At 44.3% G+C, this 126083-nt stretch overlaps 2 protein-coding genes and 1 long non-coding RNA gene across 3 annotated transcripts; 2 read left to right on the top strand and 1 right to left on the bottom strand.

Moving 5' to 3' along the window:
- Positions 1-17951: 17951 nt before the first annotated feature.
- Positions 17952-61469, top strand: ndrg2 (NDRG family member 2). The gene is made up of 16 exons (XM_045211860.1): positions 17952-18423; positions 35929-36022; positions 44392-44433; positions 44647-44752; positions 45381-45501; positions 45581-45643; positions 45902-45962; positions 48668-48754; positions 52018-52074; positions 52257-52360; positions 52478-52516; positions 52627-52678; positions 52796-52843; positions 53434-53469; positions 57715-57766; positions 58024-61469. The coding sequence occupies exons 2-16, from the start codon at positions 35948-35950 to the stop codon at positions 58185-58187; spliced, it is 1107 nt and encodes a 368-aa protein (XP_045067795.1). The 5' UTR covers positions 17952-18423; positions 35929-35947; the 3' UTR covers positions 58188-61469.
- A 21427-nt stretch (positions 61470-82896) lies between these two features.
- On the bottom strand, positions 82897-94485 carry LOC121556266. Its single transcript, XR_005998129.1, has 4 exons — positions 94447-94485; positions 90734-90812; positions 84784-84899; positions 82897-84298 (listed from the first exon to the last, which is right to left on the bottom strand). It is a non-coding gene; the product is annotated as an uncharacterized LOC121556266 (long non-coding RNA).
- A 14463-nt stretch (positions 94486-108948) lies between these two features.
- LOC121556256 (apolipoprotein L domain-containing protein 1-like) lies at positions 108949-123140 on the top strand. Its single transcript, XM_045211791.1, is given in 4 exon segments — positions 108949-108985; positions 122160-122217; positions 122493-122915; positions 122951-123140. Coding segments are annotated over 4 exon segments (708 nt in total).
- Positions 123141-126083: the final 2943 nt, after the last annotated feature.

The raw sequence follows: 126083 nt of genomic DNA, 5'->3' as shown, positions 1-126083 counted from the left end.
GAAAATCTTTGGAGGGAGTTGAAAGTCCGTGTTGCCCAGCGACAGCCCCAAAACATCACTGCTCTAGAGGAGATCTGCATGGAGGAATGGGCCAAAATACCAGCAACAGTGTGTGAAAACCTTGTGAAGACCTACAGATAACGTTTGACCTGTGTCATTGCCAACAAAGGGTATATAACAAAGTATTGAGAAACTTTTGTTATTGACCAAATACTTATTTTCCACCATAATTTGTAAATAAATTCATTAAAAATCCTACAATGTGATTTTCTGGAATTTTTTTCCTCATTTTGTCTGTCATAGTTGACGTGTACCTATGATGAAAATTACAGGCCTCTCTCATCTTTTTAAGTGGGAGAACTTGCACAATTGGTGGCTGACTAAATACTTTTCCCCCCCACTGTATACATGCCCATCTGAAGTTTGCCAATGAACATCTGAATGATTCAGAGGAGAACTGGGTGAATGTGTTGTGGTCAGATGAGACCAAAATCGATCTCTTTGGCATCAACTCAACTCGCCGTGTTTGGAGGAGGAGGAATGCTGCCTATGACCCCAAGAACACCATCCCCACCGTCAAACATGGAGGTGGAAACATTATGCTTTGGGGGTGTTTTTCTGCTAAGGGGACAGGACAACTTCACCGCATCAAAGGGACGATGGACGGGGCCATGTACCGTCAAATCTTGGGTGAGAACCTCCTTCCCTCAGCCAGGGCATTGAAAATGGGTCGTGGATTGGTATTCCGAGTGGCGCAGTGGTCTAAGGCACTGCATCGCAGTGCTAGCTGTGCCACTAGAGATCCTGGTTTGAATCCAGGCTCTGTCGTAGCCGGCCGCGACCGGGAGACCCATGGGGCGGCGCGCAATTGGCCCAGCGTCGTCCAGGGTAGGGGAGGGAATGGCCGGCAGGGATGTAGCTCAGTTGATAGAGCATGGTGTTTGCAACGCCAGGGTTGTGGGTTTGATTCCCACAGGGGGTATGAAAAAAAATATATATGTATGCACTAACTGTAAGTCGCTCTGGATAAGAGCGTCTGCTAAATGACTAAAATGTAAATGTAAATGTATTCCAGCAAGAGAGAGGAAAAGAGTCCAGTGTCTATGAATCAAAAAGAGTTAGTGCAAAAAGGGTAAATGCAGATATTGCAGGTAGCTATTTGGTTAACTGTACTGAACAAAAATATTAATGCAAAATGTAAAGTGTTGGTCCCATGTTTCATGAGCTGAAATAAAAGATCCCAGAAATGTTCCATAAGCACAAAAAGCTTATTTCTCTCCAATTTTGTTCACAAATTTGTTTAAATCCCTGTTATTGAGCATTTATTATTTGCCAAGATAATCCATCCACCTGACAGGTGTGGCATATCAAGAAGCTAATTAAACGGCATGATCATTACACAGGTGCACCTTGTGCTTGGGACAATAAAAGGTCACTCTAAAAGAGAATTTGGCAGTACGTCCATCTGGCTATTTAAAAGTCTTATGGCTTGGGGGTAGAAGCTATTCAGGAGCCTTTTAGACTTAGCGCTCCGGTACCATTTGCCGTGCAATAGCAGAGAAAACAGTCTATGACTAGAGTGGCTGGAGTCTTTGACAATTTTTAGGGCCTTCCTCTGACACTGGCTAGTATAGAGGTCCTGGATAGAAGGAAGCTTGGCCCCAGTGATGTACTGGGCCGTACACACTACCCTCTATAGCACCTTGTGGTTGGATGCCAAGCAGTTTCCATGCCAAGCGGTGATGCAACCAGTCAGGATGCTCTCAATGGTGCAGCTGTAGAACTTTTTGAGAATCTGAGGGCCCATGCCAAATCTTTTCAGCCTCCTGAAGGGGAAGAGGCATTGTCGTGCCCTCTTCACAACTGTGTTAGTGTGTTTGGACACCGAGGAACTTGAAGCTCTCGACCATCTCCACTACAACCCCGTCGATGTGAATGGGGGCGTGTTCGGCCCTCCATTTGCTGTAGTCCACGATAAGCTCCTTTGTCTTGCTCACATTGAGGAAGAGGTTGTTGTCCTGACACCACACTGCCAGGTCTCTGACCTCCTCCCTATATGCTGTCTCGTGGTCGTTGGTGATCAGGCCCACCACCGTTGTGTCATCGGCAAACTTGATGATGGTGTTGGAATAATGCACGGCCACGAAGTCGTGGTGAACAGGGAGTACAGGAGGGGACTAAGTACGCACCTCCGAGGGGCCCCTGTGTTGAGGGTCAGCGTGGCGGATGTGTTGCCTATCTTCACCACCTGGAGGCGTCCCGTCAGGAAGTCCAGGATCCAGTTGCAGAGTTAGGTGTTCAGTCCTAGGGACCTTAGCTTAGTGATGACCTCGGAGGGCACTATGGTGTTGAACGCTGAGCTTTACTCAATGAACAGCATTCTCACATAAGTGTTCTCCAGGTGGGAAAGGGCAATGTTGAGTGCAATAGAGATTGCGTCATCTGTGGATCTGTTTGAGCAGTATGCGAATTGGAGTGGGTCCAGGGTTTCTGGGATGATGGTGTTGATGTGAGCCATGACCAGCCTTTCAAAGTATTTCATGGCTACAGATGTGAGCACTACGGGGCAGTAGCCACTTAGACAGGTTACCTTGGCGTTCTTGGGCACATGGACTATGGTGGTCTGCTTGAAACATGTAGGTATTATAGACTGGGTCAGGAAGAGGTTGACAATGTCAATGAAGACACTTGCCAGCTGGTCAGTGCATGCTCTGAGTACGCATCCTGGTCATCCGTCTGGTCCTGCGGCCTTAATAACCTGTTTAAAGGTCTTACTCACATCGGCTATGGAAGAGCTGGTGCTCTCACGCATGGTTCAGTGTTGTTTGCCTTGAAGCGAGCATAAAAGGCATTTAGCTCGTCTGGTAGGCTAGCGTTACTGCAAAAAGAAAAGGAAAGCCGCACACTCTAGGAGCTCAGATGCAATAATTTAATATCTTAATAACCAACGTTTCGACAGACAAGCTGTCTTCATCAGGGTATAATGACAAACACTGTGGGTCACTGGTTTATATAGTGTGAAAGGACACACACAGGTGTCTGTAATCATGGCCGGGTGTGGCCTAATAGCATTGGCCAATTCACAGATAAAAACAACATACAAAAAACATGGATAGCATATGATCATAGATACTTAGCTACATAGGCCCACAACATTTACAATGAATAGCAAAATCAAAAGAATGGCTTCAAATCAAAGTCTACGTTGAGACCGAAGGGAGCAAGGGTCTTTAAATTAAAGATCCAGGCAGCCTCTCGTTTTAACAATAAGTTGTCGAGGTCACCCCCTCTCCTAGGGAGGGTGACATGTTCGATGCCGATATAACGTAGGGAAGCAATCGAGTGGTTCGATTCCAAAAAGTGGGCAGCGATTGGGTATGTCGAGTTTTGGCACCTAATGGTGCTACGATGCTCCGAGATTCGTACTTTTAATTTGCGCTTTGTTTTACCCACATCATTTTTACCACAAGGACAAGTTATAAGATAAATAACTGCCTTAGAGGAGCACGTAATAACACCTTTGATTGGGATCTGTTTCTCTGTTTGGGGGTGTTTGAAGGATCTACATTTGTAAGTGCCACAGCCGTTAAACTTGTAGTTTCCATCCGGTAGAGGCGCAAATAGACGTGCAGGGATATTTAGGGGTGGTAAATCAGAGTTTACCAATTGATCGCTGAGATTTCTGCCCCGCGAGAATACAACCAAGGGAGGGTCTGACAACACATTACCAATACTGTCATCGGATCTTAGAATGTGCCAATGTTTGTGAACGATTCTCTTAATTTGTTCAGAGCACTTTGAATAGCGTGTTGTTAGAACGCAAGAATGATTATTTTTACGAGACTGTCCTTGAAAGAGATCAGGTCTCGATTTGTTTTGAATTTTCTCAATGGCAGTATTAATCTGACCATTTTTGTACTCCCTCTCCTTGAATTTTCTTTGCGTCTCAGCCATATTACGGTCGAAATCTGATTGTTTTTTACAAATTATTTTGATTCGACATAATTGGCTGTAAGGCAAACTGTTTTTCAAGGGAAGTGGGTGACAGCTATCAGCCCTCAACAAACTGTTACGATCAGTAGGTTTCCTGTAAAGATCAGTATATAGAACATTATCCTCACTCAAAATCAGAAGATCAAGGAAACTGATTTGACGTGTGTCAGATTGCATAGTGAATCTCAGGTGCTCAGAACAAGAGTTAAGAAAAGCATGGAATGCCTGGAGCTGTTTAGAATCACCCCTCCATAGAACAAAAATATCATCAATGTACCGTTTCCAAATAATAATGTTAGGCAATAATTTATTTTTTAGAGGATTGAAAATTGACTGTTTCTCAATGTAACCCACATACAAATTAGCATAGTTAGGAGCCATAGGGGATCCCATAGCTGTACCCTTCGTCTGAATAAAGAAATCATTTAGAAACATAAAGTAGTTGTGTGTGAGTACTATTTCAGCCAATGTTATAATGCATGCACTGGAAGGAAGAGGTTGACAATGTCAATGAAGACACTTGCCAGCTGGTCAGTGCATGCTCTGAGTACACATCCTGGTAATCCGTCTGGCCCTGCGGCCTTGATAACCTGTTTAAAGGTCTTACTCACATTGGCTATGGAAGAGCTGGTGCTCTCACGCATGGTTCAGTGTTGTTTGCCTTGAAGCGAGCATAAAAGGCATTTAGCTCGTCTGGTAGGCTAGCGTTACTGGGCAGCTCTCGGCTGCGTTTCCCTTTGTAATCTGTGATAGTTTGCTAACTCTGCCACATCCGACGAGCATCAGAGCCGGTGTAGTAGGATTCGATCTTAGTCCTGTATTAAGGTTTTGCCTGTTTGATGGTTCGTCAGAGGTCGTTGCGGGATTTCTTATAAGTGTCCGGATTAGTGTCCCGCTCCTTGAAAGCGGCAGCTCTAGCCTTTATCTCAGTACGGATGTTGCCTGTAATCCATGGTTTCTGGTTGGGATATGTACATACTGTCACTGTGGGGACGACGTCGCAAATGCACTTATTAATGAAGCCGATGACATGTGGTATACTCCTCAATGCCATCGGATGAATCCTGGAACATATTCTAGTCTGTGCTATCGAAACAGTCGAAACTGTTGCTTAGCATCCACTTCGTATTGAGCGCATCACTGGTACTTCCTGTTTAAGTTTTTGCTTGTAAGCAGGAATCAGGAGGATAGAGTTATGGTCAGATTTGCCAAATAGAGGGCGAGGGAGAGCTTTGTATGTGTCTATGTGTGTGGAGTAAAGGTGATATAGATATCTAGTTGCACAGGTGACATACTGGTAGAAATGGGGTAAAACGGATTTCAGTTTTCCTGCATTAAAATCACCGGCCACTAGGAGCGCCGCCTCTGGATGAGCATTTTGTTGTTTGCTTATGGCCCTATACAGCTGGTTGAGTGCGGTCTTAGTGCCAGCATCGGTTTGTGGTGGTAAATAGACAGCTACGAAGAATATAGATGAAAACTATCTTGGTAAATAGTGTAGTCTACAGCTTATCATGATGTATTCTATCTCAGGCGAGCAGAACCTCAGAACCTTCCTTGATATTAAAGATTAAAGATTGCGCACCAGTCTTTGTTGACAAAGAGACACACCCCACCCCCACAGATCTTACCAGATGCTGCTGTTCTGAGGGTGGGAGCAAAAGAGAAAGGAACAGAGCGAGAGTGAAAAATAGAGAGAGAGGGGGACAGAGAGAGAGGAAAGGTGGGAACAGTCGAGAGAGCAAAGGAGCGATAGGAACAGAGAGACAGAGGGTGAAAAAAGAGATTAACAAAAAAGAGAGATTAATAGGGTGAGGGAGAGGGAAATAGAGAGGGAGGAACATAGAGAGAGATTGGGAAAGAGGTAGAGCGAGGCAGTGAAAGGGACTGCCTCTGCTTTAAGTAGGTCAGGCATGATGTTGTGTTGCAACATACATACAGGACAGAGACAGACAGACCTATACAGAGCCATCAGAGAGGGGGAGGAGAGATGGGTGGAGGGTGGAGAGAGAGAGAAAGAGAGAGAGAGACAGAGAGAAAGAGAATGAGAGAGAGAGAGTGAATGAGAGAGATAGAGGGGGAGACAGAGAGGGAGGGTGGGAGCAAACAGTGACATGTATTCATGCATGCCAAGGGAAGTCAGGCTTCTCCAAACAATTGACCAAGAAAATAAAAAAATATTGATCTTTCGTCTCTCTGTGTTTGATAATTTTCCTTCAATTCGCAAGAGGCTGAATATATCTCACCGGAGAAAGCATCCGAACGAGCGAAACAGCGCCCCCTCTGTCTCTGTATGTGTAGGCCATCTATCTGATGCTCTGGTCCAAAAGAGTATGCCATTGTTGCCGCCCGTAGCATTGAATGCAAGGGAAGCCAGCGAGCATTTGGCCTCTCATGATAAAAAATGATAAAATAATAGCCAATCAGCGTTGAGCTAAACTGTGAATGGTCCTGGCGCACCAAAAAAAAGTGTAAAGGGCAGCCCATTTGGATTTGGTTTCACTCCAATCACAACACATCTAGAGCAAACCGTAATTGACAGAAAAAAAGTTGAATTGTTGCATCTCCTTGTGTTGTTGTCCTCCAGTGGCTAGCTAGCCAGCTAGCTAAAATTGTCCCTTTCCTAAATTAGTCATGGATGGAGGTAGGTATTTGGACTTGTGGTTTTACTTAATTCTCTGTACTTGCCAATGATTATAACGGCAATTCTGATCCAACCATTAATTCATACATTGTGCCCCTGGCCTGAGAGGATGGAAGTTCAATATGTAGCTAGATGTAGAAGGCTAATGTTAACTTTCTTTGCGACTTGCAGTAAATCTCTGTGGTTCTAAATCAATAGTTGTTTAGTGGTCCGAAAATGTCGGAAACATTAACTTGCTTGGTCATGTAGCTGTTTGTTACATCCAATATCCTTTGTGGACTTCACCGGACAGAGGTTGCTCTCTGGTTTTGTGATGAAACAAAGGTGTGGTTGAATTTATTCTGCCACTGTGTCTACTTATTGTCTCTGCCTTTAGGCCTATACTGTATATCACAGTGTCAAGGCATGTGAACTAACAGGTTATTGAGCAAACAATGCAATTATCACAACACATAGGTTTTAATATGGCTTTTTTTTCTGGCATCCCCAGTGATTTTACCCATGCATCGATGCTGGGAGCAAGAGAGAAAGGATCAGAGAGAGAGTGAAAAAGAGAGAGAGAGAGAGGCACAGAGAGAGAGAGGGTGGGAGCAAGAGAGAGCGCAAAGGAGCGATAGGAACAGAGAGACAGAGAGGGGGAAAAAGAGAGATTGAGGGACAGAGAGAGAGAGTGGGAAAGATGGAGAGAGAGGCAGTGAAAGACAGTCCTGATTTAAGTAGGTCAGGCATGATGTTGTGATGTCACTCCCAATCACAGTGGAGCAGGGACACACCCACTAGCTGCCACTTCCTCAAGAAAACAAACACACCAGACACTCCCCCCTCTCTCCCTCCTACCCCTCTCCTCTCCATCCTCTTCTCCACCCCCTCCTCTCCTCCCAATGTTCTGCAGCTGTCTCAACAACACACACACATGCGTGCATGCTCTCTCTTCAATTCAATTCAATTTCAATTTAAGGGCTTTATTGGCATGGGAAACATATGTTTACATTGCCAAAGCAAGTGAAAATAGATAATAAACAAAAGTGAAATAAACAATAAAAAAGAATAACAGTAAACATTACACTCACAAAAGTTCCAAAAGAATAAAGACATTTCAAAAGACATATTATGTGCAAATAGTTAAAGTACAAAAGGGAAAATAAATCAGCATAAATATGTGTTGTATTTACAATGGTTTTTGTTCTTCACTGGTTGCCCTTTTCTTGTGGCAACAGGTCACAAATATTGCTGCTGTGATGGCACACTGTGGTATTTCACCCAATAGATATGGGAGTTTATCAAAATTGGATTTGTTTTTCGAATTCTTTGTTGGTCTGTGTAATCTGAGGGAAATATATGTCTCTAATATGGTCATACATTTGGCAGGAGGTTAGGAAGTGCAGCTCAGTTTTCAACTTATTTTGTGGGCAGTGTGCACATAGCCTGTCTTCTCTTGAGAGCCAGGTCTGCCTATGGCGGCCTTTCTCAATAGCAAGTCTATGCTCACTGAGTCTGTACATAGTCAAAGCTTGTCTCAGGTATTCTGTCACTGTGTACTCTCTGCTTAGGGCCAAATAGCATTCTAGTTTGCTCTGTTTTTTTGTTAATTCTCTCTCTCTCAAACACACACACACACATATACACAACAATAACAACAACCTTCTTTAATCTCCAGTGTTAGGGTCAAACAGAATATGTGTTAATACCATGTTCCTGTGTAGAGAAATAGTGTTTCTGATGGACTGTGTGTGTCCCTATAACACAGTTGTCACTAGTTACCACAGCCACAAAGTTCATGGGGAACAGCAGAAAGCCATTGAATGTGGTCAATAGTTCCTCACCAAGAGTGTGACTGATGAGGGTCATCCAGACCTGATTCCTGACGTCCATGGACACGATGACCCCGTTGCTCGCCATGTCATCGCCATCGCTGGAGTTGTGATCATATCCATGGGCAATAGCTGATCCGTCCTTCATCGTATAAACATGAATTCTATTGTTTTTTCTCTTGAAGCAGTTGAAAGTGAAGTAGTGAACTCCTTCAACTGGTGCTGTAAAGATCCCTGTGACAGAGAGAGAGAGGGGGAGAGTGGGAGGAGAGTGAGGGGGAGAGTGGGAGGAGAGTGAGGGAGAGAGTGAGAGTGAGAGAGAGAGAGAGAGAGAGAGAGAGTGGGAGAGCGTGCGAGAGAGAGTGAGTGAGTGAGGGAGAGAGAGAGAGCGAGAGAGAGAGCAAGAGAGGAAAGACACTAATGTGGAAAAGGGAAAGCATATTTTTATGAAAATAACAATGAGAGAAAATGTCACAAAAAATAAATGTACCTGTGTTTGTGTTATATCTGTTGCCAATGTTTATGTTGGTCCATCCGAAAAAGCTACCTTTGTTTGGTCTGTAGGTATAAGAGACAAAAACAGTAATCAAAACATGTTTGCAGCTTACTGGTACCTACAGCTCACAAGGAGGAGACGATTGCACATTTTCAGCACATTTTCATTTTGAAATTATAATGATGGAAACCGTACTTCACATTTATTTCATCTTAACTTGTGAATCGTGTTTCCATTGTGCATACCTCAATTGTCTTTCTGCAGCTGGTCTATCTGGTTCTCTACAGCTTTCACCGTGAAATGAACAGCAAAGGTCAATAACTTTTCAACCTTATTCTGACTTACTTTTCACCTAAACCCCAAATTACCACATTACCTTCATACTCTTTCCGCATGGATGCCACCTTGGGCTCCAACGCTCCAATCTGGTTGTCCACTCATTTCAACTTTAATTCAACATCTACAAAAAACACAAGGTACATCATCCATCCACTGTATTAAAACGACCAATCACCATTGACCACATTGGTAACAATAATTCATAGCCTTGAATTAATAGCCACATTGATAACTGACATTCAAAGTTACTTTACATGCATTGTCCTTCTTTAGAAGTTAAACTTCATGCTTAGTCTCCTTCCTGTCCACCAACTGCGTCTCAGTGGCTTTCAGCCTGGCTTCCATGTATGCCATCTTATTCTCGAATGCCTGGAGATCATCTTGGGAGATGCATTTATTTACGTCTGACACAGTGCTGGTCTTCAAAGGATCGGCCGGTACTGGAACCATGGTGTCGCTGAGAGAATCAGTGAAGTCTAATACATCAACCAGGTCAAAGTCCTGTGTCTGCACATTGGGACCAATGTCTCAGCAACGCAACCGCGAAAGCTGCCATTCTGTAATCGTTGTTTTCTTTGTTGTTGCAGTGTATCGTCTCCTTTCTTTTACACTCTTCTGGAGTTGCTGAGTTTGTAAATGTTCCTCTAAAATGATATTTTATCTATTTATCAATTGTTTTCGGGGGTGGATGTCCATAAAATTTGTTTTTACGTGGGAAGGAAATCAGCGATTTCTGCAAGGTAATGCTAACTTGTTTTTATCGTAACACATCTTAAAGGCCCACATCTTAAATAAAACAACTTCATTTAATTAATTTCTATACAAATAACTTTAAATTCCTAAGAGGGAACTTCATCAAACCCCAAAGACATCCAGTTAATACACCAGCAATACTGCATTTAAAGTCTCTGTCAGTATTGTGGTCCCAAACAGAACATCATCCTATATGAGCCATTGGGGTTGAGCGAGGGAGAAAGCTGTAGAGTGGTGAGTGGCCTGGATCATTACCATTTAGTTGTTTCCTGTTGTTTTTCCCTTTCTGTGGAACTACAGATGCAGGATCTTAATTTGATCACTCTTTTGTTGCTGAGAATTTTACTGCACAGCAGGAAACACAAATGTATAGTGTATTTGAGTTTAAAAAATGCTTCTAAAGTTTGTAATTTCCACTTTGCAATTTCAGACTTGATTTGCCCTAATGGAAAACACATCAACTCCCTACAAAAATGTTAATTAATTATAATACATATAATCATTCACATTTCCTGTTGCTGCAGGATTATGTTCCTTCTGTAGCAAACTGGCTCAAATTAAGATCCTAGATCTGTACATTAACCCTGTTTCTATGGAACGAGGACAGCAGGAACTGAGTTCTGCACAGGGAGGTTAAATAGGGGATGGGGATAGGATGGAGCCGAGGGAGGTGGGCAAGGGGTGGTGGTGGGGTTCAGCTAAACGGATTAAAAGGAGCCTGCAGCTGATCAGGGGCATCAGAGAACGAGGGGAGCAAAGAAATCAGTCTGAAACACCACATCCAGAACAACATCTACATCAACAACCATTTGAGTTAGAGGAGGCAATATTCTGAAGATCTAAGCAACCATCAGGGAAAAACACCAGGAGAGAGAGAGAGAGAGAGAGAGAGAGAGAGAGAGAGAGAGAGAGAGAGAGAGAGAGAGAGAGAGAGAGAGAGAGAGAGAGAGAGAGAGAGAGAGAGAGAGAGAGAGAGAGAGAGAGAGAGAGAGAGAGAGAGAGAGAGAGAGAGAGAGAGAGAGAGAGAGAGAGAGAGAGAGAGAGAGAGAGAGAGAGAGAGAGAGAGAGAGAGAGAGAGAGAGAGAAGAGGCTGGAAGAATATCTGCTGGACTGTAGGTTCCAGAAAGACTGGGATGGAGGGACATTTGTGAACAGCTGTAATGCGATTACTGACTATTCGCTTGGCAGAAGAAGGACATTAGGGGTTAGACGGGAACATAGATCATCAGTCAGACTGAAACAGGACTCTTCTTTGTCAGACAGAAGTCCCTAGAGATGGGATGGTGTACTGTGCCATATATTAACAAATGTGTCAGTATATGGACTGGAGTTCGATATAGGACCAGTCCTCTAAGAACGACTGGGATGACAGACTCAAACTGGGCAGAAGTATTTGAAGATGTAGAGTTGGAACAGTGTAGCAGGTCATGGGAATGCATGAGTAGGAATCTGAGTTTGTTTGATGAACCTGACCTGGGATGCGTGTCAAATGGCATCCTATCCTTTATGTAGTGCACTACTTTTGACCTGTTTAAAACTAGTGCACTTTGTAGGGAATAGGTTGCCATATGGGACTCAGTCTTAGATATGTGGAAGTGCCTGCTGCAGGATGATGGGCTGCTTTCTCACGCTCCAGATTGATTATAGTGGAGACATGATGATGGACCACAGCCATTCAACCAGGTCACACCCCAAGGCCTGGTTATATCACAGTATTGAGTGACGCAGCAGCTCCAATCTCACCATCACTACACTACAATTGACTACAGCCCACCCCAGCAGACATACCTGGGTTCAAATAGTATTAAAAATATTTCAAAATGCTTTGAGCATTGGATTAATTATATCTGGAGTGCCAGACGGGCGGGGTGGATGATTTTCACTTTTGGTACTGTTACATTGGTTCCATTGTCCATTGGGTAAAGCTTGATCAAGCACAGCGGAAGATTTGTACGATTTCTAATATTGTTTGAACCAATGTCTGGTGGATCACTACTGTGTGAGGACTGTTATTTGATCGGCACACATTCAGATAATGAAGTGGGAGTGGGGAGGTTGGCAGTTGGGGAAATGAACAACATGGACATATGGATGGACTGCTCAAAAAGCTACCAGTTGAATAATTGATCAACGGTTTTATGTTTTTTATGTTTGCTTCTCAGTGCCAAAAAAATCCTTGATTGTTCCATTCTGCACTTCAAGTGGCCTAGTTCCTGGCTCAACAGTTGGTCTGCGATATCCTTATCAACAAAATAAATAAAAAACCTTTTATTTCCCTGCTCTAAAGCAAATGGCTGTTCCTGTATTTCATTGTGTGATTAAGTAAGCTATGGTACCGTGTCAAATTGGACTGTTGAGTTGATGATAATGTATTATTTTCTTGACTGTAACTAACACGGCTCTTTTGTTGACATTAAGAATTATGCAGTGACTTGGCAAACTGCTCTAACCTGAACTGGTATGTTTTCCATTGGGAGTTCCTAATTTTCCACTGTTGACTTTCAAACCGTTTCCAGTGAATGATATATGACCTGTCCATGTCATAGTGACCTGTGAGGGATGGGACACTCCTCAAAAAACCACCTTCTGATACAAGGTCAGGGTGACTGTATTCATTTTGGTGGGATGTTGAGCAGTTCGAAGGAGTTAGACTGCACATGGTTTCCACTATCCGTGTGTCCTACGCTCCAAGGTCGATCATGTTAACTGCCTGCAAATTCTAATGTTTTATTTTATTTTTATTTCACCTTTATTTAACCAGGTAAGCCAGTTGAGAACAAGTTCTCATTTACAACTGCGACCTGGCCAAGATAAAGCAAAGCAGTGCGATAAAAACAACAAACACAGAGTTACATATGGAATAAACAAAACGTACAGTCAATCACACAATCGAACATCTATATACAGTGTGTGCAAATGTAGTAAGTTATGGAGGTAAACTAACACTGGAGTGATAGATGTGCAGAAGATGATGTGCAAATAGAGATACTGGGGTGCAAATGAGCAAAATAACTAACAAAATAAATTTAAAAAAGTAATTTAGCAGATGCTCTTATCCAGAGCAACTTACAGTTAGTGAGTGCATACATTTTCATACTGGCCCCCCCGTGGGAAACGAACACACAACCCTGGCGTTGCAAGCGCCATGCTCTACCAACTGAGCTACAGGGGACTATTATAGCACCTCTTACTCGGGTCACATGACCTGCCTGCGTTCTCCTGTCATTGATGCTAGTGGATACTAACCCAGCCTTGTCAACTTGCCAGACATGACAACACATCTTAGCCAAATCACTAACTGAAAAGCGCATTAAGCTTTTGGATAGACACCCAGACTCAACGCAGCAGTCTAATCCGAAATGAGTGTGTGTGTCCACCGTACAGAGACCCTGGCTGTGTCATGTGGTCTGTAGTAACATCTATTTTTATCATTATGAAAGTGGACACAAGCCACGAGGGCCTCTGCTTTGGGATTGACAAAAAACAGACATTTGAGAATGTCCTCCCCACACCACACCACGCCAAGTAATAACATATCCCTTGGTTTACATCCCAAATGACACCCTATTTATTCCCTGTAAAGTGCACTACTTTTGACCACAGCCCTGTGGTTAGCTTCTTCTGGTAAGAAGTAGTGCACTATATAGGGTATAGGGTGCTAATTGGGACTCGTCTCCATAATTCGATTTACCACAAACATTTATAATAATGAAAACAAGTGACTTAAAATCACTTCCTGTTAAAGTAGTTCACAAACATTTATAAGAAGCAATACGTCAAGAGAGTACACATGGTAGCTAATATACTATATAATTTGTGCCAAATAGCACCCTATTCCCTACAAAGTTCACTACTTTGACCGGAGCCCTTTGAGCCCATATGGGCCCTAGTCAAAAGTAGTGCGTTATGTAAGTTGTAGGGTGCCATGGGATGCAGTCATTATATTATTTAGCGTCTCTGATCTTGTCATGCCAGCTGTGGATCATATAGTTTGTGTATCTAATGACCCCAATACGCTCAGGTACTTTGGTTTTTTCTGAATGGTACTATTGACCTGCCCAATTAAACGGTTTCTAACGTATTTGTCATGCTAAGTCTTGTTTGTTATGATAATACTATTCGTCCAACAGGTTTTTGGGGCTTCTTCCTTTACCGCCACAACTCCACGTTATTTTTTTGTGTGGTATATTTTCCCCTGAAGTACCTCATGGGGGCTGCACTGATCCAAAAACAAGAAATACTGAACTTCTGGAGACTTTTCTAATTCTAGAGACATCGCCCCTGTAGATGCACTACATCTCCCACAATGCATTGCTGAGCTCCGGCTCGGTTGACCAATAATGACACTCTTCTCTCCAACAGAAACAGGTAGGCAGGCAGGCAGACCACGACCGTCCAGGGTACAGGCAATATGGAGTGAGTTCTGGCTATTTCAACCCTGCCTATATGTTCTATAGATGTAGGAACAGATGGCTTTAAACCCTGAAATCTGTGCAAAATGGCTGTTGACAAACATGGTGTGTGTGAAAATAACAATGTAAATAACAATATGGGGATGAGGTAGTTGGGTGGGCTAATTACAGATGGGCTGTGTACAGGTGCAGTGATCGGTAAGCTGTAGATGCATAGATATGCCTCATGGATGTCACTGTTAAAATGAAGGATGGCTAAGGCAGCCTATTTCCCAATCCCAAATCGACCCCTAAGCCCTTTCAACCGAATCGTCGCTGCTTGAGGCTGATAAGACCAGTTGAATGATCCTTTACAACTGTAAATGAAAAATGACTGTGTGTTAGATGTTTTTTATTGCATTCAAGTTTTTTGAGAACTCAAATTATGTCTCATCAGATGTTGCTGTTGACTGGAGTTTGAGGTATCTGGAGGGAGACTGGGAGAGGCGGGTGTTTGTGGTGCGTCATGGCAAAAGAAATGAGTCTGTGGTGTGTCACTGTAACTTAATGGTGATCTGTGTGGTGTGTGTGTGTGTGTGTGTGTGTGTGTGTGTGTGTGTGTGTGTGTGTGTGTGTGTGTGTGTGTGTGTGTGTGTGTGTGTGTGTGTGTGTGTGTGTGTGTGTGTGTGTGTGTGTGTGTGTGTGTGTGTGTGTGTGTGTGTGTGTGTGTGTGTGTGTGTGTGTAGAGAGAGAGAGAGAGAGAGAGAGATAGAGAGAGAGAGCGCAATACAATTGTATCCAACCAAATCATGAGAAAACAAAAAGATAATTACTTGACACATAGGCAAGAATTAACCAAAAAAACTGAATAAACTGGAATGCTATTTGGACCTAAACAGAGAGTACACAGTGACAGAATACCTGACCAATGTGAATGACCCAAATTTTTAAAAAGCTTTGACTATGTATAGACTCAGTGAGCATAGACTTGCTATTGAGAGGCCGCCGTAGGCAGACCTGGCTCTCAAGAGAAGACAGACTATGTGCACACTGCCCACAAAATGAGGTGGAAACTGAGCTGCACTTCCTAACCTCCTGCCAAATGTATGACCATATAAGAGACACATATTTCCCTCAGATTACACAGACCCACAAAGAATTTGAAAACAAATCCAGTTTTGATAAACTCCCATATCTATTGGGTGAAATACCACAGTGTGTCATCACAGAAGCAAGATTTGTGACCTGTTGCCACAAGAAAAGTTGCCTGGCTACCCAGACTCCTTGCCCTGGCCAAACGCCACGCCCACAGACGTTAGTTTCTTCTCTGCAATGAGTCTGGATCTGAGGACCTCCCTGACCCTTCACCGAATTCGAACACATTCGGGGCCATCTGATTGGTCCAGAAACCGTTGGGTTGGGCCAGAGCCAGACCACACGTGGGTAAAGCAGCGGTTTGAATGTGTCATTGGCTGTCATACTCTGAATGGTTAGAGATGATCCAATCGCTGATGACATTGTTGTGTTCAACGCCCCTCGTCACCACAAACAACTTAAAGGCACTACAAATACAACTTCTCAGAATTCCTCCCCTATGTGGAAGCTAGGTGAATTGCAACAGCACTAGGCTACATTCAAAACAAATCTCACCTTCCCAGCATCCCATTTCCCTCGTAAAATGGTGGAGACTCGCGCTTGAGCCTTTTACTTTTGGTTTTGGTCCAACACTGGCGGGTAAGTAATACTGTGAAACACTATCATTCCACTATTACTGCAGATATGCTACATGACCAAAAGTATGTGGATACCTGCTCGTCGAACATCTCATTCTAAAATCATGGGCATTAATATGGAGTTGGTCCCCCCTTTGCTGCTATAACAGCCTCCACTCTTCTGGGAAGGCTTTCCACTAGATGTTGGAACATTGCTGTGGGGACATGCTTCCATTCAGCCACAAGAGCATTAGTGAGGTCGGGCACTGATGTTGGGCAATCAGGCCTGGCTCGCAGTCAGCGTTCCAATTCATCCCAAAGGTGTTCGATGAGGTTGAGGTCAGGGCTCTGTGCAGGCCAGTCATGTTCTTCCACTGAGCTTGACAAACCATATCTGTATGGACCTCCCTTTATGCACGGGGGCACTGTCACGCTGAAACAGGAAAGGGCTTTCCCTAAACTGTTGCCACAACGTTGGAAGCACAGAATTGTCTAGAATGTCATTGCATGCTGTAGTGTTAATATTTGCCTTCACTGGAACTAAGGGGCCTAGCCAGAACCATGACAAAGAGCCCCAGATCAATATTCCTCCTCCACCAAACTTTACAGTTGGCACTATGCATTGGGGCAGGTAGCGTTATCCTGGCATCCGCCAGATCCAGATTCGTCCATCGGACTGCCAGATGGTGAAGGGTGATTCATCACTCCAGAGAACGCTTTTCCACTGCTCCAGAGTCCAATGTCGGCGAGATTTACACCACTCCAGCCGACGCTTGGCATTGCGCATGGTGATCTTATGCTTGTGTGCAGCTGAAAGTCACTGAGCTCTTCAGTAAGGGCCATTCTACTGCCAATTATTGTCTATGGAGATTGCATGGCTGTATGCTCAATTTTATACAACTGTCAGCAACGTGTGTGGCTGAAATAGCCTAATCCACTAATTTGATGGGGTGTCCACATACTTTGTATATATAGCGTATATTATGGACATTTTCTGAAATTGCAAGGTAAAAATAAAAATAAAAATCCTGTGTAGCACCTTTAAAATGTGGAAGTCTCAGGCTAAAGTATGTAGTGAATGACAGAGCAGCGGAAGAATTTTGTTTGATTTGTCAGGCTACAAGAAAAGGGCAACCAGTGAGGCACAAACACCATTGTATATACAACCCATATTTATCTGTTTCTTTTCCGTTTTGAACTTCAACTATTTGCACATTGTTACAACACCATACACAGCCATTTCAAATGTCTCTATTATTTTAATACTTTGAGTGTAATGATTACTGTTAATTTCTGATTGTTTATTTCACCTTTGTTTATTATCTATTTCACTTGCTTTGGCAATGTAAACATATGTGAATTGAGAGAGGGAGAGAGAGAAATGTATTGGGTTTTGGATACACAACTTGTCACACCCCAATCACATAAAATCAGACAAAACAAAAAGTTCCCCAAAAAAATCGACTTATGTTTTCACTCTCCAAGGATAGAAAAGTTTAGTAGCCTTCAGTTAATTCGTTTATCTCAAACCATTCCGACACAACACCACCTCTGTACTAAGCTTTCTTGGTTCCAAACCCCATTCCCTGCCTCGCCTTCCTACCAGGTAGCCTACCCCTTGACATCCTTCCCAAAAACATCCTTTGCCATTTATCTCTGTTTTACTTCGAGGTGTGTATATTTGTATTTTTGGCACATCCCCAACAGCACTGTTTTTCGACTCATCATGTCTGCCTCAAAGCTGTAACCAGAACCTTGGAATGCGTGGGCGTTTTGTTCCACAAGCTATTTCAACAACGGGGGCCTACCATCACCCGTGAGAGGGGGGAGCCGAGAGTTAGACGAAGAGCTTTCGCCAATATCACATCGCCATTTAGTCGTTAGATAACCATTGTAGTTGTCAGTTTAGGATAGTCTTGCAATTTCAACGCTTTTATTAAATATATGCTAAATATTGGCCGCCTAACGGATCATTTTCATAAAAGCATAGTTGTCCCACCCCTAAATCGTAGTAAAGTAACGTTATCCGTGTCTCTTGATTGACGGGTCCATATTTTTTGTAGGATTTCTTTGCCTTGAAAGAACCGTAAAAAAAAAGAAGCTCTGTAAAATTGAAGAACGGTCAGCGAAAAATAACGGAGGTGGAGGAAATTGAAATATCAAGAAAGACTGTTGGGAGCAAGTGTGAAAACAAGAAATCACTGAAAAAGATACAAGAGTTGTGTATCATTTGCATATTTTTTAGACGTCCTTATTTTGTCAGAATTATTTTTGTTGACTTAGGGTAAGTAGCCTATTGTTATTTCACTAAATAATTGTTAATAACGTAGTGTGTTGGTGTTTCGTTTTCTCACGTCATTTTAGGCAAGTCTTTTGTCTTAATTTTCAAATAACATATCAACAGTCCTGCAGCAATGCAATTAAAACACAACCCATTTATGACAAAATATTTTGATGGGCAGAGTGAGAACATGCCATTTATTCACCAAATTCGTACATAAATGCATATTTTTTATATTCTGCAACAGTGTGCATGATGAGAATAATGTTACAGTTTGTTATGATCATTTGAGCTGTGACCCCAGTCTTTACCCCGCTGAGTCAAAACATGCACTGGGATAGGCCAGCAATGCAAGTAAAAAACAACCCATTTAGGACAAAAGATTTTGATGGACGGAGCGAGAACATGCCATTTATTCACCAAATTCGTACATGAATGCATTTTTTTTTTATTCTGCAACTGTGTACATGATGAGAATAATGTTAGTTTGTTATGATCGTTTGAGCTGTGACCCCAATCTTTACCCCGCTGAGTCAAAACATGCACTGGTATAGGCTAATTCTAAACAGAGTGCCTTGTTTAGCATGGCGCTCAGTTTATTATCACTAACAATGTGATATAGGGATGAATATGTTATATTTTCACGACACTTGTGGCGTTGCCATTAACGGTCTTTGTTCAGTGTTTTCACTCCACAGACAGAGCGAACCACCGCCCACATGATATGGCCATACCTCCTGTGTTTGTCTGTGCATTTGTGTGTCTCGGGCTGGGGGATGGGGATAGACCCGTACGAGGCTGTATGCGCGCAGGGTGTGCGCGCAACGGGGGAAATGTGTGTCAATGTCAAACGGAGGTGTGGCGCACTCCACTCGCCCTGCATGTCGACTCATGTGCGTTCATGTTATTTCCGGACCTTTTCAGAGATTTCAGATAGTTACACTACAGCAAATGATTATATATGTGCTCCAGCCACAAACCATGGCATTGGCATGACGAAAATCAAAGTGTTTTGATTCAAAGAATGACACATAGGCAATAGGATAAGCTTCAGTTGTGTGCGCACATCTAGGCCTATAGGCTACCCCCTTGCTCTGCTCGCGGCAGCCACAGCACAGGCTTCCACAGCGCACACATGCACACACACACACACACACAATGAGTCATACAGCATTAACATTTAAGTCATTTAGCAGACGCTCTTATCCAGAGCGACTTACAGTTAGTGAATACATATTTTTTTATACTGGCCCCCCGTGGGAATCAAACCCACAACCCTGGCGTTGCAAACGCCATGCTCTATCAACTGAGCTACATCCCTGCGCAGTGAATTTTATGTCTGTATCCATGTGCAGAAGTGTATATCTCAGTATTTTAGCTGTGTTCCCAGTGGCCCAGGGCCAGATACAGATAGGCCAGCCAGTATAATACCCTGTCTGTTCCCACACACACACACACACACACACACACACACAGACACACACACCACTCTTACAGCTGCTCAACACAATCCTATTTATAACCATCACAACCCACCATGCTTCCCTCCTTCATTCAAGTTTCTTGTGCTGGTGTAACCGGTGTGAAATGGCTAGCTAGTTAGCGGTGCGCACTAGTAGCGTTTCAATCGGTGACGTCACTCGCTCTGAGACCTTGAAGTAGTTGTTTCCCTTGCTCTGCAAGGGCTGCGGCTTTTGTGGAGCGACGGGTAACGGTGCTTCGAGGGTGACTGTTGTTGATGTGTGCAGAGCGTCCCTGGTTCAAGCCCAGGTAGGGGTGAGGAGAGGGACGGAAGCAACACTGTTACACTGGGTCCATTTAGCTATGTGTTGAAGGGTTGGACCTTGTGGTGTTTTGGTGGTGCCCTCAGGTGTGTATGTATGTGAGGGGGAGAGTGTGTGTGTGTGTGTGAGACGTGGTGTTTGTGTGCGACTGAGGCTGGTGTAGTGCTGTATGGTATGCGTTGTTTGCTGGTGTGTGGGCGTGCGTGTGTGTGTGGGTGGGTGGGTGGATCCATTTTAGATCTCCCAATGTATTTAATGATTTCTTTCACAACTCCTATTGACTTATGTTTTCTAACCCAGTCTCAACATGTCATCGCATTTTGAAAATACCATCACAATTTAACTAGGGTTATTTACAATATAGCACCACGTTAGGCTGCTGTAATAATTCCCATTAGTTACTGTATGGATGCATCCCAAATGGCACACTATTCCCTACATAGTCCCACAGGGCTCTGGTCAAAAGTAGTGCACTAAATAATGAATAGGGTGTCATTTGGGATGTGGTCTATGTGTTTTGGCTCTCCAGTCATGCCACACAATCTGTTATTCATACATGCAAATCTCCTTTTCATTTACATGTGATTTACATAACCAACCAATCACCAGCACATTAATCTCTGTATTAATTGTTAATTTAGAGGCTTTACTGGTAATTTGTGTCCATAACCACACACACACACACAAGTGGTTGAATTAACAGCATGAATGTAGATGGTTGCCATCCAGAACAAGACAACAACAACAAGAACAACTCAGTACTCCAACGCTGAACCAAAGCGTTCTCAAATATCTGTGAAAGTAAAACAGGTGTTGTCGGTGCATCTGCTAGTCTATAGACAGTAAGGCAATATGAGAAAGGGAGACTCCCTCCTATTTAGAGAACGGTAATATGTTCCACATTTCCTCTCAGAAAGAAGGTCAATGTATCAGCTCACTAATTACTACTCTGGTTTCAATGTCCAGGTAAGCTCTCTTTTTGTTGTCTCTACATGTCATGTCACCGGCATGGTAGATACCCTATGCACCTGTGACCGTCCGGGATTCGAACCCTGGTCCTGTGTTGGCCCACTGAGCTAAAGCCTTAGGTTCCCGAAAGGAATCCAATAATAAAGTAAAGTCTAATAAATTTTCCCATCAGTTTTCTCATAGGCTGCTGTACTACCAGTCCATAATCACAGCTCTCTGTAAAAATGATTTTTTTTTTTACTGTCTAGTCAATAGCTATCAAGCCCTAGCATTAGATAACAGATCACATTGCCGCTGCTCATTTCTGAAATGCTGTTGTGATGCCACTGTCTGATGTAAGCTGCAGTTAGATTTGTAGAGAGCTGATGGAAGTTGTGGTTTAAAGGTAGATGTTTTCTGTTGCTCTCAGCTGTATATATATAAAAGCGATTGGACTTTGTGACTTCACGTTGTTGTTTACACTATAGGTATGGTTTACTGTATATTGGGCTTGGTGTCATTCACTTCCTCACTATTGTAAATAACATAACATACGAGCCTGTGATTTGTAGAGACTAATTTAGATTACATTTGCCATTCACACTGAAGTTAGGTGTTTGATTTATTTAGGCTTTGCTGACTTCTAAGGCATCTGGCAGCTCCCTGGTGGCCTCCTATAGCTATCTGGATCTGCTACAGATGCAGGACTTTAATTTGATCACTCTTTTGTTGCTGATAATTTTCCTGCACGGCAGGAAATTCAAACTTGTAGTCTATTTGAGTTTTAAAAAGGCTTCTAAAGTTTGTAATTCCACTTACATTTTTCAGACTTGATTTGCTCTAACGAACAATGTATCAACCCCTACAAAAATGTTCATTCATTATAATCCACATAATCATTCACATTTCCTGTTGCTGCAGGATTATTTTCCTGCTGTAGCAAACTGGCTCAAATTAAGATCCTACATCTGTATACTAATATCCCCTAGCGTGAAGGTCAAATATGTTTGTATGTGTATGTGCACGACTGAGTCATATTCATGAACAGGTTCACCATAATGGTCTCACAGAAATGAAAATAAAACAGTGGGAAGAGTTGAGTGACAGACAGAAAAGATTGATAGCGAGAGAAAGAGAGAGACTCTAACGATTTGCACATCATTACAACACTGTATATAGATATAATATGACATTGGAAATGTCTGTATTCTTTTGGAACTTTTGTGAGTGTAATGTTTACTGTACATTTTTTATTGTTTATTTGACTTTTGTTTATTATCTATTTCACTTGCTTTGGCAATGTAAACATATGTTTCCCATGCCAATAAAGCCCCTTAAATTGAAATTGAATGAGAGAGAGAGAGAGAGAGAGAGAGAGAGAGAGAGAGAGAGAGAGAGAAATAACAACTAGGAGAGCTTTGGCACCTCTCAATATCTCCATGGTGGCTAGAGTTGCTCGTTCTATTCCTTTAGACATTTTGTCCTTTCTTTCTCTCACTCTCTCTGCTTTCTCTCTCTCTGTTTTGCCTCTTCTCAAAGGCATACTTGTTCAGAACCAAACAGATCTTTACACTCACACCCTCGCAGACACAGAACAGCTTATACACTCTCACACACACACACATACACACAGTACGGAAGACAAAAAGCAGGTTGATGTATCTATGCCAGCTAGTGACCACTCTGCAGAGCTGCCTCCAGGGCAAGATTCATCCCAATAAATGACAACCTGCAAACATATAGGGGATGTGTTGAAAAACAACAACTTACTCAGGGTTTAACCCCTGAATACTGAAGACCGAGATTTGAAAAAATATCTTAATTATTATAATCCAAAATACAGTATATCAATGTAGTGATCTCAAGTACTGTGTGTGTTTTAACCCTTCACTTCTGCTTAGATGTCTGTGCTATTCTTAGAAAGATCAGCATAGTTGAGTAATTCCTCTGGAAGAGAGCTCTGCTTATTCTGAGCAGTAAACATGTAGGATCTTAATTCGAGCCAGTTTGCTACAGCAGGAAAATAATCCTGCAGCAACAGGAAATGTGAATTATGATTAATGGACATTTTTGTATGGGTTGATATGTTCTTCGTAAGGGAAAATCAGGTCTGAAATTTTAAAGTGGAAATTATAAACTTCAGAAGTCCCCTGTAGCTCAGTTGGTAGAGCATGGCGCTTGCAACGCCAGGGTTGTGATTCGTTTCCCACGGGGGGCCAGTATGAAAATATATGCACTCACTAACTGTAAGTTGCTCTGGATAAGAGCGTCTGCTAAATGACTAAAATGTAAAATGTAAACCTCAAATATACTACCAGTTCTACATTTCCAGAATTGCAGGAAAGTTATCCTGCAACAGGGTGATCAAATTAAGATTTAACATCCATAACGATGCTGAGAGAAGCAGTCTCCTAGAAGGGTGACTATTTCGGCCAGTAAAGTTGCTGACAAAACACATGTTGCATACCCTTGAAACACACACACACACACACACACACACACACACACACACACACACACACACACACACACACACACACACACACACACACACACTATGCAACAAATAGTTTAACCTTTAACATCTCAACCTTTCAGCCTACATTCCGAATTTAGACTGCCTCAGTGTGTGTGTGTTGTTTGTCAGGCGCATGGTCAATAGAGAAAGAGAAGCCAATAGAGAAAGGGGAGCCAATAGAGAAAGGGGAGCCAATAGAGAAAGGGGAGCCTCTGCCAACATGGTTGTTTACCCCGTTTCCCATTACACTGGAAGCTTGTTGTTGGATGAAGAGAGAGAGAGAAACAGAGAGATTAAAAGGGAGCGAGAGAGAGAGACTGCATGCAGAATTCTGCAAAAATATCCTCTGTGTACAACGAAAAACACCAAATAATGCATGCAGAGCAGAATTAGGCCGATACCCGCTAATTATCAAAATCCAGAAAAGGGCCGTTAAATTCTATAACCACTTAAAAGGAAGCGATTCCCAAACCTTCCATAACAAAGCCATCACCTACAGAGAGATGAACTTGGAGAAGAGTCCCCTTGTCACGCTCGTTGATTGAAGGCTCGGACCAAGGTGCAGCGTGGTAGGCGAACATATTAATTTATTAAATGAACACAGACAAAACAACAAAATACACACAAATGTAAAGTTCTGCAGGCTCCAAAGCAACTATACAAAAACAAGATCCCACAAACTAAGGTGGGAAAAAGGCTGCCTAAGTATGATCCCCAATCAGAGACCACGATAGACAGCTGCCTCTGATTGGGAACCATACCCGGCCAACAAAGAAATAGAAAAACTAGAATGCCCACCCAAATCACACCCTGACCTAACCAAATAGAGAATAAAAGGGATCTCTAAGGTCAGGGCGTGACACCCCTAAGCAAGCTGGTCCTGGGGCTCTGTTCATTAACACAAACAGACCCCACAGAGCCCCAGGACAACAACACAATTAGACCCAACCAAATCATGAGAAAACAAAAAAGAGAATTACTTGACACATTGGAAAGAATTAACAAAAAAACAGAACAAACTAGAATGCTATTTGGCCCTAAACAGAATACCAGACCACTGTGACTGACCCAAACTTAAGGAAAGCTTTGACTATGTACAGACTCAGTGAGCATAGTCTTGCTATTGAGAAAGGCCGCCGTAGGCAGACCTGGCTCTCAAGAGAAGACAGACTATGTGCACACTGCCCACAAAATGAGGTGGAAACTGAGTTGCACTTCCTAACCTCCTGCCAAATGTATGACCATATTAGAGACACATTACACAGATCCACAATTAATTTGAAAACAAAACCAATTTTGATAAACTCCCTTATCTACTGGGTGAAATACCACAGTGTGCCATCACAGCAGCAATATTTGTGACCTGTTGCCACAAGAAAATGGCAACCAGTGAAGAACAAACACCATTGTAAATACAACCCATATTTGTGTTTCTTTGTTTTACCATTTGTACTATAACTATTTGCACATTTTTACAACACTGTATATATACATAATATGACATTTGAAATGTCTTTATTGTTTTGGAACTTCTGAGTGTTATGTTTACTGTTTATTTATTGTTTATTTCACTTTTGTTTACTATCTACTTCACTTGCTTTGGCAATGTTAAGAGAGAGAGAGAGAGAGAGAGAGAGAGAGAGAGAGAGAGAGATAATTTGTATTCAGCTCATGTCTGACTGCAGGTGTTTTAGAGACTGACTGGCCTCTCAGAGGGGTTGAGCAATGCAGGGTGAGTAGGCCACACACTTCCACGCACAGCCCTGGATGTGTGATCTGTACAGTAGTGTGATCAGCACCCAGCAGAAACACAGCCGTACAGTGACACGCCTCAGTGAACAACAGGACGTGAGTTGTAAATCAAGTTACATCCTGGAACCACCCAGAAATAAGTTACAATAAGACACATGGGAAAAGTAATGTACGACTCCACAACTCTGATATTCTCCCACAGGGATTCACGTACTGTAACAGTGCTTTTTCTTAGAAAAATTACATAAAATGAAATAAATAATAATTGATTTCGATAGGCAAATAACTCTGTAAGGGTAGTCAAGCTATTAGAACAGGTGTCCCTAACTCTGGTCCTTGAAGGCTGTAGAGTCCACAGGTTTCCATCATGCTCTGTTCACTATGGCCTATAGTAGGTCAGATGTGTGTTGACTGCTGACTAAAGGCCAGGGGTATGTTGTCTGTTGACTAAAGGCCAGGGGTATGTTGTCTGTTGACTAAAGGCCAGGGGTATGTTGTCTGTTGACTAAAGGCCAGGGGTATGTTGTCTGTTGACTCTCTGGCCAGTCAGTCAATGATTGATCAAGGGTGAACAGAGAACCAACAGAGACCGGGGAGGGACACAGCAGATCTCAAGGGCAATGACCTGTATATCAAAGCAATATCTACTGTAGCCACGTAGTACCATCCACTCCACAACAGAAAGATGAGACTCTGTGTAGGGAAAAGCATCCAGAAAGATGAGACTCTGTGTAGGGAAAAGCATCCAGAAAGATGAGACTGTGTAGGGAAAAGCATCCAGAAAGATGAGACTGTGTAGGGAAAAGCATCCAGAAAGATGAGACTGTGTAGGGAAAAGCATCCAGAAAGATGAGACTGTGTAGGGTTTCCTCAGATTACTTACTGATCCTTTAGCTGTGTTTCTGTGTTCTTATCAAATCCACTCATGCTCCTCTTCTGATTCATGATCCTCTTCTGATTCATGATCCTCTTCTGATTCATGCTCCTCTTCTGAATCATGCTCCTCTTTTGATTCATGATCCTCTTCTGATTCATGATCCTCTTCTGTTGGCAAAACCAATCGAGAGATATCAGGGCTCTTATTTATCATGCGTCTCAGAGTAGGAGTGCTGTGCTGATCTAGGATCAGTTTTGCGATTTAGATCATAATGAATAAGATTATTATGGACAGGGAGGACCTGATCCTAGATCAGTTTTCCTACTCTGAGACGCTTGATGATCACAGGCCCATATCTGTGTCCCTACTGTTGTAACACTTAGTATTCTCTGTAGTGGAAGAAGTCTATCCAGTTGGCAGAGTAATGAGGTAGAAATGGTCCGAAGGTTGTTGACATTTCACATATTGATCCAAGGCTGACTGATAGCAGTTCAAAGACCTGGTACCGTGGCAGTCGAAGCTCACTTGAGAGAGCTGAACTATTCTATCACAGAGTAATATTGGAGTCCTTGATGGTGAATCCCATGCTCTATTGCAGTTAGATTTTTTAAATTGTTTGTTTCAATATCTATACTTATTGCTCCCGTTACTGAAATGGTTGTTCCAGTTTAGATGCTTTAGGGCAGGGTTTCCCAAATTCGGTCATGGTGATCCCAAGGCGTGCACGTTTAGTTTTTTGCCCTGGCACTACACAGCTGATTCAAATGATCAACTCATCATTACGCTTTGATTATTTGAATCAGCTGTGCAGTACTAGGGCAAAAACCAAAGCATGTACCCAGGACAGAGTTTGGGAAACACTGCTTTAGGTAGTCTCATATCTTAGTTTCCCCAACCCGGCAGTCATTCTGAATGCAGGTTGTGGGTGAATAAAAATGATAACTGTTGGATATCCCACTCTGGCTGGGTTCCAAGATGGATGGCCTCCATTTTGCAAGTGCCGAGCCAACTTAGCTATTTTATTATCCTTTTGTCCTTTATTTTCACAAAATGTATCCGCTATCGTTTCTTTCAACCGATAAGAACTTTTGAACATCAAATCGGCATTTACTTACCTCAATTCCGGCTTCAACTTCGACTTCGACTCATCTGCCCTGGGCTCTTTCTGCAATTTTGACCCAATTTTCGGGCTACCTAAGAAGAAACACTGACATTACAGAGGCAAGAGAGGGTGGATCTTGGCTAGATTAAGGCGAAGGGAGAACCGGCCACGTCTTCCCTCCATTCTACTGGCCAATGTACAGTCACTTGATAATAAGACGGATTTGCTACCAACGGGACTCTCGAAACTGCAATATTCTCTGCTTTTCTGAAACATGGATCTCGGGCAAGATACCCCCCATGGCTATCAACTCGATGGATTCTCAATTCACCGTGCGGACAGGACAGTGCAGTCGGGGAAATCGAGGGGAGGAGGGGTTTGCCTCTTCATCAACAACAGCTGGTGTGCTGACTCGTTCACCCGTCTTGGAATACCTGATGGTCAAATGCTGACCCTTTTACCTCCTGAAGGGAGTTTTTAGCTGTTATCATGACTCTTATATACATTCCACCTCAGGACAAGAAAAAGAACAAGCTGGCACTTAACGAACTGTACCAGGCTATAACCAAGCAGTAAAACTTATATCCAGAGGCTGTTTTTCTGGTTGCCGGTGATTTTAATTCCACGTCATTAAGACGCGTGATGCCCAATTTACAACACGTCTCCCTCGTCGCTAGGGGCAATAAAGGACACTGTTATTCTACCCACAAGCAAGCATACAAAGCCCTCCCTCGTCCGCCATTCGGCAAATCAGATCATGACTCCGTACTTCTGCTTCCTGTTTACAAGCAGAAGCTCAAACAGGAAATACCCGTCACTTGCTCCGTTGAGAAATGGTCACCAGAATCAGAGATTATGCTACAGGACTGCTTTGCTAGAGCTGATTGGAATATGTTTCGGGACTACACCGATTACATCAATGAGCTAACCACCTCCATCACCGGCTTCATTAGGAAATGCATCAGCAACGTTGTCCCCACAGTGAAGGTTCACTGCTTCCCCAATCAAAAGCCCTGGATTAACACTGAGGTTGGCGCTAAACTAAAGGATAGGGCTGCCGCACACAGGGCTATCACAGCCAACCCTGAGGCTACGGCTGAGGACAGGAACAAGTACACAATTTGACCTCCGCAGAGCAAAAGGTCAATATAGGAATAAGGTGGAATCCTACTACATAGGCTCCGACGCCTATGAGGGCCACCACCGACTCAGAAGATTGGGTGATCTCGCTCTCTGAGGCCGGCGTGAGTAAAGTCTTTAATCAAGTCAACAGCCTCAATGCCCTGTGCCCAATGGGATTCCAGGGCGCGTTCTCAGAGCATACGCAGAACAGCTGGCAGGCATATTCACGGTAATTTTCAACCTCTCCTTGTCCCAGTCTGTAATCCCCGCATGTTTTAAGATGACCACCATTATTCCTGTCCCCAAGAACTCTAAGGCTTCATGCCACAATGACTACCACCCTGTAGCACTCACTTCTGTAGTCATGCTTTGAGAGGCTGGTTATGGCACACATTAACTCCACCATCCCAGACACATTAGACCCACTTAATTTGCATACCGCCCCAACAGATCCATAGACGACACAATCTCAATTTCACTCCACACTGCCCTCACCCACCTAGATAAGAGGAATACCTATGTGAGAATGCTGTTCATTGACTACAGCTCAGCGTTCAACACCATTGTCCCCTCCAAGCTCATCACTAAGCTAAGGTCCCTGGGACTGAACACCTCCCTCTGCAACTGGATCCTGGACTTCCTAACAGGCAACATCACCTCCGCCACGCTGACCCTCAACACGGGGGCCCCTCAGGAGTGTGTGCTTAGTTCCCTTCTGTATTTCTTGTTCACCTACGACAGTGTGGCAGTGCATGACTCTAACGCCATCATCAAGTTTGCTGACGATACGACGGTGGTAGGCCTGATCACCGGCGATGATGAGACAGCCTTCAGGGAGGAGGTCAGTGACCTGGCAGTGTGGGGCTGGAACAACAACCTCTCCCTCAACGTCAGTAAGACCAAGGAGCTGATCATGGACTACAGGTAATGCGAGCATGCCCCCATCCACATCGACAGGGCTGCAGTGGAGCAAGTCGAGAGTTTGAAGTTCCTTTGTGTCCAAATCACTAAGAACTTAAAATGGTCCACACACACGCTTACAGTCGTGAAGAAGGCGCAATAGCGCCTCTTACCCCCCAGGAGGTTGAAAAGGTTTGGCATGGGCCTTCAAATCCTCAAAAAGTTCTACAGCTGTACCATTGAGAGCACCTTGACTGGCTGCATCACTGCTTGGTATGACAAAAGCACCGCCCTCGATCGCATGGCGCTACAGAGGGTGGTGCGGACAGCCCAGTACATCACTGGGACCAGGCCCTCTGACATCCAGGATGTCTATATCAGGCGGTGTGAAAGGAAGGCCCAGAAAATCGTTAAATACTCCCACCACTCAAGTCATAGACTGTTTTCTCTGCTTCCGCACGGCAAGTGGTACTGGTGCATCAAGTCTGACTCCAACAGGCTCCTGAACAGCTTCTATCCCCAAGCCATAAGACTGCTAAATAGCTAACAGAATGGCTACACAGACTATCTGAGTTGACCTTTGTATTGTATTTTTCTCTATGTGTCTCTATGCACACTCACAGGGCCATACACACTCACAGGGCCATACACACTCACAGGGCCCTACACACTCACAGGGCCCTACACACTCACGCACACTGACACTCCAACACACACACAAACACTCACTCCATAATTTGCTTACACACACATGATATGCACATACATTTGTACCGACTCTACACACACGCACACCAACTCACATACATTCATCATATACGCTGCCGCTACTCTGTTTATCATATATCCTGATGCCTAGTCACCTTACCCTTATACATATCTATCGGTCCAGTATCCCTGCACATTGGAAGTATGGTACTGGAACTAACCCTTACTTCATCGTGTTCTTCTTATTTTTATATCTTGTGTTTTTGTTCTACCTTGTTATTTGTATTATTACATTGTTATTGATTACTGCATTATTGGGGTGAGAGCTTGCAAGAAAGTCATTTCACTGTACTTGTGCATGTGACATTAAAACTTGAAACTTGAAATACACATCACTTTGCAAGCCAGGATAATGTGACTTGGAGGTCTGATGTTGCCTTTAAATCATGAGTTTCAGGCCACTCTAGTAGGGTAAAACTAGGCCCTCAAAATAAGGCCTTATGAAATATGTGTTGTATTGTGTTAAATCCATTAATTTTAATGATAAAATATTTCCTTAGGATCTCACTTAGTGAAGGTCACAGGACTGAAAATGGATGAATGCAACAACCATGTCTCTGTCAATAACAAATACAGTCATGGGTGGTAACTCTGGATAAGAGCGTCTGCTAAATGACTTAAAAAAAAAAAAAAAGACAAGGCACTCTGGGAAATATTCAAATAATGCTTTACACTAAGCAATGTGTTAATTTAACACTGAAAATGTTGGACCTGTATAGACACTGGACCAGTGTTACATTTAACACTCTGTGTTGATTTAACACTGAAGTATTTGCTGTGCAGTGCACAACATTTCTATCTAAAGTTTTCAGAATGTTGTGCCCTCCTGAACGCAGCCATGCCTCCTACATCAGCTTCACGATTTTAAACTGAACACATTGAGTTACAGTGGGGAGAACAAGTATTTGATACACTGTCGATTTTGCAGGTTTTCCTACTTACAAAACATGTAGAGGTCTGTAATTTTTATCATAGGTACACTTCAACTGTGAGAGACGGAATCTAAAACAAAAATCCAGAAAATCACATTGTATGATTTTTAAGTAATTAATTTGTATTTTATTGCATGACATAAGTATTTGATCACCTACCAACCAGTAAGAATTCCGGCTCTCACAGACCTGTTAGTTTTTCTTTAAGAAGCCCTCCTGTTCTCCACTCATTACCTGTATTAACTGCACCTGTTTGAACTCGTTACCTGTATAAAAGACACCTGTCCACACACTCAATCAAACAGACTCCAACCTCTCCACAATGGCCAAGACCAGAGAGCTTTGTAAGGACATCAGGGATAAAATTGTAGACCTGCACAAGGCTGGGATGGGCTACAGGACAATAGGCAAGCAGCTTGGTGAGAAGGCAACAACTGTTGGTGCAATTATTAGAAAATGGAAGAAGTTCAAGATGACGGTCAATCACCCTCGGTCTGGAGCTCCATGCAAGATCTCACCTCGTGGGGCATCAATGATCATGAGGAAGGTGAGGGATCAGCCCAGAACTACACGGCAGGACCTGGTCAATGACCTGAAGAGAGCTGGGACCACAGTCTCAAAGAAAAGCATTAGTAACACACTACGCCGTCATGGATTAAAATCCTGCAGCGCTCTCAAGGTCCCCCCTGCTCAAGCCAGTGCATATCCAGGCCTGTCTGAAGTTTGCCAATGACCATCTGGATGATCCAGAGGAGGAATGGGAGAAGGTCATGTGGTCTGATGAGACAAAAATAGAGCTTTTTGGTCTAAAGCATGGAAGTGGAAACATCATTCATTGGGGATGCTTTTCTGCAAAGGGGACAGGATGACTGCACCGTATTGAGGGGAGGATGGATGGGGCCATGTATCGCGAGATCTTGGCCAACAACCTCCTTCCCTCAGTAAGAGCATTGAAGATGGGTCGTGGCTGGGTCTTCCAGCATGACAACGACCCGAAATACACAGCCAGGGCAACTAAGGAGTGGCTCCGTAAGAAGCATCTCAAGGTCCTGGAGTGGCCTAGACAGTCTCCAGACCTGAACCCAATAGAAAATCTTTGGAGGGAGCTGAAAGTCTGTATTGCCCAGCGACAGCCCCGAAACCTGAAGGATCTGGAGAAGGTCTGTATGGAGGAGTGGGCCAAAATCCCCTCTGCAGTGTGTGCAAACCTGGTCAAGACCTACAGGAAACGTATGATCTCTGTAATTGCAAACAAAGGTTTCTGTACCAAATATTAAGTTCTGCTTTTCTGATGTATCAAATACTTATGTCATGCAATAAAATGCAAATTAATTACTTAAAAATCATACAATGTGATTTTCTGTATTTTGTTTTAGATTCTGTCTCTCACAGTTGAAGTGTACCTATGATAAAAATTACAGACCTCTACATGCTTTGTAAGTAGGAAAACCTGCAAAATCGGCAGTGTATCAAATACTTGTTCTCCCCACTGTATATATGGCAGCTGTACTGACTACTCCACCGAACGGTCAGATTATATCCAAAGCCTGTGTAAACACAATTATTTGCGTGTCAGGTTGCCCAGCGCTTCAGGACCGATAACAGAAGCTAAGCAGCTGTTGAATAAAATCCATAATACAAAGAGCAAACTGTTGAGAGAGAGAGAGAGAGAGAGGCAACAGTCTCTTAGCTGCCCCCTCTCTCTCTCTCCCCATCTCTCTCTACATCTCTACGTAGTGACAGACGGTCCCTCCTGTGCAGTTTAACAGTTTTTACACGCTCTAAAACACACTGGCTCACACACACAGAGAAAGAGGGATTGGGAGAGTGGGGGGGGAGAGATTAGGTGTACTGGAGGGAAGTCCATGATGTTAATACATAACCAACCTACCCGCTAATCACATGACTTGATGATTTCCAGTCGATAGCTAACCAGCTAGCTCTGGCACATGACACATTGTTGCTGATCATTTTATGAAACAGTGTTGTGATGGAACGCTGCTGCCTGCGTAGAGCTCTGGTCTGAAGTGGTGCACTATATAGGAAATAGGGTGCCATTTGGGAAGATATCACTGTCTGTTGATTTGCAGAGAGCTGATTGACATTGTTATTCAAGATTATGGCTTGTATTGTAATTACTTGTGTATAACCAAAATTGGACTGGGTGATTATCTCTCTGATAGCCATTCCGTTACCGATCCATAACATTACGCTCCTGTCATGTGGCATTTGATTTGACATCTAGTCGCTCACTATTAAAATGTTAATTTCAGTATTTGAAACTAATAATATTATGAAGGGGGAAAAATATCTCATACATTCTGAAGAATAGAGTGGAATAAAGATGCTGGTGATGGTAGTACCACCGTCTCCGGCTCACATATCTATGCTGTCAGCAAGGGTTTGAATCCAGCCTACTGTCCTTTGACACAACCTCTCTCTATCTTCACCCACTGTCATCCTCTCTCGCTATCCTCTCTCTCTCTAAAAATGGAACATTTCATTAAAATCTAAATATGTGAATCAGCACCCATTTTCAGTCTTACGTAGCAACATTTGAATTTTTTTACATTGGATAAAAGTAGAGACTCTACAAAATGGTATATCATACACTGCAGTTGAGGAACAATGGGAAAGTAATTCTGCTTTGAAAGTTGATAAACTTTTAACCCCACTTTTGAGAAAATTCCTCTTGAATGTTTTGGTACACCTACTGGAGAGCTCTTCTTTGCCTACACCCATTCAGCATTGTTCACACCCTCTTAAGCCTTAGCCCCACCCATCTCTTTAAGGATTCACGTGTGAGGCCATGTGCTAAACAGAGTGAGTAGTGTAGTAAACAACCAAAGATTTCAAGACTATAAGTGGTGAAAATACTCCAGGTAAAATTACACTTCATCTAGTCCTTGCCCTATATCCTAAGCTGACTTTGGTGCAGGTCATGTTGTTCTTCACATTACTGTCTTTGGTAAACACGCACTATATCAAATAAAATCTATGTTTATTTGTCAAATGCACATGATACATAAGGTATAAACAGTACAGTGAAATGTAGAAAAATAGAAAGTGTCCAGATAAAAAATTATGTATAAATATTTTAAAATTATTAGATGATGCTTACCAAGACACACTTGTCTAAATTGATGTGAAAGAGAGGCTATAACCACCCCAAGGCCACATCTAGCTAACTTGATGGGTCATGTAATCATCTGGTGAAGTGGAGTCTTTTGTTTAGACATGTAAATTAGCTAGCTAAACAATTAACCATAATTCCAACCCATATAGTACAAACGGAGTGTTATAGCTAGCCACCATGCATTAAATGCTGTAGTATGAATCTGCAGGTAGCTAAAGCTAACCAACCAGGCTCAATGTTAGCTAGCTAGCTGACATTAGGCTATAACTAGCAATGCAAATGGATTTCTGAGATACAATTAATATTACTACACAGATCATGTAATCATCTGGTGAAGTGGAGTCTTTTGTTTAGACATGCAAGTTAGCTAGCTATCTAAACAATTAACCATTATCCAAAACCATACAGTACTAGCAATACAAACCGATTGTCATAGCTACTAGCAACCATGCATGCAATGCTGTAGTATGAATCTGCCACAGCCTGACGTAATAGAAAACACAAATCTAGGGGACGGATGTGCCACTGGTTAGCCACAAGCCAAGCTACAACCCTGCCTCTCTCTCTCTCTCTCTCTCTCTCTCTCTCTCTCTCTCTCTCTCTCTCTTGGACACACCTACTCATTCAAGGGTTTATCTTCATTTTTACTAATTTCTGCATTATAGAATAATAGTTAAGACATCACAACTATGAAATAACACATGGAATCATGTAGTAACCAAAAAAGTGTTAAACAAATCAAAAGATATTTTATATTTGAGATTCTTCAAATAGCCACCCTTTGCCTTGATGACAGCTTTGCATACTCTTGGCATACTCTCAACCAGCTTCACCTGGAATGCTTTTCCAACAGTCTTGAATGAGTTCCCACATATGCTGAACACTTGTTGGCTGCTTTTCCTTCACTCTGCCGTCCGACTCATCCCAAACCATCTCAATTGGGTTGAGGTCGGGGGATTGTGGAGGCCAGGTCATCTGATGCAGTACTCCATCACTCTCCTTCTTGGTAAAATAGCCCTTACACAGAAAAATTCTAACATTTCTAATACATTTTTGAAAAATAAAACACTCATATCTTGATTAGTTCATTATTCAACCCCCAGAGTCAATACATGTTAGAATCACCTTTGACAGCGATTACAGCTGTGAGTCTTTCTGGGTAAGTCTCTCTCAATTCAATTCAATTCAATTCAATTTCAATTTCAATTCAATTTCAATTTCAATTTAAGGGCTTTATTGGCATGGGAAACGTGTGTTAACATTGCCAAAGCAAGGGAAGTAGATAGTAAACAAAAGTGAAATAAACAATAAATATTAACAGTAAACATTACACTCAGAAGTTTCAAAAGAATAAAGACATTTCAAATGTCATATTATGTATATATACAGTGTTGTAGTAAGTCTCTCTCTCTCTCTCTCTCTCTCTCTCTCTCTCTCTCTCTCTCTCTCTCTCTCTCTCTCTCTCTCTCTCTCTCTCTCTCTCCTTCTTCTTCCCAGTTAATTATGTTGCTAACTTTAATTAGTAATTCACTTCCATAAAGTCCCGCGGAACTGTGAAAGTCCCAGATGAGTAAAGCAATGGATTAAGGCAGAGTGTGTGTGCGTGCGCGTGAGAGAGATGCTTGAATTGTAATATGTTTTCATGTATAAATGTGTTTATCTTCTCTAGGACGTGAACAAGTGACGCCATGACAACGGAGATGCAGGAGATTGCCATCACAGAGGAAAAACCTTTACTTCCTGGTCAGCCCGATCCTGCAAAGGTACACATACATACTGTACACACACACTCACACTGCCACACACACTGCCACTGCCACACACACACACACTGCCACATATACACACTGCCACACACACACACACACATTGCCACACACACACACACACTGCCACACACACACACACACACACACACCCACACACATACACACTGCCACATACATGCAGGCTGACACATACAGCCTTCAGAAAGTATTCACACCCCTTCACTTTTTCCACATTTTGTTGTGTTACAAGGTGGGATTAAAATTGTTTTAATTGTAATTTTTCTGTCAATGATCTACACAAAATACTCTAATGTCAAATTGGAAGAAAAATTATAACATTTGTAAAATAGAAAATTAAATAAAAACTACTAATATATCGATTAGATAAGGATTCAACCCCCTGAGTCAATACATGATAGAATCACCTTTGGCAGCGATTACAGCTGTGAGTCTTTCTGGGTAAGTTTCTAAGAGCTTTCCACACCTGGATTGTACAATATTTGCACATTACTTTAAGATTCTTCAAGCTCTGTCAAGTTGGTTGTTGATCATTGCTACACAGCCATTTTCAAGTCTTGCCAAAGATTTTCAAGCTGATTTAAGTCAATACTGTAACTAGGCTACTCAGGAACATTCAATGTCGTCTTGATATGCATTTCCAGTGTATATTTGACTTTGTGTTTTAGGTTATTTTCCTGCTGAAAGGTGAATTTGTCTCCCAGTGTCACGCTCGTTGCATGACGGGTCAGACCAAGGCGCAGCATGATATATGTACATGTTTATTTACACTGAGTAAACACACAACAAAACAACAAACAAACGAAAAGTCCTAAGGTTGTACATACAACGAACCTTACCCGGAACAAGATCCCACAACCCACTAGTGCTAATAGGCTGCCTAAGTATGATCCCCAATCAGAGACAACGAGCTACAGCTGCCTCTGATTGGGAACCACACCGGCCAACATAGATCTACACATAATAGATCGAAACATAGAAAACACACAACAAAGAATATACACACCCTGACTCAACATTTAAGTGTCCCCTGAGTCAGGGCGTGACAGTAACCCCCCCAAAGGTGCGGACTCCGACCGCACAACATAAACATAACAGGGTAGGGGCCGGGTGGGCATTCCGCCTTGGAGGCGGATCCAGCTCGGGGCGTGACGACCTCTCACTCTCCGCCTCCCTGTTGCGCCCCTGGTCTGGTCTGGACCTTGGCGCGCTACTTCCCCTCTCCTTCCTCCCACGATACCCCAGTACCTGTCTGGACCCTGGTGTGGGAGACCCCGAACCTGGAGAGGGGCTGACGTCATGGTCTGGACTGGAGCCGCTGACCGGAGCTGGACTGGGCACCGGTGGAGCGGACTGCTCTGGCTCCGGAGTGGAGCCGCTGACCGGAGCTGGACTAGACCCCGGTGGAGCGGACTGCTCTGGCTCCGGAGTGGCGCAGCTGACCGGAGCTGGATCAGGCACCGGTGGAGCGGACTGCTCTGGCTCCGGAGTGGCGCAGCTGACCGGAGCTGGACTGGACCCCGGTGGAGCGGACTGCTCTGGCTCCGTAGTGTAATAGCTGACCGGCACTGGATCAGGCACCGGTGGAGCGGACTGCTCTGGCTCCGGAGTGGAGCAGGCACCGGTGGAACGGGCACGCGCCGTGCCGGACTGGACAAACGCACCACTGGTCTGGTGCGAGGAGCAGGCACGGGCCGAACCGGACTAGGAACACGCACCACTGGCTTGATGCGAGGGACAGGAACGGGCCGGGCCGGGCTGGCAACGCGCACCACTGGCTTGGTGCGAGGAGCAGGAACAGGGCTGGCGACGCGCACCACTGGCTTGGTGCGAGGAATAGGAACAGGCCGGGCCGGGCTGGCGACGCGCACCACTGGCTTGGTGTGAGGAGCAGGGACAGTCCGGGCCGGGCTGGCGACGCACACCACTGGCTTGTTGCGAGGAGCAGGAACAGGCCGGGCCGGGCTGGCAACGCGCACCACTTGCTTGGTGCGAGGAGCAGGACTGGGTTCCTTTATTAACCCCCGCTCCTTCTGCTGCCCAACCAGCTCCTCTCGCCGTGCCTCTTTCCTTCTCCCTTTTAGCCTCCTGTAACGCCTCCCTCTGACCGAATAACTCCTGCTCCCTCTGAACCAATAGCCCCCGTAACATGGTGGCCTCCTCTCCTAACCTGCAGATCCGCCCTTTAACGGCCTCCTGCTGCCTCGTCGTCCAAAATGTTCTTGGGGTTGCCTCTCGGGTCTCCGTTTCACCTCTCCTGCCTGGGCTTCCTCCTTCGCCCAGGGTCCGCTATCGGCTAATCTCACCTCCTTCTCCCTCATCCCTTTCAGGGCCTCCATATGCTTGGCCAGATCCTCTCTTATCTCCTCCCAAGTCCATGATCTCTGCTCCACTACCTGTGTCCAGGGTGTCTGCTGCTCCTGGGCACGCTGCTTGGTCCGTGTTTGGTGGGATCTTCTGTCACGCTCGTTGAATGACGGGTCAGACCAAGGCGCAGCGTGATATACGTACATGTTTATTTACACTGAGTAAACACACGACAAAACAACAAACAAACAAAAAGTCCTAAGGTTGTACATACAACAAACCTTACCCAGAACAAGATCCCACAACCCACTAGTGCCAATAGGCTGCCTAAGTATGATCCCCAATCAGAGACAACGAGCTACAGCTGCCTCTGATTGGGAACCACACCGGCCAACATAGATCTACACATAATAGATCGAAACATAGAAAACACACAACAAAGAATATACACACCCTGACTCAACATTTAAGCGTCCCCTGAGTCAGGGCATGACACCCAGTGTCTGTTGGAAAGCAGACTGAACCAGGTTTTCCTCTAGGATTTTGCCTGTGCTTAGCTCTATTCCGTTTATTTTTATCATAAAAAAACTCCCTAGTCTTTGCCGAAGATAAGCATACCCATAACATGATGCAGCCACCACCATGCTTGAAAATATGAAAAGTAGTACTCAGTAATGTTTTGTGTTGGATTTGCCCCAAACATTACACTTTGTATTCAGGACATAAAGTACATTTCTTTGCCACATTTTTTGCAGTTTTAATTTAGTGCCTTATTGCAAACAGGATGCATGTTTTGGAATATTTTTTATTTTGTACAGGCTTCCTTCTTTTCACTCTTACCATTAGGTTAGTATTGTGGAGGAACTACAATGTTTTTGATCCATCCTCAGTTGTCTCCTATCACATCCATTAAACTGTAACTGTTTTAAAGTCATGGTGAAATCTCCTTAATCTCCGGCAACTGAGTTAGGAAGGACGCCTGTATCTTTGTTGTGACTGGGTGTATCGATACACCATTGAAAGCCTAATTAATAACTTCACCATGCTCAAAGGGATATTCATTGTCTGCTTTTTTTTTTACACATCTACCAATAGGGGCCCTTCTTTGTGAGGCATTGGAAAACCTCCCTGGTCTTTGTGGTTGAATCTGTGTTTGAAATGCACTGCTCGACTGAGGGACCTTACAAATAATTGTATGTGTGGGGTACAGAGATGAGGTAGTCATTCAAAAATCATGTTAAACACCATTATTGCACACAGTTAGCCCATGCAACTTATTATGTGACTTGTTAAGCACATTTTGACTCCTGAACTTATTTAGTCTTGCCATAACAAAGGGGTTGAATACTTACAGTGGGAAAAAAAAGTATTTAGTCAGCCACCAATTGTGCAAGTTCTCCCACTTAAAAAGATGAGAGAGGCCTGTAATTTTCATCATAGGTACACGTCAACTATGACAGACAAAATGAGAAAAAAAATCCTGAAAATCACATTGCAGGATTTTTTAATGAATTTATTTGCAAATTATGGTGGAAAATAAGTATTTGGTCAATAACAAAAGTTTCTCAATACTTTGTTATATACCCTTTGTTGGCAATGACACAGGTCAAACGTTTTCTCTAAGTCGTCACAAGGTTTTCACACACTGTTGCTGGTATTTTGTCCCATTCCTCCATGCAGATCTCCTCTAGAGCAGTGATGTTTTGGGGCTGTCGCTGGGCAACACGGACTTTCAACTCCCTCCAAAGATTTTCTATGGGGTTGAGATCTGGAGACTGGCTAGGCCACTCCAGGACCTTAAAATGCTTCTTACGAAGCCACTCCTTCGTTGCCCGGGCGGTGTGTTTGGGATCATTGTCATGCTGAAAGACCCAGCCACGTTTCATCTTCAATGCCCTTGCTGATGGAAGGAGGTTTTCACTCAAAATCTCACGATACATGGCCCCATTCATTCTTTCCTTTACACGGATCAGTCGTCCTGGTCCCTTTGCAGAAAAACAGCCCCAAAGCATGATGTATCCACCCCCATGCTTCACAGTAGGTATGGTGTTCATTGGATGCAACTCAGCATTCTTTGTCCTCCAAACACGACGAGTTGAGTTTTTACCAAAAAGTTCTATTTTGGTTTCATCTGACCATATGACATTCTCCCAATCCTCTTCTGGATTATCCAAATGCACTCTAGCAAACTTCAGACGGGCCTGGACATGTACTGGCTTAAGCAGGGGGACACGTCTGGCACTGCAGGATTTGAGTCCCTGGCGGCGTAGTGTGTTACTGATGGTAGGCTTTGTTACTTTGGTCCCAGCTCTCTGCAGGTCATTCACTAGGTCCCCCCGTGTGGTTCTGGGATTTTTGCTCACTGTTCTTGTGATCATTTTGACCCCACGGGGTGAGATCTTGCGTGGAGCCCCAGATCGAGGGAGATTATCAGTGGTCTTGTATGTCTTCCATTTCCTAATAATTGCTCCCACAGTTGATTTCTTCAAACCAAGCTGCTTACCTATTGCAGATTCAGTCTTCCCAGCCTGGTGCTGGTCTACAATTTTGTTTCTGGTGTCCTTTGACAGCTCTTTGGTCTTGGCCATAGTGGAGTTTGGAGTGTGACTGTTTGAGGTTGTGGACAGGTGTCTTTTATACTGATAACAAGTTCAAACAGGTGCCATTAATACAGGTAACGAGTGGAGGACAGAGGAGCCTCTTAAAGAAGAAGTTACAGGTCTGTGAGAGCCAGAAATCTTGCTTGTTTGTAGGTGACCAAATACTTATTTTCAACCATAACTTATTTTCAACCATAATACAATGTGATTTTCTGGATTTTTTTTCCTCAATTTGTCTGTCATAGTTGACGTGTACAGTGGGGAAAACAAGTATTTAGTCAGCCACCAATTGTGCATGTTCTCCCACTTAAAAAAGATGAGAGAGGCATGTAATTTTCATCATATGTACACGTCAACTATGACGGACAAATTGTGGAAAAAAATCCAGAAAATCACATTGTAGGATTTTTTTATGAATTTATTTGCAAATTACGGTGGAAAATAAGTATTTGGTCGCCTACAAACAAGCAAGATTTCTGGCTCTCACAGACCTGTAACTTCTTCTTTAAGAGGCTCCTCTGTCCTCCACTCGTTACCTGTATTAATGGCACCTGTTTGAACTTGTTATCAGTATAAAATACACCTGTCCACAACCTCAAACAGTCACACTCCAAACTCCACTATGGCCAAGACCAAAGAGCTGTCAAAGGACACCAGAAACAAAATTGTAGACCTGCACCAGGCTGGGAAGACTGAATCTGCAATAGGTAAGCAGCTTGGTTTGAAGAAATCAACTGTGGGAGCAATTATTAGGAAATGGAAGACATACAAGACCACTGATAATCTCCCTCGATCTGGGGATCCACGCAAGATCTCACCCGTGGGGTCAAAATTATCACAAGAACGGTCAGCAAAAATCCCAGAACCACACGGGGGACCCAGTGAATGACCTGCAGAGAGCTGGGACCAAAGTAGCAAAGCCTACCATCAGTAACACACTATGCCGCCGGGGACTCAAATCTGCAGTGACAGACGTGTCCCCTGCTTAAGTCAGTACATGTCCAGCCGTCTGAAGTTCTAGAGTGCATTTGATGATCCAGAAGAGGATTGGGAGAATGTCATATGGTCAGATGAAACCAAAATAGAACTTTTTTGGTAAAAACTCAACTCGTCGTGTTTGGAGGACAAAGAATGCTGAGTTGCATCCAAAGAACACCATACCTACTGTGAAGCATGGGGGTGGAAACATCATGCTTTGGGGCTGTTTTTCTGCAAAGGGACCAGGACGACTGATCCGTGTAAAGGAAAGATTAATGGGGCCATGTATCGCGAGAATTTTGAGTGAAAAACTCCTTCCATCAGCATGGGTATTGAAGATGAAACGTGGCTGGGTATTTCAGCATGACAATGATCCCAAACACACCGCCCGGGCAACGAAGGAGTGGCTTCGTAAGAAGCAATCAAGGTCCTGGAGTGGTCTAGCCAGTCTCGAGATCTCAACCCCATAGAAAATCTTTTGGAGGGAGTTGAAAGTCTGTGTTGCCCAGTGACAGCCCCCAAAACATCACTGCTCTAGAGGAGATCTGCATGGAGGAATGGGCCAAAATACCAGCAACAGTGTGTGAAAACCTTGTGAAGACTTAGAGAAAACGTTTGACCTGTGTCATTGCTAACAAAGGGTATATAACAAAGTATTGAGAAACTTTGTTATTGACCAAATACTTATTTTCCACCATAATTTGCAAATAAATTCATTAAAAATCCTACAATGTGATTTTCTGGATTTTTCTTTCTCATTTTGTCTGTCATAGTTGACGTGTACCTATGATGAAAATTACAGGCCTCTCTCATCTTTTTTTAAGTGGGAGAACATGCACAATTGGTGGCTGACTAAATACTTTTTTCCCCACTGTACCTATGATGAAAATTACAGGCCTCTCTCATCTTTTTAAGTGGGAGAACTTGCACAATTGGTGGCTGACTAAATACTTTTTTCCCCCACTGTATTCAAAACGTATATAACTCTCGAGTGGCGCAGTGGTCTAAGGAACTGCATCGCAGTGCTAGCTGTGCCACTAGAGATCCTGGTTCGGGTCCAGGCTCTGTCGCAGCCGGCCGCGACCGGGAGACCCATGGGGTGGCGCACAATTGGTCCAGGGTAGGGGAGGGTTTGGCTGGCAGGAGACACTTGAAACCCTACCTCTTTAAGGAATACCTGGAATAGTATAACAGTAATCCTTCTGCCTCCCCCACCCCCCCATAAAAAAAGGGGTTGTCCCACTGGCTATCCTAAGTTGAATGAATGCACCAATTTGTAAGTCGCTCTGGATAAGAGCATCTGCTAAATTACTTACATGTAAATAGCAAACCACCTGATTTCACAGGTGGAAAATCACATGATTTCACATGAAAATTCTACATTTTGCTAATTTTATTTCACATGTGAAATTTCACAAATGAAATCATGTGAAACTATGCGTTTTTGGTTCACTTCACATGTGATGATATTTCACATTAAGTTTCACATGTGGATTTTCACATGATCACATGTGGGTAACACTTTTCCCATTAAATTTCACAGGTGATGCTCTGCAATTAATTGTTAGGATACACACACAGTGCTTTAAACATACAGTGTTTTCAACGTGCATATATGACATGTGACTACATTGTGTATGTTCATTTATACGGTCATTATTATTCAACATGTACTCACGTGGGATTTAAACTCACAACTTCCTGGTACCTATTGACTCAAGACATTTCAGCTTGTCATTTTTTATTAATTTGTAAAAAATGTCTAAAAACAATATTCTACTTTGACATTAAGGGGTATTGTGTGTAGGCCAGTGATACACATTCTTAATTTAATCCATTTTAAATTCAGCAACAAAATGTGGAAAAAGTCAAGGGCTGTGTATGTATCGTGTGTGTGTGTGTGTGTGTGACTGCATGCGTTCTCGTGTGTGTGTGTGTGTACTTGTGTGTTGTTGCTGGGCTAGGCTGGTTCAGACATGAGAGCTTGGTTGATGTCAAAGCCCTGAGGGTGTAAAGTGAGAAGCTCTTCTTTCCCTGTTGTTGTGCAGAACAGAGCTGGAGAGGGTTGAGATGTGTACTCTCAGTGCTGCCATCTGCTGACGTTGGAGAGTTAGGGGAATTACAGACTCAAATGCATGAACCAGGACCATATTCCAAAAGTGTCTCAGAGTAGGAGTTTTAATCTAAGATATCAGGTCCGCCCTGTCCATAATCATAATAAATATATTCATCTTATTCATTATGATGTAAAAGATAGAAACTGATCCAACATTAGCATGTTAGTGGGATGATACTGTGAAAAGTCTTTGCCAATGAACAGCTGTAGATATTCATTTCACAATTATCTTCCCAGAGAGGTTCCCAGATGTATTTCACAATGACATTATGTGTCAGAAATGTGTCTGGTTCTGCCTACCCAAAATCCAATAGAGACCTGAAATGTTTTCTCCATCTTTGTAGGATGCTGAGGCTGCAGCTCGGATACTGTTGGACCAGGGCCAGGTACCACTGTTTCTGAATAAATTACCATGTGTGTATGTGTCTTGTGTCATGTGAAAGTATGTTTGTTCAACATACAGTATGTTTGTGTGTGTATGGTTTTATTTGTGTATGTGAAAGCATGTTCACTGTGTGTATTTGAGTGTGTGTGTAGCATAGTGTTATGGTAGTATATGTGTGTAACTCACTCTCTCTCGTTCGCTCCCTCCCTCCCAGGAACACAGTATTGAGACTCCACATGGTCTCCTCCACGTGACTCTCCATGGAACCTCCAACACACGCCGCCCCGCCATCCTGACCTTCCACGACGTGGGCCTGGACAGTGAGTCTCTCTCTCTCTCTCTCTCTCTCTCTCTCTCTCTCTCTCTCTCTCTGTCTCTCTCTCTCTCTGTCTCTCTCTCTGTCTCTGTCTCAGTCTCTCGCTCTCTTTCTCTGTCTCTCTCTCTCTCTCTCTCTCTCTCTCTCGCTCTCTCTCTCTCTCTCTCAGTCTCTCTCTCTCTGTCTCTCTCTCTCTCTCTCTCTCTCTCTCTCTCTCTCTCTCTCTGTCTGTCTGTCTCTCTCTGTCTCTCTCTCTCTTCTCTCTCTGTCTCTCTCTCTGTCTCTCTCTCTCTCTCTCTCTCTCTCTCTCTCTCTCTCTCTCTCTCTCTCTCTCTCTCTCTCTCTCTCCTTCTCTTACTATGTCTTTCACTTTCATCTCTGCTTTAATGTATCCTTTCCTCAGTCATCCCCTCCAGCAATTTTCATTTTTTCATTTTGAGTTTCCCTTCAGTTCTGCGACTGCCCTTTCTTCAGTTTTTCTTTTACAGTGAATGATTTATGCTTTTCAAGTCTGAGAAACTTTTCAAGTTCTGACTTTTACTCTCTCTTTCTCTCGCTCTCCCTTTTTTCTTTCTCCCCATCGCTCTCTCTCTATTTATCTCTCTCTCTCTATTTATCTCTCTCTCTCCCAGGTAAAAGCTGCTTCTCTCCTCTGTTTAAGTTTGAGGAGATGCAGGAGATAGTGAAGAACTTTACCCTGGTCCACATCGATGCACCTGGCCAAGAGGAGGGGGCCACCGCCTATCCTATGGGGTACGCTGTGTGTGTGTGTGTGTGTGTGTATATATAGTGTGTATATTTAACTGTTCATATAAACATGTTCTCGTTTTAGATACCAATATCCGTCCATGGAGCAAATTGCAGAGATGATCCCTGCTGTCCTGACATATTTCAAGTGAGTAAGACTTATTTCATCGTCGTTACATAATACTTGCTTGCTTACTGGCATGTCCACCATAAAAAATGTATTACTTAGCATTCACAAACATCTACTGGCGTTCACAACAGACATGTTGTCACTATCAGAAGCTCTGTCACTAAGTCTGTACTCTCTGTACTGGTATACATATGCATATTACAATACAGACATGTCTATGAATGTTTTCAATATCAGAAGCTCTGTCACTAAGTCTGTACTCACTCCCTGTTCTAGTTTCCGTACTGTCATCGGAGTTGGAGTGGGAGCTGGTTCTTACATTCTCTCCAGGTTCACAGTGAGTGTGTCCTTATCATGTTACTTCCCCCTGTATCAGTTCATACAGCTGCCCTGTGATAAATCACATTATAAACCGGGTGGTTCGAGCCCTGAATGCTGATTGGCTGAAAGCCGTGGTATATCAGACCGTATACCACAGGTATGACCAAAATGACTTTTTACTGCTCTAATTACGTTGGTATTGAGTTTATAATAGCAATAAGGCACCTAGGGGGTTTGTGGTATATGGCCAATATACCACGGCTAAGGGCTGTATCCAGGTACGCCGCGTTGTGTCGTGCGTAAGAACAGCCGTGGTATATTGGCCATATACCTCACCCCCTCGTGCCGTATTGCTTAAGTATACCATGCTGTTAGTTCTGTTATGTACCCTCTTGGTACTAGTCTATGCATTGAACTCACATGGGTTATTGTAGTGGGGTAATATTTATCATATAACCATGTTAAATATTCCCTATATGCGACCCATAAAAATACTAAGCAATTAATGGACAAAGACTATTAGAAAGTATATCTGACTCCATTTAACGTTCTAGTAAAACCTCACATGCGGTCCGTAATATGACTAAGCAATTAGCCCATTAAATGAATTATCTGACTCCATAAGATAAATAGCGATATGCAAGAGACTACAGTTGAACCATGTGCAATCAGGTATTAAGCGTTTAGCTGACTAAGGATCAAGGAATGGTCATGAGAAGTGAATATAATAATAATAATAAAAATAATAATAATAATATGCCATTTAGCAGACGCTTTTATCCAAAGCGACTTACAGTCATCAAATCAAGTATTATTTAATAACTTTTGTAAAATGAATGGATTCACATACAAGACACAAAGCTTAAGTTATGGCAATACTGACATTAACAAAGCATAATTCTAGGCATATAATTAGATGCTAAGGTTAACTTACAAGACAAAGCATGGACAAAGACATTCCTACCAAGCCAGAGGCCTAGAAGCCTAGGAAATGAGAAAATATCATACAACCTTCCTCCAATGGACAGGACACAGGATAAGAGAGAGAGAACAGCAGACCTCCATCCCATTTATAGCATCTGAAGGTGTAACCATCTCAACCCAAAATCAACCACCACTGACCAATCAAATGATACCAAATTTACAGTAACCCGACCACCCAGGCCCAGTCTCCACATGGTGTCACAGCATCTAAAGGCTTGTGTGGGGGATGACACCAATGTAAATGAGACAGAATTCCTGACAGGACCATAAAACCCCTTTCCATAGAGTAATTCAGAGTTTACCCTGTACAGATACAAGTTACAACAGAGATCATACATCCATATAGATAGCATCAGAGTTATCCTCAGTGAACAAGTTAACAAGAAACCAAACATGGATACTATAGTATTATTCTATGACATTCAATAGTCAGTACAGGAAGAAATGGCCCCCACCACATGAGAGTTTGTTTTTGAGTCTCCAGTCCAGTTTATGGAACCCAACTTCTAGTCGTTGGGCCCATGGCATCAGGAGTGTCTTCCGGGGAAGCGTTGACAATGTGCTTTACAAATACAAATGTCCCTAGGTACACATTCCTTCAACCAAGCTCAAGAAAACGTCATTCTTTGTTAAGGGCAAAGAGATAACATCAGTTCAATCAGTTCTCAGTTCAAACATCATTACAGTCAAGAGTTACCAGTCACTGTTTGGCTGTGTATGTTGGTCAGATTGGTTGGTCTGGTCGATGGTAACCTCAAAGTTTATCAAGTATGAATCAGATGGATATAAAATGGAATGCCATTAAATGCATAATTAAAGTTATGGTCTCAAAGAGTTAAGTTGTTATTTTCTCTGAGAAAGAGGTTTGAAAGAGGTTTGCCTTGAAATATGAAAACCATTAAAAATCATCTCAAGGTCAATTCTTGAGTTTAGATGAATAGAAGCAGAACATAAAAAGAAACACATTATGTTAAAAGCAAAAAGCAGTAGGCTAAAATGTTCTGTAAAACCGTTGGATAAAAACATTAAATGTAGTGACACATATGTCTATGTGTAGTGAGAATTAGTGTCAATCAATCAATATATATGTATATATATTATATATATATATATATTTTTTACACGAATGTGTTTGCTTGCTAAATTATCTCCATGTTCTCCACCGACAGGTCATAAGAGCAATTGCAATTTCGAATTGGTTTCTAAACCAGCAGAGGGTCTGCAAAGTAAATGTGTTAAAATGTGTTTAGACCCAATCAGGAAGTAGAGACTTGACTGCGTCTTTAAACATGGATTAAATGGTATATGACTAAGTCACTCTTCTGTCTCTAGAGACAGAGCTGTCAACAAAATGTATTTAAAACCTGACAAAATCACATTCAAAGATCAGTTTAAAACTATGCTATATTTAGCAAGTCACCTTCCATCAGATGAGGATGATAGCAACATTCAGAATAAAACTTGAGAGTGAGAGCTAAAGCTCACCCACTGCTTGTGTAAATCAAACCTCTCCTAAATCAAACCTAATAATTCAGCAGTTTGTAAACCCAATCTGAGCAGAGAGAACATAGTTTAGGGTCGAGCCTGCATTAGCAAAATATTGCTATACGGTTCTCTTCTCAGTGTATACCAATGCTTGCTTCTTTCATTCTCTCTCTCTCTCTCTCTCTCTCTCTCTCTCTCTCTCTCTCTCTCTCTCTCTCTCACTCTCTTTCATTCTCGCTCTCTGTCTCTCAGATGGCCCATCCAGACTCAGTTGAAGGTCTGGTTCTCATCAACATCGACCCTGAGACCAGAGGATGGATGGACTGGGCGGCCCAGAAGGTTACTGTCTCTTTAATATGTTTCAATATATATATATATTGAAAGTGTTTTCTATATTTATTGGAGAGAGAGAGAGAGAGAGAGAGAGAGAGAGAGAGAGAGAGAGAGAGAGAGAGAGAGAGAGAGAGAGAGAGAGAGAGAGAGAGAGAGAGAGAGAGAGAGAGAGAGAGAGAGAGAGAGAGAGAGAGAGAGAGAGAGAGAGAGAGAGAGAGAGAGAGAGAGAGAGAGAGAGAGGCCAGTGGGCCGGATCAAAGCCATGATGGCAGTGTTACATTGTACATGTGCTCCAGAGTCAGTGCTTAGACAGCTAAACCACCCCAGGCCACTCTCTTCAAAATGTTGGTGATTACAGCTAAACCACCCCAGGCCACTCTCTTCAAAATGTTGGTGATTACAGCTAAACCACCCCAGGCCACACTCTTCAAAATGTTGGTGATTACAGCTAAACCACCCCAGGCCACACTCTTCAAAATGCTGATGATTACAGGCAACATTAGTATTAAATATTATCATTACTCAGAAACCCAGAAGGTTATTTGTGTGTTTATTTGTATTTATTATGGATCCCCATTAACTGATGCCAAGGCAGCAGCTATTATTCCTGGGGTCCAGCAAAATTACAATACATTTACAGCACATTAAGTGTGTGCCCTCAGGCCACTACTCTACTACCACATATCTACAACAGAAAATACATGTGTATGTGTGTGTATAGTGCGTATGCTATCGTGTGTGTGTGTGTGTGCCTGCATGTGTCTGTGCCGGTGTTTGTGTTGCTTCACAGTCCCCGCTGTTCCATAAGGTGTATTTTTATGCTGCCCTGTTCTGAGACAATTGCAATTTTCCTAAGTCCCTCTTTGTGGCACCTGACCACACGACAGAACATTAGTCCAGGTGCGACAAAACTAGGGCTTGTAGGACCTGCGTTTTATTATGGACAGACTTCTCCCCATCTTAGCTACTGTTGTATCTATATGTTTTGACCATGACAGTTTACTCCAAGCAGTTTAGTCACCTCAACTTGCTCAATTTCCACATTATTCATTACAAGATTTAGTTGAGGTTTAGGGTTTAGAGAATGATTTGTCCCAAATACAATGCTTTTAGTTTTTGAAATACATTTATTTAGGACTAACTTATTCCTTGCCACACATTCTGAAACTAACTGCAGCTCTTTGTTAAGTGTTGCTGTGAATTCATTCACTGTAGTAGCTGATGTGTGTCAATCAAATCAAATCAAATGTTATTGGTCACATGTTTAGCAGATGTTATTGCGGGTATAGCGAAATGCTTGTGTTTCTAGCTCCGACAGTGCAGTAATGTCTAAGTAATATCTAATAATTTCACAACATATACCCAATACACACAAATCTAAGTCCTAGTGTTGAGTCATCCGCGTACATAGACACACTGGCTTTACTCAAAGCTAGTGGCATGTCGTTAGTAAAGATTGAAAGAAAGTAAGGGGCCTAGACAGCTGCCCTGGGGAATTCCTGATTCTACCTGGATTATGTTAGAGAGGCTTCCATTAAAGAACAACCCTCTGTGTTCTGTTAGACATTTCACTCTTTATCCACAATATAGCATGGGGTGTAAAGCCATAACAAATACGTTTTTTCCAGCAGCAGACTATGATCGATAATGTCAAAAGCTGCACTGAATCCTAAACAAAACAGCCCCCACAATCTATTTATCATCAATTTCTCTCAGCCAATCATCAGTCATTTGTGGAAGTGCTGTGCTTGTTGAATGTCCTTCACTATAAGCGTGCTGAAAGTCTGTTGTCAATTTGTTGACTGTAAAATATCATTGTATCTGGTCAAACACAAGTTTTTCCAAATGTTTACTAAGGGTTGCTAACAGGCTAATTGGTCGGCTATTTGAGCCTGTAAAGGGGGCTTTACTATTCTTAGGTAGCAGAATGACTTTTGCTTCCCTCCAGGCCTGAGGGCACACACTCTCTAGTAGGCTTAAATTGAAGATATGGCAAATAGGAGTGGCAATATCGTCTGCTATTATCCTCAGTAATTTTATTGACTATCACTCCACCAAATCCCCTAGTTTCAGACTCCTAATTATCCTTACACCTCTGAAGACTCTAGCCACTTCCATGCCAGTCGGAACAACTTAAGTGTTTTATCTTTGAACACTCAAAAGTTGGTATCTCCACGACTGTAGGATAAGGGGAACAGGGGGTGTGTTCATGAATGTTCATATGTTCATGAATACTAGCAGCATTTCCATCCATTTGACTATTAGATTTAATAGCAATCCAATATCCTATTGATCATTACTCTTCTGTGTTCTTGTTGTGTTGACATCCTAACTAATAGAAACTCAATTACCAGCAGAAATATAGCAAATGCTCTTGATCTAGCAGTTCATAAACAGCCATTACATTCTTGGACAATGGGATATTTCGATTATGTTCTTGTAAAATTCAAAAGGCACTCACACATCTGAGCTATCTTAGTTGCAGGTGCATGGTAACAGTTGAACAAGAAACCCGCACACTGCTCTTGATAGTATCACTGCTCTGAATAGTATCACTGCTTTTGATAGTATCACTGCTTTTGATAGTATCACTGCTCTGAATAGTATCACTGCTTTTGATAGTATCACTGCTCTTGATAGTATCACTGCTTTTGATAGTATCACTGCTCTTGATAGTATCACTGCTTTTGATAGTATCACTGCTCTTGATAGTATCACTGCTCTTTATTAAGCTTTACGTATCGGCCTCAAGGCCTTCCTCAGAGCTTTTGTGAGTGTTTATAATTTGCACCCTTATGTAGACATTGCTCCACCCACATCTGTTCAATGCATCGAATGGGGTTGGAGTCGAGGGAAAATAAGCAAGTGTTACCAAATATAACAATGTGCATTTCATAAGTATTCTAATAAAGTGTGTACATAAAACATATTAAACATGTCTGTAAAACCACAATGAGGACATCAACCCATCAAGTACATAATTCATAATGTGGTACAGTGCAAGACAAAATGTACGTTATTGTAAAATGACAATTTGATAAAGTAGCATTTAGAGGAGGAAATTGGAATAGTGGAATAGTTTTCATGGTGGTTTTACTGTACTGTATGTTATTGACTAAGATGTTATACAAAAAAAGTAGATATTTCTCTTTCTCTCTCTCTCTCTCTCTCTCTCTCTCTCTCTCTCTCTCTCTCTCGCTCTCTCTCTCTCTCTCAATCTCCCCCCCCTCTCTCTCTCTCTCTCTCTCTCTCTCTCTCTCTGTCTCTAGATCACTACCCTGACCTCCTCCCTCACAGAGCAGATCCTGAGTCATCTCTTCAGTCAGGTGTGTGTGTATATGTGTGTGTGTTTATGCGTGTGTTTGGTATGAAAGACTCGGGGTTATTATAGACTGTAACCCTATGTGTGTTATCTGACTATTGAACTATCTATCTTTATCCTATAAAACACACAATATTTGACATAGGAAGGACATTACTGTTGTATCATTTCTGTCTTGGTTTATAGGAGGAGATGTCAGCAAATGCAGACCTGGTGAAGTCACACAGAGATCGCATCTCTAAAGCCCCCAACCTCATCAACATTGAGCTCTTCTGGAGAAGCTACAACAGGTACACACAGACACACACACACACACACACACACACACACACAAACACGCACACACACATGCACACACACAAACCTACACTAGTGTAACCTCCCCTTCCTCCTTTTCTCTTGTACAGCCGCAGGGATCTGATCATTGACCGTAACAGCAACTTCAAGTAAGCGTCTCACCCCTTAAATCAGCTGTGACAACAGTATGGAATATGTCTCTCACTCTCTCTCTCTCTCTCTCTCTCTCTCTCTCTCTCTCTCTCTCTCTCTCTCTCAGGTGTCCCGTGATGCTGGTGGTTGGGGATCAGGCACCTCATGAGGAGGCTGCTGTAAGTCTTCTACATACATCAGACCTTAATGCAGGCCTACCATGTAGCCATCGAACACAGGGAATGTGAATGTAGTGGCGTGATTAATTCACATGTTATTCCGTTCCTGTCCACCAGGTGGAGTGCAACAGTAAACTGGACCCAACAACAACCTCGTTCCTCAAGGTACTCAAGCTCTACTCATCCCTTTGGTCTGGCATAATAGCCTTGTTTATACCTGATGCTGACATGCATCGTTTGTCCTGATCTTGTCCACATTCTTATTGTGCCTACGTTTTCAGAACTATCCGGCCACTGTCTGCATTGCGTCCAGATTTCCTGGTCTCTCCCTGTATGCAAATTTTTTGACAGCTATTCTTTCAAAGTAATATTGATTTTAAGACACATATTGATGCCATAAGTCAGTGGTGCCCCTTGTCAATGATTTCAGAAGGCAGGATAATTATGATTTAAATAGTTTCACTGTCCATATCCGTCTACACTGGTAAGATATCCAGACACAATGCGTGCCTGACTACCTCCGGAGGTGGTCAGGAAGATCTGATCACATTCAGATCCCAATGTGTCTTTAATCGTCTACACCTGTCTGAACATTTGGGCACCATTAGAATGTGGACATGATCAGGACGAAGGACGTTTGTTAGAACCAGGTATAAACGGGGCTTTAGTTGCTGCCACGTAGCTCTGGCATCGGTATCAAACCTCTTTGTCAATGCAATACATCCTAACCCTTCTGTCATCCTCTTCTTCCTCAGATGGCCGATGCTGGTGGTCTTCCCCAACTCACCCAGGTAAAACATTTCACACAAGCTTAACTGTGTTATGATTCAGATACACAACACTATATATATATATCTAGACATTACATATACAGTGAGGGAAAAAAGTATTTGATCCCCTGCTGATTTTGTACGTTTGCCCACTGACAAAGACATGATCAGTCTATAATTTTAATGGTAGGTTTATTTGAACAGTGAGAGACAGAATAACAATAAAAATAATCCAGAAAAACGCATGTCAAAAATTTTATAAATTGATTTGCATTTTAATGAGGGAAATAAGTATTTGACCCCTCTGCCAAACATGACTTAGTACTTGGTGGCAAAACCCTTGTTGGCAATCACAGAGGTCAGACGTTTCTTGTAGTTGGCCACCAGGTTTGCACAAATCTCAGGAGGGATTTTGTCCCACTCCTCTTTGCAGATCTTCTCCAAGTCATTAAGGTTTTGAGGCTGACGTTTGACAACTCGAACCTTCAGCTCCCTCCACAGATTTTCTATGGGATTAAGGTCTGGAGACTGGCTAGGCCACTCCAGGACCTTAATGTGCTTCTTCTTGAGCCACTCCTTTGTTGCCTTGGCCGTGTGTTTTGGGTCATTGTCATGCTGGAATACCCATCCACGACCCATTTTCAATGCCCTGGCTGAGGGAAGGAGGTTCTCACCCAAGATTTGACGGTACATGGCCCCGTCCATCGTCCCTTTGATGCTGTGAAGTTGTCCTGTCCCCTTAGCAGAAAAACACCCCCAAAGCATAATGTTTCCACCTCCATGTTTGATGGTGGGGATGGTGTTTTTGGGTCATAGGCAGCATTCCTCCTCCTCCAAACACGGCGAGTTGAGTTGATGCCAAAGAGCTCGATTTTGGTCTCATCTGACCACAACACTTTCACCCAGTTCTCCTCTGAATCATTCAGATGTTCATTGGTGTCACACCCTGGCTCTGGGACTCTATATGTTGAGCCAGGGTGTGTTCATTCTATGTGTTCTATTTCTATGTTGGGGGTTCTAGGTTGTGTATTTCTATGTTGGCCTGAGTGACTCCCAATCAGAGGCAACGAGTGTCAGCTGTTGGCTGGTTGTCTCTGATTGGGAGCCATATTTATACTGTCTGTTTACCTTTTGTGTTTGTGGGTTCTTGTTCCGTGTTCGGTCATTGTCACCGTGGACTTCACGAGTCGTTTATTGTTTTGTTGTTTCGTGTGTGCACTTTAATATAATAAAGTAACATGTTCATTCATCACGCTGCGCATTGGTCTACTTCTCTCCCTGACGATCGTGACAGAAGAACCCACCATAAAAGGACCAAGCAGCGTGTCCAGGAGCAGGCAGACTGGACATGGGAGGAAGCGCCGGGTAAGGAGATGGAGAGGTTGGCGATGGCCCAGGTGGGCAAATCGTGGTCCTGGGAGGACATGCTCGGGGGCAAGGGACCTTGGGCTAGGATTAAGGCCCTGGCGAGAGAGGAGCAGCGGCGTCAGCAGTGCCATCGTCGGACGGACGAGAGGCAACCCCAAAAATGTTTTAGGGGGGGGCACACAGCATGGGCGGCTCGGCAGCAGGAGGCTGCCACAGGGCGATTTGGAGAGGAGGCCACCGGGTTAGGGGGGCCAGAAGGCAGGTTGGCGGAGCCTGGATGGAGAGCGGAACCAACTTCCCGTACTCAGGCATGGCAGCATGGGACGGGGCAGGTTCCGCTGGTATGCGGAGCGGCGTACTGTGCCACGAGTGGTCCGGCATAGTCCTGTACGTCCTGTGCGAGCACCCCGCACGTGTCGTGCGAAGGGGGGTATGCAGCCAGGACGGAGTGTGCCGGCTCAACGCTCGTGGTCTCCAATGCCTCTCCGCGGTCCCGGATATCCTGCTCCAGTGTCACGGGCTGTTATGCCAGTACGGGTACACAGCCCTGTACGTCCTGTGCGGATGCCTCACACAGAGTGTGTGAGGGTAGGCATTCAGCCGGGACGGGTTGTGGCCGCTCTTCACTCCAGGTCTCCTATCCGTCTCCACAGCCCGGTTCGGCCTGTCCCTGCTCCACGCACCAAGCCTACGGTGTGCGTCGCCAGCCCAGTCCGGCCTGTCCCTGCTCCACGCACCAAGCCTACGGTGTGCGTCGCCAGCCCAGCCCGGCCTGTCCCTGCTCCACGCACCAAGCCTACGGGGTGCGTCGCCAGCCCGGCCCGGCCTGTTCCTGCCACTCGCACCAAGCCAGGGGTGCGAGTCGTCAGCCTGGTCCAGAACGTTCCTGCTACTCGCACCAAGCCAGGGGTGCGAGTCGTCAGCCTGGTCCAGCCCGTCCCTGCTCCACGCACCAAGCCTACGGTGTGCGTCGCCAGCCCAGTCCGGCCTGTCCCTGCTCCACGCACCAAGCCTACGGTGTGTGTCGCCAGCCCAGTCCGGCCTGTCCCTGCTCCACGCACCAAGCCTAGGGTGCGCATCGTCAGCCCGGTCCAGCCCGTTCCTGCTACTCACACCAAGCCAGGGGTGCGAGTCGTCAGCCTGGTCCAGCCCGTTCCTGCTACTCGCACCAAGCCAGGGGTGCGAGTCGTCAGCCCTGTAAAGCCCGTTCCGGCTCCACGCACCAAGCCAGGGGTGCGCATCGTCAGCCCGGTCCGGCCCGTTGCTGCTCCACGCACCAAGCCAGGGGTGCGAGTCGTCAGTCCGGTGAGGCCCGTTCCGGCTCCACGCACCAAGCCAGGGGTGCGTATCGTCAGCCCGGTCCGGCCCGTTGCTGCTCCACGCACCAAGCCAGGGGTGCGCATCGTCAGCCCGGTCCGGTCCGTTCCGGCCTCACGCACCAAGCCAGGGGTGCGCGTCGTCAGTCCGGCACAACCCGTGCCTGGGTCATCGGTGCCAAATCAGGTACCGCTCAACTGCTCCACAACGGAGCTGAAGCTAGCCGTTCCTGCTACGTTCAGGTCAGCTCCTGCCAGCGGGGCCAGACCGGACCAGGGGCGCTATGGGGGGATTATTGGAGGGTGGTGGGCAAGGCCGGAGCCAGAACCGCCGCCGAGGAGGTATGCCCACCCAGCCCTCCCCTGTTTTGCTCTTATTGAGGCGCGGTCGCAGTCCGCGCCTTTAGAGGGTACTGTCACACCCTGGCTCTGGGACTCTATATGTTGAGCCAGGGTGTGTTCATTCTATGTGTTCTATTTCTATGTTGGGGGTTCTATGTTGTGTATTTCTATGTTGGCCTGAGTGACTCCCAATCAGAGGCAACGAGTGTCAGCTGTTGGCTGGTTGTCTCTGATTGGGAGCCATATTTATACTGTCTGTTTTCCTTTTGTGTTTGTGGGTTCTTGTTCCGTGTTCGGTCATTGTCACCGTGGACTTCACGAGTCGTTTATTGTTTTTGTTCGTGCTTTAATATAATAAAGTAACATGTTCATTCATCACGCTGCGCATTGGTCTACTTCTCTCCCTGACGATCGTGACAATTGGCAAACTTCAGACGGGCCTGTATATGTGCTTTCTTGAGCAGGGGGACCTTGCGGGCGCTGCAGGATTTCAGTCCTTCACGGCGTAGTGTGTTACCAATTGTTTTCTTGGTGACTATGGTCCCAGCTGCTTTGAGATCATTGACAAGATCCTCCCGTATAGTTCTGGGCTGATTCCTCACCGTTCTCATGATCATTGCAACTCCACGAGGTGAGATCTTGCATGGAGCCCCAGGCCGAGGGAGATTGACAGTTATTTTGTGTTTCTTCCATTTGCGAATAATCACACCAACTGTTGTCACCTTCTCACCAAGCTGCTTGGCGATGGTCTTGTAGCCCATTCCAGCCTTGTGTAGGTCTACAATCTTGTCCCTGACATCCTTGGAGAGCTCTTTGGTCTTGGCCATGGTGGAGAGTTTGGAATCTGATTGATTGATTGCTTCTGTGGACAGGTGTCTTTTATACAGGTAACAAGCTGAGATTAGGAGCACTCCCTTTAAGAGTGTGCTCCTAATCTCAGCTCGTTACCTGTATAAAAGACACCTGGGAGCCAGAAAAAAATCCTGATTGAGAGGGGGTCAAATACTTATTTCCCTCATTAAAATGCAAATCAATTTATAACATTTTTGACATGCGTTTTTCTGGATTTTATTGTTGTTATTCTGTCTCTCACTGTTCAAATAAACCTATCATTAAAATTATAGACTGATCATTTCTTTGTGAGTGGGCAAACGTACAAAATCAGCAGGGGATCAAATACTTTTTTCCCTCACTGTATATTAAGTTCAATATAATGTATCTTCTTATTGTCTGCTTACAGCCCAGCAAACTGACCGAGGCGTTCAAGTACTTCATCCAGGGGATGGGCTACAGTAAGTTTGCCTCAGTTTCTATTCTGTGGCAATGAGGACCTACTGTGACCTGTTGTGCTACTGTCTCTCTTTATCAATCTAATAATCCTCCCTCTCTCTCCCCTCTCTATGTCCCACTCTCCCTCTCTCTCTCCATCTCCCCCTCTCCCACTCTCTCTCCATCTCTCTGTCTTTCCCCTCCCTCTCTCTTTCTCTCTCTCTGTTTCGTCTCTCTCTCTCTCTATTTTTCCCCCTCCCTCTCCCTCTCTCTCCCACAGTGGCATCGTCCATTATGACCCGTCTGTCTCGTTCGCGCACCGCCTCACTGTCTTCCTCCTACTCCATGGAGGGGGAGCGTGAGCGTTCTCGCACCCTGTCTCAGAGCTCTCAGGGCGGGCAGATGCCCCCCAGCCCCTCCCATACCATGGAGGTGTCCTGCTGAAGAGAGAGAGAGACAGAGAGACAGAGAGACAGAGAGAGAGAGAGAGAGAGATGGAGAGAGAGAGAGATGGAGAGAGAGATGGATGGATGGAGAGCTAGATGTATGGGTGGTGGGTGAGAGTGGGATGATAGCATTTGTCACTAAACCTCTCCCGCATCTCTTAACCCTGTCATTCCCCCAGACCAGCTAACAGAGAAAGAAAGAGAGAGAGAAAGAGAGAGAGAGAGAGAAAGATATGGGAAAGTAGATGTAAAAAAAAAGTAGAGGGACAGAGGGAAAATGAAAGACAGAGTTACTAAAACACTGTCCTCCCACAATTCATCTCATTCTAAAACATTGTCCTCCCACAATTCATCTCATTCTAAAACACTGTCCTCTCACAATGAATCTCAACCTCATCTATTCATCTCTTCAGAGAGAGAGAGAGAGACAGAGAGAGATCTTCACCCAGACAGCGAAGGATAGAGGGAATGGATAAATGAAAATAGGGAACGGAAGAAAGGTAGAATTTAGGAATGAGGGAATATAGACAAAAAGGGTGGCAAGGAAAGAGCATTTTAGGGGCGTCGGCCAGTCCTCTCTCCCTCCCTCTATCGGAAAGTATGTCAGCCAATAGAACCCTTTAACCTATGGAGTGGGAGGGGTCTGTAGTGACCTCACCGTAGTGTTAACCAATAGTAATAATTAGGATAATGAGAAATATGACTATGATATTAATGCTATTAATAATTACAATGACTGATGTAATAGTAAAGTTATAACAATGTTTCTCTTTAATTTTAAAGTTTGAAATATTATGAAATGGAAGAAAAAAAGACAATAGCAGAAATAGTTATAATGAAAATGTATCTGTCAACTCCTTTAATCAATTTATTAAGATTTGTTTGTATTGTTGCTTTTTGTTACCTGCCTCAGTGAAGGGGTGAGGCTTCTCATTGGTCATGTGATCCTTAACCATAGCAACAGCCAATGGAAATCTACTTCCTCCTCGCTGTTGCCGGGTAGATCATGTCTTCCATTAGCCCTGTTCAAGTGACTGTAATTGTTGTTCCCATGAGGGGATTGGGGTGGGCAGGTAGGGTGTGTGTGGTTGTTTGACTGTGTGGAGCATCTGCATGCCTGATCTGATTTCAGCCAATGTGATTATAGACAGAATGTTTCCTTTTCTTTTTTATACAAATATGGGTTTGTTGGTGTGTGTGTGCATGTGTGTTTGTGATGAACTTATGGACGAAGATTAGCAGATAATGATGATGAGGATGGATGAAGAAGAGTGACATTGTTAGTGAGTTAACTCCTACACTAGTAAATCAGTAACAAGTGCTTCCAATGCTGCTGGCAGTCCCAGTCTCGACCAGCAGGGGTCACTGTGTTTGTCCTATAGGCTTTATGACGACGTACATACATGTACCTGCATGCTCTGGAGTGAAGTTCCCCTCTAGCTACAGGTCTAGGATAAGCTTCCCCTCCACCAATCCTACCCTTAACCATTAGTGAAGAAAATGCTCAACTGACCCAAGATCAGCATCTATGGGGCAACTTCACCCTACTCCAGCCTACATATACCTCACTACTAACATACTTTAGTCTTCATCAAAGAGATAAGATAGCTAATACCTTCTTGAACAAGCATACTGTACATGTTTTATGATAGCTAGATTTAGGCATTGCATAGCCCTATAGTGATGCACTGATCATGACTGACAGCTGAGAGCACCAATACCATGTCTGTCTTTGACTGACAGCTGAGAGAACCAATAGCATGTCTGCCTGTTTGACTGACAGCTGAGAGAACCAATACCATGTCTGTCTGTTTGACTGACCGCTGAGAGAACCAATAGCATGTCTCTCTGAAGTCAGGAGATATGTGGAGTGGACAGTACTGGACTAGAGTATAGAGGTATCCTTATAGAGTAGGGAGTGTGAATAAGGCATTATTGTGTGACTCTTTGTGTATGTTTGTGTGTGCCTGGGTGTTTGTGCGCGTTTGTGACTGTGTTTATGTGCCGTGCAAGTGTGTATTTGGAAGCTCTCATACTTTCTAAGCACAATTTAAGAGGCGAGATGAGGAAAGGATAGAATCCATCCCATTGGACCTTCTTATAAATCGACAATGAACCAGCCCCTACACTGCCAACACCCTAACCCTAAACAATACACCCTAACCCTAAACCTAGAGGGTGACTATCCACACTCATCAAGTCATACTATAGGAACTCTTCTCTGTGTGAATAACAGTTAGAGCAGGTAGAAGTGTTGTAGGCTTGTCATATACTCAAAGTCAAAGCTAATAACACTTTTATAGGATTGTAATACACTTTCAGTGAAAACTGAATTTTAAATTGTCAATGTGATATACATATAGTAAAAGGTTGTTGACTAAAAGACTTGCGATAGAAGTACATCCATGTGAAGCTCAACACTGCCCTGATCCTAATCAATGGACTGAACATACTGTTATATGACCCAATTACAGAATACACTTGGAGAGCTGTGTGTATGTTTTCGAGTGTGTGAATGTATGTGTGTGTTTGGTTTCTGTAGTTGCGTGGAATCATTAATCTGGCGTATATCGCATTTAAAAAGTATTACATTTTTACAATCACCGGTTTGCTCGTTTCTTTCCTATTCTCTTTAGAGTTCCTCCCCCTTCCTCACTTTTTAAAGTAGCCTGGTTGGATGATTGTTAATGAAGATACTGAGGATAGGTCGGTTGAGAAGGGTATTTTGATGATGGTGGTGGAGATGATGTTCCTAGATAATAATAGGAACGTTATGTTGATGATGAATTAGGCTCCTCCTAGTCTTGCATTGAGAATCAACCAATCTGGAATGGGAGCCTCTGCCAAAAATGGGGAAATGGGTGGAGCCTAATAGTTGACCAAAAAAGGGAAAAGGGGGGCTTACTGTTTGAGTTGAGTGGGCTAGGGTTGTGTGAATGTACGCTGGTCAATTTCTTCTTTTTTGTTTTGACTCTCATTTTTCCTTCAATCATACTCTTTTATTTTCCTCTTTCATTGTTGACAATTAAGTTTTATTATGTGAAGTGTTAGTTTACCGCCTCAGTGTGCTCAAAAGTTAGAAAACAGTGTGTTAGTTCTTGTGTAACTTTTTTAGCAACAGCACTAAACAAATGGGAGAATAATATAAATAATTAACATGAAAAATGAAAGAATAACAGAATACAATCAAATTTACTTGTGTGGCTAATTTGTCTGTGTAATAAAATGAACAACCTAAAAAAATTAATGAGTAGTAATAAAAGATAAGAATAAATCTTGACTGTTTTTTCTTTATTAGTGAACATTTGTGGTATTCAAAATGACATTGGAGTGAGTGTTTATGTTTGAGAACGACGACGACCAATCAGGCCTCTTCTGCTTTACTTATCCATATACTTGTTCTGTTGCCGTGGTTCATCTCGTTGCTAACCGACACAACACACCACACGCTGCATTTCCCCTACAGAGAACAATAGTACTTCCTGGCATAGCAAGAGAAACCCAACTCCTCTCTCTGTATAACCTGTTTATTACTTAGTACTCCCAAATACATTTCTCTGTTTGTGTGAAACCAAGGTCATGTTCATTCGGGTACTCGATGGAAAATATTTTGAAACGTTTTTGTTTTGCAACAGAAAACGAAAATGGCCGTTTCCTATTGTCCATGAAGTCCATTCCCTGTTTCAGTTTGTTTTCTTCCATTTGGTGCCTAATGAACACAACTCCTGGTTACTATAACTGGTCAGGACAATCACCTAAATCCACCATTCACATTACATCCCTGTTATAATACCATGTCAACATTGACACCCATATTATAGTGAGTCCCACAGAAGAGCCTGAGGGCAGCATTAGCCATTTCACTGGATGATATCATCTGATCATTCAAGTTATTGATCAAAGAGTGATATGGAATAGACTGAAATGAACCATGTTTGACAACTGGAGAACCTTGGAAAGGAAGTAAGAGGATACCCATCAAGATTGCTCTGTGGGAAGTCTGGGAACAGCTCATATAGGAGATAAGAACCAATAACATAATTCTGCAGCTAAAATAGACACATTCAGTTATCAATATAAATGTTTTAAAATGTCTTTATTGTGTGTCTTGACGTGACCTTTATTATTCTGAGCACTGTTATCTCTAATTAACTAACTATGCTTAATTGTTACCCGATTAAATGAATCATGTAACAATTAACTCATTAGGATTTGGGGCACCACGGAAGAGGTTGTTTAAATAGTTACTATCTCCCAAATTAAACTCTAGAAGGTAAATATATCTATTACATCAATAACAGTCAACTTATTAATCATTACCTCATATCATATGATCATTTTGCGCCTCCTCATGGGTCTCCTGGTCGTGGCCAGCTGCGACACAGCCTGGAATCGAACCAGGGTCTGTAGTGATACAGCTAGCATTGCGAGGCAGTGCCTTAGACCGCTGTACCACTCGGGAAGCCCTTCATATCATCAATCTGAACGTTGTATCCTCCTAACCCCAGCCTTACTTATGATTCATTACTACACAAATTTGTTTAATTATTTATTTACTAGCTAACTAAATAATAACACAGGATAAACATACACACTTAATACATGAGAAAAGGTCCTTAGCGGACTGACAACAACATGGCTGCTTCTTTAAAAAGAGGGAGGAGTAGAGAGAGAGAGAGAGAGAGACAGAGGCACAACACTTTGGTACATTTAGAAACTATTCTCACAGTAATAATTTACTTTGCACACGAACCACCGCCCGTTTGGAGTAAGAAATCATGAATGTATTTACGTGTGAAGTCCTTCTTAGGAAGTGTGTGGCTGGGCCTTTCCGCGGCCCACTTGTAAGGCTCTGATTGTCCACAAGAGGTCACAATGTCCTTCTTAGTTGTCCGTGGCTCAAATGACTTGTCATGTAGTCTTGAACAGAACTACAGAATAGACTCTTCTCCACCTCGTGTTGGTATTCAGGGTTCAAACCACTTTACACGTGGAGCTGCAACCTGGCGATGTTCTGGTCTGGTAGGTGAGTTTATTTTCTTCACCTCATGTTGAGGTTCAAAGTTGTAGCTACCGCTCCACGCTTTTCTGGTCTGAAGGTTGATTTCTCTCCCAAGCCTTTATGCACTCTAGTCAAAATGGGTGTTCCATCATGCTGACAAGCTCTCTGACTTCACTCAGGGCGTGGCTACTTACTGTGCAAAGTATTATCAAAAACATTCCTATCTTAACAAACAATTAACATTATATGCTCAATGCATCGGATGAAAACCTCATACTTGTAGTGGGCATACTTTCCAAGTTACAGTATTTCCTTCATACCATTTTTAATGACATAAAAAATAGGCAGCAATATGACATTAGTTTTCCAAAGACCTCCTCTGACCATTCCCCACATTCTTATAAAATAAATATTGTTCCAGTATTCACTTTTTAATGTGTTAGAGTTTTGGCGGGAAAACCCTGTGTAGACAATGCACATTCCTCTGTGAAATTTGGAGAGGGATGTCCTCTATCCTCTCCTTTCATTTACGACAGGTTGCTCCCTCCTCCCCTCTGCGGATGAGAGGGGAATTTGTAGAAGTTTATTCAGGGCAAAACTGATCTGCCCATTTGGGTCCTCCAGGATGTGTTTAGTCTTCAATATTGTTATATAATTTCATTTCCAGACACTTGACAATGCACTCAAGAAATCCCAGTGATTTTAAACAGTGTCACCAATAGTATAATAAATAAGAGGGAAAGGTAAAGGGGAGACCTAGCAGACAAACATTGTATCTTATTTTGAAAGCCTCATTGGGCTATTTCATCAACCCTTTCTGAGGTGTAATTATATCCTGTTCTTACTGTAGACCATTGGCGACCCGTCATTCAGGGCAGGTGGGGGAGTTAATAAAATACGTTTTCCCATCTCAGTTCCAGCCTTAGGAACAGACAAGGACAGCAGCGACTGTGAACAAAGACTGTATTGAGTGACTACTCTGGTCAGTAAGGAACAGAGATACAAAGGGAGTTATCCTATCAATGCTTTGTACACAAATGTGTACCAGTGCTTTCGCCTCCTGGTGGAAAGAGAGATCCAATTCACCATAGCACACAAATCACAGTGATGGGTGAGTGATGAAGCATTTGTAATAAATCTTAGAGCACCATGATACACTGTGTCCAGAGTTTTTAAGGTATTTGCTGAGGCCTGCATATGGACAATATCACCATAATCCAGCACTGATAAAAAAGTGCTTTGAACAAGATGCTTTCTGACTAACATTGAAAAGCAAGATTCGTTCCTAAAACAGAAACCCAATTTCAGTTTCTTGGTTAAGTTATCAATGTGCTGTTTAAAATTCAGCTTTTCATCTAACCAAATCCCAAGGTACTTATAGGAGGTGACCCTATCAATTTGCTGGCCTTTTATAGTTAAAATCTGCAAGTGACTCCATCTGTTTACTTTCAGGGAAGAGAAAACCATAAATGTTGTTTTCCTTGCATTAAGCAGAAGTTTCAATTCGAAAAGCTGCCTTTGAATAACATCAAAAGCCAACTGTAAGTCCTGAAAAGCCTTGTCAATATTAGATGCCCTAGAATAAATAATTGTGTCATTAGCATACAGATGGAGATTTGAAGAGTCAACAGTCTTCACTATATCATTTATATACAGTGTAAAAAGGATCGGACCTAACATTGAGCCCTGGGGAACTCCTTTTGTAAGCCTTCGAAACTCAGATTTCATACCCTCCTGTGCTAAACACTGTGTTCTGTCAGAAAGGTAGTTTTGGAACCAGTCCAATGCATCAACACTTAAACCACCCTTTTTAAGTCTTTACAACAGCAGGGCATGGTCAACCGTGTCGAAGGCCTTCGATAAGTCAATAAAAAGTGAAACACAGTGATTTTTCTTGTCCTGTGCATCTAGAATATCACCTACAACCTTACTTACTGCAGTAATTGTACTATGCTTGGCTCTAAAACCTGACTGGAATTGAGATAAAACTTGACATAGGCTGCTTTCCAGACTTTTGGAATGGTATTACTCACCAATGAAAGATTTAATATATGAGTGAGAGGGGCAGCAATGATATCTGCACCAAGTTTTTGAAAATAAGGGTTTAATTCATCCTGGCTAGCCGCTTCCTTAATTGTTAGGCCTACTGCTGCTAGGTAGCTCTCTCTCTGCTCTCCCCCTCCCCTCTGTCTGTCCTTGATTGCAGGAGTGAAGTCTGGTGTGCGGGAGTCAGGGTTCCAGCTGCAGCTCATTCACCATAATCACCTCAGCCTTTAAGACCCGGTCAAACTTTCCACTCATCGTCAGATCATAGTCAAGACAACCATATATTTGGAACCTGACTCCTGCCTCCGCTTCACTCCTGCCACCACCATCCTGCTCTCCACTATCGGGCCTCTCCTTTGGACTCACCACGGACACTAGGACATTACGGTACCACACCTGCCCTGACCTGGATCTGTACCCTCCCTGTAACCTGGACTTGCTCTTCCCCATTTATTGGAAACCTGGACTATTGAACATTATAATAAACCTGTTAAAACTTCTCTGGCTTGGTGTACTTGTCTGCATTTGGGTTCTATCCAGTTAAATCATAACATTAATATCAATAGATTTTAGTTCCTTTACAACTTCTGAAAGCTCAATCTCTGTAAAATTTAAATAGATGAACCATAGGCTGGCATGTGACAGTTTCATTCACAGCCTCATTCGAGATGTTAGGAAGGAGTTCATTATCAAATAAATGCCCAGCTTTAGCAAAATGCTCATTAAATATGTCAAGCAGTTTATTCTTGTCAGTCACATCCATTGGTTCGTGTTAGCATTCATGGATTTAATGGTTTTCCATGATTTTATCGGGTTATTAAGGTTTGCCTTGGTAGATTCGTAATAGAAGCTAGATTTGCATTTCCGTATTTACAAGGTGCACTTATTTCTCAGTGCCCTGAATAACTGCCATTCAGCCTGGGAATTACCCTTTCTGACTTTGGCCCATTGTGTATTTCATTTATGGATCAAATCAGATAATTCCCCTGTAAACCAGGGATTGTCTTTACCTCTTACCCGGTACTTTTTGAGAGGGGCGTGTTTATCACAGATAGTAGATAACATGGAATGAAAATAGGAGAATTCCTCTTCGATGTCTGGAATAAGCGCAATCCTATTCCAGTTGCATGCATAAAGTTCATGCAGGAATGCCTGCTCACAGAACTGCGTAAAATTTTGTTTGACTATGAACTGAGAGGGCACTTTGGGGGTTTTGGTGTCTCTAATGCAAGCAACTGCACAATGATCACTTAAATCATTAGGAAAAATACCAACGGTCGAGTATTTATGCAGAATGTTTGTTAGAATAACATCAATAAGTGTTGACTTAGAGATGTCTTTTGGATTGAGTCTTGTGACTGCGTTTATAATTTGAGTAAAATTCAGTGTAATGCACAGTCCTCTTATGGCCTGGGAGTTTCGAGATAACCAGTCCCAGTTTAAATCGCCCATGAGGACCATTTCATTTTCCCACCAACCACGCATCAGTTCAGCCAGAGAATCCAGGTATTCTACTTTTGCAGATGGAGGTCTATAACATCCTATTAAATCTAAGTTCAGAGCTTTCGATAACTGCAGTTTCAATGCTAAAAACTCAAACTGTTTTGGTTTAGATAAAGACTTTAGTTCAGTAACCACATATCCGTCTTTAATATAGATGGCTATACCTCCCCCTTACTTCGTCGGTCACATCGATAAACATTATAACCATCCAAGCCTATAGACTGATTAGAACAGATTTCTTAAGCCAGGTCTCAGACAGAACTAAGACATCTGGGTCAACAGAGTTAACCCAGACTTTTATCATGTCTATATTCACTATAAGACTCCTCACATTAATATGCTTCAGTACCAACCCTGATCTAGTTTTTAAAATCATTTGGAGTGAGAAGTTCATCCATAGCCAGTGGGCCTGGGTTTGGCTGAATGTTTCCTGACACCAAAAACAAAAGAACAATAAAACACTTTGATTTGTTTCTTCCAAAAAATCTCTCTGCACTTAGATGATTTAAAATAATCCAAACTACAGTAATCTGATACAACAAACACCGTTTTTAGCCAGACCAAACCCTGTAACCCTGTAGAAAGTCACTAAAAACATCATGTACATTTCACACAAAAGACTAGACATGAAAGCAATGTCTGATACATTATTATTATTTGTTTTATTACATTAGTTTGAGAAATTATTTACACTGTTCTCAGGGACACATTCTCTACACTGTATGGAAAGCTGAGTAGACTCTATCTCCTGTCATTTCTTTAAAGTAATTTATACTCTTCTGACACATCTCAGCTGATGTTCTTATCTTGTAAACAAACTCTCTTTCAAGAGCATCATCCTTACGGATCTTGAAGATGGCCACGAACATGTCAAGAATACAGTAGAGGGCAACTAAAACAACGTTCAATTCTTCTTCTCGACGCCCACTAGATGCAGTGGAGGACATTTCCTCTAATGCTTTAATATATATTTTGATTTGTTTCAGATATTAAACCATTTGTTGAATAGTATCTTGGAATTCTAATGCACCTTTATTAATTTTCTCTTGGCCTTCGTTCTTAATAGACATCTTGATGATGTTAGCTCCACCAGCTGCAACCAACACAGCCCCAACAAGCAGGGACACACCTCCAGTAAAGGGGCTAGACATACTGCCACTAAGCCACTTACCCCAATTCAACATTTACATTTACATTTTAGTCATTTAGCAGACGCTCTTATCCAGAGCGACTTACAGTTAGTGAGTGCCTACATTATGTTATTTTAAAAATATTTGTTCATACCCCCCGTGGGAATTTAACCCACAACCCTGGCGTTGCAAACGCCATGCTCTACCAACTGAGCTACATCCCTGCCGGCCATTCCCTCCCCTACGCTGGACGACGCTGGGCCAATTGTGCTAACACCAAATACTGTAGTACCCCATAGCGCCATAGATGGACTGCAATACTGTAGTACCCCATAACACCACAGAGGGGCATTAACACCAAAAACTGTACTACTCCATAACACCATCGAGGAGCAGCACCACCAATTACTGTAGTACTCCATAACACCCATAGAGGGACAGCAATATTGTAGTACCCCATAACACCATAGAGGGGCAGCACCACCAAAGGGTAGGGTACATAGTATTATTGTATTTCTTGCTTCCTTGTAATTAACCTGATGGTATTCTTTAATTACCCTGTCATTGTTCTAAAGTCAAGGGATGGATCTAGATTTAAATTATGTAATGATGTAAAGGAAACTGGGTAGAGATTGTGGCCTGGCACAAAAACTTTAGGACATTGGCACACACACACACGCACCCACCCACTCACGCACACACATACACATGCATGTACACACACACACAGGATATGAATATGCATATATAAATACTGTCCATTTAGATCCCTAAAACTGACTCGACTGCAAATAGTAAAAGTCTCACATGAACATACTATACACCCTATGAAATCTTCCCGCAACAACACCAATGATGAACTCCTGTTAAAACATACTCAGCTGAATTAGTTCAGGTCTGATGGTAGTAGAACATCCATAGATGATGACGGTTGAGGTTTGTCTGAGGATAGCTTCAAGGGATCTAAGATGATTAAGAAAATAATAAAAACAGAATAACACTCACGCTTCTCTTTGCTGATAACTACTTTATTGGGGGCAGGGTTACTTTCTAAATGTAAGAGGTGAGTGGAGTCTGATGGTAGTAGAACATCCAGAGGTGATGACGGTTGAGGTTTGTCTGAGAGAAACTGAAGTCTACTGTATGGGAAAGAATGAACCTATCTGAATGATTGTGTATAGAAGCTGTGTCCTGTTCTCACGACTTCCGCCGAGGCTGCCTCCCCTCCTTGTTTGGGCAGGTTTCGGCGTTCGGCGTCACCGGCTTACTAGCTACTGCCGATCCATTTATCATCACTCCATTTGTCTTGTCTTCAATCACACACACCTGGTCCTTATTCCCTCATTAGTCATTGTATAAGTGTTCCCTCTGCTTCCTTGTCTGTGTGGGTGATTGTTTATTGTGGAGGTTAGTGAAGCTTGTGTATTTTGTATCGATGGGAGTATTTCCTGTGTGCCTTGTATTTTCCAGTGCGCCTGTTTTGTGCCCTGGAGTGTGTTTGACGCATTTCTGCATAAAACTGTATTTTGCGGATTAAAGCCTGTTATTCTGTGATTTACACTCCTGTGCCTGACTCCTTCAACACCACATCATCACAGAATCACCCACCTCTATGGAGTCAGCGGGAGAGACAAAATATTCCTGGAGTCGTGGAACGGGTCCAGGAGCATTCAACTATGCTAGCCAGCTTGGGTGAAGCGATGGATCGGGTTCTTCAGGTCGTCCAACACCTGAACCGATGGAGATGGGTGGAACCGCTAGCCCGAGAGAGCGGAGGGCGACAGCGCCAGTGCCACACTGGTGGCGCGAAGGGACATTTCACCACACGTTTTCGTCAACGCTCTTCTGGGTTTGGAGGCGGCAGGCAGGGCTCTCTCGCATCACCCCAGGTATCGAACACCAACACTCGTTCAGAGCCCTCTGCTGCGCACTGTAAAATACCCATCTCCTTTCCTGAGCACATGGTAGTTCCCCAGTGTAAGGCGCTAGTCGATTCAGGCACAGCTGGGAACTTTATGGACAGGGCATTCGCACATCGAATAGTCATTCCATTGATTCCCCTATCCATTCCACGCCCCATCAGAGCACTTGATAGTCGACCATTAGGGTCCGGGTTGGTTAAGGAAGTTACTGCACCAGTCACCATGATTACCCAAGAGACTCATTGTGAGCAGGTTACTTTTTCCATTATTGAGTCTCCTGCTTTCCCTGTGGTATTAGGTATCCCTTGGCTAGCACTCCACAACCCCACCTTCTCATGGCCGCAGAGGGTTCTCACAGGATGGTCGAGAGTGTCAGGGTAGGTGTCTAGGTGTTTCTGTTGGTGCAACCATGGTGGAAAGTCCAAACAGTACCTCCACCGTGCGCATTCCCCTGAATACCTCGATCTAGCGCAAGCGTTCTCAAAAATGCAGGTGACTAAATTACCACCTCATCGGGCGGGGGATTGCGCAATAAACCTCCGGGTAGACGCTGTACCTCCCAGGAGTCATATATACCCCCTGTCACAGGCTGAAACGGTGGCTATGGAAACATGTCACAGAGTCCCTGCGCCAGGGGTATATACGTCCCTCCACTTCACCCGCCTCCTCGAGTTTCTTCTTTATGAAGAAGAAGGACGGAGGTCTGCGCCCGTGCATTGATTATCAACCACTGAACAGGGAGACGATAAGATTTAGTTATCCTCTCCCCCTCATTCCTTCAGTGATTGAATCAATGCATGGGGCGCGCTTCTTCACCAAATTAGATCTCAGGAGTGCGTACAACCTGGTGCGTATCCGAGAGGGAGATGAGTGGAAGACAGCATTCAGCACAACCACAGGGCATTATGAATACCTGGTGATGCCCTATGGTTTGATGAATGCTCCCTCAGTTTTCCAGTCCTTTGTGAACGAGGGGTTTCGGGACATACTTGGTCGCAGTGTAGTGGTCTACATCGATGACATCCTGGTGTATTCCGCTACGAGCACTGAGCATGTGTCCCAGGTTCGCAAGGTGCTGGCCCGACTGTTGGAAAATTACCTTTATGCTAAGGCAGAGAAGTGTATGTTTTTCCAGCAGTCCGTCTCCTTCCTTGGATACCGCATTTCAACCTCAGGTGTGGAGATGGAGGGAGATCGCAATTCAGCCGTGCGTAATTGGCCGACTCCAACCACGGTTAAGGAGGTCCAGCGCTTCCTTGGCTTTGCCAACTACTATCTGAGGTTTATCTGGGGCTTTGGCAAGTTCGCAGCTCCCATTACCTCCCTGTTGAAGGGTGGGCCGTCCCGGCTCCGCTGGTCTGCTGAGGCTGACCTGGCCTTCAGCAAACTGCGGGGTCTGTTCACCTCAGCCCCAGTACTGGCCCACCCCGATTCATCACTACCGTTCGTAGTGGAGGTGGATTCGTCCGAGGTTGGGATAGGAGCTGTCCTGTCTCAATGCTCGGGTACGCCACCCAAGCTCAGCCCCTGTGCGTTCTTCTCGAAGAAGCTCAGCCCGGCGGAGCAGAACTATGGTGTTGGTGATCGGGAGCTGTTGGCTGTTGTCCGAGCCTTGACCGTGTGGAGGCATTGGCTCGAGAGGACAAAACACCCTTTCCTCGTCTGGACGGACCACTGTAACCTGGAGTACATTTACATTTACATTTACATCATTTAGCAGACGCTCTTATCCAGAGCGACTTACTTGGTGCATTAACCTTATGATAGCCAGTGGGACAACCACTTGACAATTTTTTTTTCTATAGATATACACTGCTCAAAAAATTAAAGGGAACACTAAAATAACACATCCTAGATCTGAATGAATGAAATAATCTTATTAAATACTTTTTTCTTTACATAGTTGAATGTGCTGACAACAAAATCACACAAAAATGATCAATGGAAATCAAATGTATCAACCCATGGAGGTCTGGATTTGGAGTCACACTCAAAATGAAAGTGGAAAACCACACTACAGGCTGATCCAACTTAGATGTAATGTCCTTAAAACAAGTCAAAATGAGGCTCAGTAGTGTGTATGGCCTCCACGTGCCTGTATGACCTCCCTACAACGCCTGGGCATGCTCCTGATGAGGTGGCAGATGGTCTCCTGAGGGATCTCCTCCCAGACCTGGACTAAAGCATCCGCCAACTCCTGGACAGTCTGTGGTGCAACATGGCGTTGGTGGATGGAGCGAGACATGATGTCCCAGATGTGCTCAATTGGATTCAGGTCTGGGGAACGGGCGGGCCAGTCCATAGCATCAATGCCTTCCTCTTGCAGGAACTGCTGACACACTCCAGCCACATGATGTCTAGCATTGTCTTGCATTAGGAGGTACCCAGGGCCAACCGCACCAGCATATGGTCTCACAAGGGGTCTGAGGATCTCATCTCGGTACCTAATGGCAGTCAGGCTACCTCTGGCGAGCACATGGAGGGCTGTGCGGCCCCCCAAAGAAATGCCACCCCACACCATGACTGACCCACCGCCAAACCGGTCATGCTGGAGGATGTTGCAGGCAGCAGAACGTTCTCCATGGCGTCTCCAGACTCTGTCACGTCTGTCACATGTGCTCAGTGTGAACCTGCTTTCATCTGTGAAGAGCAAAGGGCGCCAGTAGCGAATTTGCCAATCTTGGTGTTCTCTGGCAAATGCCAAACGTCCTGCACGGTGTTGGGCTGTAAGCACAACCCCCACCTGTGGACGTCGGGCCCTCATACCACCCTCATGGAGTCTGTTTCTGACCGTTTGAGCAGACACATGCACATTTGTGGCCTGCTGGAGGTCATTTTGCAGGGCTCTGGCAGTGCTCCTCCTGCTCCTCCTTGCACAAAGGCGGAGGTAGCGGTCCTGCTGCTGGGTTGTTGCCTCCTACGGCCTCCTCCACGTCTCCTGATGTACTGGCCTGTCTCCTGGTAGCGCCTCCATGCTCTGGACACTATGCTGACAGACACAGCAAACCCTCTTGCCACAGCTCGCATTGATGTGCCATCCTGGATGAGCTGCACTACCTGAGCCACTTGTGTGGGTTGTAGACTCCGTCTCATGCTACCACTATAGTGAAAGCACCGCCAGCATTCAAAAATGACCAAAACATCAGGCAGGAATCATATGAACTGAGAAGTGGTCTGTGGTCACCACCTGCAGAACCACTCCTTTATTGGGGGTGTCTTGCTAATTGCCTATAACTTCCACCTGTTGTCTATTCCATTTGCACAACAGCATGTGAAATGTATTGTCAATCAGTGTTGCTTCCTAAGTGGACAGTTTGATTTCACAGAAGTGTGATTGACTTGGAGTTACATTGTGTTGTTTCAGTGTTCCCTTTATTTTTTTGAGCAGTGATATATATATATATATATATATATATATATATATATATATATATTTTTTTTTAAATAATTTAATTTCTTTAAAATTTGTAAAAAAGAATAATAATTTTAGAGTATGTTTTTAATTTTCATTTGTTTTATATATATATGTATGACACAGAGGAGAGGCTGTATGACACAGAGGAGAGGCCCAGCGACAACTCCCCCATACTGCCGGCCTCCTGCATTGTGGCGCCGGTAGTATGGACGCGGATATAGAGCAGGCATTACGCACGGATCCCTCTTCACCTCAGAGTCCAGATGGGCTACAGTACGTGCTTGCTCTTATCCGTGATCGTCTGATCTACTGGGCACACACGTCACCCTCCTCTGGTCACCCAGGTATCGGCCGTACAGTGCGCTGCCTGACCAGAAAATAATGGTGGCCTACCTTGGCTAAGGACGTGAGGGTGTATGTCTCCTCCTGCTCGGTGTGCGCCCAGAGTAAGGCACCTAGGCACCTCCCAGCTGGCTGGTAAGTTACAACCTTTACCAGTTCCACAACGACCATGGTCTCACCTAAGTGTGGATTTTCTAACTGATCTTCCCCTCTCCCAAGGTAACGCCACCATCCTGGTCGTTGTGGACCGCTTTTCTAAAGCCTGCCGCCTCCCTCTGCCCGGTCTCCCCACAGCTCTGCAAACTGCGGAGGCCCTGTTTACACACGTCTTCCGGCACTACGGGGTACCAGAGGATATAGTGTCTGACCGAGGTCCCCAGTTCACGTCCAAGGTCTGGAAGGCGTTCATGGAACGTCTGGGGGTCTCGGTCAGCCTGACCTCTGGGTTCCACCCCGAGAGTAATGAGAGGGGGAACGGGTAAATCAGGACGTGGGTAGGTTCCTGCGGTCCTACTGCCAGGACCAGCCGGGGGAGTGGTCTGTGTTATTGCCATGGGCAGAATATGCCCAGAACTCTCTCCGCCACTCCTCCACTAACCTAACGTCTTTCCAGTGTGTTCTAGGTTACCAACCGGTTCTGGCACCATGGCCCCAGAGCCAGACCGAGGCTCCTGCGGTGGATGACTGGTTTCGGCGCGCGGAGGAGAAGTGGGATGCTGCCCACGTTCACCTTCAACGCGCCGTGCGTCGTCAGAAGGCCAACGCTGACAGCCATCGCAGTGAGGCCCCCTTCTTTGAACCGGGGGATCGGGTCTGGCTCTCGACCCGGAATCTGCCCCTCTGCCTGCCCTGCCGGAAGCTGAGCCCGCGGTTTGTGGGGCCGTTCAAAGTCCTGAGGATAATCAACGAGGTCACTTACAGGTTATTACTTCCCCCTGATTACCGTATTAACCCAACATTTCATGTGTCTCTCCTCAGGCCGGTGGTAGTTGGTCCGCTCCAGGAGTCTGAGGTGCGGGAGGGGGGGGGTACTGTAACGCATTCCGCCGAGGCTGCCTCCCCTCCTTGTTCGGGCAGGTTTCGGCGTCACCGGCTTACTAGCTACTGCCGATCCATTTATCATCACTCAATTTGTCTTGTCTTCAATCACACACACCTGGTCCTTATTCCCTCATTAGTCATTGTATAAGTGTTCCCTCTGCTTCATTGTCTGTGTGGGTGATTGTTTATTGTGGAGCTCGTGTATTTTGTATCGACGGGAATATTTCCTGTGTGCCTTGTATTTTCCAGTGCACCTCTTTTGTGCCCTGGAGTGTGTTTGACGCATTTCTGCGTAAACCTGTATTTTGCGGATTAAAGCCTGTAATTCTGTGATTTACCCTCCTGCGCCTGACTCCTTCAACACCACCTCATCGCACTAGTAGCATTGTGTGTTCACCAGCTGTACTGAAAGTCCTTTTAGACACCTACTGTATGCCCTTATCAGAATCGGGGCCTATGCATATACAGTGGGGGAAAAAAGTATTTAGTCAGCCACCAATTGTGCAAGTTCTCCCACTTAAAAAGATGAGAGAGGCCTGTAATTTTCATCATAGGTACACGTCAACTATGACAGACAAAATGAGAAAAAAAAAATCCAGAAAATCACATTGTGTAAGGGATCGGGGGTTGGCTGGGTCTAGACAGAGTCTGACACTTCCCCGATCTACAGAGAGGGGGAGTCATCAGACTAGATCTGGTTCACCTGAGTTCTGAGCACACCTGTCCGTAATTAGGGTAGGATATAAGGTGTGCTCAGAAGTTCAGTCGGTGCGAGGTATTGTTCCATTGTGACTTGCTAAGCGTTTTGTTCCGAGAGAGAGAGAGAGTTTGTTGTTTTTGATTACCCGTGTATCCGACCTGTGCCTTGTTGTTTGACTCCCCGAATTGCTTAATCCTCTGCTTGTCTACCCCAGTGATTACCGTCCTCTGATCCTGTGCCTGTGCCCCCGACTACGACTAAGCCCGCTCCCGTGGTACCTCTGCCTGGCCCGGTTTTGACCACAGCCCGCCCGACCACGATTAGCTATTCCCTTGTCTGTACTCAAATAAAGCATCGCTATTCTGCGATTGGATCTTACCACTCTGTCCGAGTATTCATTACAGAATACCTCGCCATTACCATGGATCCAGCGGAATTACAGAGGCGATGGGAGATACAGGAGAAACGGATGGATGAACTCCTGCAGCTACTCAACTCTGGTGCGGCTGAAGGCATCACCCCGAGCACGGTCAGTCCTCGTCCTACACCTCCGATTTCTCTACCGACTAGGTACGATGGGGAACCTGGCAAATGTCAGGGGTTTCTACTTCAGACGTCCCTGTATATGTTTCCCGATGACCGTAGCAGGGTGGATTTCATGATTTCTCTGCTAACGGGAAGAGCACTGGATTGGGCTACTGCGCTGTGGGCAGCTGAGGTCCCCGAGTTGAATGCGGAAGTTCAGTTCAAGAGACTGTTCCAAGAGGTGTTCGACCACCCAGTATCTGGGCGTAGTGTGGGAGACCAACTATGCGAACTTCAGCAGGGCCGTCGCACCGTAGCCGACTACGCTTTAGAGTTCCGTACTATAGCAGCCGGTAGCGGATGGAGCGAGACGGCTTCGCTCACCGTTTTCCGAAGAGGGCTGCGCAAGGAAGTACAGACTGAGTTGGCTTGTCGAGGAGATATCACTGCGCTACATGAGTTTATCAAAATAGCCATCTCTATTGATAATCTTATAGTGCAACACAAGGTATCCACAGTCCGGGAGCCCTCGATCACTAGTCCTAAGCAATCGACAGAGCGGAGGAGAGAATCTGAGGAGGAACCTATGCAACTGGGACGGTCACCTCTACAAGGGTCGGTGAGACAACAACGTCGGCAAGACGGACTATGCCTGTATTGTGGTCAGTCGGGTCATTTCGTTCGTCAATGTCCGGTACGACCAAACCGTACCCCAGGATATCGCCTCGGAACTGCCAAACCGGTGAGTGAGACTCCAGTTTTGAACATTACATCCAAACAAATGTATGTGCCAGTTACCTTATCTGTCGGAGAGAAAGTGCGCAGGTTGGAAGGACTTATTGATTCCGGAGCGGCTGCCAGCTTTCTGGATATGGGTCTTAATGAGGAGTTGGGAGTTCAACTTATCCCAATTCAACCTCCCCTGCGAGTCAACGCGCTAGATGGTGAGCCCATGGGCACTGGGTTCATTACGCACCGTACCGAGGAGATCAAGTTACAAGTGGGCTCCCTGCACCATGAGAACATCATTCTGTTCGTCATCTCCGCTCCACGGGAGCCGCTAGTCCTCGGCCACCCCTGGCTCGTTACCCATGATCCGGTCATCTCCTGGAAATCTGCCGATATCACGGCTTGGAGTGAGGTATGTAGGGCAGAGTGCCTCATTTTACCTTGCAAAACGTCTACTGTGGAGGATGCGAAGGGTGCGGTGTCTACTGTTGTTCCTACAGAGTACCAGGATTACGCGCAGGTGTTCTCCGAGGTGAGGGCTACCGTGTTACCACCGCATCGGGCCTGGGATTGTGCAATTTATCTGCTATCCGGGGCTACACCTCCTCGCGGACGAATCTACCCTTTGTCACAGCCGGAACGAGAATCAATGAGCAAGTATATTGATGAGGCACTTCAGCAAGGGGCCATTCGCCCATCTACGTCTCCGCCGCATCCAGTTTTTTCTTTGTTAAGAAAAGGATGGCGGACTGCGTCCTTGTATAGACTATCGAGGTTTGAACGATATCACCATTAAAAATCGTTACCCCCTTCCTTTGATTCCAGCAGCCCTCGAGCAGGTGGGGCAGGCCTCCATCTACAGTAAACTGGACCTCAGGAGTGCGTACAATCTGGTGCGCATTAGAGAATGGGATGAATGGAAGACCGCCTTCATCACTCATCGAGGACATTATGGACTTACTAACGCGCCCTCTGTGTTCCAGACGTTCATGAATGACATTTTCAGGGACTTGATTGATCGCTTTGTCATAGTGTACATTGATGACATCCTAATCTACTCGAACTCTCTGAGTGAACATGTGTCCCATGTACGACAGGTTCTGGACCGACTCCGACAACACTCTCTGTTCGTGAAGGCCGAAAAGAGTGAATTCCATGTCACGACGATTTCCTTCCTTGGGGCCATACTCACTCCCGACGGGGTAAAACTGGATGAATCCAAGGTGCAAGCTGTACGAGACTGGCCTCAACCCCAGACGGTGAAAGAGCTCCAGAGATTCTTAGGGTTTGCCAATTACTATAGACGGTTCGTACGTAATTTCAGCACAACCGCAGCTCCCCTGTCGGCGATGACCAGCCACAAGGGTCGTGGTCTGAAATGGACGGAGGGGGCAGTGCGGGCTTTTGAGACATTGAAACAACGATTTACCACCGCTCCCATTTTATGTCAGCCGGATCCTACCTTGCCGTTCATCGTGGAGGTGGACGCCTCGGAGGTTGGAGTTGGAGCCGTGCTATCCCAGTGCCAAGGTGAGCCTCCCAAATCACGACCCTGTGCTTTTTTTTCTAAGAAGCTGAATTCGGCCGAGCAGAACTACGACGTGGGAAATCGTGAATTACTGGCGGTGAAGTTAGCACTGGAGGAGTGGAGACATTGGCTGGATGGAGCAGCTCATCCGTTCCAAGTGCTCACGGACCACCGCAATCTGGAGTATCTTCACAGTGCTAAACGACTGAACTCCCGACAAGCAAGGTGGTCTTTATTCTTCAACCGTTTCCAATTCACTGTCTCTTATATTCCCGGGTCCAAGAATTGTAAGGCGGACGCGCTTTCCCGACGGTTCGAGCGCGCTGACAGACCGGTTGAACCAGAACCTATCCTCCCCATGAGTTGCCGTGCTGGTCCTGTGAGGTGGGCTATCGATGACACGATTCAGGAGAGCCTACAAGCGAAACCAGCCCCTCCAGAAACCCCGGTGTCGAAGGTGTTTGTACCAGCTCCGCTTCGACCTCAACTGATGGAATGGTGCCACACGTCGCTAGGATCTGGTCATCGCGGAATCACTCGAACTACACGACTCATCAGTCGAAAATACTGGTGGGATTCCCTCACAGATGACGTCAGAGACTACGTATTATCCTGCCCAGTATGTGCTCAGTCCAAGGCGCCTCGAGCACTACCGGAGGGTAAGCTGATGCCATTGCCAACTCCTCAACGACCCTGGTCGCACATTGCTATGGACTTTGTTACCGACCTACCAGAATCAGAGGGCCATACTGTAATTCTCGTGGTCATCGATCGATTCTCCAAGATGTGTCGGTTAGTACCCATGACCCGTTTACCTAACGCCACTCAGATGGCGGAGACTATGTTTAACCAGGTGTTCAGGCAGTTTGGTGTTCCGGAGGATATTGTTTCCGACCGGGGACCCCAGTTCGTATCCCGGGTTTGGAAGGCCTTCTGCGAACGCTTGGGCATCTCGGTGAGCCTCACCTCCGGATATCATCCCCAGGCCAATGGGCAGAGAGAACGGCTTAACCAGGAAATTGGGAAGTATCTACGTCAACAATGTTCGCGGCAGCCGCAAGAGTGGAGCCGATTCCTTCCTTGGGTAGAGTATGCTCAGAACTCACTCATTCACACCTCCCTACGTCTAACGCCCTTTCTTTGTGTTCTAGGGTATCAACCACCCCTGTTCCCGTGGGATACCGCACCCGGGATGGTACCGGCGGTGGACGAGTGGTTCCGTCGGAGTGCGCAGGTCTGGGAGACGGCCCATCAACATCTCAGTCAAGCCTCACAACAGCAAAAGACCTATGCCGACCGACGCCGGAGACCTACTCCCACTTATCAACCCGGGCAGCGAGTGTGGCTGTCTACCCGAGACCTGCGGTTCCGACGGAGCTGCAAGAAGCTCCAACCCAGGTACATTGGTCCCTTCAAGGTACAGAGACGTATTAACCCTGTCACCTACCGTCTGTTACTCCCTCGACACTACAGGATAAACCCTACGTTCCACGTCTCCCTGTTGAAACCTGTCCATTATAGCCCGATGTATCCACCAATCGCTCAACAACCTACTACACCACCTTTGGAGGATGAACAGGACACCACCTATACAGTCCACGAGATACTGGAGTCAAGACGGAGACGAGGGGGCATCGAATATCTCGTGGACTGGGAGGGATATGGACCGGAGGAACGGTCCTGGGTCCCTGCTAAGGACATACTAGACCCCGCTCTCAAGGCCACTTTCCACGCTGAACACCCAGATCATCCCGGACCCCGACCCAGAGGAAGACCACCCGGTAGAGGTAGAAGGCCGTCAGGAGCCGGCCCTGGGGAGGGGATACTGTAAGGGATCGGGGGTTGGCTGGGTCTAGACAGAGTCTGACACTTCCCGATCTACAGAGAGGGGGAGTCATCAGACTCGATCTGGTTCACCTGAGTTCTGAGCACACCTGTCCGTAATTAGGGTAGGCTATAAGGTGTGCTCAGAAGTTCAGTCGGTGCGAGGTATTGTTCCATTGTGACTTGCTAAGCGTTTTGTTCCGAGAGAGAGAGAGAGTTTGTTGTTTTTGATTACCCGTGTATCCGACCTGTGCCTTGTTGTTTGACTCCCCGAATTGCTTAATCCTCTGCTTGTCTACCCCAGTGATTACCGTCCTCTGATCCTGTGCCTGTGCCCCCGACTACGACTAAGCCCGCTCCTGTGGTACCTCTGCCTGTCTCTGCCTGGCCCGGTTTTGACCACAGCCCGCCCGACCACGATTAGCTATTCCCTTGTCTGTACTCAAATAAAGCATCGCTATTCTGCGATTGGATCTTACCACTCTGTCCGAGTATTCACTACCCATTGTAGGATTTTTTATGAATTTATTTGCAAATTATGGTGGAAAATAAGTATTTGGTCAATAACAAAAGTTTCTCAATACTTTGTTATATACCCTTTGTTGGCAATGACACAGGTCAAACGTTTTCTGTAAGTCTTCACAAGGTTTTCACACACTGTTGCTGGTATTTTGGCCCATTCCTCCATGCAGATCTCCTCTAGAGCAGTGATGTTTTGGGGCTGTCGCTGGGCAACACAGACTTTCAACTCCCTCCTAAGATTTTCTATGGGGTTGAGATCTGGAGACTGGCTAGGCAACTCCAGGACCTTGAAATGATTCTTACGAAGCCACTCCTTCGTTGCCCGGGCGGTGTGTTTGGGATCATTGACATGCTGAAAGACCCAGCCACGTTTCATCTTCAATGCCCTTGCTGATGGAAGGAGGTTTTCACTCAGAATCTCACGATACATGGCCCCATTCATTCTTTCCTTTACACGGATCAGTCGTCCTGGTCCCTTTGCAGAAAAACAGCCCCAAAGCATGATGTTTCCACCCCCCATGCTTCACAGTAGGTATGGTGTTCTTTGGATGCAACTCAGCATTCTTTGTCCTCCAAACACGACGAGTTGAGTTTTTACCAAAAAGTTATATTTTGGTTTCATCTGACCATATGACATTCTCCCAATCGTCTTCTGGATCATCCAAATGCACTCTAGCAAACTTCAGATGGGCCTGGACATGTACTGGCTTAAGCAGGGGGAAACGTCTGGCACTGCAGGATTTGAGTCCCTGGCGGCGTAGTGTGTTACTGATGGTAGGCTTTGTTACTTTGGTCCCAGCTCTCTGCAGGTCATTCACTAGGTCCCCCCGTGTGGTTCTGGGATTTTTGCTCACCTTTCTTGTGATCATTTTGACCCCACGGGGTGAGATCTTGCGTGGAGCCCCAGATCGAGGGAGATTATCAGTGGTCTTGTATGTCTTCCATTTCCTAATAATTGCTCCCACAGTTGATTTCTTCAAACCAAGCTGCTTACCTATTGCAGATTCAGTCTTCCCAGCCTGGTGCAGGTCTACAATTTTGTTTCTGGTGTCCTTTGACAGCTCTTTGGTCTTGGCCATAGTGGAGTTTGGAGTGTGACTGTTTGAGGTTGTGGACAGGTGTCTTTTATACTGATAACAAGTTCAAACAGGTGCCATTAATACAGGTAACGAGTGGAGGACAGAGGAGCCTCTTAAAGAAGAAGTTACAGGTCTGTGAGAGCCAGAAATCTTGCTTGTTTGTAGGTGACCAAATACGTATTTTCCACCATAATTTGCAAATAAATTCATTAAAAATCCTACAATGTGATTTTCAGGTTTTTTCTCTCAATTTGTCTGTCATAGTTGACGTGTACCTATGATGAAAAGTACAGGCCTCTCATCTTTTTAAGTGGGAGAACTTGCACAATTGGTGGCTGACAAAATACTTTTTTTCCCCACTGTACAACATCAGAGTGGAAACTGTATTCTGGATGATGTATACCTTTGTTTGTTTTTGAGTATCCCTTCTGTTATTCTAACATTTGCTGTATTTCCACCAATTCATATCAAGACATTTATATACATTTCGTGGGTGTTTTTTTCACCCATGTATATTTTTGTGTGACTTGGTGTTAGTTTTACTTCAAAGTACACTGAGTATACCAAACGTTAGGAACACCTTCCTAATATTGAGTTGCACCCCGCACCATTATTGACACACAGGAAACGGTTGAGCGTGAAAAACCCCGCAGCATTGCAGTTCTTGACGCAAACTGGTGCGCCTGGCACCTACTACCATACACCGTTCAAAGGCACTTAAATCTTTTGTCTTGCCCATTCACCCTCTGAATGGCACACATACACAATCCATGTCTCAATTGTCTCAAAAATCCTTCTTTCACCTGTCTCCTCCCCTCCATCTACACTGATTGAAGTGGATTTAACAAGTGACATCAATAAGAGATCATAGCTTTCACCTAGATTCACCTGGTCAGTCTATGTCCTGGAAAGAGCAGGCATCCTTAATGTTTTGTACACTCAGTGTATATTGTAATGTGATGAGGGGCGTGGACTGGAGAGTGACTTGTGCAATAGTCACATCTTTTGTGTGTGTGGTCTTACAGGTGTCTTGATGTGGGCCCTGTGGTGATGAGGAAGTGGAGAATACAACAAAGGATATCAGTCAGGTCACCCGTGATACAAGTCAGTATTCGAAGTCCAGCCATGTCTGAGGACGTTGGGTGATAACGTGGAAACTGGCCACTAAGGGCAACATTGAGCGCTGTTACCTTCAAGTAGGTTTTGGTTTTGCTAGGGGAGTTGGTAATGGGCGTAAGCATCTCCCTCTGGTGCCAAAGGTTCCATGTTCAAATCAATGATATTTGATGATTGAACAACTTTCAAAATTGGACGTTTGAGAAACATGGATTTTATTTTAATATCTGGAAATGAAGGACACATTTTTGACAAAAATGTAGCCTTTTTTTATCATGGCTTTTTTAATCAGTAAAAGTCATCAGCAAATATGTTTGCTATACAGCATTTGATTATACACTTGTATTCATTCAATAATAACTTAATAACAATGTCAAATGAATAGTTTGCTGAACATTTACTGTCAATTATAACGTTGGTTTAATGTACTTTTCACAAAAGAGACATAAAAGTCTAATCAAATCAAACTTAATTTATATTGAAAAATTCTTACAGAGGATGCATTTCAAAGTGCTTAACAAATAAAAGGAGAAAATAAACGTCAATTAACATTGCTTAGCTGACTTCCTCAAAGTATTGCCAAGGCACATACGCTACATTGGGAGCTAGCTGATTAAACAAACCAGAATATCATATTTTACATTTATATTTACATGTAGACTACATTTTTACATGTACATCCTCAGGAGACATACTGTAGCTATGTCGGGAGCATATTAGTCATACATTGTTTAAACTAAAGTAGAAAAAAACAAATCAAACACACATTAGCACATTTCTTTCAACAAATTCAGTTCAAAGTGCTTAACAAATAACATAATAAAAAATAAGAAATATCAAAAACAATATGTTTCTATACAAATATAAAATCAAGATAGACCATATGGCCTGGTAAAACTACCATGTACTGTATCTTGATAAGTCCATATACATAGGCATAGTTCATACATTACAATTCTATACCCAGGATACAGTTACCTTTGTGAAATACATTATCTTCTCTGAAAATAATGATAAAGCAGTATAATCTGATTGTTTTCATATTATTATTTTTTCTTAATCAATGTTTTTTTCAGTTCATTATTTTACGAGTCTATCAAGTTCTTTCTTTATCTTTACAAATGTGTCTACAACCTGCTCATACTGTTTAGCCATGTCCCTGATTGTCTGAATAACCCTCACTGTGTCTAGTTTGGCAATATTTGCAATCTCACCAAAAAAGACAATCTCATCTCGACACAGAGAAGCTGCTCTCTTACAAACTCCAACCCCGATTTTATGCAAGCTTTCCTGAATTGGTTGTACTTTTTCCAGAAAATCCTTCTGAATTTTCTGAATGTTCTGTCGATCGCAATGTTGACTCACCATGCTGGTGATGTTAGAAGCAGCGCCAGCAATCCCACCAACTGCACATATCCCCGTACCCACCCCGGCAACAGCCATGGATAAGCCAAAAGTGAATGGAGCCAAGCCAAGGCCGATTAAAGTAGTGACACCTCCAGCCGCCCCAATAATACCCCCTGTCAGACTACCTATAGTAGTACCACGGTACCAACTCTCATAACTGTCAGCTATCCGATAAAGCTCTTTCACGTTTGCCTGAAGGTCCTTCAAACTTCTATCAAGGAGGTGTCTGAATACTTGAACACTTTGCTTGCATTCCTTTTGCAGTTCTTTCAATCTCACTGAAAAACAGAGTGTTTATTTAGACAGTGAAAGGAATTCAAAAGACCATATCCCATTTAGGTCATCAAAAATCCTTTTAAATTGCTATTTACAGTAAACACATGAGTTTTGACAACATAAAGACAATTCCCTTACATCAAATAATAAATAAAACGTGAATCATGGAATAAATGTAATATACTTTGGCCATTCCTGTAATAATTAAATACCATACAATGGAAACAAAACATATGGGTTGCACCTAATGTTGATTTTGGGTAGAAAAGATTAGTTGAACAATGCGTTAATCATGAATTAAACGTAGAAATGGTTTAATAATCTCGCAAATAATACTGGATTACACGTAAAAAACTTTTCGTTTTGTTTAAGCATAGTTTAAGCATAGTCCTATACATTTTTTAAGAGATGTCCACAGAAATGTCCCTCGATAATATAATGTTGTATTGGGCTTACAGGTGAAACTGCTCCATAAAATCTTACTCACTCTCAGGTGGTGATCCCATACTGTCATCACTTGAATCACTCTCATGTTGGACTGACTGGTTATTTTCCATGCTTTGATGGATTTGGGGTTTTTGGGGGGAGCAGACTTCAATCCCACTAGAGAAAGAGACAAAGAACAGTGTTAAAGTATTAATGTATTATCTCAGTCATATTTTAAGTGTTTTAGCATGTGTAGATAGTTGAGTAAATAGGATCTGAGCATGTGCTATAAATCAACATTCATTTATTTTATAAAGAAAACTGCTTCTGTAACCGCCCTAGAGCGGCCCCACAAAAATCTAATTAGCATAATAAAATAATCCCCCCCCCCCCAAAGCTTTCAGTTGAAGATATCTATTGTTTTGCATTGGTGCATCTCAATCCACGGCATCCACCGATGTCGCACACCCACATCTGCGGTGAAAGGTGGCAGAGCTAGAGCGGAGTCTGTTAGACCATGAGACATCATGAAAATCGGTCTTCTCACAAAAAAACGTCTGTAGTGTCCGAAAAAGCGTCTTGGGATTCGTCTGAAGTCGGTACAGCCAATCTGCCAACTTCTGTCTGTAGCGTCAGAACAGTTTGGGCTACACACTAATATGTACAGTACTAGTCCAAAGAGTGAAGGAAAAGCAGCCAACAAGTGCTTAGAATATGTGGGAACTCCTTCAAGACTGTTGGAAAATATATTTTGATTTGTTTAACACTTTTTTCCCATATGATTCCATATGTGTTATTTCATAGTTTGATGTCTTCACTATTATTCTACAATGTAAAAAATAGTAAAAATAAAGAAAAACCCTTAAATGAGCAGGTGTGTCCAAACTTTGGACTGGTTGTGTGTGTGTGTGTGTGTGTGTGTGTGTGTGTGTGTGTGTGTGTGTGTGTGTGTGTGTGTATATATATATATATATACACACACATACACAGTACATATATTTTGTTATACTCCAAGGGGTCTTAAAATTCTAAATCAAATGGCAAAATGATCCTTGGTATGACTTTCTTAAAACAATTCCATATGAAAGCTTGGAACTACTGTTGGCTGCATAAGCTCTTAGTCGTATTCTGGAGAGATAGGCTGTAGAAGCAGATGGAACACAAGGATGGATCATCAGACAGGAGGATGTAGTGGACTGAAGTGTTACCAAAATGTACAGTTGAAGTCGGAAGTTTACATACAATTAGGTTGGAGTCATTAAAACTCGTTTTTCAACCACTCCACACATTTCTTGTTAACAAACTATAGTTTTGGCAAGTCAGTTAGGACATCTACTTTGTGCATGACACAAGTAATTTTTCCAACAATTGTTTACAGACATTACTTCACATATAATTCACTGTATCACAATTCCAGTGGGTCAGAAGTTTAATAATATAATAATAATATGCCATTTAGCAGACGCTTTTATCCAAAGCCACTTACAGTCATGAGTTTACATACACTAAGTTGACTGTGCCTTTTAACAGCTTGGAAAATTCCCGAAAATGATGTAATGGCTTTAGAAGCTTCTGATAGGCTAATTGACATAATTTGAGTCAATTGGAGGTGTACCTGTGGATGTATTTCAAGGCCTACCTTCAAACGCAGTGCCTCTTTGCTTGACATCATGGGAAAATCAAAAGAAATCAGCCAAGACCTCAGAAAAATAATTGTAGACCTCCACAAGTCTGGTTCATCCTTGGGAGCAATTTCCAAATGCCTGAAGGTACCACGTTCATCTGTACAAACAATAGTACACAAGTATAAACACCAAGGGACCACGCAGCCGTCATTCCGCTCAGGAAGGAGACGCGTTCTGTCTCATAGAGATGAACGCACTTTCATGCGAAAAGTGCAAATCAACCCAGAACAACAGCAAAGGACCTTGTGAACATGCTGGAGGAAACAGGTACAAAAGTATCTATATCCACATTAAAACGAGTCCTATATCGACATAACCTGAAAGGCCGCTCAGCAAGGAAGAACCCACTGCTCCAAAACCGCCATAAAAAAGGCAGATTATGGTTTACAACTGCACACGGGGACAAAGATCTTACTTTTTGGAGAAATGTCCTCTGGTCTGATGAAACAAAAATAGAACTGTTTGGCCATAATGACCATCGTTATGTTTGGAGGAAAAAGGGGGTACTTGCAAGCCGAAGAACACCATCCCAACCGTGAAGCACGGGGGTGGCAGCATCATGCTGTGGGGGTGCTTTGCTGCGGGAGGGACTGGTGCACTTCACAAAATAGATGGCATCATGAGGAAGGAAAAGTATGTGGATATATTGAAGCAACATCTCAAGACATCAGTCAGGAAGTTAAAGCTTGGTCGCAAATGAGTCTTCCAAATGGACAATGACCCCAAGCATACTTCCAAATTTGTGGCAAAATGGCTTAAGGACAACAAAGTCAAGGGAATTGGAGTTGCCATCACAAAGCCCTGACCTCAATCCTATAGAACATTTGTGGGCAGAACTGAAAAAGCGTGTTCGAGCAAGGAGGCCTACAATCCTAATGCAGTTACACCAGATCTGTCAGGAGGAATGGGCCAAAATTCACCCAATTTATTGTGGGAAGCTTGTGGAAGGCTACCCGAAACGTTTGACCCAAGTTCAATAATTTAAAGGCAATGCTACCAAATACTAATTGAGTGTATGTAAACTTCTGACCCACTGGGAATGTGATGAAAGAAATAAAAGCTGAAATAAATCATTCTCTCTACTATTATTCTGACATTTCACTTTCTTAAAATAATGTGGTGATCCTAACTGACCTAAGACAGGGCATTTTTACTAGGATTAAATGTCAGGAATTGCGAAAAACTGAGTTTAAATGTATTTGGCTAAGGTGTATGTAAACTTCCAACTTCAACTGTAGCTACAGCGCCTTCAGAAAGTATTCACACGGCTTGACTTTTACCACATTTTGTTGTGTTATAAAGTGGGATTAAAATTGATTTGTCAACGATCTATACAAAATACTTTGTAATGTCAAAGTGGAAGAAAAATTCTAACATTTATTTCAAATATATATACGGTATTCACCCCCTGAGACAATATATGTTAGAAACACCTTAGGCAGCAATTACAGCTGTGAGTATGTTTGGGTAAGTCTAAGAACTTTGCATACCTGGATTGTACAATATGTACCCATTATTCTTTTTAAAAATCTTCAAGATCAGTCAAGTTGGTTGTTGACCATTGCTAGAAATACATCTTCAAGTCTTGCTATAGATTGTCAAGCTGATTTAAGTAAAAACTGTAACTAGGCCACTCAGGAACATTCCATGTCGTCTTGGTAAGCAACACCAGTGTATATGTGGCCTTGTGTTTTAGGCTATTGTCCTGCTGAAAGGTAAATGTCTCCCAGTGTCTATTGGAAAGCAGACTGAACCAGGTTTCCCTCTAGGATTTTGCCTGTGCTTAGCTGTATTCCATTTCTTTTTATCCTAAAAAACGTCCTAGTCCTTGCCAATGACAAGCATACCCATAACATGAAGCAGCTACCGATGCTTGAAAATATGAATAGCGGTACTCAGTGATGTGTTGTGTTTTCGATTTTCCCACAAACATTATGCTTTGTATTAAGAACAAAAAGTAAATTTCTTTGCCAATTTTTTTGCAGGATTACTGAAGTGTCTTGTTGCAAACAGGATGCATGAATATTTGTATTCTTTACAGGCTTACTTATTTTCACTCTTTCATTTACGTTAGTATTTTGGAGTAATTACAATGTTGTTGATCCGTCCTCAGTTCTCATATCACAACCATTATACTCTCTAACTCTATCAATGTTTTAAAATTACCATTGGCCTCATGGTGAAGTCCCTGAGCAGTTTCCTTCCTCTTAGCCTGTATCTTTGTAATGACTGTGTGTATTGATACACCATCCAAAGCCTAATTAACAACTTAACCATGTTCAAAGGGATATTCAGCGTATGCTTTTTTTAATCTACCAATTCTTTGCAAGGCATTGAAAAACCTCCCTGGTCTTTGTGGTTAAATCTGTGCTTAAAATTCACTACTTGATTGAGGGACCTTACAGAAAATTGTATGTGTGGGGTACAGCGATGGGGTAGTCAATCAAAAATCATCTTAACCACTATTATTGAACACAGAATAAGTCCATGCAACTGATGTAACTTGTTAAGCAAATGTTTACTACTGAATTGATTTAGGCTTGAGATAACAAAGGGGTTGAATACTTATTGACTAAAGACATTTCAGCTTTTAATTTTTTATTCATTTTGAAAATGTTCTACAAACAAAATTCCACTTTGAAATGATGGGGTATTGGTTGTAGATCTGTGACACAAAATCTCAGTTTAATCCATTTACAATTCAGGCTGTAACACAACAAAATGTTGAAAAAATAAAGGGGTATGAATAATTTCTGAAGGCACTGTATTTATAGTGTATTTGTACTGTGTACGTGCATTTAATTTATAGATATTGATAAGGTTTTTATATTAATCAATATGTATTGGAAGCGAAGGGCAAGGCAGTTTATAATTATTGGCCACAGGTGCAGTCGAAAAATGTCAATATATATATTTTTTATATTCCGGGAAAAACTTGGTCAAGGAAAGAATTGTAAGATTTGTTAATTGTAGGAATAATTGTAGGATTCCATCAACCTACAGAGCCACACTCCACATATTGTTAAAGTCAAATAACTTACATCACACTGCACATTACCACCAGTTGAAAGTATCATGGTTTTCACTATAAAAGATGTGACTCTTCAGCACAATATAATACAAATCAACTGTCTTAGTGTTACTGCTTTTAGTTGAATATTTACTTTTTATATCCATCACCTTTGATTCAAACAGTAACATGATCAGGATTAAATGCAATTCCTTTTGCCATTTAATATATATTTTTACCTCATCTGTGGAGAATGGTTCAGTGGTTAAATATTAACATTCTAGGTCGGCCTCACGCCTGTCATTTTGAAAGTAAAAGTCACTTGATCAGGGTGAAATGCCAGACTTATTATTTGTTTTCAAAGTACAGTCAAAGACATGTTTAGGCACATACATGATCATGTCAGTATTTGTATAAATATCATATATTTTGTAAATGTGAGAAGAATTATATTAAAACAATTGTGGGAAAGTTGCATAAAAAATCTGCACTCAAACTCTCAAGACTTCAATTATGGTTCACTGACTGTAAATCCAAATAACCCTGTCCACCTACAACCCCCTCCTCCACCCTCCCCCTACAACCCACCCGCCCCCTCAAACTGCAGTACAGTTTATTTCCACAGAGTGGCAGCACTATAATTGGTTCAGTTGTATCAGGGTTCAGGTGTATCAGGGTTCAAAGGCCTGTTGGGGTGTACAATGTAAAGCTTTCTAAACAGATGATTCCAGCCATAATGTCAGCAGTCAAGACACAGTCTCAAATCTCAACAAACTGCATTTAAGAACGATTGTCCAGACAGGCAGACAGACATGCAGCCCATCAGAGACATTGGATTCAAAACAGGGTTTCATGGAGAAATTATACTTCAAATTATTATCAGTACAACTTCACTTACTCATTATTCGATCTTCAAGCATTAATGGTGTATTACATTGGGAATTATGCACCAATCACGGCACACTTCAGCTTTAGGGAGGTACAGTAAGGAGAACTGTAGACCCAATGTTATGTTAATTACAATCTGCTATATTTACTGCTGTTCAAAGGTCATTTCAATTAATGATATACCCCGTTGATTCTTGAAGAATATAACTTGCCTCATATTAACCCAAAATATAATAATGAACCTTACATTAATAACACATCAGATTTGTTTCAAAAAGTGGCTTCGAACAGTAAACGACGTATGACGTATACACATAATTTTACATATACACACATTTTGATGAATAGTTCTATTTTGATGCAACAAGAGTACAGTAGAGTTTACTTTTCCTACAACTACACCAGTGGAAGTCATTTATTATACTCACAGAGTTTAGTTAGGCCCAGTGGAGGCACAATGGGTTATCCAGAGGAGTAACAACTTGACTGTGTTGGAGACAGGGGATTCTGAAAAACAACCAACAGTTGTGTCCAATCACAAACCAAGGTTCATCATTGATAACATTTACATTTAAGTCATTTAGCAGACGCTCTTATCCAGAGCGACTTACAGTTAGTGAATACATATATATTTTTTATACTGGCCCTCCCCTGGGAAACGAACCTACAACCCTGGCGTTGCAAACGCCATGCTCTATCAACTGAGCTACATCCCTGCCGGCCATTCCCTCCCCTACCCTGGATGACGCTGGGCCAATTGTGCGCCGCCCATGAGTCTCCCGGTCGCGGCCGGCTGCGACAGAGCCTGGATTCGAACCAGGATCTCTAGTGGCACAGTTAGCACTGCGATGCAGTGCCTTAGACCACTGCGCCACTCAGGAGTACATAAGGAGTTATATTATGGCCTAATGATGAGTGAGTGTATCAATGTTCACTTATTAAGACTTTGTCCATGCAGGTATCAGGAAACAACAGGAAAACACCTTGCTGCACTGTGAGGATTTTAGTACAGTAGTTAAACAAACTTTTTAGGTCTGTGATATTATGAATAAAAGTAACTTGATCAGGCTGTAATGTCAGAGAATATATGTCAAAGACATGTTACATAGATGTTATTGTATGTATTGTATATTTTTTAAAGATTTGCAGAAAAGAGCATAAACAGTCTGCTTAATTCATTTAGATTTACATTTTAGTTCACCTCACTTGATAATAAGGTACAAAATCCCATCCCAACGCTCTACAACCAATTACTGTAGTACCCTATAACACCAGAGAGGGACAGAACCACCAATTACTGTAGTACCCCATGACACAGGTTCCCAAACTCTTTTGGCCCACACCCCATTTAGATATCTGAACAGTCTCGCGATCCCAACCATGTGAAAAATTATGTAATTAACAGTCAATGTTAACTTTGTTATTTGTGGCGATGGCAGTAAATTGAAAAACATTCTAACAGTATTTTTGATTGTCTTCTCAACTCACTATCACATAGACTACATATATACAAAGATATGTGGACATCCCTTCAAATTAGTGGATTTGGCCAGTTTAGCCACACTCGTTGCTGACAAGTGTATAAAATCGAGCACTCAGCCATGCAATCACCATTGCCAAACATTGGCAGTAGAATGGTCCGAACCTGAAGAGCTCAGCGATTTTCAACGTGGCAACGTCATAGGATGCCACCTTTCCAACAAATCAGTTCGTCAAATTTCTGCCCTGCTAGAGCTGTCCCGGTCAACTGTAAGTGCTGTTATTATATGAAGTGGAAGCATCTAGGAGCAACAACGGCTCAGCAGCGAAGTGGTAGGCCACACAAGCTCAGAGAACGGGACCTGTGAGTCCTGAAGCGCGTAAAAATCGCGTGTCCTCGGTTGCAACACTCACTACCGAGTTCCAAACTGCCTTTGGAAGCATTGTCAGGACCTTCATGAAATGGTTTTCCAAGGCCGAGCAGCTGCACACAAGCCTAAGATCCACATGCGCAATGCCAAGCGTCGGCTGGAGTGCTGTGAAGCTCGCTGCCATTGGACTCTGGAGCAGTGGAAACGCGTTCTCTGGAGTGATGAATCACGCTTCACCATCTGGCAGTCCGACAGAGGAATCTGGGTTTGGCAGATGCCAAGAGAACGCTACTTGCCTCAATGCATAGTGCCAACTGTAAAGTTTGGTGGAGGAGGAAAAATGTTCTGGGGCTGTTTTTCATGGTTCGGGCTAGGCCCCTTAGTTCCAGTGAAGGGAAATCTTAACGCTACAGCATACAATGACATTCTAGACGATTCTGTGCTTCCACCTTCATGGCAACAGTTTGGGGAAGGCCCTTTCCTATATTAGTATGGCAGTACCCCGTGCACAAGGCGAGGTGCATGCAGAAATGGTTGGTCGAGATTGGTGTGGAAAAACTTGACTGGCGTGCCAGAGCCCTGACCTCAACCCCATCGAACACCTTTGGGATGAATTGGAACGTCAACTGCGAGCCAGGCCTAATCGCCTAACATCAGTGCCCGACCTCACTAATGCTCTTGTGGCTGAATGGAAGCAAGTTCATGCAGCAATGTTCCAACATCTAGTGGAAAGCCTTCCCAGAAGAGTGGAGGGTGTTATAGCAGCAAAGGGTGGACATGATTTTGGAATGAGATGTTCCACGAGCTGGTGTCCACATACTTTTGGTAATGTAGTGTACTTTTAATCTGGGGCTATGCCAGTCAATTGCAAATTAGTCTGACATAATGTATCTTATCTCACCACCACTAATGAGATGGGTGTGCTTGATGCATGTGGCGTCGAAGGTTCTCAAAGTCAGGGGGCGTGGTTGACAGTGCGCACCTCATCTCTGATGTCATATCCAACCTCGATTGATATTTGGTTTTATTGCAGAGGAGAGCACTGAATCCATGAGTTTTATGGTGCTTTCAAGACAACTGGGATCTCAGAAAAATATTAGGTCAAATCATGACGTCAGTGATTTTCAGGTCGGAAAGTTGGAGCTCTAGAAAGAGGGCTGAGTTCCTGAGTTGGAATTCCGAGTTGGATGACCGTTCAAAATGATTTTTCCCAGTCAGGGCTCGTTTTCTTTTCTTTGAGTTCCCAGTTGTCTTGAACGCACTGAAGTCGTAGATTTCCAAGTTCCCAGTTCCGAGTTCCTGGTTGTTTTGAACACTGCATTAATGCTCAAAGGGAGATTGCAGGGTATTCCCTTTGAGTCAGGAACCAAAACTCCTCTGTAGTGACTCGTGGATGCTTTCGGTCACATGACAGCTCAATCAGCTGTTCGATTTCACTTACCGGCATGTCAACTGAGCCAGTCAAACGGATTCGGAAGTAGGTTCCAAAGTGCTCTTCCAAGCGTTGGAGGTGAGCAGTTATCACTCGTGGGGGACACTTTGCCGCCAGTTGCTCTCAGTGTATCCATTATAGCTCAGTGGGTGAATCATACAATGTGTCCATGTGGCAGAGGGAGACACATTCATAACTAGAGTGCAGAGCTGCCTGCCGTCCCACCATAGATGCAGCACCATCTGTGCAAAAGCCCACTATTCGATCCCATGGAATCATTTTTTCGTCAATATAGCCACGCAGCACACTGAACATCCCCTGTGCCGTTTCATGCTCGGGAACTCTAACTTACTCAAGATGTTACTAACACATACCTTAAACTCTCTTGACATGTTGGCAAGTTATTACATTCAAATTAACTCGTTTTATATCAATAACGTACCTGAAAAAGGGGAGAAATAATTACAAAAATACCACATTTTACAGAACAACAGATCTACAGGAACTAGATAGTTTTGTAGGGTACAAAGCTTATTCAAGTCACAACAGCATAAACTGTAATTCACTAAAACATATACAAATGTTTCAATATAACTGTCAAACACAAAGTAGCTTTAGCTCAGTAACCCATAATATTATTAACAGCGCACATGTTCATTCACAATTAACATAAAATGGCAGCTACTCTCAGTATGAAGCTATTATTCGCTGCAACCGAGCAGGTTTCACTCACACACGCACCACTCTCTTCAACTTAACTCTAACTTACTCAAGATGTTACTAACATATACCTTAAACTCTCTTGACATGTTAGCAAGTTATTACATTCAAATTAACTCGTTTTATATCAATAACGTACCTGAAAAAGGGGAGAAATAATCACGAGAGTGATGCAGTTCTATATCGTGGAGCTCCGCGCCATAGGGGAGCTCTGCTCCTAGTGGTTTACCCTCTGCCCTAAGGCAGCAGCAGCCTGAGACAAAATTATGCACACACCTACAGCCATTAGGAGTACAGGTGTCCCTATAAGAGGGGATGCCTCCCCTCAATCAGCCTCCCCTTTTCTTCAGCGACTGGATGACTAGACTGAAGAGCCAAGAAGAGACGAAGCACGAAGACTATTCCAGACATCAACGTCGTCTAAATGAGCACACCGGGAGATTTTCCACCCCCAAAAGCTATTTTCAGAGCTCAGTGCAGATGCACTTCCATGGCGGCCGGTGACCACCACGACCTATGCTTCGTGTGTTTGGGATCCCAGCATGCCAAGGAAGGCGTCTGCAGTCCCCCGAATTGCGCCTCCTGCGCCCTCCTTTCTTTAAAGGAGAGGAAGCAGCGTTGGGCGTTTTTCAGGGAGGACATCCCCCTTGAGGATGTGTTGTCGATACTAGCCTCTGCTTCAGAGGCGTCGTCCGACGGCGCAGACTCGGGGGAAGATAGGGATTTTGAGGAAGGGTCTGGCATTCCAATGGAACAGTCAGACCCCGTCCCTCATACTTTCAAGCCCCCCTTTCCTTTGGAGAGCGAGAGGGCTTGTAGTCCCTATAGCGAAGGGGATACGAGCTCTGAGAGATCAGAAGCTCTCTCTTTCGCTGCAGCCTCTCTGAGAGCGGATTTTCCGGGTCTCATTGAGAGAGCTGCTCAACGGCTGGCAATAAGGCTGCCCCCTCTTCCCTCCGCACCGGAGGTTGATATGATGGAGGGCGGTCCTTATTCCAGGCCAAGGAAGGCGGCAGAACCAGTGGCTCCTGCCATGCCTTCTTTGGCTAGGTACGTTGAGGGCTCGTGGGAGGCACCTTTAGCGGCGCGTTTGCCTGTAAAAGCGTATCTCCCATTCACGAGAGTGGAAGGAAGGTTTCAGGGTCAGGGAATCCCCAGGTTAGAGAGCGCCATGGTGCATTGCTGGCAGTGGCGAAGAAGCTGCACCCTCTCACGCTGGCTAGAACAGACGTTGCAGAAGGGCTATGCTCTCCAATTCCACCGGACCCCACCCCCGTTCAGGGGAGTGGTGGAGACGGTGATGAAAACGCCAGACAAAGTGGCCGCTCTGATGACAGAGATTACGGAACTTTTGGCGAAGGAGGCGGTGACAGTAGTTCCCCGGGAGCAAAGGAACAAAGGGCTATATTCGCCTTATTTCCTAGTGCCCAAAAAGACGGGGGAGTGAGGCCGATTTTGGATTTACGCATTCTCAACGAGAGCATAACCAAACGGCCCTTCCGAATGCTAACGACAAAACGTCTGCTGGAATGTGTCCAGAGAGGGGACTTTTGTACGAGCATAGACCTAAAGGACGCGTGACTTTCATGTGCCGGTTCAGCCGCGTCACAGGAAGTTTCTGCGGTTCGCCTTTCAAGGGGTGGCGTACGAATACACGAGGATGCCATTTGGGTACGCCCTGGCACCTCGCACATTTTCCAAGTGTATGGAGGCGGCATTAGAACCGTTGCGTCGTCAGGGAATACGGCTACTAGCCTACCTGGACGACCTACTGGTTCTCGCCCCGTCAGCAGAGCTGGCGATCACTCACACAACACAGACAGTGATGCATCTCACAAGTCTGGGGTTTGCTGTGAATTGGAAAAAGAGCGTGCCCTGGCCCACTCATCAGATTGTCTACCTGGGAATACAGCTAGACACTGTGAGGATGAGGGCTCGAATTTCGGACCCCCGAAGGGTAGCCTTGTTGCTAGCCCTAAGGAAGTGCCGTCCGAATCACACGGTGACGGCGCTGTCGATCATGTCACTTTTGGGTCTCATGTCGTCAGCGCACTCTGTGGTTCCGCTGGGACTCCTGCATATGCGCAGGACGCAGCGATGGTTCGCCCAACTAAGACTAGACCCATTGCGTCAACGTCATCGGTTGGTGGTGGTTCCCCTCTCGCTCAGTGCAGACCTAAACTATTGGAGTCCCGATAGGAAAGGTGTCCTCTCACATCCCAGTATTCACGGATGCGTCCCTGACGGGATGGGGAGGGACATGTCAGACACAAGCGATAGGAGGTGTGTGGCCTCAATCAGGTCGTCACATCAACCTCCTGGAGTTGGAAACGGTTCGACTGGTTCTGACCCACTTCGCGTCTACCCTTCGGGGTCGTGATGTGCTGGTCTGGTCAGACAACCGGACCACAGTAGCCCACATAAATCGCCAGGGAGGAGTCAGATCTCCTGCTCTCCATCGGGCGGCAGAGGAATTGTGGCTGTGGGCTCACGAGCACCTTCGCTCATTGAGAGCAGCACACATTCCGGGCTACTTGAACGTAGGAGCAGACCTCATGTCAAGAGGGGGTCCTCGAGACGACGAGTGGTGTCTGCATCCAGACATTGTTCTCCAGATTTGGGAACAATTCGGGAGAGCCGAGGTGGACCTATTCGCGTCACGCATGAACGCGCAATGTCCTCTGTGGTTCTCTCTGAGGGAACAGGACGAACCGCCACTGGGAAGGGACGCCTTTGCGCACCAACCGTGGCCGAGAGTTCTCCTGTATGCATTCCCTCCGCTGTCCTGCATTCTCCCACTGCTAGCCAGGGTGAGGTCAGGGGGCTGTCAGTGATACTGATAGCACCCGATCGCCCGGGGGCTCCGTGGTTTGCGGAGATGAGTCAGATGTTGATTGCGCCACCTTGGCCAATTCCACATCGACGGGATGCGTTGTCTCAGGCGGCTGGCACGATAGGGAAATTGCCCATAATCGGCCAACCACTGAAGGCCTGGCTGCTGAGAGGGACAGGCTAGAGCGCCGTGGGTTATCTGATGCAGTGATCAGGACCATACAGGGTTCACGTGCCAGTTCCACTTCTAAGATGTATGCCAGTAGATGGAACGTGTTTCACGATGGTGTGTCACACAAGGTGTAGACCCCATGAGCTGTCAGGTGGAGAGTATTCTCTCTTTTCTACATCTCATGTTTGATAAGCAAAAATCGCCTGCCATGATTAGAGTGTTTGCAGCAGCGATTTCAGCTTGTCATGAGGGTTTTGGCAGAGACAATGTCTTTAGCCACCCTCTAGTGAAACGCTTCCTATTAGGAACGCGGCGACTTAGGCCAACACCTAGAGTCACGCTTCCTCAGTGGGATTTGGCTTTGGTACTCGAAGCGCTATGTAAGTCGCCGTTCGAGCCATTGAATCAAATACCCCTCAAGATGCTGTCTATAAAGACAGCATTGTTGCTCGCTTTGACTACAGCTAAGCGGGTCAGTGATTTGTGTGCTCTTTCGACGAGACCTGACTGCTTGACCATCAATGGTGACATGAGCAGAGCAGTGTTACGTCCTAACCCGGCATTTGTGCCGAAGGTTATTAAGAGTTCATATAGGTCACAGACCGTGGAGCTGTGGGCTTTTTCTCCTCCTCCTCATAGGGAGAGGAGTGAGGAAAAGCTCCATCGCCTGTGCCCGGTACGCGCTTTGGCGTGTTACGTCGAGCGCACAGCAGCGATTAGGTCATCGCTTCAGTTGTTTGTGTGTCACGGTGCGGCTGCACTAGGTAGACCACTTTCAAAACAGAGGTTGTCTCACTGGCTTTGTGAAGGCATTGAGACAGCTTATGAGGTAGCAGGGCGGCAATTGCCTCAGGGTATCAGAGCTCACTCCACTCGTGGAGTAGCGGCTTCTACTGCCCTTTTCAGAGGAACAGGAGTAGAGGATATCTGTAGAGCAGCATCCTGGTCGACGCCGTCTCCATTTATCCGTTTCTATCTCTTAGATATGTCTTCTAATTCTCTGGCTCGATCTGTACTCAGCGTGGCTGAAGGGAGATCTTGAGCAAGAAAGAGAGGAGAAGCAGGACTGTGGACACAGGTTTCCATCAGGTCCGCTTTGGTTAGGAAGACGTGTTTTTGACAGATGTGTTTTCTAACTCTTTGGCTCGGTCTGTACTCAGCATAGCTGAAGGGAGATCTTGAGCTAGGAAGAGAGGGAAAAGCAGGACTATGGACAGGGTTTCCACCAGGTCCGCTTTGGATAAGAAAACATATTTTGTGGCATGAATCCTGACTGACAGGGTCAGTACAGTAGAGGCATGCGTTGATTACAGAATGTGAGGTCATCTATCTGCTTGTTCAGTTAGTATGACTCATATTTTTGTTCCTGCCCACTAATCTCTGGGATTCCATTGAGTGAGTGAGGCGGTCTACCGCGTTCACAATGTAGAGTGACACTTGATGTCATTCCATTAGTGGTCGGTAGTGTTTTCACAGGATATTGAGGCACATCTATCTGCTAGTACAGGTTAGTATGGCTTCTATTCTGGTGATCTGCCCACTAGTCATTGGCATTGCCATTGGACTAGGTGGGGCGGGTCTTTAACCGATGACGCGGTATATTGTGACGCCTGTAGGGGTTTTTAGTTGCAGTACTGCGGGACTCGGTTGCAGCCATTGCTAGGCCTGACTTTCTCGTTTCGATGGGAAGTGTTAGGCTCGGCAGGGAGTACATTTTGGAGCGCTACGCTCCGCCTTAAACCACTAGGAGCAGAGCTCCCCTATGGGGCGGAGCTCCACGATATAGAACGATTAGTTACCGGAGTGTAACTCCAGTTCTATGAGTGGAGCGGAGCCCCATAGGACTTAAGGCCCTGCCGACCCGCTCTAGTCTCGCTGAAGAAAAATATCTCGGGAGGCTGATTGAGGGGAGGCATCCCCTCTTATAGGGACACCTGTACTCCTATTGGCTGTAGGTGTGTGCATAATTTTGTCTCAGGCTGCTGCTGCCTTAGGGCTGAGGGTAAACCACTAGGAGCAGAGCTCCCCTATGGGGCTCCGCTCCACTCATAGAACTGGAGTTACACTCCGGTAACTAATCGTTATGTTTCCTCAATGAAAACTTTAGTATAATGAGGAAAAAGACCGCGATTTCCCCAGAAAGTTGGGTGGAGACCAGAGCAATCGATCTCAGGCTCATAGATTAAGAGCATTTAGTAGATCACAGATTAACAATTTTACCCTTAAATTAGGCACCATAAATAAAGTAGTCAATATAACGTTTACACATTCCTCTTACAATTTTTACCCTTTGTACACTTGACAGATTTTAACCTTTTAACACAATTATGAATTTTATAAATCTCTATGACTAGTACTGAATGCATGATCTTTTTAACCTTAGATATTTTAAGATCCTTACATACCATGAACTTACTAATACTTTTTAGTGTATAACAGGCTATGAATATGTCCTTTAACCTGTCACATGGGCATCTCGGCCCTCACAGCTAACGTCCATTTGGAGAGCATAAGCTGGGGAGTTTTTGAGTCGTTCAGTCAGAGATTTCCTCTTGATTGCTGGCAATAGCATAAATTATTAGTTTAACAGTGTTATCTGACAATGATATTGATGTGAGTTTCTGTGCCTTTGCCTCCCAACACATTGTTTTCTACATACCAATTGCGGCCGGTAATATAAAAGTATGCAATAGTGTGGTTTCATAGCGTAGCATGACTAGCCATTCACCGTGGGAATGATTAAAGTGTAATGGTCAAGTGCAGCCTTTTCCCAAGATCTAAGGATGCTCTCTGGTTGAATTCTTTTAGATTTGAATAATTTTCATTTCGATTTTTAACATTAACCACAGAAAATCATCAGAAAAGCAGAACTTAATATTTGGTACAGAAACCTTTGTTTAAATTACAGAGATCATACGTTTCCTGTAGGTCTTGACTAGGTTTGCACACACTGTAACAGGGATTTTGGCCCACTCCTCCATACAGACCTTCTCCAGATCCTTGGGGGTTTCGGGGCTGTCGCTGGGCAATACGGACTTTCAGCTCCCTCCAAATATTTTCTATTGGGTTCAGGTCTGGAGACTGGCTAGGCCACTCCAGGACCTTGAGATGCTTCTTACGGAGCCACTCCTTAGTTGCCCTGGCTGTGTGTTTCGGGTTGTTGTCATGCTGGAAGACCCAGCCACGACCCATCTTCAATGCTCTTACTGAGGGAAGGAGGTTGTTGGCCAAGATCTCGCGATACATGGCCCCATCCATTCTCCCCTCAATACGGTGCAGTCGTCCTGTCCCCTTTGCAGAAAAGCATCCCCAAAGAATTATGTTTCCACCTCCATGCTTCACGGTTGGGATGGTGTTCTTGGGGTTGTACTCATCCTTCTTCTTCCTCCAAACACGGCGAGTGGAGTTTAGACCAAAAAGCTCTATTTTTGTCTCATCAGACCACATGACCTTCTCCCATTCCTCCTCTGGATCATCCAGATGGTCATTGGCAAACTTCAGACGGGCTTGGACATGCACTGGCTTGAGCAGGGGGGCCTTGCGCGCGCTGCAGGATTTTAATCCATGACGGCGTAGTGTGTTACTAATGGTTTTCTTTGAGACTGTGGTCCCAGCTCTCTTCAGGTCATTGACCAGGTCCTGTCGTGTACTTCTGGGCTGATCCCTCACCTTCCTCATGATCATTGATGCCCCACGAGGTGAGATCTTGCATGGAGCCCCAGACCGAGGGTGATTGACTGTCATCTTGAACTTCTTCCATTTTCTAATAATTGCGCCAACAGTTGTTGCCTTCTCACCAAGCTGCTTGCCTATTGTCCTGTAGCCCATCCCAGCCTTGTGCAGGTCTACAATTTTATCCCTGATGTCCTTACACAGCTCTCTGGTCTTGGCCATTGTGGAGTTGTTGGAGTCTGTTTGATTAAGTGTGTGGACAGGTGTCTTTTATACAGGTAACGAGTTCAAACAGGTGCAGTTAATACAGGTAATGAGTGGAGAACAGGAGGGCTTCTTAAAGAAAAAACGAACAGGTCTGTGAGAGCCGGAATTCTTACTGGTTGGTAGGTGATCAAATACTTATGTCATGCAATAAAATGCAAATTAATTACTTAAAAATCATACAATGTGATTTTCTGGAATTTTGTTTTAGATTCCGTCTCTCACAGTTGAAGTGTACCTATGAAAAAATTACAGACCTCTACATGCTTTATAAGTAGGAAAACCTGCAAAATCGGCAGTGCATCAAATATTTGTTCTCCCCACTGTATATGCTTTTTTTGTTTTCGGGATTTTGGAAATTGTCCCGTGACTCCATTTTCATATCAGGCAACTTCACATGGGGTCGCGACCCCTAGTTTGGGAACCGCTGCCATAACACCACAGAGGGACAGCGCCACCAAATACTGTAGTACCCCATAACACCACAGAGGGACAGTAACACCAAATACTGTAGTACCCCATAACACCACAGAGGGACAGTACCACCAAATACTGTAGTACAGTGTATTTGGATATTTTTCAGACCCCTTGACTTTTTCCACATTTTGTGGAATTAGCAACTTTTGAACTACTTAATACTTTTTATCTACTTTGCAACTATACTGAACAAAAATATAAACGCAACATGCAACAATTTCAACGATTTTACTGAGTTACAGTTCATACAAGGAAATCAGTCAATTGAAAGAAATTCATTAGGCCCTAATCAATGGATTTCAGATGAGTGGGCAGGGGCATGGCCATGGGTGGGCCTGGGAGGGCGTAGGCCCACCCACTTGGGAGCCATTCCATTCTCTGGAAAGAGCTCTGGTGGACATTCCTGCAGTCAGCATGCCAATTGCACGCTCCCTCAAAACTTGAGACATCTGTGGCATTGTGTTGTGTGACAAAACTGCACATTTTAGAGTGGCCTTTTATTGTCCCTAGCACAAGGTGCACTTGTGTAATGATCATGCTGTTTAATCAATTCTTGATATGCCACACCTGTCAGGTGGATGGATTATCTTGGCAAAGGAGAAATGCTCACTAACATGGATGTAAACAAATGTCTGCAGAACATTTGAGAGAAATAAGCTTTTTGTGTGTATGGAACATTTCTGTGATCTTTTATTTCAGCTAATGAAACATCAGACCAACACTTTACATGTTGTATTAATATTTTTGTTCAGTATACTTAGGATGTTAACTAACCCTCCCCTAACCCAAACCCTAACCATTTAACCCAACTCCTAAACTTAACCCTAACCCCTAGCCTAGCTAACATTAGCCACTTAGCTAGTTTTTTTCCCCATATTAATTAATACACAAACCCCTTTGATGCCTAAATTAACGTTTGTCCTTTACTACCTCATTTCAGTCATTTAGCAGACGCTCTTATCCAGAGCGACTTACAGTTAGTGAGTGCATACATTTTACCTACTGGCCCCCCTTGGGAATCGAACCCACAACCCTGGCGTTGCAAACGCCATGCTCTACCAACTGAGCTACATTTACTGGTTAGTTTGTTAGTTTGTTAACTAACTAATTAACTACTTAACTAACTAACAAACTAACTGTCAGTTGAAGTTCCAATGCAGCGGTTTTTATCTCAATATCAAATAATTTCTGGGTAAAAATGAAGTACCTTAATGTGATTGTTTTCAACTAAAATGGTAAAAAAATTAACAAAAATAGTTTGTTAGCAAAGAGGTATTTCTGAAGTAAGAATTTTGCTAGGACTGTCTGGGAGTGGTCTGAGTAGGGAGGGGAAAACTGAAAACTAGCTTTTATTGGCAGAGATTCTTTGAACTCTCTTTCTTATTGGTCTAACTAATTTACTGTCTGGTGAGGTCACCAAGCAGGCCAAAACTGTATCTCAAACGGTTCGGACGCTACAGACAGAAGCAGGTAGATTAGCTCTACCAACTTCAGACGAGTCTCCTGCGACATTTAGAAAATCTAGTATACTTTAAATGCGCAGATGTCATAGTCATTTCGGCTTTGTCAACAGCTGGTCAATTAGATATAGGGATGTGCTATCAAAATCAATGAATAGTGGGAAACAACACAATCACGTATCAGGTATTCTCAGTATGCGAAAATAGAATGAATGTTTTATATTATGCAACATTTCAAAAAAATTGATTATGGTTTAAATACCAGGATGTTATACTCATTTCGGCTCTTCATCTAGTAGAAGTCGATGCACACTTTTCCACAATGCATTGGAAGAAGTGGGCTGTGAGTGATAGGCAAGGCCCTAGCTCTCTTCAAGTAGCCAAACAATAAAAAGAGGCTACTTAATTGGGAAGATGCTGAATAGCAAAGCTTCTGCGGTTGTGTTCAAATGTAGGCTAAGCCGTTTTTGCTCTCCTTAAAATGATCACGAGTGTTGATCGTAGGCTACATGTTTGAAAACAGAAGTATTTAGACATTTTAATTTTTTCACCAAAGTGTATATCTGTTTTCTCATTGAAAAGACTTTATTGTTCTCCAGGCCTTCGTAAGAGCTTATAAACTACATACTAAACCATCTTTTGATTTCTGAATGTGTCGGAACCGGGGACTCGGGATGTGGCTGCGTTATTGAAATTATACTTGTATACAGTACAATTTCACTTCCTCAGTATTTGATTACAATAATAGTAAATCAGTAACAAGTGTTTCCAATGCTGCTGGCTATCCCAGACTCGACCAGCAGAGGTCACTGTGTTTATCCTAGAGGCTTTATGACGACATACATACATGTACCTGCATGCTCTGGAGTGAAATTCCCCTCTAGCTACAGGTCTAAAGAGGGGCTTACTGTTTGGGTTGAGTGGGCTAGGGTTGTGTGAATGTACACTAGCCAATTTCTTCTTTTTTGTTTTTACTCAAATTTTTCCTTCAATCATACTCTTTTATATTCCTCTTTTATTGCCCCGTGTAGCTCAGTTGGTAGAGCATGGTGTTTGCAACGCCAGGGTTGGTGGTTCGATTCCCACAGGGGGCCAGTATGAAAATGTATGCACTCGCTGACTGTAAGTCGCTCTGGATAAGAGCGTCTGTGAAGTAAATGTAAAATTGTTGACAACTTAGTTTTACTATCTGAAGTGTTAGTTTACCGCCTCAGTGTGCTCACAAGTTAGAAAACAGTGTGTTAGTTCTTGTGTAACTTTTTTAGCAACAGCACTAAACAAATAGAGAAATATATAAATAATTAACATAACAAAGTGAAAGAATAACAGAATAAAATCAAATTTACTTGTGTGGCTAATTTGTCTGTGTAATAAAATTAACAACCTAAAAAAATAAATGAGTAGTAAGAAAAGATAAGAAGAAATCTTGACTGTTTTTTTCTTTATTAGTGAACATTTGTGGTATTCAAAATGACATTGGAGTGAGTTTACGTCAGAGAGGAGAATGGGAATTGCTTATACAAAAGTGTGTATGAATGTCTATTGTGTGTAGGTTATGTTTATGTTTGAGAATGAGGACGACCAATCAGGCCTCTTCTGTTGTACTTATCCATATACTTGTTCTGTTGCCGTGGTTCACCTCGTTGCTAACCGACACAACACACCACACGCTGCATTTCCCATACAGAGAACAATAGTACTTCCTGGCATAGCAAGAGAAACCCAACTCCTCTCTCTGTATAACCTGTTATTACTTAGTACTCCCAAATACAGTTCTCTGTTTGTGTGAAACCAAGGTCATGTTCATTCGGGTACTCGACGGAAGACATTTTGAAAAGTTTTTTTTTCAACAGAAAACGAAGATGGCCTTTTCAGTTTGTTTTCTTCCATTTGGTGCCTAATGAACACAACTCCTGGTTACTATAACTGGTCAGGACAATCACCTAAATCCACCATTCACATTACATCCCTGTTATAATACCATGTCAACATTGACACCCATATTATAGTGAGTCCCACAGAAGAGCCTGAGGGCAGCATTAGCCATTTCACTGGATGATATCATCTGATCATTCAAGTTATTGATCAAAAAGTGACAAGGAATAGACAAAAATAACCATGTTTGACACCAGAAGAACCTCGGAAAGGTAGTAAGAGGATACACATCAAGATTTTGAAAAGGACATAACTGCTCTGTGGGAAGTCTGGGAACATCTCATGTCGGAGGTAAGAACCAACAAGTACAACATAGATCTGCACCTGTCACGTTGAATAAGGATTTGAAGACAGGCGCAGGAATACGTAATAGGGGTTTTATTTTCTCCACCCAACACAAGTTACGTCATGAACAACGACGGGGACGAAGCCCAAAACAAACACGTATATATATTACACAGGGATGTAACCCAAACAAAGAGAGAGGTGTAAACCTCTAAACAATACACGGGACGAGACCCGTAATACCAAGAGCACAATACATGGTACTCACGAGACCAATGGACATGGGACAATAATCGACAAGGACAATGGGGGAACAGAGGGCACATATATACACATACTAATCAGGGGGAACGGGAACCAGGTGTGCGTAATGGGACAAGACAGTCCGGGGTTGGTGGTAATGATCCATGTCAGTTACGCCTAGAAAGCCGGTAACGTAGACCTCTGGAACTGGTGAACGGAATGAGCAGCAGTACCGGGGGGTTCCGTGACACTCCCCCCCCCCCCCGACGTGCAGTGGGATGACAACGGCCTAAGGGGACGACCACAGGGACGCGGTGCGGGTCGGTCAGCGAAGCATCCAGGATGTTCACCGCAGGAACCCAGCAATGCTCCTCTGGGCCGTACCCCCTCCCAGTCGATGAGGTACTGGAGACGCCCCGACCGACGCCTCGATTCCAGGACTTCATGGGTACAGCCTCAGCGAGGGGACCAGTTACCACTGGCCTGAGGAGAGAAACATGAAAAGTCGGATTAATGCTGTAATCAGCAGGGAGTTGCAAACGGTACGTTACCTCATTAACCCTCCTCAGGACTTTAAACAGCCCAACAAACCGCGGGCTCAGCTTCCGGCTGGGCAAGCAGAGGAGCAGGTTCTGGGTGGAGAGCCAGACCCAATCGCCTGGAGAAAAAACAGGCGCCTCACTGCGGTGGCAGTCGGCCTGTTCCTTGTGCCGACGCACACCCCGCTGGAGACGGGTGTGCGTAGCATTCCAGATCTCCTCAGTGCGCCGAAACCACTCGTCCAGCGCAGAGGCCTCTGTCTGGTTCGGATGCCAAGGTGCCAGGGCCGGCTGATACCCCAACACACACTGGAAAGGAGTGAGGTTAGTGGAGGAGGGGCAGAGGGAATTCTGTGTGTACTCAATCCAAGGTAGAAAATCTGCCCACTCTCCCGGCCGATCCTGATAGTAACACCTCAGGAACCTGCCCACTCCTGATTGACCCTCTCCACCTGCCCATTAGCTTGAGGACGATACCCGGGGTGAGACTGACCGTGACCCCCAGGCGTTCAATGAACGCTTTCCATATGCGTGAGGTGAACTGAGGACCACGGTCTGACACAATGTCCTCCGGGATCCCATAGTGCTGGAAGACATGCGTAAAAAGAGCCTCCTCGGTTTGCATGGCCGACAGGAGCCCAGGCAGAGGAAGGAGGTGACAAGCTTTGGAAAACCAGTCTACAACGACGAGAACGGTGGTGTTCCCCTGGGAGGGGGGAAGGTCAGTGACAAAGTCCACCGAGAGGTGAGAGCAGGGTCGTTGTGGAACCGGCAGGGGAAGGAGCTTTCCATAAGGGAGGTGTCTGGGTGTCTTAGACTGGGCACAGATGGAGCAGGAAGAGATGTAAACCTGGATGTCCCTAGCCAAGGTGGACCACCAGTACTTCTCAGTCAGGCAGGCGATGGTACGGCCTATCCCAGAATGACCCGACACAGGCGGTGTGTGCGCCCAGGAAAGGAGGCTGTCCCGCAGTTTGAGGTGTTTGCAGGGCCTGCCGTATGTCGGCGTCCACATCCCACACCACTGGCGCGATGATACGGAACGGAGGGATGATGGGGGTCTCCTCTTCCTGCCTCTCCTCTGCCTGGGTTGGAGTAGGGGAATTCCCTGGCTTGTCACCTCCTCGTTTATTAGTCGATAAAGGGCACGTCGGGGAGAAATGACCCCTTTCTCCACCATAGGAGCAGAGTCCCAGATTCCTCCTTCTCTTACACTCTGCCTCGTGCAAACGTGCAGAGCCCACCTCCATCGGCTCTGGCCACGGAGCAGGTGTGGCCAGGGCCTCCGGATTCCGCGCAAGTCTTCGTCTGGACCACAGTAGATTGTCCAACCGGATCGCCATGCTGATGAGCTGGTCGAGTGACAGGTTGTCATCATGGTAGGCTAACTCCAGCTGTACCTCCTCCTGCAGTCCGCTGCGGAACACAGTGACCAGAGCCGACTCGTTCCATACAATGGAGGACATGATGGTCCGGAACTCCAGGGCGAACTCCGAGGCGGAAATCTGGTAACTTTCCCAAAATTCCCAGATATTCCAGAACTCCTGGCTGGAAGATTCCAGATTTCGTGTTTATTCCTCCTTTTTCTGGGAATTCAACCATGATTCTGGAAAACCTGGAATTTATTGTTGCAAACCTAACAATACATGAAACCTTTGGAGACTTAGAATACATACACACATTTACTCAGGTCTGTGCATACAAAACATGTTCAAATGACATTCATAACATTGTTATAGGCACTATAGGAATACTTATTGTATTTTCTGTCACTTTTCAAGATGGAGCGCTTGACTGTTTTCATAATCTTTCTACTCTACTGGTGAGCATACAACAGTAAAAAGAAAACCACCACTACTACAACCTCCATCTCTCCTACTACAACCTCCACCTCTCTTACTACAACCTCCACCTCTCTTACTACAACCTCCACCTCTCTTACTACAACCTCCACCTCTCCTACTACAACCTCCACCTCTCCTACTACAACCTCCACCTCTCTTACTACAACCTCCACCTCTCTTACTACAACCTCCACCTCTCTTACTACAACCTCCACCTCTCCTACTACAACCTCCACCTCTCCTACTACAACCTCCACCTCTCTTACTACAACCTCCACCTCTCTTACTACAACCTCCACCTCTCCTACTACAACCTCCACCTCTCTTACTACAACCTCCACCTCTCCTACTACAACCTCCACCTCTCCTACTACAACCTCCACCTCTCTTACTACAACCTCCATCTCTCCTACTACACCCTCCATCTCTCCTACTACTTTTTTTCATACACTTAAATTAATTTAACAACAATGTCAAATGAATAGTTCACTTGAAATGTGACATGAACATTTCACAAAAGAGAATAGACATGGATGTCATCTCCCCCCCAAAATAAAATAAAAAATGACATTGATTTATACTATGGAGCACTGAGTAGACATAGACAAACTAACTTAGTTTCCAATTTCTCTTCTATATCTACCATTATAGTAGAGGTTTGACCACCTGTGCATCATATACAGACTTGTTATGCATCACAGCATTGGTAAAACGGAGCAGTTTTCTTCAGTCTCAGATCTATCATGGCACAGTGTACGACCTGATTGTTTTCAGAAAGGTTGTAAGAAATCTGACACTTTGTTAAATTCTCCTGTCAACGTTTCAAAGCCATCTATAGTTTGCTGACACAATTGAGCTGATTCCATGATCTTATCAAAGAACTCCTTTTCAAGAGCCTCGTCCCTACGGACCTCGAAGATGGCCAAGATCAAGTCTAAAAGACGGATGATGTCAAGTAACACCACTTCCAATTGTACTGTATCAAGCCTAATGTTTTTGCACAGTTCAGCCACTTGCTTCAGCAGACTGGTTACTTCTGCTGCTGTACTCAGACCTGCAGCTACCATGGATGTGCTGGAGGTGTCACGCCCTGGCTCTGGGGACTCTTGTATGTTGAGCCAGGGTGTTAGTTTCGTTGTGTAGAGTCTATGTTTCGTTTTTCTATGGTCTGTTCTAGGTTATGTGTTTCTGTGTTGGCCGGGGAGAATCAGCTGTTGCTTGTTGTCTCTGATTGGGAACCATACTTAGGCAGCCTTGTGTGCACTTGTTATTCGTGGGATCTTGTTCCGTGTAGGTTTGTGTTATTGACCGAGGACCGTTTTGTTATTTTGTTGTTGTATTGTGTCGTGTTGCTAAGTACTATTAAAGTATGTACTCATATCACGCTGCGCCTTGGTCCACTCTTTACGACGATCTTGACAGGAGGACAGTTCCTCTAATGTTTTAACATTTGTTTGGATTTTTTCCAGGCATTCAACAATTGGTTTAATACTTTTATTGAATTGTTCTGCACTATTCTTAATTTTCACTTGGCCATCGTTCTCTAACATCATCTTTAAGACGTTAGAAACAACGATAGTGGATCCACCAATTGCCAACAACCCTGGAAGGAGCAGGGAGGCGCCCCCCAGTACAGATAGCTAGACCCGTTCCCGCTGTGGCAACTACCCAAATAATCGTGGCTATGGCAGCTTTGTCCTGCATACTCTTATATCAGCAGCTTTCTGTTTAAAGTATTTTGCACTTGCTTGTAAATGTGTTTTCTCTCCTTCAAATAGGTTCTTGAACGATTTGATGTCATGCTTGAGGTTTCCTAGTTCATTTGACACTGGAAAAAATTATATTTGTCAGACAGTGTTATCCAGAGGAAAAACACAAACCCACTACCCACCCAAAATGTAACGTTTCTCATTTAATACCTAATTTACCAGTTACTTAACTAACTAACGGTTAGTTAACTGATCTCAGTTAGTGTTGAAAAACATGTTAATTTAACCAAGTTTCAGTTATGCGTTCACATACACTCACGTTCATATTTATTTGGACAGTAAAGCTACAATGTTTAATTTGGCACTATATTTGAGATCAAATGTTTTATACAGTATGAGGCGACAGTACAGAATGTCATCTTTTATTTGAGGGTCTTTTCATACATATCATTTTTACCGATTACAAATGAATGCACTTTATGTTTTCTAGTCCCCCTTTTGAAGGTGTCATAAGTATTTGGACAAATTCACTTATACACTGAGTGTACAAAACATTATGAACACCTGCTCTTTCCATGACATAGACTGACCAGGTGAATCTAGTTGAAAGCTATGATCCCTTATTGATGTAACTTGTTAAATCCACTTCAATCAGTGTAGATGAAAGGGAGGAGACAGGTTAAAGAAGGATTTTTAAGTCCCTTGAACGGGGTATGATAGTAGGTGCCAGGCACACCGGTTTTTGTCAAGAACTGCATGCTGCTGGGTTTTTCATGCTCAGCAGTTTCCCGTGTGTATCAAGAATGGTCCACCACCCAAAGGACATCCAGCCAACTTGACACAACTGTTGGAAGCATTGGAGTGAACATGGGCCAGAATCTCTGTTGAACGCTTTCGACACCTTGTAGAGTCCATGCCCCGACGAAATTGAGTCTGTTCTGAGGACAAAAGGGGGTGCAACTCAATATTAGGAAGGTGTACCTAATGTTTTATACACTCAGTGTAGTGTATTAAAGTAGTCAAACGTTTGACTACATCAAGCTTGTGGCTCTACAAACTTGTTGGATGCATTTGCAGTTTGTTTTGCTTGTGAATAATGATGCGTGAGGAAGTTACAGAGGAACAAAGGTAACCTCTCATAATTACCAATAACAGGGGAGGATAGCATATCTTGATGGTATGATATTTTTTCCTCTGTAACTTTCTTAATCATCATTATTCACCATTGATTCATGATTATCATGGCAAAACCACATTTAATGTAGAATTGTTCAGAAACATTTAATATTATTATTTACAATAAAAGTGACTCCCAAATTACACAATTCATTATTTACCATTCATTTCTATTGGACACAAAATTATCCGAAACACAACCAAAACAAACTGCAAATGCATCCAACAAGTTTGTAAAGTCACAAGCTTGATGTAGTCATTGCGTGCTAGGAATATGGGACCAGAGACACATAAAATGTATAATTTCTAAATGGTAAAACAGATATGTATGAAAATACCCTCAAATAAAAAGGTGACATTCTGTATGGTCACCTCATATAAAACATTTTTATCTGAAATCCAAAATGCTGTAGTATAGTGACACATTTAAATTTTTAGCTTCACTGTCCAAAAATATATATGAAAATTTTAGCATACACTCTTATCCAGAGCAATTAGGATTACGTGCCTTGCTCAAGGGCATATCGACAGATTTTTCACGTAGTCGTCTCGGGGATTCGACAAGCAATCTTTCGGTTAAGGTCCCAACGCTTTAAACTGCCAGGCTACTTTATTACACCTAAATCTCTATTTACAAAGGTGGGGAATTTATTTATTTATTTAAAATATTGTTATTATTATTATTTGTATCTATAGTCCAGGAATATTTGTAGTCATGTCATAAAATATAATGATAATCTGTTGTATGGTATACCAGGAAGAAACTTGGGGCCCGATTCAAATCGGATCGCGCTTGTATACAATGCGCCATTTAAAGGTAAATTCCGACTGAGCCGATATCGGCATCATTTTACCGTGAATGCAATCCCCCCGAACTTGGTAACATTGCCTTTAAAATCTGCATTGTCAACAACCCGTGATCAAATTGAAGCCTTCCCACATGAAAAAATACTATATTATACTGTAGTAGTATTACCATATTTACATACTGTACTATTTACTGTTGTGTTTTTTTGCAGATATGACTGTAGTATACTGTAGTATTTACCGTATTGTTTTTAAAGACATTACTTTAATATACTGTAGTATTTACTAATAGTGATTTTGTTTTATTATCTATTGTTTAATTATTATTTTTAATTATATTTGATCTTGTTTGGGTTTTCCTTGAGGAAACATACTGGACTAATTCTAAAAGAGCCTGTAAGTAGGAAGAAATGGGGTATGAACAGCTAGGTTCAGCGCTTCTGCTCTTTTCTATAACCTGTAGGTAACTCATGGCCGCACAAATTAGGATATGGGGGAGGGGATGGACATATGTAAATTAGGTATTAGCATATTAATACCGTGTGTAGTATAGTATTCTACAGTATACTACAAAATGATGTAGTAAGCACTACATGATAGAGGGATAGTACAGAGTGTAGTATAGTATACTACAGTTTACTACAGAATACTATAGAATACTATAGTAAGTAGAACAGATAGAACACAAGAATGAATCATTAGACAGGATAATATTAGTGGACCTAAGTGTTATCAAAATGTAGCTATTTATAATGTATTTGTCGGCCTATATGTGCGGCTTACTTACAGTGGGGAAAAAAAGTATTTAGTCAGCCACCAATTGTGCAAGTTCTCCCACTTAAAAAGATGAGAGGGGCCTGTAATTTTCATCATAGGTACACGTCAACTATGACAGACAAAATGAGAAAAAAAATTCCAGAAAATCACATTGTATGATTTTTAATGAATTTATTTGCAAATTATGGTGGAAAATAAGTATTTGGTCAATAACAAAAGTTTCTCAATACTTTGTTATATACCCTTTGTTGGCAATGACACAGGTCAAATGTTTTCTGTAAGTCTTCACAAGGTTTTCACACACTGTTGCTGGTATTTTGGCCCATTCCTCCATGCAGATCTCCTCTAGAGCAGTGATGTTTTGGGGCTGTCGATGGGCAACACGGACTTTCAACTCCCTCCAAAGATTTTCTATGGGGTTGAGATCTGGAGACTGGCTAGGCCAATCCAGGACCTTGAAATGCTTCTTACGAAGCCACTCCTTCGTTGCCCGGGCAGTGTGTTTGGGCTCATTGTCATGCTGAAAGACCCAGCCACGTTTCATCTTCAATGCCCTTGCTGATGGAAGGAGGTTTTCACTCAAAATCTCACGATACATGGCCCCATTCATTCTTTCCTTTACACGGATCAGTCGTCCTGGTCCCGTTGCAGAAAAAAGGCCACAAAGCATGATGTTTCCACCCCCATGCTTCACAGTAGGTATGGTGTTCTTTGGATGCAACTCAGCATTCTTTGTCCTCCAAACACGACAAGTTGAGTTTTTACCAAAAAGTTATATTTTGGTTTCATCTGACCATATGACATTCTCCCAATCCTCTTCTGGATCATCCAAATGCACTCTAGCAAACTTCAGATGGGCCTGGACATGTACTGGCTTAAGCAGGGGGACACGTCTGGCACTGCAGGATTTGAGTCCCTGGCGGCGTAGTGTGTTACTGATGGTAGGCTTTGTTACTTTGGTCCCAGCTCTCTGCAGGTCATTCACTAGGTCCCCCCGTGTGGTTCTGGGATTTTTGCTCACCGTTCTTGTGATCATTTTGACCCCACGGGGTGAGATCTTGCGTGGAGCCCCAGATCGAGGGAGATTATCAGTGGTCTTGTATGTCTTCCATTTCCTAATAATTGCTCCCACAGTTGATTTCTTCAAACCAAGCTGCTTACCTATTGCGGATTCAGTCTTCCCAGCCTGGTGCAGGTCTACAATTTTGTTTCTGGTGTCCTTTGACAGCTCTTTGGTCTTGGCCATAGTGGAGTTTGGAGTGTGTTTGAGGTTGTGGACAGGTGTCTTTTATACTGATAACAAGTTCAAACAGGTGCCATTAATACAGGTAACGAGTGGAGGACAGAGGAGCCTCTTAAAGAAGAAGTTACAGGTCTGTGAGAGCCAGAAATCTTGCTTGTTTGTAGGTGACCAAATACTTATTTTCCACCATAATTTGCAAATAAATTCATTAAAAATCCTACAATGTGATTTTCTGGAAGAAAAAAAATCTCAATTTGTCTGTCATAGTTGACGTGTACCTATGATGAAAATTACAGGCCTCTCTCATCTTTTTAAGTGGGAGAACATGCACAATTGGTGGCTGACTAAATACTTTTTTCCCCCACTGTATACTGAACAAAAATATAAAAGCAACCTGTAAAGTGTTGGTTCCATATCTAGAGGTTTGTCTGAGGATAGCTTCAAGTGATCTAAGATGATTAAGAAAATAATAAAAACAGAATAACACTCTCACTTATCTTTTCCTACTAGCACTGACTTTGCTGATAACTACTTTATTTGGGGCAGGGTTGGGTTACTTTCTAAATGTAATCCATTACAGTTACTAGTTACCTGTCCGATTGTAATCAATAATGTAACTTTTGGATTACCCCAAATCAGTAACGTAATCAGATTACTTTCAGTTACTTTTAGATTACTTTCCCTTTTAGAAGAATACAAAATGTATATTACCAATTGAACGAAATGTATTGCAGGATAAATAAATGTTAATTTACAAAACTGGCCATAAATGGATGTTGCATTTTACTGTATGAGTTGGTTATGTAGGCTTCTTCTAAACCATTGCTTTCTACTACAGATAATAATACAATTAGGCTATATCTCTAAATTAAAAACCAAAGTCTGTCAGATTTCCAGTCATTCCAATTCAAGAATGGAACTTGGAAATAGCCAAACAACCATTGGAAGACATAGCTTGGACTGTAGCTTACAAAAGCCTTTTCTTGCCCTTTTCCCGTGATCCATCAAAAACATTTGGTGTGTCATCATAGTGATCTGATCTATGATGTGCTCAGACTCGCTCAGACTGAACAAACTTAAAATTGCAACTCTTTTCATTGCTGATTTGAATCTCATTGAGAAAAAATAAAGGTGTTAAATACATTTAAAAGTAATCCTATAAGTAATTAGCTTTTTCATCTGATTGCAATATGTTTTGCTAGTAATGTAATGGATTACCTGTTGCAGTTGCAATCCCTTACTCCCCAACCCTGATTGGGGGAACATGTACTTACTATGACATGTGGTTGTCTCACCAAAAGTTATCTTAAAATGGAGGCATTAACTGTAAGTCTCTCTGGATATAAGCATCTGCTAAATTAAATGTAAGTGTAAATGTAAAACTGTCCAAAACAGGTGTTATGACAAGTTTCTCTGGTTTCGAGTACTTCAGGATGTAAGAGAATAGTTAAACACTTAGATGGAGAGTTGGTTCATAGTTATTTATTATTACAGTACTGGATTTCCATGACAAGCGGTACGGGCGTAGCCTATTGTCATCTGAATGATAGGCATACAAAATCTCTCCATTTATATAAAGCTTTGCAAGCTAATTCCATCCAACAGTTGCCAACCATTATTGAGTGTCACTCATCACCTACAATGGGATCCCCCTACATGTGATGAGGTGTGAATGACGGAGTCAGGCGCAGGAGGTAAAACACAGAAATCAAGAGTTTATTCAGTGTACAATAATGTAGCGCATATAGCGACAGAACGAAACTAGCACAAGGGAAAATCAACCTTGGCTGCATACAAGTAAAGAGTAGCTCAACCGAGCTACTCACTCTCACAACGAACAATCACTCACAAAGGACAAGGGGGCAGAGGGAACATTTATACACAGACTAATGAGGGAATGAGTACCAGGTGTGTGTGATTGACAAGACAAGACAATACAAATGGAGTGATGATAAATGGAGCGGTAGTGGCTAGTAAGCCGGTGACGACGAATGCCGAAACCTGCCCAAGCAAGGAGGAGGGGCAGCCTCGGCTGAATTCGTGACAGTAGCCCCCCTTAAGAGCGTTGTGCCAGTAACCGAAAGGTCGCTGGTTCTAATCCCCGAGCCGACTAGGTGAAAAATCGGTCTATGTGCCCTTGAGCAAGGCACTTAACCCTAATTGCTCCTGTAAGTCGCTCTGGATAAGAGCGTCTGCTAAATGACCAATTATTTATTTATTATTATTTGACACGCAGCTCCAGCAGCGCACCGACACCGACCTCGGGGACGGCCAGGAAGACGCGGAGCAGGGCAAGCCGGATGGCGATGATGGAAGTCCCTCAGCAGAGAGGGATCGAGGATATCCCTCACCGGGACCCAGCACCGTTCCTCCGGACCGTACCCTTTCCACTCCACGAGGTACTGAAGGCCCCCCACCCGGCGCCTCGAATCCAGGATGGACCAGACAGAGTACGCCAGCGCCCCCTCGATGTCCAAAGGAGGTGGAGGGACCTCCTGCACCTCAGACTCCTGGAGCGGACCAGCCACCAACGGCCTGAGGAGAGACACATGAAACAAGGGGTTAATACGGTAATCAGGTGGGAGTAATAACCTATATGTGACCTTGTTGATTCTCCTCAGGACTTTGAACGGCCCTACAAACCGTGGGCTCAGCTTCCGGCAGGGCAGGTGGAGTGGCAGATTCCGGGTCGAGAGCCAGACCCAATCCCCCGGTACAAAGACGGTGGCCTCACTGCGGTGACGGTCAGCATTGGCCTTCTGACGACGCACGGCGCGTTGGAGGTGAACATGGGTAGCGTTCCACGTCTCCTCCGCGCGCCGAAACCAGTCATCCACCGCAGGAGCTTCGGTCTGGCTCTGGTGCCATGGTGCCAAAACCGGTTGATAACCTAAAACACACTGAAATGGCGTTAGGTTCGTAGAGGAGTGGCGGAGAGAGTTCTGGGCATATTCTGCCCATGGCAGGAACACCGACCACTCCCCTGGCCGGTCCTGGCAATAAGACCTCAGGAATCTACCCATATCCTGATTAACCTGTTCCACCTGCCCATTACTCTCAGGGTGGAACCCAGAGGTCAGGCTGACCGAGACTCCCAGACGTTCCATGAACGCCTTCCAGACTTTTGATGTGAACCTGGGTCAGATATCCTCTGGTATCCCGTAGTGCCGGAAGACGTGTGTAAACAGGGCCTCCGCCGTTTGCAGAGCCGTGGGGAGACTGGACAGAGGAAGGAGGCGGCAGGCCTTCGAAAAGCGGTCCACAACGACCAGGATGGTGGTGTTCCCTTGAGAGAGAGGCAGATCAGTAAAAAAATCGACACTCAAATGAGACCATGGTCGTTGTGGAACTGGTAAAGGTTTTAACTTACCCGCTGGGAGGTGCCTGGGTGCCTTACTCTGGGCGCACACTGAGCAGGAGGAAACATATACCCTCACGTCCTTAGCCAAGGTAGGCCGCCAGTAGTTTTCGGTCAGGCATCGCACTGTATGACCGATACCTGGGTGACCAGAGGAGGGTGACGTGTGTGCCCAGTAGATCAGAGGATCACGGGCACACACTTGTCTCCCGAGTGGCGCAGTGGTCTAAGGCACTGCATCGCAGTGTTAGCTGTGCCACTAGAGATCCTGGTTCGAATCCAGGCTCTATCGTAGCCGGCCGCGACCGGGAGACCCATGGGGCGGCGCACAATTGACCAAGCGTCGTCCAGGGTAGGGGAGGGAATGGCCGGCAGGGATGTAGCTCGGTTGGTAGAGCATGGCGTTTGCAACGCCAGGGTTGTGGGTTCGTTTCCCAAGGGGGGCCAGTATAAAAATAATGTATGCACTCACTAACTGTAAGTCGCTCTGGATAAGAGCGTCTGCTAAATGACTAAAATGTAATGTAAATGGATAAGCGCAGGCACGTACTGCATCCCAGCTGGACACTGTGGTGGAGATGGATCTGTTCATAATGCCTGCGCTATGTCCATCGCCCATACTACCGGCGCCACAATGCAGGAGTCTGGCAGTATGGGGGTATTGTCTCTGGGCCTCTCCTCTGTATCATACAGCCGGGACAGTGTGTCTGCCTTCACGTTCTTCGTACCCGGAATGTATGACAGTTTGAAATCAAACCGGGTGAAGAAGAGGGCCCACCTGGCCTGGTGAGGGTTCAGCCTCCTCGCTGCCCGGATGTACTCCAGGTTATGGTGGTCCGTCCAGACAAGGAATGGGTGTTTCGCCCCCTCGAGCCAATGTCGCCACACTGTCAGAGCTTGGACAACAGCTCCCGATCACCAACGCCGTAGTTCTGCTCCGCTGAGCTTCTTTGAGAAGAAGGCACAGGGGCGGAGCTTGGGTGGTGTGCCCGAGCGTTGAGACAGGACTGCTCCCATCCCAACCTCGGACGCATCCACCTCCACAACGAATGGTAGTGATGGATCGGGGTGGGCCAGTAGCGGGGCCGAGGTGAACAGTTCCCTCAGGCTACTGAAGGCCCTGTCAGCCTCAACAGACCAGTGGAGCTGGGACGGCCCACCCTTCAACAGAGATGTAATGGGAGCTTCAATAAATCTTCAATAATAGCTGGCGAAGCCAAGGAAGCGCTGCACCTCCTTTACCGTGGTTGGAGTCAGCCAATCACGCACGGCTGCAATGCGGTCGCCCTCCATCTCCACACCTGTGGTAGAAATGCGGTATCCGAGGAAGGAGACGGACTGCTGGAAAAACGTACACTTTTCTGCCTTAGCATAAAGGTCATTTTCCAACAGTCGGGCCAGTACTTTGCGAACCAGGGACACATGCTCGGCGCGCGTAGCGGAATACACCAAGATGTCGTCGATGTAGACCACTACACCGTGACCAAGCATGTCCCGAAACACATCATTCACAAAGTACTGGAAGACTGAGGGAGCATTCATCAAACCATAGGGCATCACCAGGTATTCATAATGCCCCGTGGTTGTGCTGAATGCTGTCCTCCACTAATTTCCCTCTCGGATACGCACTAGGTTGTACGCACTCCTGAGATCTAATTTAGTGAAGAAGCGCGCTCCATGAAATGACTCAACCACTGACGGAATGAGGGGGAGAGGATAACTAAATCTAATCGTCTCCTTGTTCAGTGGTCGAAAGTCAATGCACGGGCGCAGACCGCCGTCCTTCTTCTTCACAAAAAATAAACTTGAGGAGGCGGGTGAAGTGGAGGGACGTATGTACCCCTAAAGCAGGGACTCGGTGAAGTATGTCTCCATAGCCTCCGTCTCCGCCTGCGACAGGGGATACACATGACTCCTGGGCGGTACAGCATCTACCCAAAGGTTTATTGCGCAATCCCCCGCCCGATGGTCATTTAGTCGCTTTATTTTTAGAGAAGACTTGTGCCAGATCATGGTATTTGGGGGGAATGCGCATGGTGGGGTTGTGGAGTGCTAGCCATGGATTACCTAACACCACAGGGAAAGCAGGAGACTCAATGATGGAAAAAGTGACCTGCTCACAATGCGTCTCCTGTGTGATCATGGTGACTAGTACCGTGACTTCCTTTATCAACCCGGACCCTAATGGTCGACTATCAAGTGCTCTGATGGGGCGTGGAATGGATAGGGGAACTAATGAAATGCCCTGGCGGCATGCGAAAGTTTTGTCCATAAAGTTCCCAGCTGCGCCTGAATTGACTAGCACCTTACACTGGGGAACTCTCATGTAATCAGGGAAGTATATGGGTATAGTACAGTGCTTAGCAGAGGGCTCTGAACAAGAGTGGGTGCTCAATACCTGGGGTGATGCGAGAGTGCCCTGCCGGCCGCCTCCTGACCCAAAAGAGCGCTGACGACAACGTGTGGTGGAATGTCCCTTCGTGCCATCCGAGTGGCACTGACGCTGTCGTCCTCTGCTCTCTCGGTGCGCGGTACCACCCAGCTCCATGAGCTCTGGATCCGCATCGGTCGGGGCGGGAACGGGCAGACCTCCTCAAGGACGTCCTTTGGTTGCCAGCAGGTTATCCAGACGAATGGCCATGTCCACTAGTTCGGGGAAAGACAAACTGGTGTCATGGCAGGCTAGCTCCCGTCGGATGTCCTCCCATAGATGGCACCGGAACTGGTCGATCAGGGCCCGCTCGTTCCACCCGGACCCTGCTGCCAGGATCCGGAACTCCAGCGCGAACTCCTGTACTGTCCTCGTCCCCTGCCTCAAGTGGACCAGCTGCTCACCCGCCTCTCGACCCTCGGGCGGGTGATCGAAACCGCCGAAATAGGCGGGCGAACTCTGTAGTCCTCCAACGCGGCTCCTTCTTCTCTCCAAATCGTGTTGGCCCACTCCAGGGCTTTCCCCGAGAGGCTGGAAATGAGGACGGACACCTGCTCTCGATCTGATGGCGCCGGCCTGACACTGGAGCAGTACAGCTCCAGTTGGAGAAGGAATCCCTGACATAGAGCCGGCGTCCCATCGCACACCCGAGGTCGGGATATCTGGATCCCTCCGGGTGCTGTGATGTAGGTGGCTGGATCCGGTTGGCCAGCTGGTCTCGATAGATCGGTTCCTCTTCTCTCCAGGCGTTGGACGACCTGAAGAACCCGATCCATCGCTCAACCGAGCTACTCCCTCTCACAACGAACAATCACTCACAAAGGACAAGGGGGCAGAGGGAACACTAATACACAGATTAATGAGGGAATGAGTACCAGGTGTGTGTGATTGACAAGACAAGACAAGACAAGACAAATGGAGTGATGATAAATGGAGCGGTAGTGGCTAGTAATCTGGTGACGATGAACGCCGAAACCAGCCCGAGCAAGGAGGCGGGGCAGCCTTGGCTGAATTCGTGACACGACATGGTATCGTGTTGTACCCTAGCCAGGATATTCCATCACGTACTCCGTCTAAGATTAGCACAAGTGGCCCCCAAGCTATCTTGGCACGCAGACCTTCTGGCACCCACCAGTGACAGAAATAATACATGGAATTTCCTCCTCCTCACTCCCATACAGCTCAGGAGATCGAAGACATGAACAAATACTGTATTAAATATGTCATATCAACAGGGTTCCATGGAGAAACCGTGATGTGGCCCTGTCCTTACGCCAGGTTACACAAATTTCATAATAATTAAACATTTTTTTAACCTTAATCAAAAATGTTCTTACTTTAATGTCAACATTTTCTTACCTTAGTTGTTTAAAAGTGATGAGAAATGGATTTGGAAATTGTAACCACGTTTCACTCTCCTCACTTTCACTCTCCTTCCTTCTCTTCAAAACTGCAGTACAACATAGAGTGCCTTGCAAAAGTATTTATTCCCCCTTGGTGTTTTTCCTATTTTGTTGCATTAAAACCTATAATTCAAATGGATTTTTATTTGGATTTCATGTAATGGACATACACAAAATAGTCCAAATTGCTGAAGTGGAATGAAAATGAAGTACCTTACTGTGATTGTTTTTAATTAAAATGGTCAAAAATAAACACAAATTGCTTCTTAGCAAAGAACAATTTCTCAAGCAAATATTTTGCTAGGACTGTCTGGGATTGGTTTGAGTGGGGAGGAGAAAACTGAAAACTAGCTGTTATTGGCAGAGAGGTTTGGAACTCTCTTTCTTATTGGTCTAACTAATTTACCGCCTGGTGAGGCAGGCCAAAACTCCATTCCTGTCACGACTTCCTCCAAAGCTGCCTCCTCTACTTGTTCGGGCAGGCTTCGGCGTTCGTCGTCACCGGCCTTCTTGCCACTGCCGCTCCTCATCTCATCATTCCATTTGTTTTGTCTTGTTTTTACACACACCTGGTTCATATCCCCTCATCAGTACCTGTATAATATTCCCTCTGCCCCCCATGTCTTTGTGTGTGATTGTTTATTGTGGAGGTGACGATAGCTCGGTGGAGCTTTATATATTTGTATCCCCGGGATATTCACCGGTGTGCTTTGTTTTTCTCCAGTGCGCCGTTATACCGCACTGTAGTGTTTTACGCATTGCTGCGTACCACTGTATTTGCCAAATAAACCATTGTATGTTGATATGATACAGTATAGTGTAGTGCTGTAGTCAATAACCATGTTTTTATTCTATAGGAGACATTTGCTAATGACTTGAAGGATAATGACAGAAGAACACTGCGTCGGGGATCAAAGGTGAGGACTGTGGTATGTTGATTTATTGTATGTGGGATTGTGTATGTAGCTATATGGAAATGCTTATTGTCCATGTGTAATTTTGTGGTTCAGGACAGATTTTGAGAATCCAAGGATGGAGAGAGCAATAGCCTCCGTCGGCTGTCAAAGGCGAGTGTGTTTTTGCGTCACATTTTGACAGTCCAGATTAATATACAATGCCAAGATGTGTTTATACAGTATTAATGGTGTGTCCACACACCCACCCACACACACGCGCGTGCACACGCACACATTTTGTAATCTGGTGATTGTCTTGTCTCTCAAAGAGGGGGATGAGCTGCCATCAGATGATGAAGACAAGACGGTGAAGGACGATCAGACACAGTATATCCTCTTAGAGATACTAATTATTTGATAAGAACACAGGCCAACTGTTATAGCAGAATGTGTTAGGTATTCATTGCTCTCGCTCTCTCTCTCTTTGTGTGTCTCTCTCTCTCTCTCTCTCTCTCTCTCTCTCTCTCTCTCTCTCTCTCTCTCTCTCTCTCTCTCTCTCTCTCTCTCTCTCTCTCTGTCTCTGTGTGTGTTCTCCCGCTTTCTTCCTTTCCTTTCCTAGCCCCCTATCTGTTTCCTCTCCCTCCCTTTCCCCTCTATCCCAGGTCGTTCACCCTACTGGCAGAGAAGGTGCACCCCGGCCTGCGCATCTTCAACAAGTTGTTCACAGAGCGTGCCGAGGTCCTCTGGCAGTACGTCATCAAGCTACATGCCCTCGCCGCCGACATCACCTCCTTCAACAAGAAGGCCATAATCTGCTAAATCACCGGCGCCACCACTGCAGCCATTCGAGGCGGCGCGGCCATCGTCGGCCTGGCCCTCACTACCATCACTTTCGGTGCCTCGCTCCTCGTCACGGTGGTGGGCATCTGCGTGGTAGCGGCCGGCGGGATCACGACGGCCTCTGCAACCATCTCGAACAACGTGAACAACATGCAGGACAGGAAGAAAGTGGAGGTGGTTCTGGAGGATTACGAGGTGAGGATGGAAGAGTTGGGGAAGATGTCAAGGTTTGTGTGCCAGGGGCTGTATACTCAGGGGACATCCTCTCCTCTGGGGGGAGGACCCAGCACTACTCTGGGGACTGGGAGGTCCGGATGGCCGTTCAGATGGTCAGCCTGGTGGACAGGCCGGTGTCGAGGACCAAAGACATCACAGAAGGAGCCACTGTGGCCCTCAGGGGCATCTTCAAGGGAGTGGATAAATACTTTACTAAGGATTCCCGTGTGTTGAAGAAGGGGTTTAAGAAATAGATGGCCTTGATGATTAGGCAGGTAGCTCAGGTGGCTGCATGAGGGCTTGGTGGAGCTGAATGCTATCAGGGAGGAGCTGCATGATACTAATAGTAATATATGAAAAACTACAACTCCCACAATGCAACTTGTCCAATATCTTCTGGTCAAACTGAGGATTTGTTTTCAGGATCTCCTTCAAATGTTTTTTTGGGGACATACACCTAACAAGGACTTTCCCAACTTAATACGTTCCTTTTATATTGTTCCTCTTCAAATGAAAATAATAAACTGAACTTTTACCTTGTGATCAAAGCTGTTTCAAACTCTGATTGTATTCAGCAAACAGTTCTGACAACTTCCTCTTCTGACAACTATGCTGCATGTGAAGCTTTTACTTATAAAGGACTTGTATACATTTACTGGATTGTAAAGGAAATACAGAAAATCCCCTGACATGACTCCTATGACCATATGACTTATACTTGTGTGAGGGAAAATTGTATTGTCTGAAATTGTAAACAGCATTTCCTCTCATGCTATCTTGGTTCGTGCAGGTGACAGTGACCTCCTCAGACCAATTGGCAGTATGCCCAGAACATTGTTCTGGGAACCAAAAGGAGTATCTCAGTTTCAAGGTCCTAGCTTAGAGAGAAGAAGCCTCGTGAGGTGTCAGTCAGTCATGTGCAGGAACCAACATTAATAATGAATAATGTAAATCATGCTATTATGACTTGTTTGTGTAGCAGTATATAATAACTGAGAGGGAACGCCCTTGTCAGAGTTTTCATCAAGCTTGGATTGAGTTTGTGAACCTTTCAACAATTTTGGCGTCACAAACTGGATGTTTTGATCTTCTCGACATGATCCATCAGTGAAGGTCTGAGAGGGAACACCGGTGGCACATTCTTGGGAAGGCATAAAGGGAAATTCCCGTCTCACTAAAAGAGGACGAGGACCCGCCCGTAACAGACTTTCACTGTGGGACGCGTCTGGGAGGAAACACAACATCTTCGAAACCTAAAAGGACAACTCAACTGATTTCAGTAAGTCAATTTAAAGAATTTGTATAAAAACATATATATTTTTTACCAATTAAAATAAACATAAAAATGTACCAGTTTTAAGAGAAGGCTATAGCTACTCTTATGAGATGGCTAGAGTGAGGGCAGGAAAAGTCTCACTGACAATTGTCTGTAGGCATTTATGAGAAGTGTCTATGTGGTCTGAGAACCACTGATAATACCACGAGGTGCTATTGAGAACAATGTGTTATTTTAGGCATTCATGAGAAGTGCCTACATGCTCTAAGGACCACTGGTTATAGCACGAGGTGCACAAGGTGCTATTCTATATCTATAGGAAGCGGTAAGACTATAGAGTCTATAGAGACTATAGCATTTATGACTATATAGACTATAGAGACTGAGAGGCTACATATACTGTATACTATAGAGACTCTAGAGACTATGGTGACTATAGAGACTATAGAGGAACCGTTGAAGATATACAGTGGGGAGAACAAGTATTTGATACACTGACGATTTTGCAGGTTTTCCTACTTACAAAGCATGTAGAGGTCTGGAATTTTTATCATAGGTACACTTCAACTGTGAGAGACGGAATCTAAAACAAACATCCAGAAAATCACATTGTATGATTTTTAAGTAATTAATTTGCATTTTATTGCATGACATAAGTATTTGATCACCTACCAACCAGTAAGAATTCCGGCTCTCACAGACCTGTTAGTTTTTCTTTATGAAGCCCTCCTGTTCTCCACTCATTACCTGTATTAACTGCAACTGTTTGAACTCGTTACCTGTATAAAAGACACCTGTCCACACACTCAATCAAACAGACTCCAACCTCTCCACAATGGCCAAGACCAGAGAGCTGTGTAAGGACATCAGGGATAAAATTGTAGACCTGCACAAGGCTGGGATGGGCTACAGGACAATAGGCAAGCAGCTTGGTGAGAAGGCAACAACTGTTGGCGCAATTATTAGAACATGGAAGAAGTTCAAGATGACGGTCAATCACCCTCGGTCTGGGGCTCCATGCAAGAACTCACCTCGTGGGGCATCAATGATCATGAGGAAGGTGAGGGATCAGCCCAGAACTACACGGCAGGACCTGGTCAATGACCTGAAGAGAGCTGGAACCACAGTCTCAAAGAAAACCATTAGTAACACACTATGCCGTCATGGATTAAAATCCTGCAGCGCACGCAAGGTCCCCCTGCTCAAGCCAGCGCATGTCCAGGCCCATCTGAAGTTTGCCAATGACCATCTGGATGATCCAGAGGAGGAATGGGAGAAGGTCATGTGGTCTGATGAGACAAAAATAGAGCTTTTTGGTCTAAACTCCACTCGCCGTGTTTGGAGGAAGAAGAAGGATGAGTACAACCCCAAGAACACCATCCCAACCGTGAAGCATGGAGGTGGAAACATCATTCTTTGGGGATGCTTTTCTGCAAAGGGGACAGAACAACTGCACCGTATTGAGGGGAGGATGGATGGGGCCATGTATCGCGAGATCTTGGCCAACAACCTCCTTCCCTCAGTAAGAGCATTGAAGATGGGTCGTGGCTGGGTCTTCCAGCATGACAACGACCCGAAACACACAGCCAGGGCAACTAAGGAGTGGCTCCGTAAGAAGCATCTCAAGGTCCTGAAGTGGCCTATCCAGTCTCCAGACCTAAACCCAATAGAAAATCTTTGGAGGGAGCTGAAAGTCCGTATTGTCCAGCGACAGCCCCGAAACCTGAAGGATCTGGAGAAGGTCTGTATGGAGGAGTGGGCCAAAATCCCTGCTGCAGTGTGTGCAAACCTGGTCAAGACCTACAGGAAACGTATGATCTCTGTAATTGCAAACAAAGGTTTCTGTACCAAATATTAAGTTCTGCTTTTCTGATGTATCAAATACTTATGTCATGCAATAAAATGCAAATTAATGACTTAA

This window comes from Coregonus clupeaformis, chromosome 39 (assembly GCF_020615455.1).
Source record: "Coregonus clupeaformis isolate EN_2021a chromosome 39, ASM2061545v1, whole genome shotgun sequence".
In the NCBI taxonomy this organism is placed as follows: Eukaryota; Metazoa; Chordata; class Actinopteri; order Salmoniformes; family Salmonidae; genus Coregonus; species Coregonus clupeaformis.
This window is presented reverse-complemented; position numbering and strand designations above follow the sequence as displayed.

Coding starts and splice junctions, on each gene's coding strand:
- ndrg2 (XM_045211860.1), top strand. CDS start 35,948: ATGACAACGGAGATGCAGGAGATTGCCATCACAGAGGAAAAACCTTTA. Junction 45,963..48,667: donor ACATTCTCTCCAGGTTCACA/GTGAGTGTGTCC, acceptor TCTGTCTCTCAG/ATGGCCCATCCAGACTCAGT. Junction 52,679..52,795: donor CACCTCATGAGGAGGCTGCT/GTAAGTCTTCTA, acceptor CCTGTCCACCAG/GTGGAGTGCAACAGTAAACT.